The sequence below is a fragment of the Bos javanicus genome, chromosome 15 (assembly GCF_032452875.1).
Source record: "Bos javanicus breed banteng chromosome 15, ARS-OSU_banteng_1.0, whole genome shotgun sequence".
In the NCBI taxonomy this organism is placed as follows: domain Eukaryota; kingdom Metazoa; phylum Chordata; class Mammalia; order Artiodactyla; family Bovidae; genus Bos; species Bos javanicus.
The window spans coordinates 54,687,728-54,820,751 of record NC_083882.1 but is presented as its reverse complement, the minus strand read 5'-3'; the positions used below and the strand labels follow the sequence as shown (position 1 = coordinate 54,820,751).

The window sequence follows — 133,024 nt, the reverse complement described above, 5'->3', positions numbered from 1 at the left end:
GATAAAATCAAAAATCAGACAACTAAAAAGAGGCATAGGCTCATAAGTAAGCAAACATGTCTGAGGACCAGAAACAGAACTGTAAAACGTAAGGCAGAAGCTCAAGCTTTTGGATTCAGACTCTGGGATAAAGGTATTAAAAACAGATTCCAAACCCAGGCTCGCTGCTATAAGCCTGGGCCAAGGCGGGGTTCCTCCACTCATGAAAGAAGCGGAAACAAAACAAAGACAGTTGCAGAACTCTGAGCAGACTTGGGGTCAAGGCTCACAGCAAACTGGAAGCCCAGGGTAGTGGGCACCAATGCCACAGGCCTCTGAGACACCACTGAGTCCAGCTCTGCATCTGGACATGCCACAGCCCCAGCATAAACGGGGGCACAAGCTCTTGACGCCATTACAAACAGCTGGGTTGGCTGGGGCTCTGGGGCAGCAACATAAAACTGTCGGGTCGGGAGGGGTGCGCCCAGTGGAGGAAAAAGGGAACAAAGGATGGACACCACAGACTGAGGCGAGGCCCAGCAGAGCTGGCAGGCCCCATCTGGGGCTTCCCTTATTTGCACTCAGATTGCCTTTTGAAGAGCTATCATCTGCCCCTCCATCCCCTTCAGTACAGGGCAGCCCCACGCTGTTCTCCATCTTCCAAAGCCCCAGGGCCCTGTCTGCATGATCTCTCCAGCTGGGGCTGGCCCAAAACACCCAGCACAAAGGCCTGGGTCCCAGCTGAGCTCCTACCCTCCGATTATCCCAGATTAGGGACCCTGTGACCATCTGGACATGCTGATAATGGCAAAAGGGGAGGGCAGTGGGATAGAGGCCTAGCTTCAGAGCCTGCCTCCTCCCACCCAATGGAAAACACCAGGACAAGGCAAAGAAGGTGCTCTATTGCCTACCCAGGTAAAAGCGAGTGGAAAGTTAGGAGCAAATGCAGGGCAAGCTTTCCCCAGAGACGTGGGCATCTTCCCCAGGCTAAACACTTCTATGTAGCCAGGCAGACTGCCCAGTTTCCCCCATGATGGCCATTTGTCCCAGTGCTTGCTCATGCCAAGTGCCAATGCCCTTTCCTGCTGTCTAGGCAGGTGTCAGGCCTGGGCAGACCTAACACCCTCCACCCCAGAGCTGATCACTCCCTCCCTGTACCCTTAACATCAGCCCTCCTATCACCTGACAATTGGCCAGGCCTCTGTGTGACACCTCTGGTCTCTTGTGACACACTCATAGGATGCCTCTGGAAGAGAGGTGTTTCACATGGCTGTGTCCTCCAGTGCCTGGAACAAAAGCCTTCCACTGAATACCTTAAAACCAAGGTTTCCTGGATCTCTATCTCATAATACCTGTGAGGTGCTATCATGATCCTCTCTTCTCCCTCCCATGCTTACAAATGAGGAACTCAAGAGTTGGGATTTGCTTACTTAGGTCATGGGACGATTCCAGTTTGGGTCTGCCATCTCCAGTCTGCTTTCTCCAAGCAGCCCCTGCTAATCTGAGAAAATGGTGTGGGATGCAGCACCCTTTAGAAGCTCCATCGTTCCCACCATGGGAGACTCCAGCCTGATAAGCGTATTGCCCCAGATCTTCTGGACTTGGAACCTGATGAGGGGAGACAGTGCTTATCCCTGGAGAGGCTCACAGGAACACAAGCAAAAGGTGACAGCCACAGCCGTGTCCTAACGTCCTAGGACGACTGCTTAGACCATATATACAGGGACCCCTGGCTCCTGGTCCACTGCTCTCTGGGCCCCCGACTGCCTGCCGAATGTGAACTGTTACCATTCAGTAAGCTACATAACTGGAGTTCTTAGTGGGCTTCAAAGAAACTAGGGAAACTTCATACACAACAGAATAAAACTTGGTATTACACAATCACTACATGGACTCACTGTTCTTTCTTACTGATGGTTGCACTGGCTCTTTGTTGCTGCGCTCAGCTTTCTCTAGTTGCAGCGCACTGCAGTGGTTTCTCCTGTTGCAGAGCGTAGGCTCCAGTGGTTGTGGTGCTCAGGTTTAGTTGCTCTGCAGCATGTAAAACTTCCTGGACAAGGGATCAAATCCATGTCCCCTAATTGGCAGGTGGATTCTTACCCACTATACCACCAAGGAAGTCTTGGATTCTTTTTAAAGTCTAAAGTGTATCTATGCTGTGTATTTACCCACCCATTAGTACAGGAAAAAACGTAGTATCGTTTCCCATCTGCTGTATCAGGCACCCCTGGAGGGCCTGGAGTGCATCCGCTGCAAGTAAGGGATGTGCGTGTGGAGGCACTACTGTACTAAGTTGCTGAAGAAATAAAGATTTCATTAAATATAAAAATCTCGTTTCTGAGGGAGAAAATAGAAAAAATTACCTTCTGAGATAGAAAATGTTGACTATCAGATCAGTCACGTCTGACTCTTTTGTGACCCCATGGACTGCAGCATGCCAGGCTTCCCTGTCACCAACTTCCAGAGCTTACTCAAACTCATCCATCAAGTCAGTGATGCCATTCAACCATCTCATCCTCCCTTCAATCTTGCCCAGCATCAGGTGGCCAAAGTATTGGAACTTTACCATCAGTCCTTCCAATGAATATTCAGGACTGATTTGTTTTGGATTGACTGCTTTGATCTCCTTGCAGTCCAAGGGACTCTTAAGTCTTTTCCGACACCTCAGCTTAGCTCAGTTCAAACACTACAATTTTCAGCAACCACCTCTCCTGGGCCTTTACAGAAAACTTTCTTCAGCTTCAGAAAGGACTCACTCCTGGAAATGTGCCACCCCAGAGTAAGGAGAATGTTTTGGTATTCAGGCTCTAGTTCCTAGCCACAAGATGAAATATACATACACGAGCCCATTCCATGGAACAGTAAACGGTGATTAACACGATAGCTATTATTCTAGAGGGGAGTACTTTTACCACCGAGACATGGTCTCAATTCCACAAACACTTGACAAAAACAACTAAGGTATTACTGTCTAGCCAGTAGAAACATCCAACGCTCTATTAAAGAGGGGACAACACAGATGTCAGTATGCTCTCAACATAATTTACTACCTTTAGTCTTGTAGGATTTGCATGCCAGCCTGTCCCTCACTAGTCTCACCTGAATAAATGAAGACAATCCAATTTCTTATGAATACATATCAGTATGCTGCTGCTGCTGCTAAGTCGCTTCAGTCGTGTCTGACTCTTAGCAACCCCATTGACTACAGCCTACCAGGCTCCTCCATCATGGGATTTTCCAGGCAAGGGTACTGGAGTGGGGTGCCACTGCCTTCTCCACATATCAGTATAAAACTCTTTAAGTCATCAGACTGAATGGTAGTTAATTTAAGTACCCTTTATACTTTACTAGAGGATAATGGTTAAGAGAACAAGGACACAAAGATGCAGATTCTGATCACAACTCTATAATGCTTAGGTGAACCTACTTCTGAACATTAGGCTCTTCAGCATTCACTTTCCCTGAACCCCGAATTTCAGGTTGAGGCGATCAAGGTGCTGTCCTGTAAATTATCAGCCTTCACCATCACCAGATTTACTCCCCCACAAGGAGAGGGTTACTTTGGTTACTTCTGCTTGGGTTCTCTCATCACACCTGCCCTCTCCTCACACCGAAACCAACAGGATTTTTAAGGAAAGCACAGAAACACTGGAAACCAGGCTGTGATCGATTCTTAGGAATCGATCAAGCAATGCTCCCATGGGGTGACCTGGCCCTCAGCCTGAATCCTAGATGTAGAGTCTAGTAGGCCACATGTCTTTTAAAAAGATTTTATTAAAGATCTTTGCAGAGCAACATTCAGATTCCAGATCCAGCGGCCAAGGAGACCTGAAAGCGGACAAAATACAGTAAGAACAGAAAATTCACCTTAGTGTCGGGTTTACATGAAAATCAATACACAGAACATCCAGAAACAAACACCACAACAGGCACCAGGCGTAGGAGAGGCCTGTCACCGTTTTAACGGATTGTGGGAAGAACAGCTGATTACTAATAAGAGTGACCTAAAATTTTTGAACTAAAGAAGACAGTGCAAACACTCAAGAATACCAGGGCTAAATGAGTCCCTGGCTCCAATCTGTGTCCTCTCATGTAAAGCAAGCGTAGTCTACTTTTTATTCACTAGATGGAATACTGTTCCATTATGCCCCAAGAGGCCCTTACAGACATACCTATTATGCTGTGGGTACCGGCTGGGGCATGGCAGGCGGCTCTGGCTTCCCACCCTTCTGTTCAGAGATGGGGGTGGTGGGCAGTATTTCATCTTTGGGTTCCACAATGCTCACGTGATCAGGCAGAGGCTTCTTAGGGCCAATCTTACCAGTCGGGTCCCAAGGCAGCATGATCTTTACCTTGATGCCCAGCACACCTAGAAGATGCCATAGTTTAGACCTACCTATAGTTCCACTACCCCCCACTACACAACAGAACAGAGCAGAAGGAAGAAAAGAACAGGTTACTCAAGCATCCTGTGTCTGGCCCCTTCTCAGACAAATGCCTCTAATCAATCAATGAACAGGACACTCTGCAAAAGGAACCCATGCACAGCACCACAGAACGTGGCACTGACAAGGCCCGAGAGCAGAATGTGCCTTTTCTGACTCGTCATCGTGTCATCACTGAAGGGTACACCAGTGGCTGAGACAAGGACAAACCAACTCTCTTCAATGAAGCTAAACAATGAACCCGAAGAGTGCAAAGATGTTCACTATACCCCCAACTCCCCAAACACTGAAGAGCAGGTATAAAACCACGCCTACCCATTTAAGCCACTGCCCCAAGCACTCCTGGCTACTCACCCTGTCTGAGCAGCACATGGCGCACGGCGGTGTCCACATAGTAGTTAACAGGGTCCCCACTGTGGATCATGAGGCCATCCACAAACTTCATGGATTTAGCCCTCTGTCCTCGAAGTTTCCCAGACACCACGACCTCGCAGCCTTTGGCCCCACTCTCCATGATGAACCGCAGCACACCATAGCAGGCCCTTTGGGCACACAAGAGACAGAGAGCCATTTGTGTCATCACCAGACATGACCACTCAACCCCACCCCACTTCAAAACAGAACTCAGCCTGCACTTGACTACTTTCAGTGTCCCTTTAATGCAGAGTAAGTTTGACCAGAGCCTGACCCAAGAGATAGAAACCTTCTTCCACTCCCACCACACACCATCTTAGGGAACTCCTTAGGGAAACACATCAAGTGCCTTCTAATCAAGTGCTTTCCAAACTTGACTGCACATTATAGAATCTCCTCAAGGTCCAAATGAACCACTCGAACTTCAGTGCGTGCAAAATTCACCTGGAGGGCTTATGAAGACAGGTTGCTGGGCTGTATTCCCCCACTCCCCAATTCAGTGAGTCTGGGTTGGAAACGGAAAATGTTTATTTCTCATCAGTTCTTACTGGCAACACTGATGCTGGCCCAGGCACCAGACGTGTCACTGATCTACGTGGTGGAGGTGGCAGTCAAACCAGGTATGCAGTCTTCTGCACACCCTTGCCTACGGCATTCCTCCCATGGGAACCCGACTACAGCACAGCCTTCACATCCCTCCTCTGTTGAAAAACCTCCCAAGGTTCTGCATTAAGGATTAATGAACTCCCAACACCCAAGCAAGGCACTTCATTTACTCCAAGCAGTGAAATTGCTCAAGGAACTGCCAGCTGAAATCTTATTAGCAAGCCCAGCTCTGGGGCCAATCTAACCACCTCATGTCCTCTGTTCCTCACATTACTATTTATACATACCTAGAGGGCATAGGTGACTCGATTTTAAGCTCTCTCATCAGCAATGAGTCTTGTCTGAGACCCAGAGTTACCACCACACAATGTATGTGAATGACTTCAACATGAACCCAAACCACTTCCCAGCCCCATCCTAACGTTCTACTCCCAAAGCACACAGTGCTCTACTACCACCACCCACTTTTTTAAACACTTGTGTCTTTACTAGTCTTTCTAACTAGGCTGCAACATGGACTGACAATGTCTTATTGTTAAAGCCCTCAGAGACTAGCTGAGCCTGTCACAGTCCACTTACTAAATTAACAAAATAGCTGATATACTGATTCACAGGACACAATCATAAGGACTCTTACCTCCGCACAGCAAGGCCTCCTAGGAGTTTGTAACGCAGAGACTCTGCCTGGGCAATGGCACACAGTCCTCTTGTGGCTACCTTTTCAGCATAAAGCTTTAAAGAAACAAGGCACATTCTTAAACTTGTTACACTCACCACTGTTTTCAACTAAAAATCAGCACATTCATGATTCAAGCAGGCACCACTCTATGTATCACTATACTTGTCCTCATTTAGCGGCTGAGTGTGCAAGCCCATTGGCTACAGCCCACCAGGCTCCTCTTCTCCAGGCCAAGAGTCCTGTGTGGGTTACCATGCCCTCCTCCAGGGGATCTTCCTGACTCGGGGACTGAGCCTGCACTAGCAGGCAGATTCTTTACCAGTAAGCCACCTGGGAGGCCCTTCACTGTGCTGCTGCTGCTGCTGCTAAGTCGCTTCAGTCGTGTCCGACTCTGTGCGACCCCATAGACGGCAGCCCACCAGGCCCCGCCGTCCCTGGGATTCTCCAGGCAAGAACACTGGAGTGGGTTGCCATTTCCTCCTCCAATGCATGAAAGTAAAAAGTGAAAGTGAAGCCGCTCAGTCGTGTCCGACTCTTAGCGACCCCATGGACTGCAGCCCACCAGGCTCCTCCGTCCATGGGATTTTCCAGGCAAGAGTACTGGAGCGGGGTGCCATTGATGCCCACATCTAACAAACACTCAGGGACATAGACTGAACTGAACCATTCCTCATTTTTCTCCCACCCCCACCTCCTTCCACAGCCAAATCATGGAGATCAATGGGCAGCCAGTCTCTCCTACGTATCATTACTATATCCAAGATGGACATAAACGGCTGCCAACTGCTTATTAAAAGAACTTCAACAAAATACCAATCCATTTGTAATACTCACTGATCACAAGTAAGCTTTCAGGGTGATAATATGAGTTTTCGGAAGTACCATCCTAAAGAGGGCTTCCCTGGTGGCTCAGATGGTAAAGAATCCGCCTGCAATGTGGGAGACCTGGGTTCAATCCCTCGGTTGGGAAGATCCCCTGGAGGAGGGCAAGGCAACCAGCTCCAGTATTCTTGCCTGGAAGAATCCCCACGGACAGAGAAGCCTTGGGTCCATGGGGGTCACAAAGAGTTGGACACGACTGAGTGACAAAGCACAGCACAACATCATCCTCAACAGCCATTTCTATGCCCAGAGTAGCCTCTGGCCCAAGCCAGGATCACTCACCTCTACACTGCCTTCAGGGAAGCCAAATCTCTTCTGAACCACAGCAGTCAATTCCCGGATCCGCCGGCCCTTCTCACCAAGGACATTCTGTGTCCTGGGGAAAATGATGAGTGACAGTTCACAGCTCTCATAACATTAGATGTAATTTCAAATCTTGCACATGTGTGGTAGTAAAAATCTAATTCATCTGACACAACCAAGTTTAAATTTTGGATGATAAGAACTAAGAGATTATCATTTTTTTTTCAAATGTAGCTTAAAAACTCATTCACTAAGACTCAACTGTTGTTTTGCTAAGTTTACAGAACAAATCACCTTAGTGCAGACGACAATTATAGGTGATGGCCAGAAAAATGAATTTTTTACCTGGTGGCCAAGATAATGATTTCTGTCCTGGTTGGTGTAACTCGGACCTCAACTCCAGAGTACCCATCTTCAGCCAGCTCCCGAGTGAGAAACTCGTTCAGTTCAGCTTTGAAGATGCCATCAGCGACAAACTAACCAAAAGTAAAATGAAAATCAGGATCTGGACATGGGCTCACTTTTCTAGCCCAGTCAATGCAACCCTAATACAAATTCAACAACTCCAACCAACGACCTATCATCAATTATTTTGCCTTGTTCCAGAGGAAACATAGCAAACCCTTCTCAGACAAATGCCTCTAGGTCATCTTTTGGAAGTTAACTTTGATCCAGGCCCTTAACACTGTGCCACAGAACGCGGCACAGGGTAGGGGTCACCTGGACAAAGAGAACACTTCCAGTCAGACTCGTCATCTCCTCTTCATTGAAGGGTTTTAAATTATCAAACCGTTTTCCTCAGGCCCCTTCCCTCTATTTCCCCAGAACTTTTCCTTGACCCCAAGACAGAACAAGAATTTTTCAGTAACCTTCCCAACTGAGGTCCTCGGAGTCAGAAGCCTGCACCCAGACACGCCTAGGAAGGCAAGCAAACACTGCTACCTCCCTTTCTAAAAACTATGATTCGATGAGGGAAAAGGCTGATGCCTTCAAAACATCACGTTTAGTAACTTTACTAACTACTAAGAAAGGGTCACAAGCGCTCCTTCAGCGCAGGAGAGCCCTCAGTGCTCATCTCTGCTCTCCGCCCAGAACCGGCAGAAATCCTTCTCTCCTGTCCCAGGCATACTGCTTTCAGCAGCCACGGGCCTGCGCTCAATCCACCGCCATCCGCTGCCTACGGGAAAGCGGCACAGTCCAGCCGCTGCCCCGGGTATAGCGAAGAGCTATAGGTCTCGCAATAGCACCCAGAGAAGCTCCTGACCCGCGAAACGCCACAGTTCCCTGCAACCTGGCCCCGGGATCTCACCTTCCTCTTTTTGGAAATTTGCACGGCCATCTTGCCGCCGCGAGCCGCCGAAAGGAAAGGAAGTTGCAAGTAGGCGGAAGTGCGTATAAAGGGCGCTGTGCAACGACAAAGAACTGCGCGACGTCGACGCCTGTGAGCGCTCATGGGAAGTGTAGTTTTCACTTTGGTAAAAGGAAAGGGAAAAGCGCGGTGCAAGGGTTGATGCTTTTGAACTGTGAGGTGGTGGAGAAGACTCTTGAGAGTTCCTTGGACTGCAAGGAGATCAAAGCAGTCAATCCTAAAGGAAATCAATCCTCAGTATTCATTGGAAGGACTGATGATGAAGCTGAAGCTCCAATACTTTGGCCATCTGATGCAAAGAGCTGACTCATTGGAAAAGACCCTGAGAAAGACTAAAGTCAGGAGGAGAAGGGGAGGACACAGAGGATGAGATGGTTGGATGGCATCACCGATTCAATGGACATGAGTTTGAGCAAGCTCCAGGAGATGGCGATGGACAGGGAGACCTGGAGTGCTGCAGCCCATGGGGTCGCAAAGAGCTGGACACAACTGAGCGACTGAACAACAATATCCAGAAACCTGGGGCTTCCCAGGTGGCACTACTGGTAAAGAACCCGCCTGCAAATGGAGGAGAGAGAGTGATGAGGGGTCGATCATAGGGATGAGGGGTCGATCTCTAGGTCACGAAGATCCCTTGGAAGAGGGCATGGCAACCCACTCCAGTATTCTTGCCTGGAGAATCCCATAGACAGAGGAGCCAATATCTCAATCAGAGCTTAAAAAATTCAGAGAAGTTTAGAGTCTAGTTCTCATTAGTTTAATTAGAGCCCAGTTCTCATCAGTTTAAAACCAAGTATAAACACACACTTGTCTGCTCACTTTATTCTTTAATAAAACCAAAGAATAAAAAAATAAAAGGGCTTTGGGGCTGAAAGCCCTCAGTGAAATTCACTGAGGCACCTATCTCTTCCAATTTGTGTCCACTTCCTCTGTTGCAAACTGATAATAATAATATATTTAATATGTATTAAATATTCTAAGAACTGTTGTAGGACTTTATATTATTAATTCGTTACCTCTACCTCGTGTTCATAAAGTCTATTACAGCTTGTAACAGAAGTCACAATAGTGGCTTGCAATTCTTTTTCAATTAAAATCTCCCCTCACAGACAAAAAAATTTCAAACATACAGAAAAGTTGGAAGAATTGTACAGTGTACACCCATATATGCGTCCCTTAGGTGCTGCAATTAACATTTTTTCTGTATTTGCTTTATCACATACTTATCCTTGCCTCTATCCACCCAACAATGCATCTTTTGATACATTTCAAAGTTACTTTCAGGCATTAGGACACGTCACTCCTTAAACTTCCCCAACAGTTTTTTTTTTTTTTTTTCAGTTTTATTGAGAAATAATTGACATACATCAATGTATAAGTTTAAGGCATACAACATAATGGCTTGATTTACTTATATCATGAAATGATTACCACAAAAGATTCAGCTAACATCCATCATCTTATATAATACAAAAATAAATTGAAAAAAGGAAAAGTTTCCTTGTGATGAACACTTTTATTTTAAATCTGAAGTTTGTTTCTATTTAAAAAATTAGAAAATTTCTTTATAAAACTGTTTTACATTTTTCTTAAAAATATAGAAATATCTAGCAAACTTGTGGCCCCACATTTCCTCATGGCAGCACTCTCCTTTCCCGTTATATGGGAAAGGGTTTCCAATGTGCCACGGTTTCTGACAGCTTCGCTCACTGATTGTCTGGTCCTAGAAGCCATCTGAGCTTTTGCCCAGCACTGAAACACCTCTGATGCTGAGATGCTCTGATCCTATAATCATGGACTTAACAGAGTTCTGGGGGGAGTCTGTACAGAGGGACCAGGGAAGATGGAAAGAAATGGATGAACCAAAGAGACTTGCTGTGGATCTAATGTACCTTGGTGATGGATTGAGGTTGAGGGGAGAATTAAAAATGACATCAAGGCTAGATGCTTAGTGAGAACCCTCACTGAGGTTAGGAAATCAGGAATAGGCTTTTTCTCCATGTCATCTCCCTCTGTCACTTCCTCTAGGATTGGGCCTCTTCTAGCTGTTCCTGTAACTAGCATACTCACCTCACTGGGTTGGAATGGCCTGTTTATGTGTTTTTCCTACTAGACTGTAAGCTTCCTAAGTGCAGAGACCAAGTCTGTTTTGTTCATTACATCCAGAATCTAGGATATGGCCTGGCTCAGGCCCAGTGTCAATCAAAGTTTGATTATCAAAGAAATTAATTAATGAATTCTGGTTTTAAATCCATCCTTAGTAGTGTGGCTCATATACATTTCCTTGCATCTTCCTGGGATACCCACAAAACCAAGTTGTGGAGACTCAAAGCTAAGGATCAGACCATGGAGAATTCTTTGATGTAAACACCACCTCTGGAGTCTCTGTGGTAGCTCATCTCCTGCCCCTTCCCAGTGACACAAGAGGATGCCTGCCTGGGTATTGTCCTCTGGTCCCAGGAGAAAGCCCATGAAGGAAGCCTTTACCATGATGCCTTCCTCTTTATCTATTATAAGAAGACATTGCTAAGTCACTTCAGTCGTGTCCGACTCTGTGCGACCCCATAGACAGCAGCCCACCAGGCTCCCCCATCCCTGGAATTCTCCAGGCAAGAACACTGGAGTGGGTTGCCATTTCCTTCTCTAATGCATGAAAGTGAAAAGTCAAAGTGAAGTCGCTCAGTCGTGTCCGACTCTTAGCGACCCCATGGACTGCAGCCTACCAGACTCCTCTGTCCATGGGATTTTCCAGGCAAGAGTACTGGAGTGGGGTGCCATTTCCTTCTCCAAGAAGACATTATATCACTCAAAATCACACTGTAAAAATAATAGTCACAATACACTGAATTCTAATTAAAAATAGGGAATGTCCTGGTTGTCCAGTGGTTAGGACTCTGCTTTCTCCCAAGGGCCCAGGTTCAATTGCTGATCAGGGAACTAAGATCCCACAAGCTGCTTGACATGGCCAAAAAAAAAAAAAAAAAAGATATCTGACTTTGGGACTTCCCTGGTGATCCAGTGGTTAAGATTCTGTGCTCCCACTGCAGGAATGCAGGTTCCATCCCTGGTCAGGGAACTAAGACAAGGCATGCCCCATAGTGAAGCGCCCCCTCCCCCCCAAAAAAATGTTGGGACTGTGAGAGTGAGTTGTTAATCTCTTCCCAAATATCCAAAATGTAAACAGGGTTTACTCAGTTTGGCCGGTCATGCCACAGAGGTGTACCTGGAACTGTGAAGAAAGGGCAATGTGTCTGTCCACACAAGGGCCACACAAGTCTTGTCCTGAAATTCCTAGAAATCAAAGGTGAGGCTTGCCTGGTTGAATGAATATAACCCACAGTTTTGGAGAACAGTGTAGTTACTTAGAAGACCAGCACAGTGGAATCTCATAGAAAGCATTTAGCATATGTGGATCCAACTAGAGGAGCTTGGCAAAAAAAGAAGAGAGAATTTAGAGTAAAACTGGGTGTGCCTGCCTCCCTGTTCCCTGAGCATGTGAGATAGAGAACTAAAGAGCCCTTCTGCTTAAACAGGCTGTGAAGGGTCTTGCTTCCCTGAGGGCCTGCTCTTCCCTGAGGGTGAGCATCTAGCTGGGCTGAGTGTTCAGTGACTTATATTTTTTTTTCTACAAGACCCCTGAATAAGCCGACAACTTTTTCTAGTGTTCAATAAAAGAACCAGGGATCTGTGCCAATCCTGAGGGAACACTGGATTCACAGAGAAAGGGTACATCAGTCTCTACTAGAGCACCTCTTAAGGGATTACTGTTTGAGGATGATATCCACTCTATTTGGTCATCACTATTTTGTTTATTTATTTATTTTGGGCTGCGCTGGGTCTCTGCTGCTGTGCACGGCCTTTCTCTAATTGCAATGAGCAGGGGCTACTCTTCCTTGTGGTGCTCAGGCTTCTCATTGCTGTGGCTTCTCTTGTTGCAGAGCCTAGGCTCTAGGTGCTCGGGCTTCAGTAGTTGCAGTGCATGGACTTAGTTGCTCTAAGGCACATGGAATCCTCTGAAACCAGGGATCAAAACCATGTCCCCTGCATTGTCAGGCGGATTTCCAACCATTGGATCACCAGGTACATCCCAGTCATTAAGTACTTTAGATAATAACACCTTCAAGTGAAATATGATGATTCCATAGCATTTTCAATGATTTGAATAAAATTCATGAGTGACTCACTCTGAACCTGGAACTGAGTCTCTGACTATCAATAGAACAATATTACAGAATAAATTTTAAAATAGTTTTCATTATTTTATTTTATTTGGCCTCGCTGCATGGCTTGTGGGATCTTAGTTCCCCAATCAGGGATGGAAGCTGGGCCGACAGCAGTGGAAGCACCGGATCTTAACCACTGGATCACCAAGGAAGTCCCCAAGAATTTTTAAAATTTACTGTTTTGTATCATTTCTAAAAGGCTCACACTACTGATAGCCCTGAAAAAAAAAAAGTGAAAGTATCAGTCTCTCAGTTGTGTCTGACTCTTTGTTACCCGCATGGTCTGTAGCCTGCCAGTCTCCTCTGTCCATGGAATTCTCCAGGCAAGAGTACTGGAGTGGGTTGCCATTCTTTTCTTCAGGGGATCTTCTCGACCCAGGGATAGAACCCAGTTCTTCTGTATTGCAGACAGATTCTTTACCGTATACCCCTATGCACAAGAAAAATAAGCTCCAATGCACAGAAGAGTGTGAGAAAGAGCACAACCTCACCCTGGAGTTGGGGTGTAATCTGGGTTTTCTTTGTGAAGGCAGCTTGGTGGTACCTCCTACTTTCACTTAAGATGTCGATTCCCTGTGGCCCAGCAAATATGTTCATTTTTATCTACTGCAGAAAAACACACAAATGTAAATGAAAGTGGTGCAAGATTGCTTATTATGGTACTACTAATAACAGTGAAAACACAAATTTAAAACAATCTGACAGCCCTTCAGTAAAACAATGGTTATGGGATATTATACAGTGCTTAAAAAGAATGAGGTGAATCTGTGTATATACGTGACAAGAGCACCGAGAAATATCACTATGTGATCAAACTTTTTTGCAAAATGATATAGACTGTGTAATATATACAATAAAATACAATGGATATACATATAAATATATAGGAGGATCTATATTACTTTAGGAACTGCAATAGTATTGAAGAAGGTTTGGGGCAATTTATTGCTTGACTTTTCTTATAAGAATATTTTCATGTATCATTTGTGAAATTTATTTATTTATTTTTTGGCACACCACAAGGCATGAGGGATCTTCCCTGACCAGGGATCAGACCCTGTATTGGGAGCACAGAGTCTTAAGCACTAGACCCCCAGGGAAGTCCCACTGGTTAAATTTTAAATGTATAAAAATGGGAAAAAATGAAAGGGCCACACAAAGATATGGATTTCTGATCATGTGGCCACTTGTGAGACACTGTGACTGTCCCAGCCTCCAACACCAAATCCTATAATCCTTTCTTCTGGAATCTCAGAATAAAGAAAAGTTTATTCTCCTAACCAGACTATAAATCTATATGGTCCCACATGGCAGTCACTGGCCTCACAGGGCTATTGAGCACTTGAAATGTGGCTGGTCTGAGTGGAAAAGTGCCGTAAGTGTAAAACATACTCCAGATTTCAAAGTATATTTTAAAAAGACCATCTTATTAATAATTTTCATATTAGTTACATGGTGAAACAGTAATTTTTAGATGATGATGGTGGTTTAGTCGCTAAGTTGTGTCCAACTCTTGTAACCTCATGGACTGTAGCCTGCCAGGCTCCTCTGTTCATGGGATTTCCCAGGCAAGAAGACTGGAGTGGGTTGTCATTCCTTTCTCCAGGGGATCTTCCTGACCCAGGGATTGAACCCAGGTCTCCATTCAGTTAAATAAAATATGCTATTAAAATTAAGCTCATCTGTTTCTTTTGCTTTTTTTTTTTTTTTTTTCACGTGGCTACTAGAAAATTTAGTTACATATGTGGCTTCCACTCGTGACTCTTACATTTCCTTTGGATAGTGCTGCCCTAATCCCTTCAACCCAGAAATCAAAGATGTCTTACTTCTCTCTTTCCATGAGATTAGGCACAGTGGCAGAGAGTAAGCACTTATTTCCCAGACTTACTGAACAAAAGATTACAGTGGAATTATGTGCCAATCTTGTTTTCCTGTTTGCTTGGGATGCAGGGAAACTCAGAACTGTTTTGTGTGAATTCCTGAGATCCTACTCTGACCCAGATCAGTTCTGGACTGGAGCTAGGGCGGAGGAGGCCCCTCAGGCAGAATTCAGCTTTGTTCCTGGAGCCAGAAGTGTAAGACTGTCACAGTGCCCTCTTCCATATCCACAGGACCTTTTTCTTCTATAAAATGAGGCCCTGGGACTTCCCTGGTGGTCTAGTGGTTAAGGCTCGGCACTTCCACTGCAGGAAGTGTGGGTTCAGCGCCTGATCAAGGAACTTAGACCCCACATGCCACACAGGGTGGCCGGAATATAAAAATAAAAATGCGATGGAAATAATCTCTAACCCACCCCATAGGATGGTTGTGAGATTAAATTAATTAATACAGGCAAAGTATTTAATACTTAGTACCTAGTAAACATAGAAGTGGAACACAATAGTGTTACTGAAAGTTGGGGTTTGGCTGCTTGACACTCAAAAGAGGCAAGTCTGGTGGAAATGAAAGTTTGCTTTACTTTGGAGGCTGGCAACCTACGGGGAGGGCAGACTCCCATCCAAAGACTGACTTCCCACCACTGACAATCAGTGGGCAAGAACTTTTATAGATGAAGGAAGGGAGCTACATTCAGAAACAGCACAGTCAGCTTTAAAAGTCATCTTGAAATTGCTCTTGCAGTGCCCAGATCAGTGTCATCTTCATTGTTTTAAGGACAGTGAGTCTTTAGTTCCAGGATCTGTTTGTTCCCATTTCTTTGAGCCCAATTCTTGCAATTGTGGCAGTTTATATCAGGGCTACAGTCTGGTCATCATGTAGTTAACTCTTCCACCTGGTGGGGGTGTCTCTGTGAGACAGCTCAAGGGCTCAGAATATTTACTATAGCCCTTGAAGAGGAACTAAAGGTCCTTGACTATGCTTAATGACTAAACTATTACTATTTAGTCTTGTTAGACTATTTTCCTTTGTTTCATCATTTCCTCACTTCTCTGATTAAACTTATTTTTTGGCTAAAGTTTTTCCACAGACAAAAGGCAGGCTGAGGACCTGAGGGGCAAGGGTCATAGGGTCCTGCTCCATTTCAGTAAGTGCCGAAACAGCACTAGTTACTACTACTGAGAGAGTCATTTCCTAGGCAGGTTGGTAAGGAGTCTAGGGGTCCCCAAGGAGAGAGGGGTCTGGAATTCTCAAGGAGGAAGAAAGGACAAACTTTTTTTCTTTCTCCACATTCCTTAGGATTATATAACAATAATATATCCTGCCTAAGGACAGTCTTCGGATTCAACCTTCTGTTATCTTAAAATGTAAATTATGGAAGTAGACCTGGTCTTTCCAAGGATGTATCTTGCCTGAGGACAGTGTTATCTTAAAATGTAAATTATGGGAGTAGGTCTGATGAGGTCTTTACAACCTCCAGACATTCTTTGGATTATATAACTTCGTTGTTAACACTAGCAAGCGGGTACTCTTTCTACCCCCTTCTGATGCCTATGTCAGAAGCTTTCTCTATCTCCTTTATACTTTAATAAAAGTTTATTACACAAAAGCTCTGAGCGATCAAACCTCGTCTCTGGCCCCGGATTGAATTCTTCTCCTCCGGGGGCCAAGAATCCCGGTGTATTCGAGTGATTCAACAACAACCTTTCACTACTTGGATCCACCACCCATATCAGATCATGGGGACAGTGAATCCGGCACAGCTCCTGCCCTCCAGAAACTCAGAGTGGGGGCTGGGTGCTGGGGATACAGATAAGTAAGTAAGTGTGATAAGCATCATAAGTATCAAGGTAGGGACAATAGGGCACTGAGGAGGGCGGAGTGTTGGGGACGATGTCACAGAGCTCCAACCCTTGAAGTGGGGTTTACAGGACACCCAACACTTAGGCAGACACATAAGTCGGAATGAATGTGAGCAAAAGAAGGATTCCCCCAGCATTATGAAAATAGCTTCTGATTAAGAAAAATAAAATACATTCATAAAAAGTTGAAAAGATAGAGGAGCAAATAAATACAACACTCTTCTGGTGAAGCAGCGTAAACATTTCGGGACACATGTTTCCAGCTCTCTCTCCAGGCAGTAAGATGCTCTGTGATGAATAGTGTGCACCTGCAGTGTCACACAGATGGGATCACTGCAATGCATGGGGGTGTCCTGCCAGGAAGCTCCCCAGGGAGTGGACAGCTTGGTCAGGGGGCAGGAGGGTGCAGAAATAATGAAGCCGGCTCATTCTGTTTCATGTCCCACTGCTACCACTTACAAGCTTTGTGATCTCAGGCAAGTCACTTAACCTTTCTGAGTCTCAGACTCTTTGCTTGGAAAGGGAAGAAATGATCATTAACCTCCTGGATTTCTATGATTGAATAAATGGTGTCTTTAAAGCATTCTGCATAGTGCCTAGAATGTGGAAAGTGTTCCCTAAGTGGGACAGATTATCACTGCTTTTAGTGCAAATAAACAACTTGGCCCTTAGGTTTATGCTAATCCTCAATGTTTTTGGTTAGGGTGAGTCAACTTGCTAACACTAACATGCAGGCCCACACCTCTGCTCTTTGCAGGAGGCCATGACACACCAATTCCTTTCACACACAACAGCACAAATATATTTGCTATGGGTAGAAGGACCAGGCTATAATAATGTATGGGGCAGAGAAGTCGTCCTTAAAACAAAGATATGGGAAAAACTGGGTCAGAGATCAGGCTGCGGAAGCAGAAAGGCATGGCCAAGGGAGAGAAAAAGGCCAAGGAGCTCCTAACTCATCAGGCTTCTTCCAGGCGTATGAGATCAGCATCTGGTCTGGGGAAGTGGGGCCCGAGGACGGCGGGCAACAGGGACCTGCCTCATAGCCAGTAAGGGCTAGGAGGGAGAGGGCAGGGGGTAGGCAGGCAGGTTAAAAAGACCTTTCCTGAGGGGATGCTACCAAACTCAGCTCAAGGACGGCAAACACAGCTGAAGTACGCAGAGACAGTAAGTTTGTCTAGTTTGATTTTGGAAAGTGGAAATTCCATCATTCCTAAACCGGCTCTCCCAAAGTGCTACATACTTGGCCCTCTGGCGGCCACAACTGACAACTACAGGGCCTTGATCATCTTTCCCAATAAAGGGGAGGGGAGGGGAGGGGAGGGGAGGGGTGGGGGGGGGTGGGGCGGGGCGGGGCGGGGCTGGAGGTGCTGCTCTCCCCCTCAGACACTCTCCACCCTTTTGTCTGGGCAACTGGGCATTTTTGGTTAACCTTGTGCAAGGGGCTGAGAATATGGGACAGTACATAACTGGGAGGTGAGCATTCTGTGCGAAAAAAAAAAAAAGCGGCTAGAGGCTGGCTTCCCAGGATTTGACTTAGTGGAGTTCATACGTTAGGGCTGAATTTACCATGACTCCACTGAGGTGACTGGAGGATAGGGCCAAGATGGTAACAAGTCAGTGCTACCAACTGCCTAGCTTCCTGCCCAGAGCCAGGCCATGTGAACGGGTGACTGGTTAGCTCAGCGATAAAGGGAGTGGGCAGGAGCCAGGGCCTGGCATCACTGGGGTACAATGAGGGGCTGGCTGCCTCTCTATAGCAACAAGTGCTTTGGGCTTTTGTAGAGGGAAGTCATTAGAACTCTTTGATCTAGTTCTCCAGACTCTGATTTCATAGGCTCAGAAGCCCCAGAAAGGGTCCAGGCTCTTAAGTTACCTCTACTTAGCCCTGTGCTTCCCCAGAGAGACAGTGGCCATGGCTGCTTCATGAATGTTGCAGGCCTCCACACAGCTAGTGCGCTGGGGAGAATTGGGGGTGGTGGAACTCGTCTCCACTGCTGGTGGGGGGAATGTAAATTAGCACAGCTGCCTTGGAAAGTTTGGTATCCTGAGGAATGTTGGTTGTGGGCCCCCAAATCCCAGCAATTCCACTGCTGAGTTATACAGCCAGAGTGCTGATCTTCATTTTTTTGTGCTCACATTCTCTCTACAGGAGTTTGAGGGATGCAGTTTTCCTTTCTCCGTTCTAAGTTAAGCAGAACTTTTCATCCTAAGTATAGGTAGAACTTTTCATCCTAAATATAAACAAATTCAGAAAGATTATAATTTCCAGTATCATCATAATGTCAACTCTTAAAAATAAAGCAGTTAGTCATTCTTTTAAATATATCCACAGGAATATAAATGCCACAGTGATTCGAACTCACAATTATCCATTTTAAAGATAGACAAGTTTTTCTTGAACAGATGCATTTACATATTGTTTCATTTTCTCCTTGATCTTATATATATTTCCATCCCGCACAACCCTGGAAAATCCAGAGTTCCCTGTGGAGTGGATCCACAACCTCATCCCCTTCCATTCTTCTTGCCCTGGTTGGCTGACTTAACTCGGCTCTGACTCAGATGAGTGATTTTCCAGGAAGATCCCAAACCAGCCAGGTGTTTTTCTAGTTCAGTGACCTGTTGAAACTTATAGTTCTCTTCCATTACCCCTGTTTGCTCATCAGGAAGGGTCTGAACCAGGATCTTAGCATGCAGGGGCTCAAGTGCTTCTAACCACAACACTCTTCAAAGATTGCTGCTTATGTAAACAACAAGGAATTTCACACACTAATAATTACATGTATCAAGAGCTTATAATGTACCAGGCACCATCCTAAGTACTTTATAGGCCATTATTGCCCAATAATCCTTAACATGCAGGCTAACCTATTTACCACACTATTAATTCATTTTACCAACAAAAGAAAGTGTCTTCTAATGCTGAAACCTTATCCCGCTAAATAAAATTACTTATTAATATACAGGAATTTAAAGAATTAGGCAATATCACTTTCCAGACATTACTGATAATTTTCCACCATTAAGAAGCCACAACTGGGGAAATTAAGAGAAGCTGAGGATGCCTGCATTTTAGTCACACTGAGACCTGTTGTGTGTGCTGTGCTTAGACAGTCTTTGTGACCCTATGGACTGTAGCCCGCCAGGCTCCTCTGTCCGTGGGGATTCTCCAGGCAAGAATACTGGAGTGGGTTGCCATGCCCTCCTCCAGGAGATCTTCCCAACCCAGGGATCGAACCCAGGTCTCCTGCATTGCGGGCAAATTCTTTACTGTCTGAGCCACCAGGGAAGCCCTAGACCTATTGAGAAGACAGTAACTACGGACCAGAATGGGCTTTCCTGGTGGCTCAGTCGGTATCTGCCTGCCAATGGGGTTCATGGGGTCACAAAGAATCGGACAAAACTGAGCAACTAAACAACAAGGGATCAGAATAGTTCTTAAATTACCTCTGTGAAAAGACTTTGATTAGCTAAAATCAAAACAGGATGGTAGGTGAGCGAAATAAATGTTTTGGGACCACAAAGTATTTCGGGATACCAAATCCGGCACAGTATTTCGAAGGGATGGCGCTGAAGAGCAGAACAGCTTGGAAAGGAGCCGCTAGAGGGCGGCAGGGCACAGTGAGCCCGGCCGGTCACGGGAAACCCGGCGGCTGCCCAGAAGTGGACGCAGAGACGCTTAATCCCTCAGTCTTGTGCTACCATCTGCAGCCCCATGGACTGTAGCCCGCCAGGCTCCTCTGTCCATGGAATTTTCCAGGCAAGAATCCTGGAGCGAGTTGCCATTTCCTCTTCCAGGGGAATCTTCTGGACGCAGGGATAGAACCCGTGTCTCCTGTGGTCTCCTGCATTGCAGGCGGATCTTTAACCCTAAGGATTCTTTACATAGGAGAATCCCAGATGTGGGGAAAATCCCAATGAAAAAGCCCAGTGGGCAGGCCGAGCACATTAACCAGCCAGCCGTCACCACCCTCACCACTGACCCCACAGCTTCTTCTCAAGGGGAAGGGAGGCAGGGGCCTAAAGGAAGGTTATGGACCAGCACTGTCCAATAGAAACCCAACATGCGAGTTTTCCAGTAGCCACTTTACACAAGAAAAAAAGAAACAAGTGACGTTAATTTTAACATTTTAAAATTTACCCTCATGTATCCAAAATGTTATCATTTCAACATATGATTAATATAAAAATTAGAGATATCTTAATTTAAAAAATTTTGCTATACAGCAGAAACCAACACAGCACTGTAAAGCAATAATTTAAAAATTTTTTTGTATTAAATTTTTGAAATTTGATGTGTATTTTCTATTTATTATAGCACGTCTCCTTTTGGACTAGCCACATTTCAAGGGTTCAATAGCCACTCATGACTACTGGTATTTAATTTCTCCCAGGTAAGTATCTCATGCAGGATGAGGGCCTTCTGAGTATTCCAGTAGTGTCCCAGGGTGAAGATCAGACCAAGGATCCCTCCTGGTCCAGTCTACAGCCTTGACCGACAGCCCCCTCCTCCTTCCCCGAAAGCACCTCCCATACAGGTTTCTGCCTGGTGCTCTTTCCTCTGTAAAGCCCTTTCCCCTAGCCCAGCCCCACTCCTTAGCCTGTGTTCCCAGAAGTGTTTGGGTCATACCTCTAGTCACCTGTCACGTGACATCACGAGTTATGCTGGAATCTAGTTCCTCATACCAGGGCGTCAGCCTCCTGCCTGGTGACAAGGCCCAGGCCCACGGTAGGGAGTTGGACAAGTTTGATTTCCGGCTCTGCTGCCTACTTAGCTGGTGCTGTGCTCGCGCTTAGTCACTCAGTCATGTCCAACTCTTTGTGACCCCATGGACCGTAGCCCACCACGCTCCTCTGCCCATGGGGATTCCCCAGGCAAGAATACTGGAGTGGCTTGCCATGCCCTCAGTACCCTAAACAAAAACCTTAAATTCGCTTGCTTCAGAGGATTCATGAGTGCTTTTATCAAAAAGGGTTCCTGATATATAGTGGATGTTTTCTGAATGCTGGTTTCTTATCATCAAAGACAATGACTGTGCTATATGTTTCTCTGAATTAAAACACAAGTTAGTTTCCTTACAACCATAAAATGGCATAACAGTAAATTGATATGGAAGGCAACTTGGTTACAACCTGAAACTCATCAAATACACTGCCCTTTGACCTAGCAATTCCACTTTTAAGGAATTATATACCAGGTTGGTGTGAAAGTAATTGTGGTTTCAGGTAGTGAATTTTAAATCATTACAACTAGGTTCAAGCACATCTCTATTAATCAAAATAAGAACCATTACAATCAACACATTTTTGACAATGAGAAATGTTTGTTTACTCCTATAGTTTAAAAACCCAAGCTTTGGGATTCAACAAACTCTTGGAAAGAATTTTCCTCCTGGTTGTGAAAGCCTTTTCTCTGCAAAAGGTTGTCGAGACCGTCAAGTGCTAGTCAGTTGGCTAGAGGTCAGGTGAATATGCCAGATGAGGCAAAACTTTGTAGCCCAATTCGTTCAACTTTTGAGGCATTGATTGTGTAACGTACAGTCAGGTGTTGTCCTGGAGAAAAATTGGCCCCATGCTATTGACCAGTGCGGCTCGAGGCATTGCAGCTTTCAGTGCATCTCATTGATTGGCTGAGCATACATCTCAGATGTAATGGTTTTGCTGGGATTCACAAAGCTATAGTGGATCAGACTGGCAGCAGACCACAAAACAGTGACCATGACTCTTTTTGGTACAAGTTTGGCTTTGGGAAGCATTTTGGAGCTTCTTCTCAGTCCAACCACTGAGCTGGTCATGGCCGATTGTGGTATAAAATCCACTTTTTGTCACATATCACAACTCGATCAAGAAATGGTTCATCGCTGCTGCAAAGAATAAGACGCCTTTCAAAATGATGATTTTTTTGATTTGCAATCAGCTCATGAGGCACTCTAGGCTTCCCTAGTGGCTCAGTTGGTAAAGAATCCACCTGCAATGCAGGAGACCTGGGTTTGATCCCTGGGTCAGGAAAATCCCCTGGAGAAGGGAAAGACTACCTACTCCAGTATTCTGGGCTGGAGAATTCCATGGACTGTATGTATAGTCCATGGGGTTGCAAAGAGTCGGACACTACTGAGTGACTTTCTTCTTCATGAGGCACTCACTTATCAAGCTTTTTCACCTTTGCAATTTGCTTCAAATGCTGAACGACCATAGAATGGTTGATGTTGAGTTCTTTGGCAACTTCTTGTGTAGTTGTAAGAGAATCAGCTTCGATTATTGCTTTCAACTGGTCATTGTCAATTTCTGATGGCCAGCCACTGCACTTCTCATCTTCAAGGCTCTCAACTCCTTTGCAAAATTTCTTGAACCACCACTGCCCTGTAGGTTCGTTAGCAGTTACTGGGCCAAATGTGTTGCTGATGTTGTGAGTTGTAACTCAAATAAGAAAATAGCTCAAATTTGCTTTTTGTATAAAATCATTTCTGTAGTCCAAAATAAATGTAAAATAAACAGCAAATAATAAATCTTCAGCAAAAAAACAAAAAGCAAGAAATGCACATTAAAATGATGTATAACATAACCACATTTATTTAAGAATGTATTTCAATGTCAAACAGCAAATTTCAACAATGCAAAAACAGCAATTACATTTGTACCAACCTACAAATCCGGCAAATTAATTTCTCCCATATGTGAGAAATTATATATGCACAAGAAAGTCATTGTAGGAAAAGGTTGGGAGCTACCTAATTGTCAAACACTAGCAAGCTGTTTAAACAAACTGTAATATATCAGAGAGGATATAATGCAGTCATGAACAAGAATGACATGGCTCTACGTATAGCTGGAGGAACCACTTTCCAAAAAAAGAGAGAGAGAGAAGTGCAGAAGAATTTGGAAAATGTTCAGAGTGCAGAATGCAAAAACTAAAAGGAAAGGTTTATGTGTGAATGCTTATATGTGAAATGAATATCTCTGGGAGGAATTCCAGAAAATAAGCCTGCAGAGCTGGGCTTCAGACATGGGAAGGAGGCTGGCTTCTCAGACTACTCCTTTTTGAATGCTATATGATGTGCATGTATATCAACTAAAATTTTCACTAAAAATAAAAGCTAACACCTGAAGATATTCAGTCTTGGTGTTAATATTTCTCTAAAAATGATATACAAATGGCAAATAGATCAATGAAAAGATGTTCAACATCACTAATCATCAGGGAAATGCAAATCAAAACCACAATGAGATATCACCTCACACCTGTCAAAATGGCTATCACCAAAAAGACAATAAATAATGAGTGTTAGAGAGGATGTGGAAAAAGGGAACTTTTGTGCAAAGCTGGTAGGAATGTAAATTGGTACAGTCATTCTGGAAAACAGTATGGAGGTTCCTCAAATACTTAAAAATAGAACTACCATATGATTCAGCAATCCACTTTTGGGGATAAATCTGAAGGAGATGAAAACACTCTCTCAAAGAAATATCTGTAAGCCCATGTTCATTGCAGCCTTATTAACAACAGCTAAGACAAGGAAATAACCCAAGTGTCTATCGATGGATGAATAAAGAAGATATGCATATATGTATACATATATTTCAGTCATAAAAAGAAGAAAAGTCTGCCATTTGTGACAAAATAAATGAACTTTGCATGCACTATGCTAAGTGAAATAAGCCAAACAGAGAAAGACCAATACTGTGTGACCTTACTTATGTGTGTGTGTTTAGTTGCTCAGTCGTGTTGGACTCTTTGAGACCCCGTAGACTGTAGCCCACCAGGCTCCTCTGCCCATGGGGATTCTCCAGGCAAGAATACTGGAGTGAGTTGCCATGCCCTTCCCCAGGGGGATCTTACTTATATGTGAAATCTAAAAAACAAAAAGTCCAAACTCACAGAAAGGTGGTTGCCAGAAGCTAGGGGGATGGGGGAATCGAGGAGAGGTTGGTCAGAGAGTACAAACTTCTGGTCAGAAGATAAAAAAGTGCTGGGGATGTAATGTACAGCGTGATAACTATAGTTAACAATTCTGTATCACATACTTGAAAGTTGCTAAGAGAGTAGGTCCTAGAAGTTCACACACACACACACAAGGTAACTATGCGACTGATCTTACTATGGTAATCATTTTGCAATATCAGTTGCAATACAGTTGTCACATCATCACCTTCCTTACACAGTGTCATATTTCAGCTGCATCGTAGTAAAACTGGAAAAAACCCTTAAAAAAGGGAAATGCAAATTAAAACAAGGCAATGATACTTTTCACCCATCTTCAGTTCAGTTCAGTTCAGTTGCTCAGTTGTGTCCGACTCTGCGACCCCATGAATCGCAGCCCGCCAGGCCTCCCTGTCCATCACTAACTCCCAGAGTTTACCCAAACTCATGTCCACTGAGTCAGTGATGTCATCCAGCCATCTCATCCTCTGTCATCCCCTTCTCCTCCTGCCCCCAATCCCTCCCAGCATCAGGGTCTTTTCCAATGAGTCAAATCTTCGCATGAGGTGGCCGAAGTACTGGAGTTTCAGCTTTAGCATCAGTCCTTCCAATGAACACCCAGGACTCACCTCCTTTAGGATGGACTGGTTGGATCTCCTTGCAGTCCAAGGGACTCTCAAGAGTCTTCTCCACAACCACAGTTCAAAAGCATCAATTCTTCGGTGCTCAGCTTTCTTCACAGTCTAACTCTCACATCCATACATGACCACTGGAAAAACCATAGCCTTGACTAGATGGACCTTTGTTGGCAAAGTAATGTCTGAGCTTTTTAATATGCTATCTAGGTTGGTCAAAACTTTCCTTCCAAGGAGTAAGCGTCTTTTAATTTCATGGCTGCAATCACCATCTGCAGTGATTTTGGAGCCCCCCAAAATAAAGTCTGACACTGTTTCTACTGTTTCCCCTTTTATTTGCCATGGGACCAGATGTGATGGGACCAGATGCCATGATCTTCGTTTTCTGAATGTTGAGCTTTAAGCCAACTTTTTCACTCTCCTTTTTCACTTTCATCAAGAGGCTTTTTAGTTCCTCTTCACTTTCTGCCATAAGGGTGGTGTCATCTGCATATCTGAGGTTATTGATATTTCTGCCAGCAATCTTGATTCCAGCTTGTGCTTCTTCCAGCCCCGCATTTCTCATGATGTACTCTGCATAGAAGTTAAATAAGCAGGGTGACAACATACAGCCTTGACGTACTCTTTTTCCTATTTGGAACCAGGCTTATTGGCAAGCATTTTCAAGTCTGGTCTCAAGTGCTGGCTCATACCAGTCCTGTCACACCTTGTTGGTGGCTGAGTAAAATGAAACAGCCAACTTTAAAACAACTTGGCCGTGTCTATTATTTGCCCTATGAGGGCACCATCCTATTATCCAGGGTCAGTTCAAAGCCAAAGGTGGAGCTGTGTCTCTACCTGAGCTCAACATCAGCCCCGTGTAGCGGTTACCTCTGCAGGGTGCTGGGGCCAGATGGCTGGTCAGAGGAGACTGGCCTCACTGTACTATGTCCAATTTCTTTTCAATCCAAAGAGAATGTATTCATGCCTTACTTGTATAATTACATAAAAGGTTTAAAAGTTTAAAATGTTTCGGGAATTTCCTGGTGGTCCAGTGGTTAGGACTCTGTGCTTTTACTGATGAAGACACGGATTCAGTCCCTGGTTGGGGAATTAAGATTCTGCAAGCTGTGTGGCGCAGACAAAAAAAAAAAAAGTTAAAAATATTTTACAGACATGGTTCTCAGGAAATGAGGGGGAAAAGAGAAAAGAAACAGAGGGGAAGAAACAGCTCTGTTGCCTAAGGTAAACCTCCTGAACATGTTAGACATTTTCCCTCAACTGTGTGTTTTTTTCTCCATAGTTCACCTCTGATCTATGTTGAGAAGTTACGCAATTTTGTATTCTATTTTCCCCATAACTTTGTAACTTGGCATTGGTTAACATCTGTGGCAAGTCCGTGAGTCCCCCTCCACATCACTTAATGGTCTGAGGGAAGGAAGGCAAGGGGTATGGGTGGGGCTGGGGTGGGGAGTTCTGTGTGCTCTGGGACCCAGAGGCCAGTTTCTCAGCCTCAACACTGTTGACATTTTGGTCTGGATAATTTTTGGTTGTGGGGAACTGTCCTGTGCACGATGCAATATGGAGCAGCACCCCACAACACCCCCACCCCTCTGCAGTTGTGACAACCCACAATGTCTCCTGGACATGGCCAAATGTCACCTGGGGCTCGGGCTGTTAGATTTAGCTAATAAAAATAGAGGACCACCAGTTAAGTTTGAATTTGCATTTCAAATAAACAACAAATATATTTTTTAATATAAGTGTGTCCTAGAGGACATAATGAACAGGGACACACTTACACTGAAAAATTACTGTCTATCAGAACCCAGATTTACCTGGGCAGCATGCATTTTATCTGGCAACCTAGGTGTGGGGTGAAGGGATGGTTCTCTGTTGAGCCCCTGCCATAGCGTGTCAGACATGAAGGAGCTTGGTCCATGGAGCTTAAAATCTCATCTCGGATCTCACTGCTGGATGCCGTGCTCATAGGTACCACTAAGGCTCCTCGGGTGCTAGCTGGGTCCTTCAGCTCCTGATTCTGCTTCTCCCTCCTCCTCTGACTCAAACGGTGCCCCCCACCCCCAAGAGTCACCACAGCCTATTCACTCTGCCCCCCAAAAAGCAGAAGTCACTGAGATCCAGAAAACAACACTGAACCTCCAGCAGGCAGGTGTCAAGGGCCTCTTGGGGTTCAAAACTGCTGAGGAGGCACAGCTGGGTCTGCGGTCACTTTGAGGGCAGATTCACAGGGCCTCCTCCACTCTGGGTTTGGATACCCTGGGGGTGGGCCCACTGGGCCTGGCAGGGGTCACTGAGAGAGGGTGCAGATTCAGAACCTGGAAGCAGTGGATAAGACTGTCCTGTTATTTGATGAAGTTCATTTATTGAGCGTTCACTTGTGCTGGGTAAGTGTCAGCCATCAGGCTGAACTGGTCTCTGCCCAGGTGGGACCAGGTGCAGATATGGATGGTGCAGGCAGGGGGTGTAGTCAGTGCAGTCAGGAGAGGGCACCCAGAGGACCAGCCTAACTGGTCTGGGAGGGTGTGGGGTGATCAGCGAGTGGTGAATCCAGGTCTGGACATAGGCAGAGTCCAAGATGCTGGAGACATTTGGGGTAGAAGTTTAAGAAGCAGAAGTCATGGGTCTGGGCTGGGGTGAGAAATGCAAGCAGAAGCCCTGGTGGGGTGTGGTGTGGCAAGAGTCGTAAGAGAGAGAGTAGGGTGAGGACAGAGCCTGGGAGTCTCCGTGTTTAGGGGCAGCAAGGGAGGCTTAGAAGAAATGGTCAGAGAGGTAGGTAGGAGTCGACATCATCTGGAGGGCCAGGGGTAAAGAGTGTTCCCAAGAAGGAGTGGTCAGTACCAAGCAACACAGTACCAAGCAACACAGCCGAGGGGGCCAGTGAGCTGGAGACAAAGATGGGGGGCATTGAGGACACTTGCCAGCACAGTCATGGGCATCATAGTCTACGACGAACGTTCACCAGCAGACAAGATCCACGGAGTCAGCATAAGAAAGGCGTCTTCCAGCTCGAGAGTCCCCCACAGACACAATCCCTCAGACTCAGAGCACCTGGAGTGGCAATGCTGGTTCACCCTCTGCCCCTGGACCACTCTGCTCAACCCAGCTGGGCTCCTTGCTGTTCCTTGAATGCCAGACAGGTTCAACCTCAGGGCCTTTGCATCTGCTGTTGCCTCTGCCTGGAACACTTTCTCAATACATCCTCATCTCCTTTAAGTTGTTACTCCAATGTTATCTTCTCTGTTAAGCCTTCCCTGACAATCAATTAAAACAGCCACAGCCCTTCCAGCATTATCTAGTCCCTTCCCTACTTAATTTTTCTCCATAACACATCTGTCATCATCTCATAAAGCCTATATTGAATTTCTAAAATATTTTGGTTTGAATGGATAATATATTTATATGGTTCAAGATTCAGAGTTGTGTCCAGTCTTTTGCTATTACAAAATATCAGTGTGATGAATAAACTTGTGCCTGCATCATTTCATTGTATAGATGAAGCTCTAGGCTAAAGTCTCAAAAGTGGGATTGCTGGATCGAGGGTTAAATGCATTTACAGCTCACATTTTTTTTTTTTTTTTTGCTCTCATGTCTAGAATAAGCTCCATGACAGAGCAGATATTTTTAAACTTTTGTTCACTGCTATATCCTCAGTGCTTGAAATAAGGCTTGGCACCTAGTAAGTGCTCAATTAATACGTTCTGAGCAAATGAATGAACCCATTTTTGGAAGCCATTCTAGAGTATGCCTCTTCCCCACACTCAGGGTTGGAGATACTTGGAGACCCTTGGATACAGCACATTGTTCCTGCCGGTCCCACACCCGCTCCAGAAAGGGAAAGTCTCTCCCTCAGCAAATACAGAGAGATGCTATACTAAGGTTGGTTGTTCTCTCCTCTGCTTCCTCTGCTTCACCCAGGAAAGCTTTTAAAAGAATATCTACTAAGTAGCATGCATCATTTCACCTCTAAATTCCCTTCCCTGACTATAGTTTTCTTTTCTTTTTCTTTTTTTTGGCCCTGCAGGGTTTGTGTGATCTTAGTTCTCTGACCAGGGATCGAACCTGGCAGTGGAAACATGGCATCCTAACCACTGGACCTCCAGGGAATTTCCAGTTTTCTTTGCTAATAATATACACAATTAGTTTCCAATAATATACACAAACACTTGAAGAGTTATCAAGTGGCAGACAGTCGGCTAATTTTCAAAAGTGAAGTTCATTCATGGAGTGAGTATGTATTTTTAAAGACTGTTTATCTTTGGTTGCACTGGGTCTCTGTTTCTGCACTCGGGCCTCCTCTAGCTGTGGCAGGTGGGAGCTACTCTCTAGTTGCGGTGCACAGGCTGCTCACTGAGGTGGCTTCTCTTGTCGTGGAGCACAGACTCCAGGTGCACAGGTTCAGTAGCTGCAGCACCCAGGGTTAGTAGCTCCGAGGCACATGGAATCTTCCTGGACCAGGGATCAAACCCCTGTACCCTACACTGGCAAAGTGAAGTCTCTCAGTCATGTCCAACTCTTTGCGACTCCATGGATTGTAGCCTACCAGGCTCCTCCGTCCATGGGATTTTTCCAGGCAGTAGTACTGGAGTCGGGTGCCATTTCCCTCTCCAGGGGATTTTCCCAACCCAGGGATCGAATCCGGGTCTCCCACATTGTAGACAGATGCTTTACTGTCTCAGCCACCAGGAAAGTCCTCCTACATTGGCAGGCAGATTCCAATTCATGGTACCACCAGGGAAGTCCGTGAGTATGTCTTTGGTACCTGGCTCTGTGCTGGCCATGAGAATAGATGATGAGAACATGGTGAAAATTGTGGCTGCTGGCAGGTCTCATCATTCCTAGGGAGAGAGCAGTGACTCAGCAAGTCTCCTTGCAGGCAGGGACTCAGCTTCTGGCATGTTCAAGATAGCCACTTCCCCTGCCCGCCTCCCCCCAAACTAGCAGGTTAATATTTGAGCCCGCAGGCCTCTGTGGCAACGGTGAAGAGGTTGACTTGAAAAATTCCCTGATTTCCCTCATCTGTTAAAAAGACCGCTTTTGTTAGTTGGTTTCACATTTCTAGGTGTGTCTGTTGATATTAGTCTAAGCTAACTTTAACTGCAGGAAACTTGGCCATTCTGATTCCCTTTGGGCCTGTGGGGAAGCTCCAGGTCCCACGAGGACTTCTATTGGCTTCCAGTTTCCATAGGAATGGGGAGGAAGAAGGGGTTAAAATATGAAACCAGACTGACCTGGGTTCACACTCTGGCCTGACAACTTAGTAGCCGTGAGGGCTTGGGCACCTAAGTTCAAAGCACCTCCATCTCATGTCCCAGCCCCGCCTATTCTTCTAGCCCCTTCTATGCCCAACCACCCCAATAAAGAGGAGGGAAGGGGTAAACTCCAGAACCCATGACCCAGGGTTGGGCCAGAGACAGAAGATTCCATAATGCGAATCTGTGTGCCCCAGGACAAGCCCCGCCTTCATCTTCATGGTCAAGTGGGCTGCTTGTAACAAAATCTGGGATCCAAGACAGCAGCTCCAAATACCTTTTGTCTTTGAACCTGAACTTTCTGGATTTTCTGAGGAGTTCACTTATAAATTAGAGCATTGTTTGGATATCTTTAATCACATCTGGCACTCGAGTATTCACAGTATGTGTAACCAGGGGCGTTCCTAATAAACTTTGGTAAACAGAAAAGTCCAGAAGATTTCGAGGCTAGACACCTGCCTCAGTGTTTATGCTGGAATTGGGGAGCTCAGATTTCTATATGGACAGGACCACCAAGCAAAGGTCCTTTACGGTCGAAAGAAATGTGAGATTCTTTTGACTTTAAAGAAACTGATGACTTGAGAGAGCTTGAAGTAGCCTGAACTTGAAGACTTCCCAGTGACTATTTCATGAGATAATAGTGATTAAAACAAGAAATTTGGCCTTAAAGCAGGAATAAAACAATCCCTGCACACTTGAGGTGGTTACTGGATCATTAGAGAACCAAGTGTCACTTCAAGTCCCTGAATTATTGTCCTAAGTGGAGGGTCCCCTGGAGCCTGGGAGAGATTCAGGAGACACAGAAACTAGACACAACAAGTAGTCTGGATGCTGATTCAAGCAACGCAATTGTAAAAAAGAAAAGTTACAAGACATTAGGGCTTCCCGGGTGGCGCTAGTGGTAAAGAACTCGCCTCTCCAACGCAGGAGCTGCAGGAGACACAGGTTCAATCCCTGGGTTGGGAAGATCCCCTGGAGGAGGACATGGCAACCCACTCCAGTATTCTTTTTTGGAAAATCCCATGGAAAGAGGAGCCTGGTGGGCCTCAGGGTCCCAAAGAGTCGGATATGACTCAAGTGACTTAGCATGTACTTAGTATGAGACATTTAGGGAAGTTTGAAAACTGACTGAATATTTGAGATGAAGCAGATCTTGATCATTGTTGACACTGAGTGATGGGTACATGTTCCTTTTTGCTATTTTTTCCTTGCTTTTGCATATGTTAGAATTATTCCATAATAAAGGTAAAATAAGGCCTCCAAGTAGATTATTTTGTATCTTAAGTTCAAATACTTCCCTTTCCTTATACATCATCAATTGCTTAAAATCATGCTACATTTTTGTTTCCTTCACATTTGAATCACAATTTTCTGGTACACTTTTACGTTTTTCCTGGAGTTTCTTGGCACCTTTCCTGTTCCTTTAGGAGAGAAGAGACATGTGCCTTCTTTATCATGTGACTCAGAGCTTGTAACTTCTTAATAGTACTATCTGTTGACAGGAATTCACTTCATTCTTGAAGACCTTTTGAAGACATTTTCCGAACCTTCTGTTTTCCTGTTCTAATTTTAAGCAAGTACTTCTAGGCAAACAGTTATCATTCTGGGATTTCTTTTCAGTGTGTGTCTGGATTAGTTTTGTTGTCTCTTGGATACTGAGTGTGTTAGGTCAGGCTCCCCAAAAGCAGAGCCTAAGACAAGAATTCTGGTGAAACTGAGACCATTCTCTCAGGTAACCACCATCTCCAGCATAGAGGAAGGGAAGAGAGCTAAGCAAGGAAGTATTCTTGGCTGGAGATGCTGGAGTTCATTCTCCCTTGAGACAAGGAGGCCTTTGTGTAGCAACTCACAGCAAAGGCAATGGGTGTACCAGGCCAGTAGAGGGGATTTGAGACGACCGTCCACCACTCCAGTGGTTCTCAATCTTGAGCATGGGCCAGAATCCCCCAGAAGGACTTGTTAAATACAGATCACTGGGACCTCCCCAGAATTTCTGATTCAATAGGTCAGGGGTGGGGTCCTGAGAATTTGCATATCTGACATATTGCCAGAAGCTGCTTCTGGAACTATACTTTGAGAATCAAAGCAGTAAATCATATCTTCCTTTTTCGTTTTTCTGAACTACAAACTCAAGTAACTTTTTTCAGCATGAATGCATGGGACGTGAAAGTCTATTTTGCCACTATTGTTGACTTAAATTTTTTTTTAAATTTAATTTGGTTGCACCGGGTCTTCACTGCTATATGGGCTTTTCTCTAGTTGTAGGGAACAGGGGCTACTCTCTAGCTGGTGGTGCTCAGGCTTCTCATTGCGGTGGCTTCTCTTGTTGCGGAGCACAGGCTCTAGGGCATATGGACTTCAGTAGTTGCGGTTCCTGGGCTCTGGAGCACGGGCTTAGTTTCTCCTCAGCATATGGGATCTTCCCGGACCAGGGATCAAACTTGTGTCTCCTGCTTTGGCAGGTGGATTCTTTACTACTGAGCCACCAAGGAAGCCCTCTCCGACTGTCTTTTAATTAAGCTAGTTCAAACACATTCCCCTCAGAACTTTACAGGTCATTTCATAGTTTCTAGCTTCAGAGAAGCCCAATGCCAGCTTGATCTCTACTTCCTTACATAAAACCTGCTTGTTTGTTTTTATGTTTCAGAAGGTATTAGACTTTCTGAAAACTTATGAGCCCAAAGCTGTGTGTGTTTTTTTCCCTTTGATTCTGTTCAGCATTCGAATTTTTTTTTTTTTTTTGGCTGCACAGCATGACTTATAGAATCTTAGTTCCCTGACCAAGGATTGAAGACAGACCCTGTCAGTGAAAGCACCTAACCAGAGTCTTAACCACTGGACTATCAGAGAATTCCCATCAACAGGCACTTTTAATCTAAAGATGGTTTGGGTTTTTTTGTTTTTGTAACTTTGAGAATTTCCCTTCTATTATCTTTCTGATTGTTTTCTTGCTTCTGGCTTCTCTTTTCTCTGTTTTTCCCATTAGAAAAATATCAGGCTTCCTGAAATGATCTATGATTCGATTTTCCCCCCTTAGTTAAAAAAAATTCTTTTTTGTGTTTATATTCTTAGAGAACTCCATGGCTTTTGCTTCTAAGCATTTTTAAAATAAACTTTTTACTTTGGAGTAATTTTAGATTCATATAGAAGTCGCAAAGATAATACAGAGAGTTCCCATTACCCTTCACCCAGCTTCCTCTAAAATTAGCATCTTCCAGCAACTAAGACACAGCACAGTCAAATAAATATTAAAAAATAAAATTAGCATCTTACATTACCATAGTATATCAAAATAAACATATTAACATTCATTCATTACTATTACCTAAACTTCAGGGTTTTTTTAAGAATATATCAAGATTAATTCATTTTCATTAACTGAAATAAAATGCAATTCCAATTGCAAATCAAGTTTCTGACACCATAAATATGTCACTTGATTAATTTACATAGAAAGAAAACTCTCAAATGATCATTAAAAACAAGAACATTCCAAGATTTCCAGGTGGCAGGAAAGAAGCATCTTTTGCCTTTGATACCTTTGATAGTCTAAGATACCATGGGCTTAACAGTTGGAAGAAACCTGAAAAAAAGATAAAATAATCCTTAGTAAAAACAAATAGAAATACAAAACCTATGGCCATGATATTATCCTCTGCTTTAATTTTTTTTCCTTCTGTTTTACTGAAATATAATTGACATGTAACATTACACAAGTTTAAGACGTTCAGCATAATGATTTAACTTACATATATCATGAAGACGTTCAGCATAATGATTTAACTTACATTGCCACAGTAAGTTTAGTGAACTTCTATCATCTCATACAGAGGCAAGATTAAAGAAGTAGAAAATAATTTTTTCCTTGTGATGAAAACTCTTAGGATTTGCTCTCTTAACGACTTTCATATGAAACATACAGCAGTGTTAACTATACATATTATGTTTTACATTATATCCTTAGTAATTATTTATAACTGGAAGTTTGGACCTTTTGATTACCTTCATCTAATTCTCCCTCCTCTAACCCTCCACCTCTGGTAACCACAAACCTGATCTCTTTTATTTATTTAATAATCTGTTTATAGCTGTGCTGTGTCTTCTTTGCTATATGCGGGCTTTCTCTAGTTGCAGAGAGCAGGGGCTACTCTCCAGTTGCGGTACACAGACTTAATCTTGTGGCTTCACTTGTTGTAGAGCATGGGCTGTAGGGCGCACAGGCTTCAGGAGTTGCTGCATGTGGGCTCAATAGTTGTGGTGCCCTGGCTTAACTGCCCAGACCAGACCAGGGATCGCACCTGTGTTCCTCGAATTGGCAGGTGGATTCTTAACCACTGTACCACGAGGGAAGTCTTGGTCTCTTTTTATATGTTTGTTTTTGAAGTACAACTGACCTACAACTCTATGTTAGTTCTTGTTATGCAACATAGTGATTCAGTATTTCTATACGTCTTGAAATGTTCAACATAATAAGTCTAGCTACTGTCTGTCGTCATACAAAGATATTACATAATTCTTGACTTATTTATTTTGCAAGTAGAAGTTTGTGGCCCTTAATCTCCCTCACCTGTTTCTCTTCTTCTACCACTCTCCTCCCTTCTGGCAACAATCCATTTGTTCTCTGTATCTACAACTCTGTTTCTGTTTAGTTATGTTTGCTCATTTGCTTTGCTTTTTAGATTCCACATATAAGTGAAATCATACAGTATTTGCCTTTGTCTGTCTGACTGATTTCACTTAGCATAATACCCTCCAGCTCCATTCATGTCATCCTCGATGGCAAGATTTCATTCATTTTTATGGCTGAGTTTCCATTCTATGTGTGTGACATCTTCTTTATCCATTCATCTATCGATGGACACTTGGATTGCATCCATATCTTGGTTATTATAAATACAGAGGCAACGAACACAAGAGTGTGTATATTTTTTCAAATTAGTACTTCCATTTTATTTGGATAAACACCCAGGAGTGGAATTGCTGGATCAAATGGTAATTCTATTTTTAATTTGGGGGGGAATCGCCATACTGTTTTGCATAGCGGCTGCACCAATTTACATTCCCACCAACAGTGCACAGAGGAGTCTCTTCTCCACGTCCTCGAAAAATCTGTTATTTGTTGTCTTTCTGATAATGCCCATTCTGATAGGTGTGAGATGATATTTCATTGCAGTTTTGATTTGCATTTCCATGATTAGTGACAATCATCTTTTCATGTATTTGTTGGCCATCTGTATGTCTTCTTTGGAAAAACATCTGTTCAGATCCTCTGCTCATTTTCAGTTGGGTTGCTTGTTTTTTTGATGTTGAGTTCTAGGCGTTTGTGTATTTTGGATATTAACACCTTATCGAATATACCATTTGCAAATGTATTCTCCCATCTGGCAGTCTGTTCTTTTGTTTTGTTGATAGCTGCTTTCTCTGTGCAAAAGCCTTTTAGTTCATGTAGCTCCATTTATTTATTTTTGTTCCTGTTTCTCCAAATCTTTGTTAGATCTTGCTAGAATTTCAACAGCTTTCCACTATCCTTTCTCTGTTCTAGGACTCAATCCAGCATACCTCTGTATTTAGTTATCCTGTCTCCTGAGTCTCCTCTGGGATACTTTCTCAGTCTTTCCTCGCTTTTCGTCTCCGTTTGTTTTGTTGTTGTGTTACTTTGAAGGTATTAAAGAGTATTTGTCAGATATTTTGTAGAATGTCCCTCAATTTGGATTTTTTTTTCTCATGATTAGACTGGAATGAGTTGCCCCTCTCACCACATGCAATCAGCTGGTGATGGTACCCATGATCACTTGATTAGTTTGTCAGATTTGTCCAGTGTGAACTTATTATTTTTTCCTTTTCCACGCTTTCTTCTTTGGCAGTGAGTCACTAAGTCCAGCACACATTCACAGGCAGAGAGCCAATTAAGCTCTGTCTGGAGGGGAGGGTCCACATACATTATTTGGAATTTTTCCTTAAGAAAGATTTGTCCCTTCTCTCCACTTATTTATTTACTTAATCACTTATTTAGATCAGCATGGGCTCTGTGTATTTATGTTATACTCTGGATTACACTTTAGTACTCCACTATTTTGTTGCTCAAATTATCCCAGCTCTGGCTCTTGAGAGCTCTTTCAGGCTGGTTCCTATGTCCCTTTGACACACCCCATCCTATTTATTTAAGCACTTCCTTACTTTCCGGCACTAGTTTCTAGATTTCTAAATCATCTTTTTTATCTTGGCAATCATATATTTCATTTCCCAGAACTCCTTCCTGTTTTCTGATTCTTTTTACTAACAGCCTTTTCTTGTTTGATAGATCCAATATAATGTCAAATTGGAGTTTCTTTCTTTTGGCCATGACACAGAGCTTGTGGGATCTTAGTTCCCTGACCAGACTGAACCCAGGCCCTTGGAGGTGAAAATGCTGAATCTTAACCACTAGACTGCCAGAGAATTCCCTAGAATGTATTTCTAAACATAAGGTTGTAAATGCTGTTTATTGGATTTAAATGATCAGAATTACTCTCTAGGTAAAGCACAAAAGAGTTAATTATGGTTAAATATGGTTGTTTTAACTCTTGGGAATGTAATAGTACAGCTATAGTCAGAATCAGAAGCTGGGGGTTGAGGAGAGGTGGAGCAGAATACAGGGCCTAATTTCTTCATTTTACATAGTAGAAATCATAGGATATAGCTAAAGTAGATGAAAGTGGAAATAAAGACTCATTGAGCTTAAAGCAGTAATGAACAGAATAAACTAGCATGATAATTAACACAACATGGAAGAAATTAGAAGATGAGCAGTAGTGTGAGTGAGCAAATGTCTTCATTTTTTTTTTTTTCATGAGGGGTCAATGAATATTAATCCAGTTGATAAATCAAGAAATAGAAGTATATGCACATTAATTAGATTTGATGAATTCGATGATGGTAAAGCCACCACATCTCAAATCAAAAAAAGCTTGCTGGTTTCATTTTTATTTTTTAGTTTTATTTTTTGGCCACACGGCCATGGCAATGAGAGCACAGAGTCCTAACCACTGGACCTGCCAGGGAATTCCCACTGGTTTCCTTTAAAGAGGGGGCCTACAGCTGGGTGGGATGGGGTGGAGTAAGACTGAGCTTTTCCTTAGTAACATTCTGTATTAAAGTATTAAAAATATATGTTGCTTTTATAAAACACTGCTTCATAAACATAATTTAAATGTATGTAAATGTTGAACACTGGTTCAAAAGCTGGGTCTCTGATGGAATGTGTAGGATGGGAAGGGAAATAATAGGTCTGGATGAGGCTTGTCCTGTGCAAACTATGGCTGCAGAACACAGCCCCGCTTGGGTAGACGTGTTCCCAAAGGCAGGGTCCCTCTCCTCTGCTCCTCTAGCAGGTTCGTCCATTCAACAGCTTACCTAGCACTTGCTGAGCTTCAGGCTCTGCTTTGGAGCTGGAGACATGAAGCCATATTTGTTCTTGAAATGTAAATCGATCCTTACAGTAGACTGCTGACCCTAGACGGGTACCCCCCACCATGGGAAGGGTATAGTCCATGTGACTTCCCTTTTCAGGATGAAGAAGGTTGAGGCAGGAATCCTGGGAGGTATGGTGACCAACTCTTCTTGTTTGCCCACCAGTATTCTGGACTATGAAGACCCCAAATGACCCCAATGCTGGGAGAGATTGAAGGCAGGAGGAGAAAGGGACGACAGAAAATGAGATGGTTGTATGGCATCACTGACTCAATGGACACGAGTTTGAGCAAGCTCCAGGAGATGGTGAAGGACAGGTAAGCCTGGTGTGCTGCAGTCCATGGGATTGTAAAGAGTTGGACACCACTGAGTGATTGAACAACAACAAAATCTTGGACTACAAACAAGGCAAAGTGCCAAAGTGATGCTTTTAAACTGTTGTGCTGGAGAAGACTCTTGAGAGTCCTTTGGAAAGCAAAGAGTTCAAATCAGTCAATCTTTTTTTTTTTTTAAATCAGTCAGTCTTAAAGGAAATCAACACTGAATACTCTTTGAAAGGACTGATGCTGAAGCTGAAGGTCCAATACGTTGGCCATCTAATGTGAACAGTCGACTCATTGGAAAAGACTCCAATGCTGGGAAAGACTGAAGGAGGAAGGAGAAGAGGGAAACAGATGATGAGATGGTTGGATGGCATCACTGATTCATTGAAGATGAACTCGGGCAAACTCTGGGAGATGGTGAAGGACACAGAAGCCTGGTGTGCTGCAGTCAATGGGGTCGCATGAGTTGGACATTGCTTGGCGACTGAACAACACATCCTGGTTTTAATAGTGCTAAAGAACCTACCTGCCAATGCAGGAAACATAAGAGATGTGGGTTCAATCCCTGGGTCAGAAAGATCCCCTGAAGGAGGGCATGGCAACCCATTCCAGGGTTCCTGCCTGGAGAATCCCATGGACAGAGGAGCCTGGAGGCCAACAGTCCACGGGGTCGCAAAGAATCACACATGACTGAAGCAACTTAGCATACACGCAGGCAAATCCTGGTTTTAAAATGGAAAGTCCTTTGTCTCAGGAAAACTCTCTGTCCTGGGTAAACCTAGGCATTTGGTCACCCTTTCTAAGGGGGTGATTTCTAGCTCCACCTGTCACTTCTTCTGAGTCTGTGTTCTACTGGAGGAGACCAAGGAATCCAGGACTTGTGGGTGTCACCTCTAGAGCTGACAGCATGATCTGCTTCCTGAACTTTGGAGGGTCTGCAGTAGTAGGGTAGGCAGGGTGGAGCTCCAGGAGCTGGTGATTCTGATTTCTGGATGGCTAAGGTGAAGAAAGAAAATTCCATTCTCCAAGGAATGGAGCTAGGAGAGGTGGTATGGGGTAGATTAAAGTACAGTAGTTTCTTTGCCTCCAAAACTGCATGTCTGAAGGAGAATAGTTTGACCTTGGTAGGAGACCAGATTGTTACTCCCACTTCATTCCCTAAAATGCACTTATTTAATTATTTATTGGGCATCTACTATGTACTACATTCTGACTGTTGTTATATTACACTCATTAACTCTGCCCTATTTAGACTCTGAAGACAAATCAAGGGACCAAACAAATTCAGATACAAATATGAAGTTTACAATCCATAAGGGGATGTCTTTGACTGTGTGGATCACAATAAACTGTGGAAAATTCTGAAAGAGATGGGAATACCAGACCACCTGATCTGCCTTTTGAGAAATCTATATGCAGGTCAGGATGCAACAGTTAGAACTGGACATAGAACAACAGGCTGGTTCCAAATAGGAAAAGGAGTACGTCAAGGCTGTATATTGTCACCCTGCTTATTTAACTTATATGCAGAGTACATCATGAGAAACGCTGGACGGGAAGAAACACAAGCTGGAATCAAGATTTCCGGGAGAAATATCAATAACCTCTGATACACAGATGACACCACGCTTATGGCAGAAAGTGAAGAGGAACTCAAAAGCCTCTTGATGAAAGTTAAAGTGGAGAGTGAAAAAGTTGGCTTAAAGCTCAACATTCAGAAAACGAAGATCATGGCATCTGGTCCCATCACTTCATGGGAAATAGATGGGGAAACAGTGGAAACAGTGTCAGACTTTATTTTTTGGGGGCTCCAAAATCACTGCAGATGGTGACTGCAGTCACAAAATTAAAAGACACTTACTCCTTGGAAGGAAAGTTATGACCAACCTAGATAGCATATTGAAAAGCAGAGACATTACTTTGCCAACAAAGGTTCGTCTAGCCAAGGCTATGGTTTTTCCTGTGGTCATGTATGGATGTGAGAGTTGGACTGTGAAGAAAGCTGAGCGCCGAAGAATTGATGCTTTTGAACTGTGGTGTTGGAGAAGACTCTTGAGAGTCCCTTGGACTGCAAGGAGATCCAACCAGTCCATTCTGAAGGAGATCAGCCCTGGGATTTCTTTGGAAGGAATGATGCTAAATCTGAAACTCCAGTACTTTGGCCACCTCATGCGAAGAATTGACTCATTGGAAAAGACTCTGATGATGGGAGGGATTGGGGGCAGGAGGAGAAGGGGATGACAGAGGATGAGATGGCTGGATGGCATCACTGACTCGATGGACGTGGGTTTGGGTGAACTCTGGGAGTTGGTGATGGACAGGGAGGCCTGGCATGCTGCGATTCATGGGGTCTAAAGGAGTCGGACACGACTAGCGACTGAACTGAACTGACTGAAGGGGATGTCGACAATTGATTTGTGGCCTTATTTCCTTTCCCTTAATTTATTTGTCTGTCCTTGTACCAGGACTGTTACATCTTCATGATTATAGCTTAATATTAGGTTTTGAAGTCATGGGTGTGGGTCTCCAACTTTGTCTCTTTTTTTTCCCAAGATGGATTTAGTTTTTTCCATATAAATTTCTCACATAAAGGCCTATTTAAAAAATAAAAGCTTATTGGGATTTTGATTTGGATTATATGGAATTATAGATTGATTTTTTGGGGGGACAGTAACACCCTAGTAATGTCTTCTAAGCCATCAATTTGGTATGTCTCTTCCTTTATTTCAGTTCAGTTCAGTTCAGTTGTTCAGTGATGTCTGACTGAGAGTAAGTCCTAGAAGTTCACACACACACACAAGGTAACTATGCGACTGATCTTACTATGGTAATCATTTTGCAATATATACAGTTGCCACATCATCACCTTCCTTACACAGTGTCATATTTCAGCTGCATCTCAGTATAAGTGGGAAAAAATCCTTAAAAAAAGGAAATGCAAATTAAAACAAGGCAATGATACTTTTGATCCATCTTCAGTTCAGTTCAGTTGCTCAGTTGTGTCCTACTCTTTGCAACCCCATGAATCGCAGCACGCCAGGCCTCCCTGTCCATCACCAACTCCCGGAGTTTACCCAAACCCATGTCCATTGAGTCAGTGATGTCATCCAGTCATCTCATCCTCTGTCATCCCCTTCTCCTCCTGCCCCCAATCCCTCCCATCATCAGAGTCTTTTCCAATAAGTCAACTCTTCGCATGAGGTGGCCAAAGTACTGGAGTTTCAGCTTCAGCATCAGTCCTTCCAATGAACACCCAGGACTGATCTCCTTCAGAATGGACTGGTTGGATCTCCTTGCAGTCCAAGGGACTCTCAAGAGTCTTCTCCAACACCACAGTTCAAAAGCATCAATTCTTCAGCTCTAGACATTTCTTTGCCATCCAAGGTCCGTCTAGTCCAGGCTATGGTTTTTCCAGTGGTCATGTATGGATGTGAGAGTTGGACTGTGAAGAAAGCTGAGCACCGAAGAATATCTTCTAATTCTCTTAGGTCTATACCATTTCTGCCTTTTATCGAGCCCATCTTTGCATAAAATGTTCCCTTGGTATCTCTAATTTTCTTGAAGAGATCTCTATTCTTTCCCATTCTGTTGTTTTCCTCTATTTCTTTGTATGATCACTTAGAAAGGCTTTCTTATCTCTCCTTGCTATTCTTTGGAACTCTGCATTCCGATGCTTATATCGTTCCTTTTCTCCTTTGCTTTTCACTTCTCTTCTTTTCACAGCTATTTGTAAGGCCTCCCCAGACAGCCATTTTGCTTTTTTTGCATTACTTTTTCTTGGGGATGGTCTTGATCCCTGTCTCCTATACAATGTCACGAACCTCCATCCATAGTTCATATAGGCACTCTGTCTATCATATCTAGTCCTTTAAATCTATTTCTTACTTCCACTGTATAATTATAAGGGATTTGATTTAGGTCATAGCTGAATGGTCTAGAGGCTTTCCCTACTTTCTTCAATTTCAGTCTGAATTTGGCAATAAGGAGTTCATGATCTGAGCCACAGTCAGCTCCCGGTCTTGTTTTTGCTGCTGTATAGAGCTTCTCCATCTTTGGCTGCAAAGAATGTAATCAATCTGAGTTCGGTGTTGACCATCTGGTGATGTCCATGTGTAGAGTCTTCTCTTGTGTTGTTGGAAGAGGGTGTTTGCTATGACCAGTGCATTCTCTTCACAAAACTCTATTAGCCTTTGCCCTGCTTCATTCCATACTCCAAGGCCAAATTTGCCTGTTACTCCAGGTGTTTCCTGACTTCCTACTTCTGCATTCCAGTCTCCTATAATGAAAAGGGCATCTTTTTTGGGTGTTAGTTCTAAAAGGTCTTATAGGTCTTTATAGAACCATTCAACTTCAGCTTCTTCAGCGTTACTGGTTGGGGCATAGACTTGGATTACTGTGATATTGAATGGTTTGCCTTGGAAATGAACAGAGATCATTCTGTCGTTTTTGAGATTGCATCCAAGTACTGCATTTTGGCCTCTTTTGTTGACCATGATGGCTACTCCATTTCTTCTAAGGGATTCTTGCCCACAGTAGTGGATACAATGATCATCTGAGTTAAATTCACCCATTCCAGTCCATTTGAGTTCGCTGATTCCTAGAATGTTGACTTTCACTCTTACCATCTCCTGTTTGACCACTTCCAATTTGCCTAGATTCATGGACCTAACATTCCAAGTTCCTATATAATATTGCTCTTTACAGCATCAGACCTTGCTTCTATCACCAGTCACATCCACAACTGGGTATTGTTTTTGCTTTGGCCCCATCCCTTCATTCTTTCTGGAGTTATTTCTCCACTGATCTCCAGTAGCATATTGGGCACCTACTGACCTGGGGAGTTCCTCTTTCAAGAATCCTATCATTTTGCCTTTTTATACTGTTCATGGGGTTCTCAAGGCAAGAATACTGAAGTGGTTTGCCATTCCCTTCTCCAGTGGACCACATTCTGTCAGATTTCTGCACCATGACCCGCCCGTCTTGGGTTGCCCCACAGGCATGGCTTAGTTTCATTGAGTTAGACAAGGCTGTGGTCCTAGTGTGATTAGATTGACTAGTTTTCTGTGAGTATGGTTTCAGTGTGTCTGCCCTCTGATGCCCTCTTGCATCACCTACTGTCTTACCTGGGTTTCTCTTACCTTGGTCGTGGGGTATCTCTTCACGGCTGCTCCAGCAAAGCGCAGCCGCTGCTCCTTACCTTGGACGAGGGGTATCTTCTCAGGGCCGCCCCTTCTGACCTTGAACGTGGAGTAGCTCCTCTCGACCCTCCTGCGCCCGCACAGCCACCGCTCCTTGGACATTTGGGTGTGTGGTAGCTCGTCTCGGCCGCCGCCCCTGATTATTTAGATCTCTTTTAATTTCTCTAGACAATGTTTTATGCTTTTCAGTGAAAGGTAAAGATCTAGAATGTCTTTTGTTAAATTTATGCAGAAGGATTTTATGTTTTTCGATACTCTTGTAAACAGAATTCTTATTTTCATTTCCAGTTCTTTCTGGCTAGTATATAGAAACACAACTGATTTTTATATATTGACTTCATTTATTAATTCCAGTAGTTGTTTGTACATTCCTTAGTATTTTTATGCTAACAACCATATCATCTGCAAATATAGACAGCTCCACTTCCAATCTTTGTGGCTTTTATTTCTTTTTATTCCTATTGTGATAGATAGGCTGTCTTGTATCGAATTTAATAGAAGTGAGGACTGAAAGCCTTGCCTTATTCCTAATCTTACAGGGAAAACATTCAGTAAGTATTTCAACTTTAGTGTCATGTTAATTGTAAGCTCTTCAAAGTTTTTCTTTATTAAGTTGAGGAAGTTCCTTCTACTGTATTTCACAGTAAAGCAGATATTTTTTGCTACTCAGCTTCGAAACTCCTTACTCCTGTTTGGGGAATCCTCCCCTTTTTGGGTACTGGAGTAAGTGAAATCCTGCCTTGCAGTATGGAATCACAAATGCCAACTACACAGTTTCTCAGTGTCCTTATAGCAAGGGTAGGATCACATGACTTAGGGCAAGGGCACATGACGAGGCTCAGCCAATCAGATGCATGGGGGACTTTGACTCAAAGAAGCAGAGCCAGATAAGAATCCATTCTAGTGACGGAGGTGGCAGTGGCCATATTTTTTTTCTAAGGCAGCAAGAGGGCTAGATTTGGTTCTGGCAATAGTGGGGATATAAGTTGTGGAATCCATCATTCAGCAGTAGTAGCTACATGACTGTTTTGCCAATAAGCTCATTGTATAAGTAAGTCAATCAGAATTGGTTTCTATGATCATAAGTAGGAACCTTGAGGACTTGCATGGTGGTCTAGTGGTTGAAAATCTGCCTGCCAGTGCAGGAGACACAGGTCCTATATCTGTTCCAGGAAGACTCCACATGCCAAGAGGGCCAACTATGCTTGTGTACCGCAACTACTGAGCCAGCGCCCTACAGCCTATGCTCTGAAACAAGAGAAGCCACTGCACTGAGAAGCCCTAGCACCAGAACTAGAGAGCAGCCCCCCACTGCTGCCACTAGAGAAAGCCCGTGCACAGCAATGAAGACCCAGAGCAGCCAAAAATAAAATATTTTTAAGCTAAAAAAAAAAGGAACTTTGAATTGTCCTCCGTCATAATCTCACCACAAAGCAATCTTGTTGGACAATCTGCAGCTCTTGTTAGACAAATGTAACAGCCCCTGCTGTTTTACTAGGGGAGCTGACCCATCTGTAAGCCTGCTTCCTCAGGATATGGCCCCCATCCTCCTTTGCAGCTCCTCCTCTCCCTTCTCTGTGTTTTGGCCGGAGATTCATCTGAATCCTTCCAGTGTCATGCCCTTTTCTTCCTCTCTCCTGGCTTTGCAGCTGTTGAGTGTTCTTTCCCTGGAATGCAGTTATCATTCCTCCCTAAATGGCTGACATTGCCTCCTAATTGATCTCCCCCTCCACATCGCCCTGGCCCATGTCCAATCCACATTTCATACAGCACCCAGAGCCATCTCCTCAAAACACATGTCTGAGCATGTCACTGCTCTGTTTAAAATGTTTCAAAGCTTCTTTATTGATCTTTGGATAAAGACCAAATTCCTTAACACAACCCTCCAGGATCAGCATGGTCTTGCTCCTGCCTACATCTCAGGCTTACTGGGAGACACTTAGGAGGTAGAAGTAGAGGATTAGCTTGACATGGATTGAGGGGAGGAAATAGAAATGTCAAAGATGACATGCAGATTTCTGCTTGGGGAAGAGGTAGGGAAGCTCCTTAGGTGAAAAGTTTATTCACCTTTAAGACCTCAAAGGTGGGTACCAGTCAGCCTCACAACCTTTGTTGGGGAGGGAGCTGAAAACTCATCCACCCACCCACCCGCCCACCGACGCACTCACACTTCAGTCTGACCTTCATCTACCTGACCAGCTAAGCAGAGGTTTTAGGTGTGACTGCAGCTCTTTTATTTGTTATGTCCTTGGCTTAGACGCTTTTCCTCCCAGAGCATTTGTTTTCTCATCTATAAACCAAGAATAGCTCTTTCCCCTCTTCTCTTCCCTTCCCTTCTCTCCCTCCTTCCATCTCTCCCTCCCTCTCTCCTTGATAAAAAAAAAAAAATTATTGTGAGTAATAAATTTCAGGGATGTGACTGGCCCAAGTTGGGACATACCTGGAGATGACCATCTCAGTTACAGAATCTATCTACCCTTTAGAAAACTCACTCTGGTTTTCAAGCAGAGGCTATATTACAAATAAACTGAAAGAGGAAGGAAGGGGGCCTCCAGTCTTCTCAAGCATCGGTGCCCTTGGAGAAATGTGTGGGGAGGTGGGCTGCATGGAGGGTGGAACAAGCAGACCCGCTTCAAATCTCAGCGCATTCCTGGACCATCCACTGTCCACAGTACATCCCTCAGCAGGAGCTGTTGACTCTACCTCCAAACATAGATGAATCCCTTTACTTCTCTTCATTTCTGCTGCATCACCTTAGGCCAACCAGCAGTTCTCTCTGACCTGCTCCAATAATGGGATGCCCCGCCTCTGCTCCTGTCTGGCTCCAAAACATCTCCATCCAACAGCCAGTGACCTTTAAGAATGTAAATCAGGCACAGTTATTCATCTCCTAAGTCCTCCACTGGCTCCGCAGACTCCTCAGCCTCAGCAACAAGCCCTGCACAATCCCCACCACTCTTCCCTGTTCACAGAAACCCAGGTACCCTGTCCTTGCTCCCGTGCTTCAGGAAAGCCCAGCTTCTGTACTTGCTGCTCCCTCTGCCTGGGTGGCTCTTCTCCTGGCTCTCCCCATACGATTCGCATTGCTGAGTCCTCATCTACAGATCTCCTTCCAGAGGTCCTCTCCTTGAGGAACCTTTTTCTTAGGACAGTTGCCTTCATCACTCTTTGTCTTATCACTTTTGTTTCCTTTATAACACCTATCACTGCCTGAAATTAGACTTTTTATATTTATAGAGGTCTCCTCCACATCACTACTTCTACATTTTTATTAATTTTAATTCTACTAGGAATAACTATATTATCCAAAGGTCCTGACAAGTAAACTCTCCTCTCAGTAGGAACCCTCACTGAAATGAGTTGCATTTGTCTTACTGACCATGATTTGTAGGTTCCTAGAACCATGCATGGCACATTCAATAAACAGTTACTGAATCAAGAGTGAATCAAGGGCCAGATTCTGACTCTACCAATGTAAGTTTCACTTTAGGGAGGGCCAGGAGCGGAGGGCTCCCCAGGTGGTGCTAGTGGTAAAGGACTCACCTGCAAACGCAGGAGACAAGGGTTCAATCCATGGTTCGGGAAGATCCCCTGGAGGAGGCCACAGAAGCCCACTCCAGTATTCTTGCTGGAAAATCCCATGGACAGAGGAGCCTGGTGGCTACAGTCCACAGGGTCGCAAAGAGGCGGACACGACTGAAGTGACTGAAGATGCACTCACACAGTGGGGAGGAGCAATCAGAGGCCAAGGTTCAGAGGAGGCAAAGGATTTGGGCAAAATACTTAGTTTTTCCAAGTGTCAGTTTGCTCATATCATTTTTTTTTAAAAAGGAAAAGAATGTCCATCTCATAGAATTGTGAGCATCAAGTAGTCCCAGGTACCCATACACCCCCCTCATGATGTTTATAGGTTAGTGGAGAGGGGGATGTACTTGAAACCCTGTAATGTTCAATGTCCCTAGAATGTTAGAGCCACGTTTTCCATACTGAGCTCAGAAGAGCTATGTGGGAGCAGGAGTTACCTGAAACCATCTGATACATCTTTCTGGACTGTTTTACTTGGAAGTAATTTAGAACATTATCTTTTTAAATGTATATACATATTTATTTATTTTTGGCTGTGCTTAGTCTTTATTGCTGGGCATGGGCTGTCTCTAGTTGCAGAGAGTAGTGGCTACTCTCTAGTTGTGGTGCACGGGCTTCCCATTGCAATGGCTTCCCTTGTTGCGGAGCATGGGCTCTAGGTGCACAGGCTTCAGAAGTTGTGGTGCAAGGGCTTAGTTACCCTGTGGCAAGTGGGATCATCCCAGACCAGGCAGCAAATCGGTGTCCCCTGCATTGCAAGGTGGATTCTTAAACACTGGCCCACCAGAGAAGCCCCATATAACATTATGTTTTATAGTTAACTAAACACAAAGACTTATTGAGTCAAATGCAGAATTCGGCTGAATTTTAAAATCCAGGTGCCTTAGGCATCATCATGAGGAGAGGCCCTGGAAATCATTTGGTAGGGCTGAACCAATGTTTTCTAGGTGGGGAAATGGATGCAGAGAATGGGCGGACCTGGACCCTCCAAAGTGGTTCAAGTCCTCTCTGGCTCACTCGATAAGCCTCCTGTCATCATGCTGGACTCTGGCATGCTTCTCTCAAGTCCCCAACCTCAACAGAAACAGCAGGTGGCTTCCTCTCCTTCCCTTGTGGGAGTGAGGGCGAAGCCCAGAGGCCAAGGCCAGGAGGGAGGTTCTGGGCCTTAATCCAACTCTCCCAATTCCTAACATTGCCCAGACCCTGGACCACGCTGTCTGCCCATCAACAGGGCCCCTCCACAACCATCTGCCCATCTGAACACAATTATAGTGATTGTACTGGGATATCCTTTCCCAATTATGTATAAGCAGCATAGGTAACTGCTTCTGAGCATAATTACAGGAGATGTTTACAGACCCACAATCACATCAGAGTAAATGATAGCTTCCTTTCCTCCCATTAATATACCAATATTAGGGCTCTATCAAGGCCAATTAGCCAAATCCCAGCAGTGAGGGGGTGGGAAAGACCTCACACGCTCCCACCGCCTGCAAAGGGGGAATGGATCTCAGACAAAGCAGGGTCCCAGGCAGGATTTTGCAGAACACCAGAGAAGCCTGCAAAAGGACATGCTTACATTCACTGGATACCTACTGTGCATCAGGCACTCAGGGTAGTCTAGCGAACATCTAGTGACGGTTCTGCAAGCTGGTGTTAATATCCCACTTCACATGTTTGTAGACTGGCTCTGAGAGGGCTGGGGTCCAGGGTCACCCACAACAGACCATGAAGCTAGGTAGGGACTCTTCCCTTATGCAACTCAGCCAGGTCAGACTCCCAGGCCACAGCCGGCCAGCTTTAGGCCCCCTTCCTTATCTCCTCTTTTCACCACGCTTCCTCTTCCGGGGCAGTCACCACAGCCACCTCGGGTCCCCCTCCCACCCCCATCAGTTCCCCACCGCTGACACTGCCTGCTCCAGCCCCCTCCGCCCCTTCTTCCTGTCCCTGTGGTGTGGTAGGGTGTTCTCACTCCAGAAGGGCGGGGAGGTGGGGTGCGGGTAGGGTGGGGCGTAGGGCGAACGCCACCGCAGGCACCCTGTTTCCCACCGACCCCCCACCCTACCCGGGGAGCCGCCCGGAGCTCCGCCCTGGGGTTGCAGGCGCACCTTCGGCGTCCACGCCCCCGCACACGCAAAGGCTGCCCCCCACCCGCCCCCGGCGTGCGCAGGGAAGCGCGCCTGTACACACGCACACTGCACAAAGACGAGCACCCCACTCCAGCCAGGCAAACGCACCTCACTCGGCAGCGCACACAGCGGTGCACACGCACCCGCACCCTCGCGTTCACACACGCGCACGTATACCCGTCCAGCGTGCGCCCTCACGTACACACACACACACGCGGGGCAGCACCCGTGTGGACCTTGAATGCCGACCTCCGGGCCCTGACGCGCCTGAGCCCTGCCCAGCGGCTGGCTGGGCGGCGCGCACACACGCGCACACCGGCCCCGCGGGCCCTCCCCGCTCGGGTGCTGGGCTCCCCGGCTCCCCGGCTCCCCGCCCCGGCCGCGGCGGGCGCTGTGCGGCGCGGCGGGACCGGGCGGGGGCGGCGGCCCGGAGCGCGGAGGAGGCGGAGCAGGAGCCGGGAACCGGCTGGCCCGCGCCCCTCCTGTCGGCCGGGGATTTTCCAGCCTGGGCGCTGACGCCGCGGACCTCCCCGCGGCCGCCTCGGACCATGGGCGACAAAGGGACGCGGTGAGTGCGGGCGGCGGCCGGTCTGGCGCGCGTGGGGGCGAGCCGGGCGAGGGCGGGGGTCCTAGTCCGTGTCCCGGCTGTGCGTGCGCAGCCACCCCGCCACCTCTGGCTCCGCGGCTCTCGGCTCTGCTCCACCCGAGGTCTCCTGTGTGGTCGCCGGCAGGGCTGGGGGCGCGGGGACCTGGCCGCGGAGACACACGCACACGCATTCATTCGCTGACACCCAGCACCGGCTACCCGGGCTCAGGGACGCAGGGGGCAGGCTGACACACAATGGCACACGCTCATGTGGATACACAGGCACACTCATCTATGAGCGCTCTGTTTTGGCACACACTGACATTCATTGCCACATGTCAGCACATCCAGTGACACTGTCACACACTCGCTGGTACACACTCATCAATACGTTCTTGCTGACACGTTCTTGTGTGTGGGGGGACACACAGGTCACACTCCAACGCATACCAGTACTAACACACCTTCATGCTCATGTACACATGTTGACCTATCCTGATACATACACTTACACAAATGCTAACACTCTCACTGAGACACCCAACAGGAACACTTACGTTGGCATGTCTGTCACCAACAAAGTGTTCAAAAGACCACACTAGTGCTGACCCCCACAGACACACATCAGACTAATGCCCAGACAGACACCCCGGATCGCATGCCAACAGCCCATTGGGCCTCTGACACACTCCAGTCCCCACAAGTGAAGTGGAAACGCACACACCACACCGGGTGGGAGGCCCCCTGGAGCCTGGGAAAAATGCTTCCCTTCCAGGGCTTCCTTTCCCTCTGACCTCCCCAAGGGCTGCAGATCTCCTCCAGCAAGGGGGTGGGCAGAGGGGGCTGGGGTCTCCCTAGGAGCCTGCCCTGACGCAGAAAGGGAGAGGTCTGCCTCTGAAATGGGAAAGTGGGACAGAAAAGGGAGGGGGGCTGGGGCCCAGGACAAGCCCCTGTCAGGCAGGCATCTTTGGCACCCTCCATCCGCCCTTTCGCTCCACCAGTTCCCTTCAGTTCAGATAGAAGCTTCTCCCGTATCTCCTCTTATGCTTTCGGCATGAGCCCTCTTATTCATTCTTTTCCTCCTTTACCCTCTTCTGTCTTTGTACCTCACTTCTCCCCAGTCTCTTCTTCGTCTATGCCCTGCCTTACTCTCTCCCGACTTCCAATAACTATTTACAGAACACCTGGTGTGTGTGAGGCATAATGTGGGGCCAAAGGTGTGCAAGACCCACTCCTTCCCCACGGAGCTCGTAGACCAGAGAGGAAGGGCCCCCGTGGCCATCATGTTTTGGGACCACTGACAAAGCAGTGTAACACTCACTGCCATCTGACACTCACTCTCAACAACCTGAGAAAAGTCGTGCAGAGATTAGCTCCATTTTCCAGAAGAAGAAACCGGGGCTCAGAGATAACTTGTGCTCTGAAGGTTTAAAAACTGCCTCCTGCTGGCTTTGCGAGGAGGTTAACTTTGCTCTTCCTGTTTTCCTGAGGGGGAACCAGAGCTTAGAGAGGTTACCCTGACTTGCTTAAGGTCAAGAGGGGCCAGAGGCTGGAGTCTGCTTGATCCGTTTCTCTGGAGCTCACTGTTGGGCACTGTCAAGCCCCTCATGGACCCTGGTTTGAGGTCTGGGGGGGATGAATGGCTCTGTGGGTGGAGGCCCAGCTGGTGGTGGAGGCTGCAGAAGATGCCGAGGCATCTGCATTCACCTTGATGGCTAGCTCCCGTTGCAGTCGGCTGACCCGGGACCCAGGTCTGTGTCCTCAGAGGAACATGTGTGAGTCTCTTCCACCATGTCCAGGTACCCCAGTGACAGGATCTTCCTGATCATGGAGGTGGGACTTTTCTCCCTGCAGGGAGCCAGAAGCCCTTCCCCCTCCCCGTCGTCCCTCTTGTGCTGCTTCGCCATCAGGGTGACTCAGCCCCTCCTGGGCCTTGGTTAGCCTCACTGTGACTGGGGGGAAGTGTCGTTGCTCTCCTGCTGGCATAGGTTGTCAGCAGGATGGGCACCTGTTGGAGACCCTATCTCTGGAGCTAGGTATTTTCCATGACTTCCCTGCTGTGTCTCTAAGTCACTGGGAGCTTGAGGACCTTAGCTTTCCCACCTGTAAATCATAGCTATCCATACCTAACATTTTCAGGACCCTCCCTGTGTTTTCTGAATACACCTGGCAGGGGAGGAAGTGCTGCTGGAAGCCTGGTGCCTAGACCTGGCTGTAGTCCATGGGATGGTAGCCCCATTCTCTCTCCCAGGCTCCTCTGTAGTCCCAGGAGGCCTCCCTCTCCCTTCCAGACAGATTTCCTGAGTAATTTGGACGCGAAAGACACAATCAATAATAGGCCATGCCTTGCCTTTTCTGTAAAGCATGGGATTCTACTTTATCTCTGACTTAGACGAGGAGACGGCAAATGTCTAATACCCTAAGGATCAGGAGTCGTGCAGCCATCCTGCATCTGGATTTGCCACCCCCATATGAAAGTGACAACGGGAATGAGTCAGAAACAGTCACTGGGCCTGAGGAAGTTCCAGGGTCAGGGGGGAAAGAGGGTAGGAGAGAATATCTGGATATGATAAATTACAGGTAGTGTGATGACTCTTCTAACAAGCGCTCACGGAGCGATCAGACAGCCATTCTGCAAATGTTGACTGAGTGCTGGGGCTGGTGGTTCAGGGATGAATGGCTCTACTCGGTTTCCAAAAGACTGAGAGCAGAGCGAGGGATTATCCTGCAGGGTGACATGTGCTGAGGCCAAAGGAGGAGTCCCCAACACAGTTTTGGCAGGGGGCATGGTGAGGGATGCTTTCCTGAGAAGGAGATGGCATTGGAGCAAGAAGGTGGGGCTGGGGACGTCATTCCTGACGTGGGGTGAGGAATGTGACAAGGTTTAGAGACATGAGGCAACACGTGCCGCCTACGGGTTGGGCTGGGGTGACGAGAGTGAGCACAGGCTGGTTATCAACAGCCTGGGATGTCAAGCTAAGGAGAGGTTTTCTCCTGAAGTCCCCAGTGACTCAGAGAGGAGTGTGGGGAGGGCGGGGATGGGAGCAGATTTGTGTTGCAGAAGGATGCCTTTGGCAGTGGCAAGGTGCCTTTGGCCACCTGATGTGAAGAACTGACTTACTGGAAAAGACCCTGATTCTGGGAAAGATTGAAGGGAGGAGAAGGGATGACAGAGGGCGAGATGGTTGGATGGCATCACTGACTCAATGGACATGAGTTTGAGCAAGCCCTGGGAGTTGGTGATGGACAGGGAAGCCTGGTGTGCTGTAGTCCATGGGGTCGCAAAGAGTCAGACACGACTGAGCGACTGAACTGAACTGAAAGTGGGGCAGGCCTGGATGCAGGGAGCCCAGTGGGGAGGCTGAGGAGGAGCCTGGGAGAAAGTGAGATTTGAATTAAGGCTGTGGCAAGCATGGAACTGAGAAAGATGAACAAGGAGGTAGAGTCTCTTAGCCCTACTCGTCCGGTGCCAGACATGTGCCAGATTTACATGCATGATCTCATGGTCCTCCCTCTGATTCTATTAGTGCGAGGACTGTTTCCATTTTCTACACCAGGAAACAGACTAGGAGAGATTAAGTAATTTGTGCACTGCCATTCATTCAATGAGCTTTTGAACCCAGGCCTATCTGCCGTGCTGCTCTATGCTTTCACCCAGAAGGAGGGGATTGTCTGACTCACAGGTGACCTCCCCTACCTTGCTGGCAGCCCCATTCTCAAGTCGAGCATCCCTTCTGTTTCTTCCTATTCCTACCAACTCAACTGACAATGTAAAGGATCAAAGTTAGACAATAAGAAGGACTTCCCGAGAGACAATGGGATGGAGCGACATTTCCTTTTCTACAGATGTTTATGAACTCTTCTTTTTTGGCAAGGAAGGAGGGTGGGTGTGATGGGGACACGTAATCACCAGCTCTCTGTGAAACTTGGCTGTGGTCTCGGTGGTTAAGCTCTGTGTGACCCATCTTGGCTGGAACATGGGGGAAGTCCTGTGGCTTTGGCCAGGGTCACTTATGGGACTGCTGGGAGTGGAAGCATTGAGCCTGACCCATCGTCTCTGATCCCTGGCTCTAGGCTGGCCTCTGGGCTTCAGACCTCTCCACAGCTGTGTTCCTTCTGAGCTTGGGCCTCCTTCCCCAGGGTTGAAGCCTCCCATTGGCATGCGTTCAGGGGTCCTGAGTTGTGGGTGTGCCATACACTGGGGATTCAGCAATGGAAGAATAACAGGCCAGGAGTCAGCACACCCTGAGTGGCCTCTGGCCTCTGCCAGGCCATCCTCCGCAGTGACCATGCTGGCCATCTAATGAGACCTGCAATGGGTGGCAGCTTGACGGGGAGCCAGGCTGGAAGTTGAGGAAGATATTGGGGGTCTTCTGCGTAGATGGGTCCAGATCTCAGGGTAGGGATGGACATGGGAGGCAAGCATTATGAGAGTCTTCAGTTTAGAGATGGTATTTGACTTGGCGATTATGGATGACATGGCACAGGGAGAAGGATATAGAGTTTGAAGAGATGGTGGCTGGGGGCATTTGAGGCTTTGGAGAGCACGTGTGCATAAGGGTGGAGGGAGGAGAAGGGAAAGAACAGGGGAGGCGGTGTCCTGGGAGCCACAGGGCAGGGAAGGACCAGCAGAGGATGGAACTGGGAAAGACCCCTGGCATTTAGGCAGAAGGCAGTGGCTGGTACCTTGTTGAGAGGGGTTTTGATGGAGCCATGAGGGCAGAGCTGGGCCACAATGGGCAGAGGAGAGTAGGGAAGGACCTTGTTTTTCTCTGCCTGGAGCTGGTAGGGAGCCTCTTGGAAGAAGGGTGTGAGGCCCTGGGCCAGGGGCACTGGGGGCTCTGGGTGTGGGGACCTGGGGGGTGAGGCTCAGCTGAGGACTGGGAGGGATGCTGCAGAGGTGTGAGATGGTCACAGCGGGGAATGTCTGTGCTGGCTCCTGAGAGAGGGGCCGCGCTGAGTTGGGCAAAGGGTCTTGAGAAAGACTTCCTGGGAGAAGGTGCCCCCTGAACTGGGTCCTGGGGCATGTGGAAGGCTTAGGTATTCTGGACAAAAGGAAGCGCCTAGGTCCACGTGAGGAGTGAGGCAGCGGCCATGGCGAGTGGGCTCTGGGTGCTGAAGTGAGTAGGTTTCAAGGCACTTTCTACTCAGGTTTTCATACCTCACATGTCTTTGTTACCCAGTTGGTGAGCTCCTTGTGATTTGGGGCTATTTCTGTTTCCTGTTGGCTCATCCATTGTCCAGCTCTGGATCTGGTTCATAGGAGATGCCTGGCAGGGATGTGTTGGCTGGACTGAATTACTTCCTCCCTTCTTGCCTCTACTGTCAGCCCAGGGGCTCCCTAGGTCTTTCCCATTAGGGAATGCTGAAGATGGAAGCCGTATTTCCCAGATGAGACCTGGTGCTGGGGGATCGCCTCCATCAGACTGAGAAGTCCTGAAGGAGAAGAGTACCACTCCTATCAGAATGGGCTTCCTGCAAGTGAAGCCTGGTTCTCCCACATTGGACAGGCTTCTGCAGGTGGGAGCCCTGACTCCAACATCAGGCAGGGGACTTCTGGGGGTGGGACATGTCTTCAGGATGAGCCCTGCTGGGGTTAGAACAGGGACCCTGATGGGTCCTGAGCATCGTCCGTCCCTCCTATGTGCAGGATGGGTCCTACCCTGGGGGTGGCTTGAGTACTAGTAGGGGGATACAGAACAGAGGGGGTGGGACAAGACAGGGCGGCTGCTTTAGAGAGGGGAACAAAGGACACTGTTGTCCCAGCCCCCTCCCCCCTCCCTCCCAAGGGGCCCTGGCAGGGCCATCTCTCTGGAGACGCACCCCCCCTTCCTGGGCCTGGCCCCGTCTTTAGTCCCACTTAAGAGGATCTGCTTGTTCCTTCCCAAGAGACCCCGTGCCAGATGAGGCCCCCGGGAGGCCCGGCCCCAGGGATCAGACCAGACAGGTCCTGGATTTCTGTGTGATTGAATTCACCACAGCCCGGGAGTCGCTTTTCCTCTGCCTGGGGCTGGGTCTGGCCTGGCTGAGACCATAGCCAGTGGGTCCTCATGTAACTGGAGAGGGATCTGGAGCGGGGGTGGGGGTGGGGGTGTTGGGGTCCGTGTCAGGGCAGCAGGAGGCAGGACTCCTTACTCAAGGTCTGAGTGCTTCGGTGGCCATGCTGGCTCCAGCCTTTCTCCAGGTGCGCTCAGAGGCCCAGAAGGTGAATGAATGTGGCCCCACACGAGGCAGGTGCTCCCTTCATCCTGGCCCTGAGCCTCTGGCCCCCAACTGGTCATCCTCGTTGTTTTGCAGCCTCACCCCCTTCCCTCCCAGCAGTTGTAATCAGTGGGCGTGGATGATTTTTGGCAGAGGACCACAGAAGGGGTGGGGAGTGGACTGCTAGGCTGTGCTGTCCCAGGAGGCTCAGAGATTCGCTCTAATGCTTTCTCAGTGCTGTGTGACCTTGGGCACAACATTCACCCTCTCTGAAACTTGGTGTCCCTATGGAAGTCAGATCAGCCAGAGGACGTGAAGCTCTTCTCCTGGAGTCAGTGTTTCCTGTGTGCTGGTAGTGGGTTTGGGGGTGACCTTCCTTCTGGAGGGCAGAAATGGGGGACTGGGCGGTTCAGGCCTCTGCCACACAGCAGTAGGACTGAGATCACTGGGGAGCTGGGCCTAGATGGCTGTGGGTTGCGTTCTTCCCTGTGGGACCAGGTTGTTGCCTCAGCAGCCTCCCACCGCTCAAAGCACCTGCAGGAACTGGCAGGCAGGCAGGTCCTAGGACACTTCATTTTCTCTGCCCAGGCCATGCCCTCCTCAGGTGCCTACAGCCTCCTCTGTGATCTGATTAGCATATATTAAAGGCTGATTAGCATAGTGGTTAGGCTCTAGGAAGAACCAGATTTCCTGGTTTCAAATGCCAGCTTGCCACTTCCCAGCCTGGCAACCTCTGGTGACTATTTAATCCCTTCTCTGCGGAAACTCCCTCAGTTGTAAAATGGGGTAGCAGTGGTGTTTGCCTTATAGGTTGTCTTAAGGATTAAATGAGTTAAAATAGGTACAGCTAGGAGATAAGCCCCTGGCACAAGTGCAGTGTTGCATGAGGTTGGTTCACAATGCCCTTCCTGTCCTTCAAAGCCTGGATCACTCATGGATCACTCATGGCCTCCTCCTTTAGGAAGCCCTCACTGATCTCCAAGTGCCTTGTGACTCTTTTTTTTTAACTGTATATTCATTCTCTCTCTCTTTCTTTTGGCACTCATGCCTCTGTGTCTTTGTAGGTCCTGGTTATTTGCACACTCATGATGCCCTTTGTGTGAGACCAAGGGCACTTGGCCCGAGTCTGTTGTCCCTTTGCACCTGTGTAGACCTGGAGCTCCGTAAATATTTGTTCAGTGAAGGAGGCTAATGTAGGTGTTCCACTGAGAAAAGATACATTTGGGGAGGGCATTGTGGTGGGTGAGGACAGAAAGACACCATTGCTGATTCTGAAATGTCTAATGATGGCCCAGAGTCACAGGCATTCGATTGTTCTCTGTAATCCAAAGGACGGAAGGCACAGGATGACGGCTTTACCTTCGCTAGGAGAATGTGTGTTCAGGCAACCTGGCGAGGGGGTCGGTGGCTCATTCCAACCTCTGTTCCTTTGTTCCTGCTGCTCCCACCATCAAGAATGTTATCCTTTCTTCTCTCTGCTTGTCCAAATTCTACTTCCTCAACACGTGCCCAGCCATCACTTCCTGGCCTGTTGGAGAGGGTGGGCTCTGTTCACCACACCCATCCTCAGACATTGATGGAGCCTCTCCTGGGTCTGGGTAGTCATCACCCTTTAGGAATCTGGCTATAGTATGTCCAGTGTGGTTTGACCTGACATGAGGAGGGGACCATGGCTTCCGATGACCCGGCGGTGGTCAAGGAGCTCTTTATGCACCTGGAGAGCCCTCCTTTGGCCTGCTGGCAGAGCACAGTTCTCCCCCACGGCTTCCCACTGGGCAAGTACTCAGAACCCACCTAATTACTGAGGACAGAGTTCTGGGCACCGGATCCAGCAGGCTGCGATCATAATCAGCTAATTAAACCACCCGAACACTGCTTCTCGGTCCAGCAGACAGGAGAAAGAGGGGTGGTGAAGAGTCGTGGGAAGGAGAGGGATGCTCCACTCCGGGAGAGTTCAAACACCAGGTCTGCTGAGCCGAGCTGGGAAAGGAAGCAGGAAATGGGGAGAGAGGGTGGGGGGCAGGCAGGGAGAGGGACAGCCAGATGAGAGAGGGTGCTATCTGGGGGCCACACTCGAATGAGATGAATCAGAGCAGCCATCTGGTCTGGGAGGCAGGGATCCCACTTGGTCACTGTCGCTGTGACATCGTGGACAAACTGCTTTTCCTCTTTGGACCTCAGTTTCTCTGTGTGTCAAGCAGCGAAAGGGTTGGCCTGGAAGGTCCCTGGAACCCTTTGATTCGGTTCAACAGCTTGCAGGGGAGGAGGTGTCAACAGCAGACTGTGTTTCTGCCCAGTAGCCTGGTCTCTTGCAGCCCTGTCTTCTGAAAGGGGCGGGTGCTGCTTGGGACTAACCCAGCCTGAGACTGAGTCTCTGTAGGTTAATCACGAGGGAAGGGCGTAGATGGCATTGGGCAAGTCCTTGGCCTCTGTCGTGCCTTTGTCCCTGCTCTGTCCTCCTGACGTCCTGTGGCTCCCAAATTAGTGTCCTCAGCGAGTGACCGTTTAAGGTTGTGCAGTATCCTTTCCAACAGTCTAGAAATTTCCTAAGAAGCACCCTACAAGTGTAGGAATGGGCTTCCCTGAAGGTAAAGCCACAGGTTTGGAGTATGGATCTCAGAATCACAGAGACTTGGCTTTGTTGTCTAGCAGTATTGCTCCCTGACCTTTGGTGAGGGTCTTAAACTCTCTGGGTGTCAGTTTTCTCATTTATGAAATAAGGATAATATCCTCTATTGCAAGTAGTTGCTATGGGCAGAGAGGGTAGGGATTTGATAAAAGTCATTGTGACTCTTAACACTGGCAGTGGACTCAAGCTTTTCTTTTTGCCTCCTGTCTCCTGCATCCCCTCCCCCTTCCTGTCCTGCCCAGGACTGTGTGCTCTGCTGGGTGTGCGGGGGTGGGGGGCTGTGCTGGGCAGGAGGAGAAGGTCAGATGATGGCTGGAAAGGGAAGTGAGATTGCCCAAGGGAGGGGAGGGTGGAGCAGTTGGTGCTGGGGCAGACGGGGCCCCCCTCCCTTTTGGCCCTTCACTTGTGGTGGGTTCTCTCCGGGGAAGTGGGGAGAGCTTGGGGGGTCAGGAAGCTGGGGGCAGGGGAGGGCGTCACGGAGGGTCCCAGGCTTCTCTCCTTTATCCCCACCCCCAGGGGCTGGGTGTAGAGCCAAGGCCCTGATTTTCTGCCAGAGAAGCCAGCAGACCTCTGTTTCACACACTCAGACAACAGCCCTTCCTGGTTCTCAACCCCTAGCGGGAGGTGTCTGCTTGAAGCCGGGGCACTTGGAAGGCAGTGCCTGCCTTGGAGGTCTGTGAGGTCTGGAGGAGAGGCAGCAAAGGAGGGGACCAAAGCCGCCTCGGCCTCCCCACGTCCCTCCCCGCGCCCCTCCCCGCAGTGCTGGGCTGTGACAAGCCAGGGCCTCTGACTCCAAGGAAGCTGGTTACATAACTCAGCCGGACTCCCTGCTTCCTTCTTCCATTCTCCCCAGAGGTCTCGGGAGGTGCTGTTTTGCCGCTTTGCTTTGATTCCCAGGCCCAAGAGGTCATTGAGACCGTGCCCCTGCCGAGGGCAGTGATAGGCGCTGCCCACACCATCTCAGGAGGAGAGCTGCGTGCGCTGCCCTGCTGCAGGCACCGGCTCAGCTCTGCACGCTGCCCCCCTTCCTATGCTCCTGGGGGCAGAGCTGCAAAGGGGAGAAGCCTCATTAGAGGAAACAGGCTGTGTCCTGAGATAATTTGCCTGCAAAGTGGCCCGGAGGGAAGCTGACCTCTCTGCAGCTAGAGGAACAGATAATCAGCATTTTCCAGTTTGTTCAACTCAGTTCCACAAACATTTCCCCAGCACTTGCCGGGTGCCAGGCCCAGACCTCCACTCAAGGCATGTTCCCGAAGCCATCTGCCCATCCACCCTGTCCCTGGCCCCGCCGTGGCGTGTCTCTCCCAGTGGGCAGCTGTCTTAAGAGGCGGCTCTGCTCCCATCTTCCTGCTAAGACCATGCCCTTTCTCGCAGACTGGGGCCTGGCTGTCCTGGGTTCTGGGGTGTCAGGGGCCTCATGACAGGAAGCATGGGGATTCCTCTGGGCTAAGCTTTTTTACGGTTGGTTTATGCCCTTGGTTTATGTTCCCAGTCAGCGCCCCCCTCCCCCAACCCTGCCTGTGGACAGATACCTCTGTCCTCACCTGCCTCACCGCAGGCCCCAGGCTGGGCCTTGAGGTATGAGGAGGAAACAGACAAGTCTCCACCCTCTTATCACTGGGGAAGAGGGAAGAGATCACACCAGAATGCTGTCAGAAGTGGGGTGATGGGAATTCGTTTATACCAGGCGCAGAGCAAGCCCATTCATTTATAACCCGGGCAGAGCAAGCCCGGTGGATAAGGGTTAAAGGCAGCTGCGCAGAAACGGGGAGGTCATGGCAGCAAGCTTAGGAAGGTGAGTTTGACTTGAACCAGAAGTGACGCTTGTCTTGGCGGTGCCTGTGACTGATGTTCTCAGTGGGGACTGACTTCCTTCATCAGATACTTGGGCATCCACTATGCGCCAGGCACCCGAGTCAGACACTCTCTTCCTCTGGTGTCAGTAAGGGGTGTGGTGGGACTGCTAGAGGACACAAAATCTAGGGTGAAAAGTGAAAGTTCTGCCACGTGACATCAGAGTGAGTGTTCGGGTCTGAGGAGAAGAAATGGGGCAGGTGTAAGAGGAGACACCAGGCTCAGCAAGCCCTCCATGGAAACCAGGGGTTGCCTGGGTCTCCCCTGGTGGTGGGCGGGGGTTGGGGGGGCAAAGGCTTCACTCCAGCTGAGAAGACCCTGCAGAGGTCTGATGACTGTTCCCAGAGTGATGGACGTGAAAGAGCAGAGAAACCGTGTCTTATGAGAAACAGCTCTACCCTTGGGGGTCATAGAGTGGGGGTGGGGCACATGCCTGCAGCTCTAAGGGCTGTATCTGGGAACACGGAGGCCAAGTCGTGGCGGTAGAGAGAGGAAGCTCTTGGGGTTCTCACCTTCCCTCCATATCAGTAGTTTTGTGTCCGTGTGCTGAGTTTTTCTGCCTCTGGGCATAAAGTTTCCATCCTTTCTGTATCTGTGCTAATGAAAGCACCCAGCACATTAGGAGGTTGCTTTTATTCTGGGTCTCTATAGCTCCAGGGCAGTGGAAGAAACCTGGAAGCATTTTTAAACTCGGTAAGGAGAACTTTCTTTTTTTGAAACAGATTTTAATGTCCTAAAAATGACAGAGATGATCACACGGCATAATGGAATGGTTAATATGCACATTTTCATTTCTTATATTATTTAGAGTGTTCACTTTGGCAGCAGCGACTCCCTATGCATACCTGAAACATCTCAGCCATCTCTGACGCTCACAACTTTGCAGAGTCAACTTTGCCAAGAAAATTAATAATAAATAAAGCTTTTTAGTAGAACTTTCGAACAAAGAGCCATAACCCAGTCCTAAACTGAGCCCTGGCACAGATGAGTTTTCATCGGATTGTAGAGGTGGGGTGGTGGTGGGGAAGGTTCTGAACTCCATGGAGAAGAGAAACCCTCTCCTAACCGTCAGGGCACTCAGCCTGATGGTGATGGATAGATACATGGTTCCATCACCAAAGTGCTTTTCTTCTCCCCATTCCACAGCCACCAGCTCAGTCCAACCCCCACATCTGGCATGGACTATTGCAGTGGTCTTCTGCTTAGTCTAAACCCCTCAAACCCTCCTCTCATTCTGAAATTCGCATCTGACCCTGTCCTTCCCCAGCTTAAAAACCAGTCAGAGACTTCCATGGTGGTTCAGTGGTTAAGATTTCCATGCTCCCAATGCAGGGGGCGCAGGTTGATTCCCAGTCAGGGAAGATCCTGCATGCTGCGTGGCATGCCCAAAGAAAACACTGACCTGTTTCCTCTGTTTCCTGTGAGAAGGTTGTATTCTTCCAGTGGCACTGGAGGCCTTTTCGTCTCAGGCTCCTATCCCGATTCTCCCCACCACACAGCTAACATTCTGGCTACACTGACTTTTTTGGATCTTCCCCCACAGCCTTTGTACTTTCTACACATATGTGTCTGTTCAAGCCAGTCTCTTTGTTTGGAATGCATTCCTCTCCTGCCTGGTGAAATCTCCCTTGTATTTTAAGGTTGAACCTGAGCTCAGTGCAGTTCGGCTAAATACAATGCAGTTGAGCTGCATTGAGTACCTGCTGTGTGCTTGGACATGACACCTTCCCTTGGCTCTGTGTTCACTGCCCAGGCAGAGTCAGTGCGCTGCTCCATGCTCCCTTGGAGCCTTATAGGTTTCCAAGACGGAGCGTTGTGCTGTAATTGGCTACTGTCATGTCAGTTTCCAGTGCTAGAGGGCAGGCATGTGTCTGGTACCTAGTGGACCTCCAGTTCCTGATGTGGGTGAGGCCAACCTGGGTAAGGTCTGGGTTTGCAGAAGTGCATTGAAACGGAGTACAAGCAGCACTCACACACACACACCCACACTCACACACACACACCCACACCTGTTATACTCAAATAAATGGGGGCCAGAATTGGGTATTGGGTAAGGAGTGAGTCAAGGAAAATTCTCAGGAGGAAGTGAACCCTGGGCTGCTGACCTGAAGGAGAAGCACTCTTTCTTCTTCTCACTTCCCTCCTGAGCCTGACTGAAAGCAAACAGCTGAAACTGTCGAAAGGGAAATGCATACATTTTTTAATAGGGGTTGGGATCTCCTAGCCTAGAGATAGGAGAAGGCAATGGCACCCCACTCCAGTACTCTTGCCTGGAAATCCATGGATGGAGGAGCCTGGTAGGCTGTAGTCCATGGGGTCGCTAAGAGTTGGACATGACTGAGCGACTTCACTTTCACTTTTTACTTTCATGCACTGGAGAAGGAAATGGCAAGCCACTCCAGTATTCTTGCCTGGAGAATCCCAGGGACGGCGGGGCCTGGTGGGCTGCCATCTATGAGGTCGCACAGAGTCTGACATGACTGAAGCGACTTAGCTGCAGCAGCAGCCTAGAGATGATTAAATAGGTGTATACCTCCTCCTCCCTTCCTTCCATATACATTTTCTGAACCTCGAGGAGATGCCAAGCACTAGGGCTACAAAAATTGATTAAATAAAACATGTCTTTGTATTTTTCTGTCTTAATGTTCATGTTGGAGCCTGTCCTTCCCTTTATCTGTCTTGTTGGAGTCCAAGTCTTGGCATGTCACTTATAGCTCTGGGACTTGAGGACTGGTCACATCATTTTTCTAAACCCTAGTTTTCCTATGCATGCGTGCATGCAAAGTTGCCTTAGTTGTGTCTGACTCTTTGCAACCGCATGGACTGTAGCCTTCTAGGCTCCTCTGTCCATGGGATTCTCCAGACAAGAATACTGGAGTGGGTTGCCATGCTGTTCTCCAGGGGATCTTGCTGACCCAGGGATCAAACCTGTGTCTCCTGGGTCTCCTGCCCTGCAGGCATATTCTTTGCCGCTGAGCCAGCAGGGAAGCCCTTCCTATGCACACCATGGAGGTGATAACACATCCGGTAAGGTTGCACTTTGTAATGTGTATGAGGGGCTACACAAGTGCCTTTGACAGTGGTCCGTCTTGGAGTGAGCACTGCTCTCAGACCGCGGGCTTCTTGAGCACGGGGAGCGTGTCCAGTGTGTCCTCCCTGCCCAGCACAGGGCCAGGCACACAGTACATTAGAGTGATCAACTATCCCAGTTTCCCTGGTCTGTCTCAGTCCCACATCTAGGGAAAACTCTCAGTCCTGGGTGAGTGGAGGCCATTAGTTGGTCACCCTATACCATGGTCTCCATAAGGGTTTGTAGAATAGATATACGGATGAATAAATCATGAGGGACAGAGTCAGGACTTGGAGAGCAAAAGCCTGCATTAAGTGGCTGGCTTGTGGTATGAGAAGTGGTCTTGTGAAGGGTCTAGAAGGCCCAGCAGGTAGAAGGTGGGAGGCGGCCACTGGGCCCTTTACTGCTCTGCAGGGAACACAGAGGCCCTGAGTCTGTAAGGCTGTTGCTTTCAAGTAGGTTTCAGGCTTCCAAGGCCCATGTGCTCTTCGTCAGACTCAACCAGGGAGAAGGCAGTCATTGAGGTCCACTTTCACTTGGCGGGTCTGTCACAAGCGCCTAGTCTCTCCTTTGCCTTTGAAGCTAGAGGCCTTGGCTCCTCCGCCTGCCATGTTTGGCCAGTCTGCCCACTGCCTTCTGAAATGTCCACTCCAGATGAAGTGGAGGCCTGGGCCCAGAGGTGGGAGAGCAGGGCTGCAGCCCCATTCGCCAGCTCAGGCCCAGAGAGAGTGGGGCCTCCGTTTCCCTACCTGTTCCTTGGGGAGGCAGCCCCTCCTGCCGGGGCGTTTGAGGGGCATTGCTTGAGGAAGTCTCTGTGGTGTGTCTAACACTATGTGCATGTGCTGGGCTGTGCTTAGATGCTTCAGTCGTGTCTGACTCGTCGAGACCCTATGGACTAGCCCGCCAGGCTCCTCTGTCCATGCAGTTCTCCAGGCAAGGATACTGGAGTGGGTTGCCATGCCCTCCTCTACGGAACCTTCCTGACCCAGGGATCAAACTCGTGTCCCTTGTGTCTCCTGCATTGGCAGGTGGGTTCTTAACCACCTGGGGAGCCCAGTGTGTGCATAACTAGTGTTGTTGGTTGTCCACATCTATAAATGGGGACGATAAAACTTGCTCTGTATAACTCGCAGGACTGCCGTGTGGGCCCAGTGGGATGTAGGAGGTGGGAACACTTGTCAGCCATGTCATAGCCTTTAAATATTTGGGGAGGAGGGGGTCTCAGAAGAGCTGCTCCTGCTGGCCCCGGGGTTCCAGCTGCAGGTGGAGGCAGGCCCTTCCCACCAGGCGTAGAGGGACCCTCTGGGGTGCGCCTTGGCACTGCTGTCCGTGTGACCACACAAACCCCGTGCCAGGCCCTGTGCTCGGGTGGCTCTGCTTCTTCTGAAACCATGGCAAGAGAGAGAAGGCTAGACAGATGTGGCAGGGTTTAGTAGCAGCAGGACGCGGGACAAGAAGAAGGAATGTTCCGGAGCCTCGTCTGTCTGTTGGGCTGGAGGCAGGGCCTTTGTGAAGGCGGGTTGTGCTCAGATCGCCTCTGGGCCCTTCCTCCAGCCCAGAGGCGGATTCACCGTGAGGCTGGTGCCGCTTCAACTTCAGGCCTTCACGCTCCAGGGCCGTTTCCAAGGCCCAGCAATGTGTCCACGGGCTCAGAGGGCTTGAGAAATGTGCACAAGGAAGAAGATATTTTTGTTTTTTATAAGAGAGCTTCCAAACTACATGAGCTTCAGTCCCTTTCAAGCCTGGATCTGCCCCTGCTCTGGCCACGAGTCCTTTGTGCCAGGAGGTTGGCGTCACGTCGCTGCACGTCCTCAGGGAGTTCTCATCCCACTGTGGACTTGGTCATCACTTAGAGCCCTCTCTGCTGAGGCAGGACCTGAAAGACATCTGGGAGAGCCAGTTCTGGGCCAGGCCAAGCTGGAGAAGGAGAAGGGGGCAGCAGAGGATGAGATGGTTAGATAGCATCACCGACTCAATGGACATGAATTTGAGCAAACTCTGGGAGACAGTGGAGGACAGAGGAGCCTGGTGTGCTGCCGTGCACCCAGGCTTTGCGGAGAGTCGGACATGACTTAGCACCTGAACAACAACAACAACAACAAGCTCATAGCTCTTGCTTGCTGTGTCAGTAACAGACTGGAAAGGTCTCTCTGCCCTCAACCTTACTCATCTGTGAAATGGGCATAGCTCCTACCAGAAAAGGCTGCGGAAAGGTTGTCATGGGAGCTCAGTAAATGTTGGCAGAAGCTGGATGGACATGATGCAGGGAGCCCACCCCTTCTGTTGGGATAGCGTTGCTAGCTGTCAGATTCACCTGCACTGTACGATGCGGGGCAGGGGGTGCTGGTCAGATGAGCTAAGAGCGGGGAAAGGGTTCATAATCTATGAACTACAGCTCTCTTTGTCAACTGAGTGGCCCTTTTGTGTGGGAGGTGCAGGGTGGAAGTCTGGACTGTCCTTTCCCACAGGTGGAGGGGTGGTGGTTGGTGGTGGTGAGGAGCCTAGCTGAGTTTGTGCCTGAGCAAAGCTGCCTGTGTGGGCTAACCTGACCTTTCTTGCTCAGAAAGGAAGGTAAGCCGGCAGGGTGCGTTGCTTCCCTCTGCAGATTTAGGGAAAGCTGGCTGAGTGGTGGTTGCATCCTGTCCCTTCCGACTTCCAACATCAGTGCCCCTTTCAGGGAGTGGGGGAGGGAGGAGCTCAGGCGGGAGCTATGAGGTAAGAACATGGGTTTTGGTGTCAGGTCAGGTTTCACATCCCACCCTTACTGCGTGTTATGTCTGTGACCTTGAGACAGTTATATATAATTTTTATGAACCTCAGTTTTTCTCATCTTCAAAATAGGGTTGATAAGGGAATTTCCTCACAGTCTGCTGGTTGGGGCTTGGCACTTGCATCCCTGGTCAGGGGAACTAAGATCCTGTAAGAGGCAAACCATGATGCTTCCCCCTCCCTCTGCCCAAATGGAGGTGATAATATCCTCCCCAACACCCCAGGGTTGCTGTAAGGCCTAAAGGAGATAATATAGGCTAAGCACAGTGCCTGGCACACAGTAGGTGCTCAGTATATGCCGATTGTCCCTCTCTTCTGCCCCGTGAACCTCATCATCCTGTCTCGCACTCCATCCTTTACCCTTTGGAGAGTGCCCTCAGTTGGGCTTCGAACTCCCTGGGGGCATCTGTTGTGTTTAGTTCATCCACCTTTATGCTCCAGCCCTGGCACAGCACCTTCAACGCACTTTGAATTGGTTGGCGAGAAGCTGCACTGGCCCCAAGAAAAGAGGACTAAGTTTTAACCCTAACTCAGTGCACACCCACTGTGCGCTCCTGCCGAGGCCTACTGTGTGGAATCTGCTCTGCAGAGCTTGAGCGGCTGCTTGTAACTTGCTGGAATCCTCTGCGCTGGCCGCTTTGTTTTCTTTTCTTCCAAGCACTTAGCACTCATGTAATCAAATCAGTCTTTGGTCAGCCTTTAAGATCCATCTCTCTCCACTGGAATGCAAGGGCCACAGGAGCTGTGTCCCCAGGTCCCATGCCTGGCACAGGGGACACGCATACGCTTTTGTTGGCTGTCCTTTTCTTTCCCTTCTCTGAGCTCAGGCTTGGTATCCCTCCCAGCCCAACCCCTTTCCAGCTGGGGCAAGTCTTCCTGCTTCTTTCAGATTCAATTTCCTCATCTCTAATGTGGGCATAATGGTGGTCCCAGATAATCAAGTGATCAGCTGGGCCTGGAGCAAGGTAAGGACTCCATCACATCAGCTCCTATTTTTAAAATGATCTCCAAGGGTCCTCGCATTTCTGACCTTCAGTGACCTTACCGCCTCTGGCTGGGAGGTGACTGGGGAGAACATTCCATTCCTCGCAGACCCTCTGCACTGGTCTCACAATGGATTTGGAACTCTGTGCAAACTGTTTATGTTTCCCCAGCAGAGTTTATTACCCAACTGGGCCTTCTGCAATTAATTACGAGCCGAGCAAATAACTTGTCCCTGGGAGGCTGGGCTTGGCATAAACATTTACATCCAGCCAGGGGCCAGCCCAGGGGCTAGGCTCCTTCTTCAGACTCAGGAGCACAGAACGGTTAGAGGATTAGGGTTGGGACGGCTGGGATGGGGTGGGGGGTGGGGCCAAAGAGAAACAGCTTTCCTTCAACAACTTTTCCTGGGCCCCCATCTTAGCCTTTCAGGTGCTGGGCCTCTGCCTTCTCTTTTAATCTTCTTCAGTACCCCACAAGTAGAGTCCCTGTTTGTAGATGAAGAAATATGGAAGAAATTGAGGCTCATGTAAATTAAGGGATTTGACCAAGGACACACAGCGTGCAGGAGGGGCAGGATCTGAGGGTTCCCACAGCAGCTGTGAAGAGCAATAGACTAGAGACGAGAGGACAAACAGTGGGAACTCACTAAGAGAGTGAACATTCATCTGATCGTTGGTCATTCATTCATTGTGTATGTGTTGGCCCCTGTCGCACGTGAAGGGGGCGTGAGGAGGCGGTGGTGACTCTTAGTGACTGGGCTGAGACTGTTGGTGCCCAGTGAATGCTGGAAACTCCCTCAGGATGTCCATTAACAGACCAGCTTTGGCTGAAGGAGGTTTCTTGGAGGGCTAGGAAGGGGGCGGCCTCTCTGAGTCTCTAGTGGTCATAACCGCCTCATCTTATGCCAAGAGATGGCTCCAATGTAAGTAGGCTCTAAGGTCAGCCTCCTTATCCCAACCTGGAATGTGGAATCCCAGAACCTTGGCCCCCTGCCTTTGAGCTGAGAAACCTCAGAAAAGATTTATCTCCAGGAATAGCAGGGTCCCTCTTTTATGTCTGAGAGGGAAATGGCTGATTGGCAGGGGAAACCTTCCTTGCTCTCCTGATCCCCCGGCCCTGCCCCACGGAGGGACTGTGAGTACTGTGTTTTCTAAAGGCCCCTCTTCCAGCCCAGCAGTTCCTGCTCCCCTCCACAGCCCCACCATGCAGCTCTCTGGAGCCTTCCGCTGGGGGCCGTCTTCTGTCTTTGCAGAGAGGAGAGCTGAGACCAGGGAGGAAAAGGTACCCGTTCTGGATATGGTGTGCCTGGATCCTGGAACCCCTTGGCTTCAGGTCACGCTGGAGACTGGGGCCCAGGCTGAGCCATCCACTGCGTGTTTCCCGATCCTGGCCCAGAGCCTGGCGTGTGGTAACTGATGCCCAGGAAACATGTGACCTGGGGGAGAAGTGACCGGCTGATGGGACACGTAGGAAGGACACTGTGGTCTGGGAGGCAGGGGGCTTCAGTCCACGGCACTGTGTCTCCCAGGAATGGACCTTCTGGGAACCGAGGTGAGATGATAGTCCTCACCCTCAGGGCTGTGTTGAGGATCAAAAGGCAGCAAGTGACTATTCACAGTGGACAAAAAGTGGAAACCAGTGGCCCTAACGTTCATCAGTGTATGCGTGGGTAAACAAATTGAGGTCTGTTTATAGCATGGAGCATCATTCAGTCAAGGAATGAAGTACTGATGCATGCTGCAACATGAACCTTAGAAACACTGTGTCACGTGAAAGAAGCCAGACACAAAGGTCACATACCGTGTGATTTCATTTATATGAAATGTCCAGAATGAATTCGTCCATAGACCCAGAAAGCCAGGGCTGGTTGCTGGGGCCTGGGAGGAGGGGCGGCTGGGAGAAGAAACCACTTGGGAGTGATGAGTTTTAGTGTGGAGGGATGGAAATGTTTTGGATCTGGAGTAGAGGTGGTAGTTCTGCACAGCGTTGTGACTGCAGTAAATACTGCTAATTGTTGACTTCAAGCTGGTAAATTTTGTTATGTGAATTTCACCTCAATAAATTATTGTTTTAATTGCTAATAATAAAAGCAGCATTGTGAGGAGGAGGCCCTGGAGATGAGATACGGGTGTTCGGGGGTGAGGCTGCTGGAGAAAGGATGGGTAGAGGGAGGGGCTGTGACAGGGAAAAGGTGTCCAGTGGGTGGCACTTTGGGAGCCTGATTAGGACCAAGGGTTCCAGAATAAGAATGGTTGGGGGCTAAGATGTGTCCTTGGGCTGGTTATTCAACCCCTCTTTGTTTCAGTCTCCCCTATCTGGAAAATGGGAATCATTAAGTTTTTATTATGGCAATCTAAATCTTTTATGATCAGTCCTGAATATTCATTGGAAGGACTGATGCTGAAGCTGAAGCTCCAATACTTTGGCCACTTGATGAGAGGAACTGACTCATTGGAAAAGACCCTGATGCTGGGAAAGATTGAAGGCAGGAGGAGAAGGGGACGACAGAGGATGAGATGGTTGGATGGCATCACTGACTTGATGGACATGAGTTTGAGCAAACTTTGGGAGTTGGTGATGGACAGGGAATCCTGGTGTGCTGCAGTCCATGGGATCGCAAAGAGTTGGACACGACTGAGCCACTGAACTGAACTGAAATCTTTTATGATGGAAAGCTTAACAGTTTTCTTGAGGATTAAACTAGTTAATATTTGTGAAATGCTTAGAATAGTGCTTGGCACAAAGTAAGATCTGCATAAGTGTTAGCTACATTTATTATGGCTCATTCACATTTTTATTTATTTGTTCATTTACTGAGCACCCCTGCTGAGCCAGGCCCCCGGGCTGCATTCTGGGGACACAGCTGTGAACGTGACTCAGGGTCAGCTCTGAGGAGCTCCCTCATGTCCAGCCGTGCCTGCAGCTTCAGCTGTTAATGAAAATTGTTTATCACTTCCCGCTTCTCTGGAGCTGCCTGAGCAGGCACTGTCTCCCCTGGGATCAGACAGGTCTCCTCCTGAAAACTCCCCCTGGGTTTGGGGGCTCACGCCTTGGACTTGGAGGGAGGGCTTTCCGGGGCCTCAGTTTCTCTACCTGTCAAGGAGGAGGGCAAGCTGGCCGTGCCCTGGGGTTCCTCTCAGCCTCTTGTGGCCTCCAGACCTCTGAGTCACATGGTTCACCAGCCTGTGTTTGGGATGGGTCTAAGGTGTCACATCTGCTGAGATTTAATTTATAAAAAGTAGACAGTCTTTTTTTGGGCTGGCATCTGGGGCAGTAGGGGTTGGCAGGGAGTGGGGGGACAGGTGGTCCTTCCTGAGCTCTAGCCTTCACGGACTGGGCTCCTGCCCGCTTTTGGGTATGACCAGCCCCCATCAGTATTCCCCACCCCCCAGTAATCACTCAGGCAGAGTCTGACCACAGCTCTCCTAGACTCAAACTGTCTGATTCTTGCTGCCACCCTGTGGGCACCTCTTCTGTTGCCATCCATAGTCTATGGCACCTCCAGTCTATGGCACAGTCTTGGTACCTCCTTCCACCCCTTCCACTGACCTCTGCACGGTCATATGCCTTACCCCCTCACTGGGACAACCAACACACACACACACACACACACACACACACAGAGTCACCTGGCCACTTGCACTCCCATTCACCCCCAGCAAAGTCTTGCTGAGTGCTTGTTCCCCTTTCTCATCCTCCAACACCTGGATCCACACCCGCCCATCCCTCGCTCTCCAGCCACCTGCCCTCCGCCCCCCATCCCAGCTTGGTCTCCACCGTTGGTTTCCCTTCCCAGATGCTTGTCACTGAGGTTGTCTCAGGGCAGAAGGGCAGAAAAGTCCTTCCAGGAAGGAGCTTGCTGTCTCAGTTTCCTTTTAAAAACAAAGCTATGTCTTGAGTAACATGAATTGGGCCTTCCAGAACTGCCCCCCTGGTGGTGGAAGGAGGTACCAAGCAGGCAGCTGAACAAGGAGAGGAGGGGAGGGGCAGAGTCAGGCCAAGCCAGGCTCTCTGGGTCTTGGAAAGCCCCGATGTATTCGTATTCCCCTTATTTCTCAAAGACACAGGCATCTCATTCTCATAGACACGGTTCCCGGCCCTGGAGAGCTCGGCACACTGTGATCAGGGAGGGTTTCTTTGCCAGAACATTCATTTTATTCAGCCCTTCGCTCATTCATCTGTCTTTGCTCTGTGCCAGGCCCTGTGCTGAACCCTGGGGACAGAGTGGGGTGGGACCTGGTTCCTGCCCGAGGGCCGATGAGAGAGTCTGCTTTGTACTCACCGGGATGCCTTGCCTCTGATATGTGCCATTCATTCATTCCCTCATTCAGCAAATGCTGGCTGAGTGCCTGCCACGTCCCTGGCACTGTTCTAACACTGGGACACCAGCATGACCAAAGCAGGTGACAATCCTTACCCTCACCAGCCTCACCAGGCTGTCATCCTAGAGACGGGAATGACCAGAGTTTTGAGGGGTCATTTAAAAGAGCTGACATTTATCGTTCGGTAATTATTTTAAAAACACAAAATGCTTCACATTTGGACAAGAAGATAGCAATCATCCATAATCTCGTGACTTAGAACTTTACGAAACAGTTTTTTTTTGGTCTTTGCGATCCTTGCTATTATGTGTATATGTGTCCTCGTGTGTATGTGTCCTGTGTTCAGACACAGTTGCGCTTAAGCTGTGTATGACATTTGGATTACTGCTTTTTTCCTTCAGCGTTTCCCGTGTCATTAATTTATCCTAATATCCGTGTTTGCTAATGACACATAAGAGTTCCTCATGTGACTGCTCAGCAGTTTATTGAACCATCCCCTTATTTGGTATTTACGTTATTTCCGGTTTTTTGCTATGTAAATAATGTCGGAATGATTAGCTTTAAAGTCATCCGACCGCTTCTGGAGGGCAGAATGCTGGAGGCTGCAGAGGTCCCAGGCTCACGCCACCACCTCCTCCCTTCCTGCCCATAAGCGCCACCTTCTTCCCTCTGGGGGAAAGGAGTTTCCTTCTAGGTAACTCTCAACATGAGGTGTTCCATTTATCTTTAGCTACATAACCAATCACCCGATAACTTAGTAGCTCAAGCAACAACATTCATCTCTTTATCTCCCGGTTTCCATGGGTCACGAACATGGGGGGAGTTCAGCTGGCCAGTTCCAGCTCAGGGCCTCTCCTGTGGTTGCAGCTGGCGTGGGGCTGTGGCCGCTGGGTACTTCCAGCGAGACCTGGTGATCTGGCGTCTGGCCTTGTCCCACTCTTTCTCTTTCATGGCTGCCTTTCTAATCTAGGCCACCTTCATTTTTCACCTGGATGAATAATATCAACTAAGCGCACCACACTCTCCATGAGCCAGGTATTGTCCTATATTGTCCTAAGCTCTTTACACACATGAAATCGCTTGTGTCATCCTCACAACAGGGACCTTCTTGGTGTTCCAGTGGTTAAGACGCCTCTTTCCAAGGCAGGGAACTCCAGTTCAATCCCTGGTTATGGAACTAAGATCTTATGTACTGCATGGCCAAAAGGTATATTAAAAATACTTAATCCTCACAACAACCCAAGGAAGCAGATGCTGTTGTGATCTCTCTTCTAGCAAATAAATGGCAGATCCGGGACCTGAACCTGGGGCAGCCTCCTTATTAATTCCGCCCCTTCGCTAGTCTCCCTGTGTGTGTTATGGCCTCTCTGCCCTCCAGTCTCCAGCCAGTGGCCGAAGCAAGCTCATTAAAGTACAGCTGCCTCGTGTCTGTTCCTCACTGAAACCCTGCCGCCGTCTGATCACTGTGACAGTGAAATCCACCTCCTGACCAGGCCACCTGGTGACTGGACCCTGCTGCCCTGCCCCTGCTGGCCTCACCTACCGGTCTCCCTCAGCGCCTTCCTCCCCCAGAGCCTTCCCACTGAAGGTTCTGTTTCATTTTGGTTCAGTGCAGCATCCCACCCTGGCCCCCTCCAGAATTACACCACTGCTTCTTTTTCAGCTCCTAACTCACCTGTCACTTGCTGGGGAAGCCTTGACTTTCTCAGGCTGATGGGTCATGCATTCTACACTGGTGGAGCCCTGCCCCTGACAGCATGTAGCCCGAGAGTCACTGTGTACTATTGGCTCCCTTTTGCTGTCTTTCTTGCAGGGCTGTTGTGTTGCACACGTACAGGGGATGCCGTAGGCACTATGGTCTGTGCCATACACCCTCCCAGAGTTGGGCAACACAAGGCCCCGCTGCCTTTCCCACCAAAGGGAAACTTCATACAGGCGGGGGCCGTTGCGTGGATCTGCCCTAGTCACTGTGGCCAGTAGCATCTGACACACAACAGGCATCTGATGAATATTTGTGGATTACGATTATTAATAATGAGAGCTGACATGTATTAGGGCTTCCCTGGTGGCTCAGTGGTAAAGAATTCACCTGTAGTGTAGGAGATGTGGGTTGGTTCAATCCCTGGGTGGGGAAGATCCCCTGGAGAAGGAAATGGCAACCCATTCCAGTATTCTTGTCTGGGAAATCCCAGGGACAGAGGAGCCTGGTGGGCTACAGTCCATGGGATTGCAAAAGAGTCAGACACGACTGAGCAACTTAACAACAACAACAAAATATATATTACTGGGCAGCAGGCACTAAGCACACTTATTCCTCAGAACAATCCTATGGGATAAGCCCTATTGTTGTTCCCTCTTCTTAAAAGAGGAAATAGGCTGAGGGAGGGGGGTGTTGTTTGACTGATGTCCTCTAGTGAGTGAAGGTTTCAACTGAGGCGGATTAGTTCACTGTGGTAAAAAAGTGAATGAGGGACTGCCCTGGTGGCCCAGTGGTTAAGACCCCTTCTTCCAATGCAGGGGGCTCTGGTTTAATCACTCGTTAGGAACCGGAGACTCCACGTGCTGTTCAGTGTGGCCAAAAAAAAAAAAAAAATTAAAAAAACATGAATGAAAGAAAACCCCTGCATTCCAGCAGCTTAGAGTCAGTCAGATGAGGGGAAACCCAGACGAAGGTCATCTCAATGCTGGTGAGGATGTGTGGGGAGGCGGGGCTTTCCTCCAGCAGAGAGAGAGGAAGGAGAGGAGGGCCCCCAGACAGAAGGTGGATCTGCTCTGGGGCCACTCTCCCCCTTGGGCGCCAGGGCGCCTCCTCTTCTGTCTGCAGCCTCTGTCTCCCAGGCTCTGTACCACGGGTGGAGGCCCGAGGAAGGAGGGTGCCAGCAGGGGTGGGGTGGGCGTGAGGTTCTCTCCCAAGTGCTGAAGCCATACCAGAGGCCTCAGTCCTCACCTACTTGGAGGTCTGTCCTTCCCAGGGAGGAAGGGGTGGGGGACAGGAGCCCCCATGGTACAAGTGAGGGAGTGGAGAGACCTGGAAACATCAGGGGATTGATTTGTCCAAGGCCCAGAGCCCGGGTCCCTGGAAACCCCTCAGCTCTTGGCACTGAGCGTGTGTGTGTGTGTGTGTGTGTGTGTGTGTGTGTACGCGCGCGTCGTGGTGCTGTGTGTTAGAGATGATGCCTCCCTCTTCCTCCGTCCTGACTCCCATCCCAGCCGTGTGTCCTATTAGAGGAAAAGACCTCCCTTAGGTTCTGTGGACTGGCTCCAGGTGCTTGCCAGGCCCTGGTTGTCTGGGAGTCCAGAGCCGCCCCGTGGCCTGGGACTGTTCCCTCCTTTGAATTAATTCCCTGGGTTTCCCACCAGGCTGTGGGCTTTCTAAGGACTGGGCCTGGACTCCCCCATCAGATCAGTTTCGCAGCACAGTACTTTCTGAGTTTGTGTTCTGTCTGCGGTTAGAGCCCAGCCCAGCCCAGGGGTGGGGCCCAGGGGCTTTGGGAAAAGTTGGTACCTGAGTGGGCCTTGAAGGAGCAATAGGAGTGACCAGGTCGAGTCCCCATCCCCTTCCTCCCTGAGCCTCGGCTCCTGTGGCACAGAGCTGGGTGGGCTCTGGTGATGGAGGGGGCTTCCCCTGCCCCTACCCCATGCCTGGCAGGGCTACTGAACTTCCAGAGGCTCCAGCCCCTGGGCGCCTTCCCAGCCACCCGCCCCTCTGAGGCCACAGCTTCGTTTCTTGTCTCCTTCCCCACAGGTCTCAGTCTGCTGGGGATTCTGTTTTGGTTGGAAAGAGGAGGCGGAGGTGTTTGCATGTCTGGCTCTTTCCTCCTTTCTCATTCCTCCTCCCTTCCTCCCTCCTGCCTCTCAAGATGTTTCCTCTGCCAGCCTGGCTCCACTCCAGCCTCTCCCCTCCCTGGGCAGGCCGCAGCCATCCCTCTCCTGCCTGGGGCTTCTGTGGGCTGTGGCTTTCCAGAGTGTGCCCTTAATACCTTCCGCCCCCAGAGGAGGGGTCCACAGGGCAAGGACATCAGAGGGAGGGCACCCTTGCCTCCTCCTCCATCCACTGTTGAAAGCCCACACCTCCTGGTGGAGGCGGCAGAGGGGCCCACTCAGGGCTGCCTCCTGTTTGGGGTTCATCCCTTCCCCCTCTGGGCCTTGATTTCCTGGGGAACCCACAGCCAGCACAGACCCTTGGCACAGAGGTACATGGCATGTCTTATGTTCATTTGGTAGTAGTTTTGTGGTCTTTGCCAAGGGCATTGGGGAGCTGCTCCCCACAACTTGGCAGGGGCCTGGAGTGTAGAGTTTGTACTACTTCTCATATCCTCACCTTTTCAAATCTCTGGCTAAGCTAACGTCACTCCCTGGAGAACCCTCTCTGCTCACCCACCCCCTGCCCTGTCTGCCCTCCTTGCGGAGGCTCATGGGGTAAAGCAGACCTGTACCCTGACCTGATGGAGCTTGGTCTGGCCTTTGCCTCGCCAGCACGTTGCACTGTGCCTGCAGCAGGGCAGATGCTCAGTAAATATTTATAGAATGAATGGTTGGAGAGCAGCTAGGGAAGCAGAAGGTGGCATAATGGTGCTTAGGGAGGACTTCTCAGAGGAGGCAGAGCTGACCTGGGGTTTTGAAGGATGGATAGGAGTTGGACACACAGGCAGGGCATTCCAGGAAGAAGGAACACAGCCTGTGCAAATCCTAGGACAGGTGGTGTGTGATCTAGGGCTTAGAGTGTGAGTAAGTGACCAGAGAGGAGGCTGCGGATAAGGGCCTGGATATGGGAGGAACCTCCAGTCTGGGAGTGGGCACCCTGACCTGCTGAAATGCTATCAGAAGTTGGCCCCTTCAGCTGGGTCCCAGGTCTGTGCTTTAGGCCTGGCCTTGAAGGGCACCATGTGTGGAGGGCCCTGGGGGGTTGTCAGGGCTTGTCAGAGTTATTCGCGGATTGGGACTGTATGAATCTAACCCAAGGCTACTGGCTCTGCTCCCCTGGGCCGAGTTGGTCATGAAATTAGAACCCATCAGGGCCAGCTGATTGAAGCAGGCTTTGTGACAACATGTAAGCTAGAACTAAGTTTAGTCATGGTGTCCGTAACTTCCTGGCTATGACCCTGGGCAAATTGTTGATTTCTTTATGCTGCGGTTTCCTCTACAATAAAGATAATAGATGCTACCTCTCAAGACTGTTACAACAATTAACAAAGTAACCTGTGGAAAGCTTTCCTTTTTTCCTCCTTGCTTCTCCCTGTCCTCCCCATCCTTCTCTCCTTCTTAGCAGAGCCGGGCTTTTAGACTGAGGCCTGAGAATGATTTGAAGGATACTGGACACCCTCAGCCCTGATAACTCACCTGAAACCTCTCCTTCCTGGAGGCCCTGGATTCAAAACGCCCCAGTTACGTATGCATTCCTTAGGGTAGTGGTTTTGCGCTCAGGCCACAGCACCAGCTTTGGCAACATCACCTCTAGAAAGGCAGTGGTTAGAAATGCAGATTCCCAGGCCCACCTCTCACCTACTGGATGGGAATGCTGGTGGGGGAGCTCAGCAAGCTGGTTTTCAACAAGCTTCCCAGGTGATTCTGATGTATGTTTGAGTGGGAGAACCACTGTCTGATGCCCAAGGGCCTTTCAGTGGGAGGAGCCTGGCTTTGGGCCTGGAGTCAGAGCACGTGGGTGCCCGAGGGGCCAGCTTCAGGGGCGTGTAACCTGTGCCTTCACTCAGGGGCCTGAACTCAGGAGGACCTCTGATTGGTTTAATGCTCTTCTGTCTCTGTCTTGAAGTCTGAACAAGGGGCCCTGCGTTTTCATTTTGCACTTGGACCACAGATTATTAAACTGGTCCCAGCATGTTCCAGTTTAGCTGGGTGTCCTCGGGGAAGTCACTTCCTCCTTGAGCCTCACTGTCCTCGTCTGTACAGGGGAGTGATAATCTCCATTGCCTAGAGTGATGGTGAGGATTAAATGTGACGCGTGGGTTCAGCCGTTGGCATGAGGCCTGGCCCAGGCCAGTATGGGGTAGCTTCCAGAGGCCACGTGGCCCGCACCTCTGGAGATGCCGTACACTGTCTTTGGCTTAATGGGGCTTCCGGTCTGGAGCAGGGACACAGACAGCAAGAGATGAACACTGTGAGAGTGCTCTGGGGGTGCTAAGTGGGGGGATCTGCCCTAGTTGGGGGTCCCTGAAGGCTTTCCGTGCGCATGTGTGCTAAGTCGCTTCAGCTGTGTCTGACTCTTTGGACCCCATGCACTGTGGCCCACCAGGGTCCTCCGTCCGTGGGATTCTCTAATCAAGAATGCTGGAGTGGGTTGCCATGCCCTCCTCCAGGGGATCTTCCTGATCCAGGGATCAAACCCATGTCTCTTATGTCTCCTGCATTGGCAGGCGGGTTCTTTACCACTAACAGCACCTGGGAAGCTGAGGAAGTGTTAGATGAGCAAAAATCTGAGCTGGATTGGATGTGAACTTGGTGTGGGGCTGGACAGTGTTGTGGTATTTTCACAGTTTTTAACCACAGGTCTCTGGGGAAGCTGAGGTGAGATGAGAGGGCTGGAGGGAGGGCATGGGCCACAGAGGCCGCAGGTGGAGCAGGAGGCTGCTGTGGGGCCGCATCTCCCAGTCTGGGTCCCTTCCCTTCACAAAGGCCCTAGAACAGCAATAATTTGCAGTAGAAACGGACCCTTGCCCAGAGGCCTCCTGGAGCAGAGTAGGAACGTGGCTCTGCCGGCTGGTGCCACAGGCCAAGTTCTTCTCCCTTTGGAAACCTCTGCTTCCTCTTCAGTAGATGGGCCTCCTAATCCCCTCTGGGTGGGCTGTGGTGATGGTCTAGTGAGATGAGCACACACAAGCCCCACCACAGCACCACTGGCAGGAAGTGCTCGGTACAGAGTTGATTCCTGTTTCCCTCTGCTGGTGTGCAAGTGGGATCCCTGGTTTTGGTGTTTGTTTTGTTTTTTAATCTTTCGACGCAGCTGCATGGCATGTAGGATGCTAGTTCCTTGACCAGGAATTGAATGCATGCCCCCTGCATTGGCAATGTGGAGTCCCAACTACTGGACCACAGGGGAGCCCAGGTTTTTAATTAGGAGCCCCTGTAGCCTAAGCTAGCTCACTTGGGCGAGTCCTTTCTTAAACTGTAAGACAGATGAGGCTGACAAGCCCTCTTCTGGAGATGATCAAGGACTGACCACCACTGGGGGCCCAGAAGCAGTGGCTTTGGAGACAGCTGAGTGCCCACCTCTCCAGTGCTCTCCCAGGCTAAATTAAACCCCCCAGCTGTGTCACAGAGAGGGAGTGAGCTCCCCTATGGGCACCCTGAGTTCAGGTCCCGCTCTCTCAGTAGTGAACACAACTTTCATTTATCGCCGTCTTCACGGCACCAGGCGCGTCCCGTGCATTCAGGGAGAAAGGCACTGCCATTCCCGTTTCAGAAGGGAGGACCAGAACGACTCCCTCCTTGGCCAGGGTCACCCAGCTAGTGAGTGGCAGACCCCAAAGCTTTGCCTCCTACTCCCGTAGTGACACACTGTGAAACTGGGGTCAAGTCCAGACTTTTCTGTGCCCTGAAGGACAGGACCCGCCATTCTTAGAGGCCCCTTCAGCTGCAGTGGCCTATGGTCTGTGTCTCTGGGAGGGCCTGTCCCCAGGGGGGACATCTGCCACACACTTCAGGCTACTCTTTTTTTACTGTGTAGAATAATACCGACTTACCCATGCCCTCTAAGCTCCAGCCTCCCAGGCCTGTCATCCTGACCCCTGGCCCTGCTCGCTCTCTCTTACCCACACGGAGGAGCAGGAATGGCCAGGACCCGTGGTTTCTCCACCACAAGGGGCCTGGAGCAGAGGGGGCAGGGGTGCCGAGCCCTGTGGGAAGGGGAAAAGGTCTGATGGCTCCGGAGAACTGACCGACAGTGTGACTGCAAAATATGGGGTGCGAGGGAGTGTGGTGGAGTAAGGGTTGGAGGGCTGAGCAGGGGCCAGATTGTGAAGGGCTTGTGGGGAGCAGTTAAGGGGTTTGAGGCGGAGAAAGGACTTGATCAAGTCTGTGTCTGGCATGACTGAGAAAAATGCCAATGATAGTTAACACAATGTCAGGCACGCAGCATTCAAAGCCACTCATCACGGTTTGATGCTTTTTGTTATATGGGACGTTATGAATACCCAGATTCTACTCTTAGCTGCTGTGAGAACTTGGGCCAGTCACGAAACCCTAGGACCTCCTTTTTCACACCAGTAATGTAGGAAGAAGGATATGGAACCTTCTCCCAAGGATTTTATCAAGATCAAAGAGAGATAATAGGGAGATTTCATCTCATCTCTGTTAATGCTGAAGACACTCAGCTCTCCAAGCCCAGCTTTATAGCCAGGGCCCTTCCTCTGTGTCACATGCCTGCCTGCTTCCCAGTTTGGGGCAGGGTAGGACTCAGCCACTGGCCCCAGAAGCCCCCAGTCACAATGCAGCCCCTTTCAGGCAGGGCTTTACCTTCCCCAGATCCCTACTCTGTCCTTGGTCTTCACCCTACAAGCGACAGACCTCCGCCTCCTCCTCAGACTCTCCCCTAGCTTTGGTGCCCTGGCCAGGGGGCTCCCAGCCTTAAGAGCTCATGGAGATGCCCAGTAAGCCAGTGTGGTATGGAGGGGAGCATGCAGAACCTGAGAACATTATGTGCCTTCTCTGAGCCTCAGTTTCCTCATCTGCAAAATGGGAATGGGGTTACCTATTTTGTTAGTCTTCTTTTGCTCCTGTAACAAATTATCATAAATTTAGTGGCCTAATACAACATACATTTATCCTCTTATAGTTCTGGATGTCAGAGTCCTATCACAGATTGGCAGGGCTGCATTCTTTCTGGAGGTTCCAGGGGAGCATCCATTCTTTTGCCTTTTCTAGCTTCTGGAAGCTGCCTGCATTTCTTGGCTTCTGGCCCCATCCTCCATCTTAAAGCCATTAGCACAGCATCTTCCAGTTTCTCTCATTGCTTCGATCATCCTCACCTTGCCTTTTCTCCCTCTGACCCTCCTGCTTCCTGCTTACAAGGACCTTTGTGATTACACTGGGTCCACCCAGATAAAGCAGGGTTATCTCCCCATCTCCATATCCTTAACTAACATCATGTCTGCAGAGTTTCTTTTACCATGTAAGGTAACAGCTTCGCAGCGCCAGGGATTGAGATGTGAACATCTCAGGGGGCCGTGATTCAGCCTGTCACACATTCCTCGCAGGGTAGCTATGAGGATTAAATGAGACGAGAACTGTGAAAGGATCAAACGGTACCGGGGACATGGCAGTCAGTCCCTAGACACATTTTCTTCAGTCCTCTCTCTGGGCCTCTGAGTCCCCAGCTGAAAAAAGAGGCCAATTGTAACAGTTGGATCCCGCCTTCTCTCGAGCGTGTTTTATGGTCAGGCAGACTGCACCCTTAGCCCGGGATGCATAGGAAGCAGCAGAATTGAGGATGCCCCCCGGACAGCTGTCGGAAAAGCCTCCCTTCTCCCCTCCCTCTCGGAGGCAGGCCTCCTTTCAGTTCCTGGCCCGCTGAGCATTTCCCATCATTCCCAGGGATGGCTGATGGGAAAGGCTGAGCTCACTGCTCCCTGGGGAGGGCGATGGGTGGAGGGAGGGGAGGGAGAGGCTGGCGGCAGCTGCTTGGAGAGAAGGGCAGAGGAGATCTACAGAGGGAGAGGTGAGGTTGTCAGCGCTCAGGGGGAGTGGGAGAGGGTGAGGCCGGGCCTCCTGGCTGAGCCTCAGAGAACTGTCAGCCTTTCCTCAACCTCCTCCGTGCTGCTCCGTGTGTGTGTGCCAGCTGCCCCTTCTGAGAGGCCCTGGGGTCCGGGGGAGTGTGTATGTATGCTGGCGATGGGAGGGGGGTGTCACAGGCCAGCGGGAACTACAAGTGAGAGAGGAATACCGTCCCCTTCCTGAGAAGAGGGCCATTTCAGCCAGCATACATCCCCCCCCTTCCCTCTGCTCAGAAATCGGTCACCTTCATCTGCCTTCACTGCACTTCTCTTTTCTTATTTGCATGTGTGGGTGTGTGTGTGTGTGTCGGGGGGTAATAACACCATTCGGGGATTTGAGAGACTCAAGTGAGATAGTGATTTTGAAATGTACACTCTGCTATATAAGGACGTGTGATTCCGTGCATACGCACATCACTTTGACGTTCTCTCTTCTGCACCTTGACGACCTGGCAAATTCTTAATCATCCTTCAAGTCCTGGCTCAGGTGTCACCTGCTCTTTGTAACTCTCTCAGCAGCCCCCTGTCCACCTGGGAAGAACAAAGCTGCTCTCTCCCCCGAGTTACCCTCTCTTTAACCCTCTGTGGGTGCCTTATGCAAGGATGGTTGTTCACAGTGGGCCTCCCCCACTGTTTGCGGGCAGTGCGTTCACCACCGGCCCCTCCAGTTCTCAAGGCCACAGTGGCTGTGGTAGAGCAGAGGCAGGATGGTGAAGGCGCTGGGGAGCTGATCTCCTGGAGTCTGGCCTTGGCAAAGTCCCCATGTGGCAGTCCAGTCCTTAGAATCGAGCAGATTCCCATGAGGGCCTCAGTCAGATTCAGGGACTCTGCTCAAAGCAGGTGGCCATTCATCTATGTATAAGAGCCCTTCACTTTCTGTGATGTACATACTCATGCCTGCTGCCCAGGACCTCCTATACGTAATCAGGATACCAAAGGGCCATGTTGGCCATGACATTTCTGGAAGAGAGTGAAATCTGAGCCAAGGGAGGGGGAGAGGCTATTTAGGCCCTAGGGAGTGTATTCCATAAGCTCACCTACCACACTCTGGGCTTCCCTCATAGGTCAGTTGGTAAAGAGTCCACCTGCAATGCAGGAGACCCCAGTTCGATTCCTGGGTGGGGAAGATCTGCTGGAGAAGGAGTAGGCTACCCACTCCAGCATTCTTGGGCTTCCCTTGTGGCCCAGCTGGTAAAGAATCTGCTTGCAATGTGGGAGACCTGGGTTTGATCCCTGAGTTGGGAAGATCCCATGGAGAAGGGGAAGACTACCCATTCCAGTATTCTGGCCTGGAGAATTCTGTGGACTGTATAGTCCATGGGCTCACAAAGAGTTGGACACTACTGAGCTACTTTCACTCACCACTCCAGGATCCCCAGCAGGCTCATATCCCAGTGCCTCAGGCCCACCAGATACATAGAGAGGGCCGGATAAATGTTGGGAGATGCGGCATGGTGGTTAAAGGTGCCTCCACCTCCTCTCTGTCTTCCTCCATCTCTCCAGAGCCCTGGGCAGTCTTGTTCATCCTGGAACTTCTGGTGCGTCTCAGTGCCCTAGTCCTACCATGTAGTGAACTTGGATTATGTTCCAGGCATAGGCAGACATCAGCTCATTCATTCCCCTCCACACCCTGGAGGTGGTCTTACCTAGGTGAGGATAGGTGAGGTGCCGTGAAGTGCCAGGGTAGAGATCTGGACCCTGTTCCCAATTACTCTCTTCCATTTTCTTCAATATTTGTGTGGTCTTCCTGGGGTTTGAGGAAAGATGACTAGAGTCTCCAGGTTGGGGAAGGTGGAGCTGGTACTGAGTTGTCGCTCCAGACAGGTTGGTGGCTAAGGCCTAGCACTGATCTTCCCAGCAGGTTTCTTGCACCCCACCCTTACCCCCAAAGACATGTGAGGAGCAGGTGGAAGGGGGCTTACCAAGGGGAGAGGCTCAGAGGTGCCCCAGAGTGCCCCTCCCTGCTCACTGTCTCACCGAGGGCAGCTGCTCTTGGCTGGCCTCACTGTGCTCACCTCGTCTGCAAGCCTGTGTGTTCTTGGAAGTCATGGAAATGCATTTCTTAAAAATGCTCAGCAATACCAGGCTTTGGTCTCTGCCCAGCACTCTGGCCTCCCAGAAACTCTTCATACCCATCACCTCCTCTCTGCTGCCTGGACCCATACGAGGTAACGTGACCCTCACTGAGAGCCAGTGATCCAGCTGAACCCTGTCCATCAGGGACCCGTCCAGGGCCTCCCAGCGAGTCTGTTTCTTGTGGGGGATAGTGATGATGGTAAGTATCATCACCACTGACAGAGCTCTAACTGTGTGCCAGGGCCTCGCTGAACACTCTAGATGGCTGAAGCACAGGCTGATGAGGCAGCAGGCCTGCCTCACCCCAGCCCACAGCTCCTTTATGTTGCCCCTTGTTTGTGCACAGTCCCTGCCCTGGAGCAGCTCCCATCCTGGGCGGCAAACTCCCACTGGATCACGTCCACACAGGAGGTGTACGAGCTAGTGCCCTCAGCCTGGAGGCTTGTTAAGCCCCCCTAGAAGGAATAATGCTTTTTCCCTACTTGAGTTGTCCTCAAGATTAAACAGGAGGAATAGATCAAATACTTAGCATATGACAAATAAATACATGATAAATCTTAAAATATTGATATTGTGGTTTTGGGGGTTTGTTTTCTCAAGTTTAATAAAACTACTCAGTTAAAAGTTTCAAAAGAAGGTTAACTTCTTCATGATTTTGAGTTGACAGGTGCACATTTTACATCTGTAATACAGCTATTTCAGAGAACCTCTTACATAGGAACTATACCTCAGGATGACCAATAATGAAAGTATTTGGTTTGGAGCACAATTAGGATAAATTGTACCTTTCAACAGTATCTAATTCTTTTAAAACCCAGGAGTGTTGTTACTATATTTTTACTTCCTCATATATCAAGTAGATGGTTTGAACTGCTTATATTTCTTATTTCTGCTCTGTGACTTTGAGAAAGTAATTTAATTTCTCTGTGTTTCATCATATATAAAGTGGGGAATGAGAGTATCTACCTTACAGGGTGCTTGTGAGGATTAAATGAGTTAAATATAGTATTTAGAATAGTACCTGACCAGGTGGGTCAGTGGTAAAAAAAAGCTGCCTGTAATGCAGGAGACATGGGTTTGATCCCTGGTTGGGGAAGACCCCCTGGGGAGGGAAATGGCAATCCACTCCAGTATTGCCTGGGAAATCATGGGATTGCAGAAGTTACTTAGTTGCTAAGTTGGCCATGACTTAGCAAACTAAATAACAATAACAATAGGTTATATTGAAAATAATTATTACTATTTCTTTATAAGAAAATATACCCAGATACAGTTACTGAATCCAGTCAGGTTACGTTTCAGCCAATACTCTTCAGCTAACATTCACTAAGTACTGGCTGGTCCTGGGCTTGTCTGGGTCTTGATCTTGGGGCTCAGCTGCTCCTGGCTCTGCCCAGGGACTTGGGCTGCCTGCTCGGTTTCCGCCTCTTGCTCCTAGCCCCCAGGGCTCCGGGTGAGGCTGAGCTCATAAAAAGTGTCGGCAAAGCACTTTGTGGATCGATGCTAACTAATAGCAGCTCCCTGGAGCTGGCACGTGTAGGGAAGATGATCACAGAGGCAGCTTGCGCTAGGCTCAGGGGCAGCCCCTGGGGAAGGGCAGTGATATCCTCAAGGCGGGGCCCGGCCCTGCCATCCCTCCTCCCTGTCGCCTCCTGCCACTTAGCCAGCAGTGGGTGCCGACAGAGTTTGGAGATGGATGGGGAGTATTAGTGGCCACATAGAGAAAAGATTTGCCCGTTTCGTGGCAGAGTCAGGAGCATAGATCCATCCAGCCCACACATCTGGTCACTTCCACCTGGATCTGGGGGCATGGCCTGTCTTGGGCAAGCTCTTGTCAAGGCTCTCCCAGTCGACTCCATCACCATCTCTCAAGTCAACATTCCTGACTGAAACAGACAGATGCTGGCCTTTGCCCAGACACACGGCTGTCTTAAGGATGGCAGAATGGTTTCCTTTCAGTCATGGGCAGGAATGGGAAGTTGGCATGGGGTCTTGTGCAAGAGAAGATGTGGGCGAGACTTCCCCCAGTTCTGCCCTAGGGGGACATCCTCCTCTGTGTCTCAGACTGAAGTGAAGTCTGTTTTGGAAACTGCTGAGGAGGCAGCAGACAGGGCGTTCTCTGCCCTCTGGGGTTCATAGTCAGATGGAGGAGGCATGGTCTTATTCAGGAGAGGCACCAGTCTGATGGAGGGCAGGGGGTGGTGAGCGGGGAGGTGAATGTGGCTTCTGTTTCCTGGGTCTTCTTATCTTACAGAAGGGACATAGCCCTCTTGCCTTCTGGCAGCCCCTTGTCTGAGGGTGGAAGCATTAACTTCTTCTGCAGGGACCTCCTGTCTGATGGAGGAGTCGTGGCCACTTTCTTCCCCTGGGGAATTCTTATCTGATAGAGGAGATTCGACCTCTGTCCTCAGGAAGGCCTCTTGTCTCTCTGATGGGAGAGGCTCATCTTGTTCTCTCACTCAAGAAGCCCCATTTGACAGCTTCTGCCTTTGCTCCCTGTCTTCCTGGCCTGATTCATGGGGAGCCCTGGCATGAATGGGGAGGGGAGGACTCCCCCCTCCCATGGGGAGTCTACAGGCAATAGCCACAGAGACAGCTGGGCAGAATACTGGGCTAGGCTGCCATGGGGCAGGGAAGAAGGGGGTGCTTTAGAGGGGCTCCCCTAGCAAGTAAAGGTGACACGGAAGAGGCTTCCCATGTGGCAGTCTGATGGAAGGAGGTGGCTGGCTGTGATGAGTAGTCACTGAGGGTAAAGGGGGAGCCTCCTCCAGGCTGGAAAGCAAAACTCGAGGGTCACTCGGGAGCCCCTGTGCCTGCAGGCTAAACTGCTATGGTGGGAAGGGCCTGGGAGACCCTCACCTTCTGCCTGTCTGTGGGCAGGCCGAGTGCTCTGAGCCCAGAGACATCCGCCCTCCAAGACCCGAGAAGCCCAGAGAAGAGGAAACAGGACGCGTATCAGGAACGCCTTTTCCTTTTCTTTGTAACTAACCCACTCACTCGGGGCTTGGGAGAGCCAATCCTGGATCCTGCCGGCTTGCTCCGGCCTGCTGCTGCTGCCTGCAGCCCCCCGCGCTGGGTTTTCCACGGCCTCCCTCCTCCCCACACCGCCCCCCACCTGCCTCGGCTTCTGCTCCTGGGCTGGTCCCTTAATTCCACCGAGACTCAGGGCTCTCATCTGTAAAATGGGGTAAGACTTCCTATCTGCCTCCTGAGGAAGTTTGTTTTGTCCTCTCTTTATAGGATTTACATAGTGCATTCCTTTATCTCTGGGATTCACCTTGAGCACTTCCTGTGTGCTGACCTCTGGGGTGGGCGGAGACAGTGTAGGCGAGGAACAGGTGTGGGCAGACAGGAAGTCTGTTTGGGACTTGTGTGAGGAGTCTGGGGACATCGGAGTACACATGTCCCAAGGCTAGTGGCTTTGGGGTCAGAGAGGTTCTGGCTGGAGACGGAGGTTTGGCTTACCAGCATCCGGTGGCAGCTAAAGTGGCCGGGTGGGTAGAGTCACCAAGGGAACTGCTTGTCATGGGTCCTGGGAGGGGGCGGAGGTCAGGCCCTGGAGGCTACAGCAGAGAGCTGGGCACAGGGCAGGGATGGGCCATCACTCAGCCAGGGCTCCAGTGGCCAAGAGAAACGGGCGTGGGATGGGGTCACTGCGTGGTGTTCATGGCGGGTGTCAAGACCTTTGCTTTGGCAGGCTGGGTGTGGGGGTCTGTGGGAAAGACGGGCCTTCGGATGAGGAGGCGGTAATTACTGCAGAGATGCTAGACATCAAAGAAGGGGGTCAGTCAGATTGGCATCCTCTTTTCTTTTTGGCCTCACGGTGAGGTATGCGGGATCTTTGTTTCCTGACCAGGGATTGAACCCATGCCCTCTACAGTGGAAGTGTGGAGTCTTTACCGCTGGATTGCCATGAAAGTTCCAGCTTGGCCTTCTCTCATTCTCATGATTTCAGTTACTCCCCTGCTGGCTAGAGGGCTGCCATGGGAGCACTTGTGTATTTGTGTGGTGTGTATGTGGTTTATGTTGCGAGAGTTGTAGATGATGTGTATGTGGGGCGGGTGATGCTTGTGTGCGTGTGGAGTGTGCTTAGTATTGGTGTGTGTGGTGTGTATAAGTGTGTGGGATATGTATGTGGTATGAGGTGTGAAGCATACATGGGGTGTGGTGCAGGTGTGCATGGCGTGTGTACATAACGTGGTGTGTTTTACATAGGTGTGTTGTCTGTAGATGTGTGTGGGGTATGTGTGTCTTTGGGTGTGTGGTGGGTATAGTGTGCATGGTGTGTGTGTGTGTGTGTGTGAGGTGTGTAGAGTTTGTCCATATGGCCACATTCAGATCCTTGTTCCGCAGTGCATATGGGAGGCTGGTGCTGAGTCATCTGCTTGGGCTGAAAGCTCAGAAGCATCCACCAGACTTGTGGATTTCCCTTCTCTACTCAGGTCGCCCCCAGCGGTGCACTGGTAACAACTGGCCGTCCAGAAAAAGGGGGTGAGGTGGGGATATAGCGTTTGCCAGTTCCTATGTTTGTCAATTCTCCCACCAAGGACATCACCCTACTAATGTGATGTTATTGAACATGGAGTTGGGAAGAGATGCACAGTGGGACTCCATCTTTATAGTAAAATTCAGTAAAATAATAGTAAGTGATAAGTTTTGAGTATGTCTTCCCTTTGATTTTTAAATATTTTTCATATTTATTTGTTATTTTTGGCTGCACTGGGTCTTTGTTGCTGGGCAAGTGCTTTCTCTAGTTACAGCGAGCAGGGGCTCCTCTTTGTTGTGGTGGCTTCTCTCATTGCCAAGTACAGGCTCTAGGCTCCTGGGCTTCGGTAGTTGCAGCTCCTGGGCCCTAGAGCACAGGCTCAGAAGCTGTGGCACCTGGGCTTAGTTGCCCCGTGGCATGTGGGATCTTCCCAGACCAGGGATGGAACCCGTGTCCCCTGCATTGGCAGGCAGATTCTTAACCGCTGGACCACCAGGGAAGCCTCCCCCTCTCTGTTTTTAATATAGTTTATTTAATTGTCATCTTGGTTCAGGCTGTCTCACCATCAGCACAGTTAACATTTGGCCTTGAGGTTCTTTGTTGGGGGCAGGGAGGGGGCTGGGCTTCATTGCACGCACAGCATCCCTAACCTCCACCCGCTAGACACCAGTAGCAGCCCTCCCCCAAGTCGTGACCATCCAGATGTCTCCAGACACAGCCATATGTCCCCTGGGGGGAGCAAATTTAACCCAGTGGACAGTTATATAAACCCCAGTAGACAGCCATTGGCAATGTTTAACAACTAGATCACAGAATTCCTACAAGTGTGACAGTTGGCTCTGAATGAGCCTGTACCAGCCAGTTTCAGCACATCATGACCACTGTGTCTGGCTAAATAGAAGGCCTAGGTTTTTCTCTCCACAGTTCTTTCTCTGGAAAGAGCCGCTACCCTAAGCTGTAGCTGCCAGTCTGGACAGAGGGCTCTCTGACTGCGGAGGGCTCTCAGCCCCTGACTGGTACCCAGAGTGGTTGATGAAGCGTTGGAGACCTACCACTGTGCTGAACTGTTCTGATGTTCTATGAAATGTGAGAATGGTGAGGAAAGTAATACTTCTGAATTAATTTTAGTTTTAATATAATATGCTCTTCCCCAAAAGTTTATATGTTCAAATTGGAAAAACAAACAAACAAACAACTCTGTCCCCCCAAAAGCATCAAGCAAATAAAATTTTAGATAAAGTCTTCTCACAGGGAAAACCATGGCTGCTGCATGTCTGGGGCCGCCCTGCATGTAAGGTGCTCCTGTTAAGGTTGCACACACCCGTGTCTCATTCTGGTGGCCGGGCTGTCCACCTCTAATTTGCCTCTTGGCTCAGGTACTGCTTTTACCCATCTTCAAGCTCAGCGGTCGGCTTTTGTTTATTTGTTTATTCATTCATTCAAAATATTTACTCAGCACCAATTATATACCAAGGAAGATGATGGAGAAAGGGGTTCCTGCTCTCCAGAGTTTGTCAGTATTTCAGCTCCATGCCGTCCACTGGGGAGCGGAGATGTGCAGGCTCGTGTGGGTGCTGAGGGGACACAGACAGAGTGGAGGAGGGGAAGAGAGACGTGTGTGTGTGTGTGTGTGTGTGTGTGTGTGTGTGTGTATAGGACGGTGGTTGTGTGCCTGGAGCCGAGCTGGGCACACCATACACTGACTCATCCCACTTGCCTGCTGTGCTTCTAACAGAGGGTTTTGTTTCTTGGTGGAGGATCTCTCTGTCTCTCCCCCTGCTCCAGAGTGTAGGTGCTCTGGAGACAGGACACAGGGGCCCGTATCTCCTGGAGGTAAGAACAGTGTCAGGCTCAGAGATTGGAGAAACAAAAGGAATCAAAAAGCAAGGAGGGGAGTAGCCACGATGGGTGGCAAGAGGGAAGGAGGAAGGGGTCAGGGCAAGGCCACTTTAAGCTGAAGCAGTCAGGGAAGGCTTCTTGGATGAGGTGGTATTTGGGAGGAAGGATGGGAGGGACTGCAGTGGGGGAACCGGTGGAAAGGCTATTGCAGAGAGAGGGAATAGCAGGGTGTGTCCCTGGAGATTTCCGGAACGTGAGGGTCTAAACTAGAAAAAGAATATCATAAACTGCTGTTTTCTATCCAAGACAGGGAGGGAGACAGCCAACTAAAAAATCTTCTCTCTCTCCAATGGAGGTAACATAACCATCCTGTCCCACCTAAGGGACATCTGGGTAAGAACTCTCCACTGGGCTCTGGAGGGAAGGCAGAGTGATAATAACAATAGTCATCACCGTACCAATGACGTCCTTCCCTTTATCATTCCCTACTAGGTCCCAAGGCTTTGTATACGCCTTCACCTGTGGGGTAGACATCAACCCCATTTTCCAGACAACTGAAAGCATGCTTCAGAGAGGAAGCGAAAGTCAAGGTCACGCAGGACCCAGGCGGGGTCTGCTTGCTTCAGCGTCCGCACTGTTTCCTCTGCCAGCACCCTTCCCTTCCTGCCTCTCGACCCCTGAGAAGGCTGGACAGCATTCAAGTGTGGTCTGTGGGCTCTCTGGGATTCAGCTGTTGGCCTGCTTGGTGAAATTTTTATTAGCCTTTGATTTTCGGACCTCTGGTTTTATGGGTTACTAGAAAATGGGCCAGGCTTCTTTAAGAAACTCCCCCCCTACCTCCGTGGCCACCTGGTGGCTTTTCTCCTCCCTCCCTCTGCAGCTCCTGAAAGTATTCACAAATATGGATCATGGCTAGAAAAGTGGACACATGAATGTGGGCAGGAGGCTGGAGCAATAGCTATGTGCCTCGGAGCCTGTCAGCAGTCTGAAGTCCTGGAGCTCGACTTGGCCAGACCCCCATCCACTGCCCCTCACCCCTCGGGCCTGTACCCAGAGAAGCAGCAGCCTGGGGCTCTCCTCCTGGTCTGCGACTCTGGGCACACCAGTCTCTCTGGGCCTTAGTTTCCTGGCCCAGGGGCAAGATTCTTCTCTCTCTTGGGCTTCAGTGTCTCCATCTGGGAAATAAAGCGGGCTGCACGCTCCCCAAATCTGTGAAACGGGTGACCTTTCCTATCTTCCTGCCTCCTGCCCCTCTCCTGGGCTGTCCTGAGAAGCAGGTGCGCTAATGGTGGGTAAACAGGAAGGCAGTGTTCCGACACAGGGAGGGCTGTTCAGTCCTGGAAGAGCAGAGCAGCCTGTACACAAATAACCCCACTACCAGGGAGAGTGTGATAAGGGCCCTAGAAACCTCTTTGCTGCCACAGCCACCTGCTCCTCACACCTCCTTGCTCCCTGATGGCTGTTCTCACACCCAGGAAAGTGGGTCAGAATGTAGGGCAGGTGTACCTGAGGGCGAACGCCCCCTTGCAGGTCCCCACCCTGCCCAGCTGACCATGACTGCCATCAGGGGCAGGGATGGGGAAAGGGGTGGGGTTATGGCATCTCTGCATCCAAGAGACAGCCCCAGCCATTCTCTTCCCCACTAAGTGTCTATGGCTCTTATTGGTTTCTGGATATGGTCTGAGTTCCTTAGTCTGGCATTTGAGACCCTGCACACCTTGCCCAGAGCCCGGGGATAGGAGATGCTCTGTGACTAGCAGGGTGGTGAGTGGACCCTTCTCAGGCCTGTACTCCTCCCTGGTACTCTTCCTAGGCACTAGGGACATACTTCAGATTGCCCACTATCTCCCAAACACTGAGTGGATTCAGTTGCCCTCCCCAGGCCTCCACGAGCAGTGCCGTCACCTCTTCCATACCTGTGTGTGTTCTTGAAGATCCCCCTCATTGATATACTGCCTTCCTTGAAGCCTTTCCTGGTCCCCCAGACAGAACCACACAATCCCATCTATAGTGTAGTATTGTGAGTGGTGAAAAGTGTCATCTCTGGAGTGAGACTGCCTGGGTTTCAGTATCTAGCTGTGCCCCTTACTAGCTCTGTGACCTTGGGTAAATGACTTAGACTCTCTGTGTCTCAATTTCCTCATCTGAGAAATTGGAACTATAATCATACCTTCTTAAATGTTGTCGGGAAAACAAGTGAGTTCATGTTTAAGACACACTTAGAGCAGTGACTGGCACCTGGTTTCTCTCCTGGAAGAGATTTCTGTTGTTGATGGAGATTAATACCTGAAGTTTTCCCCACATTCACTGTATTCGTAGCATGAATTTTCGGATGCTCACAAAGGCTTGAATTGTTGCCAGTGCTCTCTCAATTCACTGGCAGTGAATCCGCATTCGTGGATAATCTCCTTCGGATGAGTTTTCTGATGTTGTGTAAGACATGTTTGGCTAAGTGATTTCCCATAGGTGGCCCATTCATAGGGTTTCTCTCCCGTATGAGTTTTCTGGTACTGGCTTTGAGACTTGAAGTTATTTAGGGTTTCTGCATCTCAGGTTTCTCCTTTGAAAAATGGGAATGTTAAGATGGAATAATATCTTAATATGCTGAAGTTCTTAGCAAAGCACCTGGCTTACAGTGAAAGCTTAATGCATGGTGGCCATTGTGGTTGATGGGTTTGTCTCACTTGGCTATACCACAGTTTTTTGTCAGCAGTGACCATGAATTATTCATCTTAGTGCCTGCAGAGCCTGGCAGTGGTAGGAGTGTGTGAATGTTTACTGGATAAGTGAATGATAAATGGAAGAGTCATTGGTCAGAGCTGAGCAGAGGCCCATTTGGATGTATCAGTTATCTTCCTGGCTCACCCTGATGCTGGCTGAGACCCTGCCCTTATGAAGTATTTTCTAAACCCAGTGCCTATTGATCCTGACAGCCAAAGAGAAGCATCGATAGGAGAAATCTATGGAGTCCTCTCACCCAGGGCAAAGGATCCTTACCACCACCTTTTGAAACTTCATTCATCCTCATTCTTGACTAATTCTCTCTTAGGGCATTCATTCAAGAACATTCCACCTGTATTTATTTACTGAGCACCTCCTTGGCCCAGGCATCATGCTGTGTCCCCAGGGATCCAGTGTCATAAATAAGGCCTCCACTCTCGTATAAGTTTTGTAAGGGAAGCGCAGGGCGAGTAAACAGATTTTACAGTGTGTAAATGCTGTGATGGGGACGCACCGGGTGTGGGAGTCAGGGTACATCTAATCCTGACTTAGGGGAAGTCAGAGAAGGAGAACACTGAGGAGAAGGCATGGTGCACAGTTGTAACAGCCGACACAGCGGGTCTGGGGAAGGGTCCGAGGAATCACAGAGACATGGACTCGGGATTGTAAAGTTGCAATATCAGAGATTCTAACATCCATTCAGAATGGATGGATGGATAGGATCCGTATTTTCTCTACTTCACTTACAATATTTTTTCATTAAGACATGAGACGTATCTTGTTAGGGAAGCCTTGTATCTTTATGAAGTAATTGGTGCTCATTGTACAACATGGAAAAATAAGGGATATAAAGGAGTGAGTGGGTGGACAGATGGAGTATTCTTTAACCCCTGTTAACATTTGGGCACATTTCCTTTCCTTATATTCATTTATTGAGTTTGTTTTTAAAACTGAGATATAGCTTACATACCATAGTATTTGCAGTTTTAGGGGTTTTTAGTATTTTCACAAGGTTGTATAACCATCACCACTAATTCCAGAGTTTTCAGCACCCCAAAAAGAAACTCCTACCCATTGGCAATCACTTCCCATCCCACCTCCCACCAGCCTCTGGCAACCACCAAACTGCTTTCTGTCTCTGTGTAGTTGCCCATTCTGGACATTTCAAATAAATGGGATCAGATAATGTATGGCTTTTTGTGTCTGGCTTCTTTCACTTAAAATATAATGTTGATCCTTTCAAGGTTCATCCATGTTGTAGCATGAATCAGTGCTTCATCCCTTTTTATGGTTGAATAATATTCCATTGAATATATATGCCACAGATAAAAAACATATTCATCAGTTGGTGGCATATGATGGTTATGCATAATGCCACTATGAACATTTTTGTGTGTGTGGACATCATTTTCAGTTCTCTTGGGTCTCTACCTAGGGATGGAATTGCTGGGTCATAGGTTAGCTCAGTGTTGTTGAGAGGAACTGCCAGACTGTTTGCCACAGTGACTGCACCACCAGCAATGTGTGAGGGCTCCTGTTTCTCCACATCCTTGATAACACAGGTTTATTGTCCTTTTTTTTTTTATTATAGGTCTCCTACTGGGTGTGAAATATCTCACTGTGGCTTTTTTGTTTGTTTGTTTGGCCACGCTTCATAGCTTGTGGGATCTGAGTTCCCTGACCAGGGATCGAACTGGGGTCCTTGACAGTGGAAACACAGAATCCTAACCACTGGACCACCAGGGAATCCCCTTGTTGTGGCTTCAATTTGCATTTCCCCAGTGACTAATCATCTTTTTATGTGCTTACTGGCCACTTGTATACCTTCTTTGAAGAAATGACTATTCAAATTCATTGCTTGATTTTGATCAAGTTATTTGCCTGTTTGTTGTTGAATCATAATAGGATCTTTATATATCCTGGATACTAGACTCTTACTAGATACATGATTGGAAAATATTTGCTCCATTCTGTGGATTGTTTTTTTACTTTCTTGACAGTGAGCTTTGAAACTCCAAAATTTTTAATTTTGATAAAGTTCAATTTATCTACTTTTTTTAGTTGCCTGTGCTTTTGATGTCATGTCTAGGAAACCATTGCCTTATCCAAGGTCATGTAGATTTATACATATGTTTTCTTCTAAGAGTTTTATAGTTTTTCCCTTTTCTCTCTTTCTTTCTTTTGCTGGGCCTTGCATCATGTGAGATCTTAGTTCCCCAAGCAGGGACGGAACTGGTGTGAGGTTGAGGGGTTTATTTTTTTGCATATGGATATCCAGTTGTCCAAGAATCATTTATTGAAAAGACTATTTTATCTCCTTGTCTTCTCTTTGTTCCCTTGTTAAAAATCAATTGGCTGTAAATATATGGGCTTAATTCTGGACTCTCAATTTTGTTCCATTGATTTCTATGTCTGTCTTTATGCCAAGATCACACAGTCTTGGTTACTGTATCTTTGCAGTAAATTTTGAATTTGGAAGTCTGAGTCTTCCAACTTTGTTTTTTTTTTTTCCAAGATTGTCTTGGGACTTCCCTGGTGGTTCAGTAGTTAGGATTCTGCTCTTCCACTGCAGGGGACATGGGTTGGATCCTTGGTCAGGGAACTAAGATCCACAATACCTCAAGGTATCGCCAAAACAAAACAGACGAAAAAAGAGGGCAAAGTGAGACAGAGACACTCAAGCAAATAATTACAATAAAAATTATATTTAAAAAAAGATTTGTCTTCACTATTATATTTCCATATACATTTTAGGATCAGCCTGTCAATTAATGCAAAAAAATCCAGCTGGAATTTTTATAGGTGTTGCATTGAATTCATAGATAAGTTTGAGGAGTGTTGCCATCTTAACAACCTCCAGTCTTCTTTCTTTTGGATATTTATTGAGTATAAATTTGAGCTCATGCCAAACATACTGTTTTGATTCCTGATTTCTGCTTACTATTCTATCATAAGCATTTCCCTGTGTTACGAAAGATGCAAGCATAATTTAAGTGCTATGCAATATTCCATTGTTTGGCTGTACTGTACAAAATGACAAACTCTTGAATGTTGGGTAATCTATCCAGGAAGGTGCTTTGTTCTGGGTCCCTTATGATGCAGGCTTCTCCCTACAGGCACAAATGAATATTTGGGAGGGCTGGTAGCTCACAGAAAAGCAGCAGAATCAGAAAATAGCATCTAACAGGCTGCACAGACACTGATAGAGCATGTTTGTTTTAGGCATGCTCTCTGCAACAGTGGGTTTTAAACATTAAAAAATTTTCACCACGATATTCATTTTACATTGTAACTCAGTTCACCTGAAATAGAAATTTTACTAAATGATACTTAAATTTTTAAAAAATTAGTCAGGAGAAGCTGGTCTGCTGTAGTTACAAATAACCCCCAAATCTTAGTGGCTCAAGAGGTTTCTCTCATGCTACCTGTCTGTCATTTAGCAGGAGAGCCCTGGAATTTAGTCTCTGAAGGCTTCCCATCCAGATCATTGCTGGTTTCAATGACAGAGAAAAGAGGACATGATAGGCTGAAGAACCGCCCCCCCCACCCCCCACCGGCCCCCACCAACAATGTTTACACCATAATCCTTGGAAACTTTGAATATGTCATATTATGTGGCAAAAGGGGAATTACAGGTGCAGATGGAACTGAGTTTCCTAAAATCAGTGGATCTTAAAGTAGAGAGCTGCATGTATTCATGCAGTGGGTCTCTAAATGTGGAAGAGGGAGGCAGAAGAGGAGGTCAGAATGATACAATGTGATAAGAACCTAACCTGGTGTTGCTGGCTTTGAAGATGGAGGTAGAGGCCTTGAGACATGGAATGTGGGTGGAAAGGGCAAGAAAACACATTTATTCCTAGAGCTTCTGGAAAGGAACGCAGCCCTGCCAACACCTTGATTTTAACCTGTGCGTGCATGCTCAGTTGCTCAGTCATGGAGGAATACTGGAGGGGGTTTCCATTTCCTCCTCCAGGGGATCTTCCCCACCCAGGAATCAAATCACCATCTCCTGCATTTCCTGCATTGGCAGGCAGATTTTTTTTTTTTTTTAACCCCTGAGCTACCTGGGAAGCCCCATGATTTTAACCTAGTGAACTTCTGAACTTAAAACTGTAAGATACTAAGTTTATGCTGTTGTAAGCCACTAAGTTTGTGATCATTTATTGTAGCTTCCATAGAAAATGAATATAAACAGCGTGGGGTCATCATGCACCAGCCCTTAAATACTTCTGCCTGGAAGTGACATATGGCATTTCTGTTCCTATTTCGTTGGCCAGAGCAAGCTGTATGGGCATATCTAACTTCACAAGACTGGAGAAATTTGGTCCACACATATGCCCAGCCTTAGAGGGGATAGAATATTGGTAAATACAATAATATCTACTACTTGCCATCTGCCATTCAACAACAACAGCAGCAAAGGTGCTAGTGGCAATTCTATAAGTTGATTTCATTGTCAACTAATGGATTGTGACCCCTGGTTTGAAACACATTGCTCTGACCATGCCTGATGAGCCACATGACACACCCTTCACCTAGCTGATTGGCCCAGGCATGGGACACGTGACCAAAACTGACCAATCAAATTCCTCTCCTGGGAATTTGGAATTGGGCCATTCAGCCAGTTAACAGTGGGAAGCAGAGCAGAGGCAAAGTAGAAACAGGGTCAGAGTGAGAGCCACATGGAAGCCAAAATAATGGAGGGGCAGAAAAGCCCTGAGTAAGCAGAGAGAGTTGGTCCACAGAGACAATGGAGCAGCCGCAAGGAGAGCAGCGCAGGCAGGAGAACATGCGTCTCCAGGGGGAAAGGTGGAGAGAGAGAGCCGCCGCCTGAGAGGTTGATGGCTTCCCTGTTCCTGGCTCCAGCCCCCGTGCGTCCTGCCTGCATATCCTTCCTGTGAGATTTTTGCTTACTTCTTTACTGTCTCCTTTTCTTGAGCTCTGCTTGGTGGGTTTCTATTCCTTGTCTCCAGGGAGTCTTACTCAGCTAGAACGCCGCTGGCATTTCTTGTATGAGACCCAGCTTTGGCTCTGAGGATCAGGCTTGCGGAGCACAGATGGGACTTGGGGATGAACCAAACCCAGGCATCCCACAGTCTGCAAGTTTGCCTTTGACTTGAGTCTTGCATGTTTGTGTTTGCTCTTCAAAGTGGACAGACAGAAGCCATTTGTGAGGTGCTGCACAGGTGGGGGTCCTGGTGAACTGGAAGCACCCATACACAGGCCTTTTTTTCTGACAGTGTTGGGGGTCAGGAAGCCAGTGGAGTTGTTTCAGGGACGGTTTGGCTGTGGGACAGAGTGGAAAGGACACAAGCTTTGGAGACAAGCAGCCATCATTCACCTCTTTGAGCCTCGGTTTTTTCACCTCTGAAATGGGATTGTGGAAGGATCCACAGCAGTGTTCTGGGGAAAATACTCAGAGACATGACCATGACAAGGGTGTACAAGCCTAGAGGGCACGGGCAGCTGCTGCTTTTGTTGTCTGAGGAAACCATCAGCATCCAGCTCCCAGAGGATGTGGCCTGGGACTGAGTTAGCAGTAGGACGTCCCCCAGTGCTGGGCGGGCCGGGCTTCCTGCCCCAGGTCACTTTCACTCTCCTCCTCGCCCCTTACTCACTCTTTCATTACTTCCCCCTCCTCCTGTCAGTTCCCTTCTTTTCTGTTATTCTTGATGCTGATAAAAACATCTGCTTTAGGAAAGCAGCAGGGTTGAACATAAAATTACCTATCTCCTTGTATACTGTCAGAAGGCAGACAGGCAGAACTGGGTCTGAATCCTGACTTATTAGCCCTTGCTTGCTGTGTGCTTCTGGGAGAATTCCTACATCTCTCTGAACCTTAAGTTTATTATCCATAAAATAAGAATTATAATGCTCATTTCACAGTGCTGTAATGAGAAGTATTAATTGGGCACTCAACTAATACTAGTTCCTTCTTCTTTTAAATGTTAATTCTTACTTTCTTCTTACCCGCTTTCCTTCCCTCTTTCCCTATCACTCCTCCTAGCTGCCCCCTGCCCCTCAGTCTCTTGTGACCAGGGTGCCCCTAGTCCCTCTCAGGGCTCACTGGGATGGCTTCTCCTGACTCAGTTCTTTGTGGCCTCAGGCGTTTGTGGCCTCTCCTTTCCCTCTGACCCGGGGCTCCCAAGGGATGGACTGAGGCTTCTAGAAGCAGCGGGGATTCGGTGGCATGTCACTTCCCTGGTCTCCTCTGCAGGTCCAGCCTTAATTTGGGAGCTGTTGGTTCAAATCGTGTCATCTGTATTTTTTTTTCTCACTTTAGTAATTATTATGCCTCAGCTGACTGTGGCATCTTCACACTCCAAACAATGATAAATATTTATGAGGAGGAGAAAACCCAGAACTCCTAGGGGAGGTGGGGGAGGGATATGCTGGGCTTCTATTTGCAAGCCAAGCTCAGACCCATCAGTGGTCCCTTGGGCCCCGGAAGTAAGGGGTGGGAGTGATGGTGGGGTGGGGGCGTGCTATGGAGGCAGCACAGAGCCACAACCTCACTCTATTTCTGGGAGGACTTGCTGTCGCTGTTGCACTGTGGGCCTCACCCCGCCTTGGCCTGGAGGCCTGCTAGACCTCCTGCCCCTCTTAGTGGCTGCTCTGCGGCTCTGTGTCTGCTCTGTCTCTCTGTGACTATCTCTCCCTCTCTTGTTGGTTTGTTTTATGATCTCTCATTCCTTCTTTTACTGTCACACCTCCAGGGCCAGCATCCCTTTCCTCTCCCTCCTTCCCTCCCTGCCCTCCTCTAATACCCTCTGTCTCTGGGTCTCTGTCTCTACCTTTATTGTCTCCCTGCTCAACATTCCTCAGAGCCGTTCTGGGGCTGGATGATGGGGGACAGGTGAAGGACCCCCAGGCCAGGCTCAGGGAGAGACCAGGAGGAGCTGCAGGGGACCACCTCTGCCTGACTCGAGTCCTGTGCTCTGCTGTGCCATCCCAGGCACATCCGCTCCCTTCCTAGCCTCATGCTTCAGTTGATTCCTTCCCTAATTCATTCATTCATATTCTCAACTAATATTTACTGGCTGCTGGCTTCCTGCCATTCATGAACACAGGTGTATCGAATACCTACCAGGTGTGCCATTCTAGGGGCTTGGGATGCAACAGAGGACAAGAGACAAAGATCCCTGCCCCCATGGAGCTAATAGACAGGGGTATATGTAACCTCAGAGTCAGCTGAGCAGTGGGTTAGGGAGCGCTGAGTGCTGGGGAGAAGGGCAAGTACAGTGAGAGCACTGGGACTGCTGGACAGGCGCAAGGTGAAGCTTCATCACATAAGGTACGGGGCTGGGCCAGCAGGTGCAGGCGGATCTATGGGGGGAGAGCGTCCCAGGGAAAAGGGACTGACTGCTGAGGCAAGGAGTGCCTTGGTGTTGGAGGAAAGGCAAGCAGGCTTGTGGCTGGAGGGGACTGGAGGGGAGTGGGAGAGGTGGTGCTGAGAGGTAAAGGAGGCGGGCAGACACGCAAGGCTGTGCCTCTACGTGAGCTGGGGTGGTCTGACCTGCCTTGGAAGACTCCTTCCACCTGCTGGGTGAGGAATAGACCAGGGGGGCTGTCGAGGGCGCCCAGGGGAGCTATGAAGACAAGCACTGTGTCTCAGAGTGGTGGAGATGGGGAAACCCGATGGTGCTGGGCACTGTTCCAGCTCTCAGCGCTTGTATGGAGCCTGCTAGTCACTCCAGGCCCCGTGTTCTGGTCCTGCCGAGAAATGCCCTGCAGGCACCTTCCCCCAGGGCGAAATATGCTAACCTGACCTTCCCACTCTTTCTCTCCCCAGGGTGTTCAAGAAGGCGAGCCCCAATGGAAAGGTGAGTCTGTGGCAGCCCCACCCCCGCTCCTCTCTGTCCCCAAACTCTCCTCCTCTCTTGGGCATCTTTACTGCCGTGAAAGACTGGCACATCCTGTCTGAGGGGGAGACACAGCCCTGTCCTCCCTCGACTACAGTGACAGGGAGCCTCTCAGCAAACTGTCTCAGGGGGGCAGTATAACTCCCCTGGACTTTAGGGCGCCCCTGCCCTGGTATGGGGAGACACAGCCTATCCCAGAGAGGCTGCCTTGCCTTGTGAGTGCAATAATTAGAGCCAGTGCCAAGGGCCTCAGGGGAGCCAAGTCCTCTGGCGTGAGCGGCCCCTGGAGCCTATACTGAGTCCTGTTATCTGGGGCAGCTCCCACCTCACTCTCTTTCTTAACACAGCCCCAGGCCAGATCCTACTTTCCTCGCAGGTCAGCAAATGGGTATGGCTGACATCATTCCATGTCAGGTCTAGGCTGAGCCTGTGGGGGCTGGAGTAGGGTGTACTGAGATAAAAATAAGGCACAGCTAGTGCCCCTCACAGCCAGATGGGGAAGGCAGACATAGAAAAACTGATCAATATAAAGTGCAAGTGTGTTATAGAGGAGTGCATGGGGGCTGCAGATGCAGCCTGGGTGGTCAGGGATGGTTTCCCTGAGGAGAGATGCACTCCCGGGCAAGGTAGGGAGGAAAAAGAGCATTTGAGGCATGAACATAAATCACAGGGCATCTGGGTGCCAAGCGGGGAGCAGAGGGAGCAGGAGCTGAGGTGGGGGTGTGGCAGAGCTGGGTCCTGGAGTCTTGGAGTTGGGCTTAGAAGCTTGGACTCCTGGCCTGGGCTGGCAGATGACATCATTGTGTGTGCCCACATCCCTCTTCTACACCCACAGCAGACATCACTAATCACTGGCCACACTTTCCTGTTGAGGTGATATTCCATCTTGGGTTCTTTTCAACCCAGGGCCCCAGGCAGCCCCTACCAATCAATCAGAGTTGACATTTGGAATGAAATTCGTTTGTCATCTTGCTTCTGGACGCTGAGGAACCATCAGAGTGTTTTCAGACCAGACTTCCATGGTTAGATTTGCATTTTAGGATGACCAGTCTGGCTAAGGTGGGGAGAAAGGTCCCAGGTGTGGGAGGCTCCAGGCAGTAGATAATCAAGGAGCTGGTGCATAATCCTGTCAAGTGTGGCTGTGAAGACAGAGAAATCTGATGGAGGGTCAATCGTCAGCATTTAGGGATTGTAGAGGAGTAGAGAACATCTGGAATGACACTCTGGATTCTAGCTCTGGGGTTCTCCCCTGAAGGTTGGCAACCAGCAGGGCACAGGCTCACAGCCTTGGAGAACAAGTCCTTGTTTGAGTGGATCCCTGCAGACTGCACACAGGCGGGGTGCTATGAAGGGCTCAGAGTTCAGTGTTCAGAGCCCCCTCACCTCTCGGTGCCACTGGCCCTGCTCGGGGTCCCCCCTCCTCTCAGAGATGCGCCCAGCCCTCCCACTCAGCAAGCACCTTTGCTGCTGCCACTCCACCGTCAGTGGTGCTTGGTGTGAAGGTCCCTGCAGGCCTCAGTGTCCTCATCTGCAAAATGGGAACAAGAACTTCTTTGCAGGGTTTGGGATAAACAGGTGCTTTAAAATTTATACAAGGCCTTGTTATTCCTAGTATTAGGACTGGAGATCAGGTCCACGCCCAGTTAGGATTTCGATGATGAGGGTTAGGGTTGGGTCCAGGGAGTTTTGGCAGCTTCCAGGTCTCCTCCGGGGCGGGGGCCCACAGCTGCTAGCGCCTTCTGTGCCTCTCTTCCCCAGCTCACCGTCTATCTGGGAAAGCGGGACTTTGTGGACCACATCGACCTCGTGGAGCCCGTGGGTGAGTCCCTGGAGGCCGGGGGAGCGGGGGAGGCAGGGCTGGCCTGACCCCTCCCAGAGAAGGGCAGGTTGGAGTGGCCCAGGAATAGCCTGCAGGTCTCCAGAGGGGCCTGGTGCCAAGAATAGGATGTGTGTGGCTTTTGGCTCTAGTCAGCAAAGGCTAACCAAGCAGCTGCTTTCCTCTTCAGCTGAGGGGCCTGTGAGAGGACGCTGTGGGAAGGACAGAGGTAAGAAGTGGGGCAAGAATCCTGATGATAAGGACAATGAGGATGTTGATGACAGCAGCTGCCACTTAGCATGAGGCTTAACTGTGTACCCAACACTGGGGGAACTACTATTATTACCATCCCAAGCACGGAGAGGTTAAGTGACTTCCTCCAGGTCACAGAGCTAGTAGATTGCGGAGCCTGGATTCAAACCTGGGCAGTCCAGCTCCACAGATGCTTTGTTCTGCTCCCTTCTGGTGGCAAAGGGTGGGGAGGTGAAAAGAAAGCCTGCTACTGCTGCTAAGTCGCTTCAGTCCATGTCTGACTCTGTGCAACCCCATAGACGCATCTCACCAGGCTCCCCCATCCCTGGGATTCTCCAGGCAAGAACACTGGAGTGGGTTGCCATTTCCTTCTCCAACACATGAAAATGAAAAGTGAAACTGAACTCGCTCAGTCGTGTCCGACTCTTAGCGACCCCATGGACTTCAGCCTACCGGGCTCCTCCGTCCATGGGATTTTCCAGGCAAGAGTACTGGAGTGGGATGCCATTGCCTTCTCTGAAAGAAAGCCTAGGGGCTTGTGAAATGGAGGCTGTCTTCACTGACATGGGGTTCTTACCAGGAGGCTGGGCTGTGGCTGCAGGCACCTTCCAAGGACTTTTTCCACTTCAGGGCTTCTCTCAACCTCAGCACTCTTGAGGTTTTGGATTGGATCGTTTGCTGGCAGGGCCATCCCACGTGTTGAAGGATGCTTGGCAGCATTCCTGGCCTCTACCCATTAGACACTGGGAGTCCCCCCATCCCAGTATGGCAATTAGAAATGTTTTTAGACATTGCCAGATATCCTTTTGGGGGGCAAAATCACCTCCAGTTAGGATTCTAAGAACTGTAGCTCTCTTTAAAGAACCTCAATCTCGTTGTCTCTTCCTACAGTTTGTTTGAGGGAGGGAGGCCCTGGATTAACCCTAATTTACAGATGTGGACAGTGAGACCCAGAGAGGTTAAATGATTGAAGAGGGACATGAACAAACCCAGGTGAGACCAAAGAAGGTGACAGGTTGGGAGGTTGGACCCTGGAAACTGCAGGAGGCTAAGTCCAGATGAAGAAAGTGGGATGTGTTGCTTGGGGGAAACATTCACAGAGAAAGTGGCCTGGGAGCTGTCCTGGGGCCAAGAGGGCAGGACAGAGGTGTGGTTCCAGAGCTCAGGTGGGAGCAGATGGAGCAGAGAGCCAGGTGTCAGCTCGCTGGGAGGAAGGTCTTTGTGGCCTTGGGGCGGGAGGCCTGGCAGGTCCCTGGGGTCGCTATGCAGGCTGTGGGCTGCAGAGTCCGGCTCTACGCAGCCCTTCCCTTCCTGGCCTGGAGCCAGATAGCCCTACTTTTCCTCCCAGCCTGTCGGGTGTTCTCTGAAGCTCACCAGCGTCTCTGCCATTTCCATCTCCCCCATGAACTTGGAGGCAGGGAGCAAACATCCCCGTGTTCACCTGTGGCCTGCTCACCTGTGGCCAAGGCAGAGTTTCCTATGGGCTGTCTGAGGCCAGGGCTGTTCACACGTATTAGCCTTTAAGAATAGCAACGGGGTCACGGGGGCTGGGCATCATGGGATCTGGGGAGAAGGGCAGGAGGGATCTGGCTCCCCTTGCACATATAGGCACCCTGAGAACCATTCAGCCAGTGTTCACAGAGCACCTACTTCATGCTAGGCCCTGTGCTAGACCCTGTAGATCCCAGCAAGTCCTGGGGCATCATACCAAGTTGATCAAATGACCCGCAGTGAGAAAAACTTCTTCCCTTACATCATTGAGCAGAGAGAGCATCCTTTGTCTTCAACCGGACTCTGTATTCCCAAGGTCAGGCCTTGGGACATTCTCCATGGTCACATGTGCCAGGCACCGGGTAATACTTTAAATGTGTTAATTCATTTAGTCCTCACAGGAGCCCTATTAGGTGGGTACTACAGGTCTGCAAATCCCAAATCCAGAAGCCCTGAGAGCACCAAATTGTTCATGAGTTTGACACAGAAATCATTTAGTGGCAGCCTGGCCTGAACTGATGGGAGGTGACTGATGCCTTAGTTAACCTCTTGGTGAAAATAGTTTCCCTGTAGAGGTTTTAATGGGCTCGACAAGGGATGCTGCCCCAGAGCTGGCAGAAGGCATTAGAGAAGATATGGAAGAGGGACCACATGGCCTTTCTATAATTCAAAACTTCTGAATTCCACAGTATACCTGATATTGGGGTTTTGAACCCATCTTATTATTCTAACAGATGAAGAAAGAGAAGTTAAATAACCTGCCTATAGTCGTGAGCTGGGTTTGGCAGGCCAGCCTGGGTCAATGGGTGGAGGGGGCATGGTGGTAACATTCACTGGCTGCTGGCCTTCCCATTTCTCTCATGATGCTTTTGTTTTGTTTATAACAATTTTATTTATTTTTGGCTGTGCTGGGTCTTCATTGCTATTTGGCCTTTTCTTTAGCTGCAGGGAGCTTGGGCCACTCTCCAGTTGCGATGCTCGGACTTCTCATTGTGGTGGTTTTCTTGTTGCAGAGCACGGGCTCTGGGGCGCTTGGGCTTTAGTATGTCCAGTGTGAGGGCTCAGTAGTTGCGGCTCCCAGTCTCTAGAGCATAGGCTCAGTAGCTGTGGCACACAGGCTTAGTAGCTCTGCAGCATTTGGGATCTTCCTGGATTAGGGATCTAACCCATGCTCCTGCATTGGCAGGTGGATTCTTCGCCACTGTGCCCCCAGGGAAGCCCTCATGATGCTTGTGAACGGACAAATGGTTGGGTTTGAATTTAACATGGTGTTTAGGGCTCAGACTTCCCTGGTGGCTCAGACGGCCAAGCATCTGCCTATAGTACGGGAGACCTGGGTTCAGTCCCTGGTTCGAGAAGATACCCTGGAGAAGGAAATGGCAACGCACTCCAGTATTCTTGCCTGGAGAATCCAATGGATGGAGGAGCCTGGAGGGCTACAGTTCATGGGGTCACAAAGAGTCAGACATGACTGAGCGACTTCACTTCACTTTTTGGGGCTCAGAAGTTTGAGGTCATGTCTGCTCATTCCCTGTCCTTCCTCCAGATGGAGTGGTTCTTGTGGATCCGGAGTATCTCAAGGAGAGGAGAGGTGAGCTGTGGCCCCTGCCCCCAGCCTGACCTCCAGGCTGGGGCCTTTCTGACTCTCTGGCAGAACACTGGAAATAAGAGAGGCAACAAGCCCATCCCTGCCCCTCCCCACTGGTTCTTCCTGTGACGGCTCCAATCAGCATCAGAGCAGGTGCTCCAGCCCCCTGGGGCAGCCCCGCCTGTACCCACTTTGGGAGACCCTTTTCATGTCTGAGCCCTTTACATCAACCCATCGTGACTGTTGCAAGGCTGGGGGATGCAAACGGAGCAGGAGTTAGGGTCTTACTGTACAGAAGAGAAGACTTATTCCTGACGCAGTCAAGGGATTGTCTAAAGCCAGCAGGAAGACGGGAGGTGGGGGTTGGGTGGAACAAGACACTGGGCTTTCCAGACACCACCTAGCACTGGTTTCCCCACCCTTTAATCTTCCCAATGTGCTTCTTCCCGGCCCCCATCGACCCTGTCGGGCCCTCTGCACATGCCCTGGACTGCAGTGCGGGTGGAGAAGGAACGAACCCATCCAGCGGTCAGCCCTCGCCTCCTCCCCGGGCCAGGCACCTGACACCCTTGTCCCAAGGGCAGCACCGCCCTCCCTGCAGGAGCTCTGGGACAGACGTGTGCCTCCTAGAGACTGGCAGGGGAGCCGGTTCCTGGGCTGCAGCTGTCACTCTGGGTGGGGGGCATGTTTGCTACCCTTCCTGGCCCCTCCTCAGCACCCCCTTGCTCCCACAGTCTATGTGACGCTGACTTGCGCCTTCCGCTACGGCCGGGAGGACCTGGATGTCCTGGGCCTGACCTTTCGCAAGGACCTGTTTGTGGCCAACGTGCAGTCTTTCCCGCCGGCCCCCGAGGACAAGAAGCCCCTGACGCGGCTGCAGGAGCGCCTCATCAAGAAGCTGGGCGAGCATGCCTACCCTTTCACCTTTGAGGTCAGGGACTGCCAGCCCCCGGGGCCCCATTCCAGAAGCATCACTTCTAGCAAGCCCTCTGGGCAGGCACACAGGGGCAGCTGGGGCAGCAGCTCCAGGCCACGCAATTTCCCCAGCGTACACTGGGGCCAGGGCACTGGCACTTACGCTGCCTGGTAAGTGTCTCTTCTCTGGCCACTGCCAGAGGTGTCACCCTTACCCCTGCACTGCTACCCGGACCCTCCCAAGTCCAGGTCATCGTGGGAGAAGGAGGGGTCGAGGGGGTGCTGCAGAGAAAGAAGGAGTCCTTTCTGGCCCCCGGGTCACTGCAAGGCTGTCTCCTCCTTCATACTGGCTGCCTACTAACCCTGCCTCAACCCAACTCCCAAACAAGAATGGCAAGTACTGGATTTCCCTGCTCAGCTGCCTTTCCACTCCAGGATTCTGGATTTTCAGTTTCTCAGACTCTGATTCTGTGATTCAGTGAAATCCCCTGACTGTGAGAGTCAGAGAAGGAGAGAGGATAAGGAGCCATCCTCTCTGTTATAGACGTATTATGGCTGCTGTAACTAACCATTGCAAACCTAGTAATAATTAAACCTGCCAATTAGAATACAAATGTGTTATTTTACAGTTCTGAAGGTCGGAAGTCAAGAACAGCTCTCATGGGCTAAAATCAAGTGTCAGCAGGGCTGCATTCTCTCTGGACCTCTGGGAGAGAAACTGCTTCCTTGCCTTTTCCTGCTGCTAGAAACTGCTCACATTCTTTGGCCCCTGGCCCAGCCCTTTTCCATCTTCAAAGCCAGCAATGGCCGGTCCAATCTTTCTCGAATCCCATCACTGTGATGCTGACTTTTCTGCTCCCTGCTTTCACTGTTAAAGACGCTGTGATTATGGTGGGTCGACCTGGCTAATCCAGGGTGATCTCCCCGTCTCAGGATGCTTCACCGAATTACACTGTAAGACCCTTTTGCCCTTGTAGGTAACATTATCACAGGTTTTGGAGATTAGAATGTGAACATCTTCAGGGGCCATTATTCTACCTACCGCAGTGCACATCATAGAAAGACCTTTTCAGCTCTTGTTCTGTGGGGGCTGTGATGCCCTGAAATCCTTGGCTTTATTGCAGGGGCCTCTAGTGTAACATGAAGCATAGCTTAGCATGTTCTGATGACGTAAACATGGTCTGTCCTGTGAATTGCCTAGTCTGATGGAAGGGACGTGGTCAGTCCTTAGGGGCACTGGTCTGATGAATGTGTGTGGGGATGGGAGACCTGGAGAGGTCAGTGGTGAATATGACAGGTCTCTCTGTCCTCTTAACAGATCCCTCCGAACCTCCCATGCTCTGTGACTTTGCAGCCGGGACCTGAAGATACAGGGAAGGTGGGTCACCCCTCAGGGAGCATCCCTCTGGGTTCAGGACACTGTGTCCTCAGGTCCCCAGCTCTCTGTCTGGAGGGTGCTGGAATTCTCCCTGTAGAAGCCTCCTTGTGTGTAAGCTAGGCTGATCCCACCTCAGATAAGCAGTCTTTTCAGACAGGGTGGCACATATGGCATCACCCTCACCCCCTACACTCAGTTATGTGCCCAGAGCCTCTCCCAAGTCACTCTCGCTGGCCTTGGTGTTGGCTGAAGAATGTTCTCTGGCAAACTGTCCGGCCTCACAAACCCTGTGTGGAGGTGGAGTCATCACTGTCTCACAGATGGGGAAACTGAGGCTTGGACGTAGGTGACCCCACAAGTGTTCCAGGCCTCAGAGCTTGAAGCCTGTTTCCTCATCTGTGAAATGGATGTGATGGGATGTACCTCATCATTTGGTCCAGAGGGTAGGGCGAGATGTTGAAGGGGTGCCCAGTGCAGGGTCTGTGTGGTTGGGGTGGGGGTGGGGGGGTGGGTGGTCCTAAATAGGACTGCTGAAAGGCTTGTTGTTATTTCTGGGCAACTGCCTTGTTGGGGACCGTGCCCCCCAGACAGCCAGGACTCTGGAGCGGAGCTGGTCACGGAGCAGCTCTGTGGGAGGGTCAGATGAGGGAGGCAGCTCCGCACAGGCTGAGTGCAGGGCTCCCAGTCAGACGAGGGGGTCAGGCCTGGGGAACTGATATTCGCATCCAGCGGCCTCGTTAAATGAGAGGGTGGGTAGGCCGTGCTCAACGGAGCTGGCCCTCTCCATTGAGGTTAGTGACCCTTCCCTGCAGGCCTGCGGTGTGGACTACGAAGTGAAAGCCTTCTGTGCGGAGAACCTGGAGGAGAAGATCCACAAGCGGTGAGGAGGGCGCAGCTTCTACCCGTCTGGGTGCGGGCTGCCTGCTGGCAGAGGGAGGGAGACAGGACAGGCACGGTTCAGTCGGAGGAAGACAGAAGTAACAATGCCTGGAAGTGGGAGAGGAGGGGCCTTGCATTCCAGCCTTGGAAACTCCAAGGGCACTGGGGAAGACTGGCAGGTGGGGAGGGCTTCCTGGGGGAGGTGGCTCTATTACCCTGACTCAGGCCTCAGCACTTTTTCCTTTGCATCACTGTACCCACTTCCCTTATCGCCCTGCCTCTAATCTCTTCCTCTCCAGACTGCATGTCCTTTAATTTTGTTTTGGAAAAAAATCTGAAATTCAGATTGTTTTAAACAGTGAGCAAGATGTTTCCCGGCCAGCTTGGACCCCCATTTCCCAGTTCTCCTGGGAGGTCATCAGCAGGAGGTTGTGGGGGTGGGGTAGGGGGTGTCAGTAGAGGCTTCTGAACAGGGAAGGGAAGTGGAGAAAGTGAACCCACCCAAGGCAGACAGAGGAGGTCTGCCATGTCTCAGAGAGGGGAAGCATTTTCCTGGAGAGGGACAGCCCTGGGCAGACAGACAGCCCAGGCCAGCAGCCAGAACTAGCTGGCCCTGATTTATGGGGTGAGCTGCCCAACCCTGTTCTCATACCTGCCCCTCCTGGGGTCGGGCTTTGCTTTGCCTCCTGGCAAGGCTGGCCAGGGTCCCCAACTCTGTGTCCTGCAGCAGGCTTCCAGAGGACGCAGCATCCTCTTAGGGAGTGGGCTGAGTTTGCCACCTGGTGGTCATATGATGCATTGCATATCTCCAACTCCAGTTGGGCAACTTACACCATGTAGGGAGATGAGACCTTTGTCCCTTGCTTCTCTGTTCCCCGTTTCTTCTTAAGATTTGCGACCAGGAGAAAGGAAGGGCGGTGTAGGTTTTGGTAAGTAGCCTACCTACAGCAAGGAAGGGGAGGCAACGTTGAGAGCCAGCACTCTCAACCTATTACCAATTTGACATTTTAAGTCCACACCAGAATTTACTAATAATGATAGAGCAACTCACACTTACCAGCTTATTAAGTACCAGACACAGTTCAAAGTGATGGACATGTACAAACTAATTTAATCCTCACAACAACCCTAAGAAGTCGGTCCTGCTATCATCGCCATTTTACAGATGAGGAGACTGAGGCATAGAGGTTAATTTACTCAAAGTCATATAATTCATATGGGGAGAATTAGGGCTTATAAAAAAATGATTTCTTTTTTATGTAGATCATCTCTAAAGACTTTATTGAATTGTTACAATATTGCCTGTGTTTTATGTTTTGGTTTTTTGGCCGTGAGACATGTAGGATCTTAGCTCCCCGGCTAGGCATCAAACCTACACCTCCTGCATTGGAAGGCAAAGTCTTAAACTGGACTACCAGGGAAGTCCAAGAGCAAGGACTTCAACCTTGGTTATCCAGCTGTAGGAAATGGAGGTGGCTTATTTGAGAAGTGGGAATGCTGGGACTCCACCTGACTGTGTCCCCATCCCCTCACCAAACCTTGCTGGCCCTGTTTCCTCCCTGCGCCCATCATGTTCATTGAGCCCCACCTTGTCTCTGAGTGTCCATCCTCTTGCTGAGTCTTTATTCTCTGTACTGGCCTCTCTCCCGCTAATGGAATCTGCACCCCCGTCACGGAATTCCATTGCCTCTCCACACCTTCGTATCTTCCTGGGGCCCTTGTCCCCTGTGTATATTTTTACTTAATAGCTATTTAGTAGGTATTTAGGAGAAGGCAATGGCACCCCACTCCAGTACTGTTGCCTGGAAAATCCCATGGATGGAGGAGCCTGGTAGGCTGCAGTCCATGGGGTCGTTAAGAGTCAGACACGACTGAGAGACTTCACTTTCACTTTCCACTTTCATGCATTGGAGAAGGAAATGGCAACCCACTCCAGTGTTCTTGCCTGGAGAATCCCAGGGACGGCGGAGCCTGGTGGGCTGCAGTCCATGGGGTCGCACAGAGTTGGACACGACTGAAGCGACTTAGCAGCAGTAGCAGTAGGTATTTGTTATATCGCAGCCAGCACTGTCTTAGATACTGAGAATACAGCAGTGAACAATTTAGACAAAAACTTCTGTCCTTAAAGCAGGAATCCCCACCCTTTTTGGAGCCAGGAACTGGTTTCTGGCCGAACAGGTTTCTGAACAGGAAGACAGTTTTTCCGTGGACCAAGGTCGGTGAGTGGGTGGGGGATGGTTTGAGGATGATTCAAGTGCGTTGCATTTATTGTGCACTATTTTCCCATTACTATTACATAAGCTCCTCCTTTGATCATCAGGCATTAGATACCGGAGGCTGGGAACCCCTGCCTTAAAGGGCTCATACCATTAGCGACATAAGGGATGCAGAAAGTGGAACGTGGTCTCTTTCTCAGCATCCTGGTGGTGGTGGTGTAGTTGCTAAGTCATGTCCGAGTCTTTGTGACCCCATAGACTGTAGCCTGCCAGGCTCCTCTGTCTATGGAATTTTCCAAGCAAGAATACTGGAATCTTCCAGGCAAGAATACATGGAATCTTCCAGGCAAGATCCTTCTCCAGGGGATCTTCCTGACCCAGGAATCAAACCCAGGTCTCCTGCATTGCAGGTGGATTCTTTACCAACTGAGCTACCAGGGAAGCATCCTGCTGGCTACCAAAACACAGATCCACATACAGTACTGTCGTGGGGTGGCTTGGCCTCTGACTGGTGGGAGTTCAGATCAGGAAAAGAGCAGAGTGGGTGGATCTAGGAAGTTTCCTGGAAGAACAGGTGTTTGCCTGAGCCTTGCAGAAGGAAGCAAATGAAGGCAGAAGCTGGAAGAGAGTGTTATAGGTTGGGACCTAGGGTACGCAAAGCTTCAGAAATAGGACTAGAGGGACCATCAAGCATGACAGTGAGGACCTAGAGGAGGCTGGGGACTCCCAGGATGGAGGAGGTTGGAGTGGGACCAGATGGTAACAGGGCCCTATGCCAACCTTTGCAGTTTGGACTGGAGTCCAAGGAGATGGGAACCATGGCAGTCTCTTGAGCAAGAGAAGGATGTGAGGGTCACAAGGGAAGGGGATAGAGGCAAGGGACTCTGGTCATCATTTGCTCTGCCCATGTCCCCTAGGAATTCTGTGCGCCTGGTCATCCGGAAGGTTCAGTATGCCCCAGAGAGGCCTGGCCCCCAGCCCACGGCCGAGACCACCAGGCAGTTCCTCATGTCAGACAAGCCCTTGCATCTGGAGGCCTCCCTGGACAAGGAGGTAGGAGGTTGGGGCTTGGCATGGGTGGGGCTGCCCTCCCAGGGCTGGAGCCTTAGATCCCAGCTCTCTCACAGCCTCTGGGGAGAAGCTCCCACCCGAGGACCACAGGGCTCAGGGAAGCTGAGACCTCCTTGGGAGATTTGGAGCAGCCTCTGGGGACTGAAGGGGTGACGGGATGGGCATGAGCCTGAAGGATGCGGTTGACTTCAGAAGTCAGTGTGCCTTCTGAAGAATCCTGGGTCCTGGCCGTCCCCCTGCATCCCCATCCCCCTTTGAAATGTGAGCACCCCCTCTGCCTCTCAGGGGCACAGTGAAGGCAAGTGCTTAGGCCAAGATATAAATTGAGGCTCTTCAGTGAGGTTTCAGAGCCAGTTCCCTCACAGAGTGGGTCAGCCCCTCCCCACCTCTCTCCTGCTTCTTCCAGATCCTCCCAGGTCTAAATTCCAGGCAGCCTGAGCTGGCAGGGACTTGATGTATCACTTACTCCAGCCCCTCCAATGGACAGCGGGGGAAACCAAGGCTTAGATAACCTGTCCAAGGCCTTACCGCTCTCATCTTTATTATTGTTAGTATTACTGTTATCATTACTTTTGGTGACCAACCCAGGACTGGAGCCCAGGATTGTACTGTGCTTAGTCACTCAGTCATGTCCAACTCTTTGCGACCTCATGGACTGTAGCCCACCAGGCTCCTCTGTCCATGGGGATCCTCCAGGCAAGAATACTGGAGTGGGTTTCCATGCCCTCTTTCAGGGGATCTTCCCAACGCAGGTCTCCTGCATTGCAGATGGATTCTTTACCATCTGAGCCACCAGGGAAGCCCAGAGCCTAGGATTATTACCTTCTAATTCAATTATCTCTCAAGGTCCACAGAGGAACTTAAGTCTAACATGCCTGGTGGCTTAGCATCAGTGGGAAGTGACTGATGAGCTTGGGGCCAATGTCAGAGTGGCCAAGACCTGGGGAACCCCAGGAGATGTGTGTGGGGCCTCATTTCCCTCCCCTTCATCTAAAGCTTTGGAATCTTACCCCTCTCCCTGGCTACTTCTTCCACCTCCCAGATCTACTACCACGGAGAACCCATCAGTGTCAACGTCCATGTCACCAACAACACCAACAAGACGGTGAAGAAGATCAAGATCTCGGGTACCCAGGCAGAGGGCCAGTCCAGGGGATGGGCAAGGGGACTCCTCCCAGGGGTTGGGGGCAGCCGAAGGCTCTCCCTTTGTTAACAGCCCTGTAAATAACTACTAGCCTGAAGGGAAGACTAAGGCCTGCTCTAAGCCGAAGGATAAGGCTTTTGAGGCTGGTAACAGGCTGCTTACTGGCCAGGTAATGAGTTTACTGTTGAAGCCCTTCTTCTAAGTTCCCTTGACAGAGCTGTCCTTGAGGGGGAGATTTTTGGTAATGGAAGGAAGTGGGCCTGTTCAGGCTGCCCTTTGGGTGGAGGATGGGGTTCATCTCCTGCAGAAACTCCTGGTGGCCTCTGGCTGTTACCTGGGGCTGAACATCCCAACTCAGAGAGCCTGGGAGCCCTGGACTCACCCACCTCGTTTCCCTCTTTCTCTGCAGTGCGCCAGTATGCAGACATCTGTCTGTTCAACACAGCCCAGTACAAGTGCCCTGTGGCCATGGAAGAGGCTGAGTAAGTGAGCACAAGCCCAGCCTTGGATGGGTGGAATCAGCTGGGGAAAGGAGAAGCCCTGGGTCGAGTTATAGGCCCAGTAGCTCTGCTCCACCTGGCAGAGGGTCTGGCCTCAGACTTGCTGCTCAGCATAGATGGCCCTGAATAGCTTTTTGAAAAACCACCCAGCCGCTTGGTTTAGCTACAAGGAAATACATGCTCCAGTCAGGGAAAAGACCCACCAAAATTAGTATGACAAAATAAGAGCTAGTGAATCTGCGAGGAGCGGGGCTATGGAAACCTAGACTGCCTGGAGCCTTCTGCATTGGGGTTGCCGCTGCCCCCAGTGTGCAGAGAAGGAAGTGGGGGCAGAGAGATGTGACTGCTCAACCTCACAGGGCTGGCCACTGGCAGAGCTGGGGCTCCAAGGCTTGCTGCACCGCAGCTCTCTTATTGTTGAAAAGGGGCTGGGGGGTGGAGCAAAAGTAGGTAAAAACTGAACAATCCAAACACCTTACACACGATGGATAGAGATGAGATACAGCAAGTAAGGTCTTCATTGTAGAACTTAGGAGGTGAGTGATCATTGCACAATTCTTCCAGTTTTCCTATATGTTTGAAATTTTTTCACAGTAATACGTTAGGGGAAAAACAGGCCACACTCTCTCCACTAAAAAACATTATCCTAGTCATACAGCACAGGGCAAACAGTACAATGAATTTTTTAAAACTTGAAGCTGCCTAGAAACCACGAATGAAGTTGTTGGGTCACCCCAGAGTCACTGCTGTTTGCATGTGGAGCATAGACGTCCCTTTTGGGTGGCAGTGGTCTCCCTGCAGAGCTGGGCCTAAAGGTGGGCCCTTCACAGGAGAGGGAGGCTAGAGCAGGGCTCTGTGTCCTGGGTGGGCTGGGGGTGAGGCTGGGGTTGGCTCTGGGGGCATCTCCACACTAGTCTCCCTTCTTTCCAGTGACACAGTGGCACCCAGCTCTACGTTCTGCAAGGTCTACACGCTGACCCCCTTCCTGGCCAACAATCGAGAGAAGCGGGGCCTCGCCCTGGATGGGAAGCTCAAACACGAGGACACGAACCTGGCCTCCAGCACCCTGTGAGGACCCACCCTCCCTGGTCCCAGGCTCCCCACTGTGTGTTAGTCGCTCAGTCGTGTCTGACTCTTTGTGACCCCATGGACTGCAGCCTGCCAGGCTCCTCTGTCTGTGGGATTCTCCAGGCAAGAACACTGGAATGGGTTGTCGTGCCCTCCTCCAGGGGATCTTCCCCACCCAGGGATCGAAGCTGGGTCTTCTGCATTGGAGGCAGATTCTTTACCATCCTCCCCCAGATGGATCCACACCCACCTTGGTCCCAGCAGGGCCAGCACAGGCTCAGGCTACCCTCTCCCCGACCATTGTCAAGGGCCCGTCCTCATGAGCTTGAACTGCCAGGGAAGCTGTCACCTGATCCCACCCCTCTCCAGGGGTGCCCAGAGAACACGATGGACCACTCCACCAGGCTCCCTTAGTCAGTGCCTTGCCCAGGGGAGGGTGACATGGAGAGGCTTTGTGCAGGAGGCAGCAGCTCCTGACCTGGTTGTGTCTTCAGCTGGATAGAGTGCATCCCTGAGGCAGAGCAAGGCTGGAAGGAAGGATGGAAAGAAGGAAGGAAGGGTGGGAGGGGCTTCTGGAAGGGTCCTGGGAGGAGAGGATGAATGAGGACGGGGTCTGGGAGTCCAGAGAGATGAGGGTGGTGAGCTGGGCTCAACCACATGTGGAGGTGTCTTGGAAGGAAGGGATCCCAGGGATCTTACCCCAAGGTCACCACTGCCTCTCTGAGGCTACCCTGCTCTAATGGAAACCGGGGGGTATGAGGACCCCTCTTGCCCTACCTGCTGAGGTCTGGCCCTTCCTGGGGCCTGACCCACCTCTGCAGCACCTCCCTTCCCCTGCCCACTGCCCCCTCCTCTCTGCCAGCAGCAAGAGAAAGGGAAGCCACCCAGCAGGAAGAGCCCACCCCTTACCTCCTTGCTGGGACTTGGGCTCTGGGCGGGAAGGAGCTGGTTCCCAGGGCAGCACAGTCAGACCTGGGGCCCAGTGCTCGGAGCTCTCGCTCCCCAAGGAAAGGCCTCGTCTTTCTCACACACCGGGCTCCGCCTGCACCTGGTGGCTGAGTGGTCAGGAGGGGACCTACGGTGCTGCCCTGGCGCAGCCCATCCTGCCGTGTCTCACAAGACCCATGAACTGGCTTCCCTATGTCGCCTTGCAGGTTGAGGGAAGGAGCCAACCGGGAGATCCTGGGCATCATTGTTTCCTACAAAGTGAAAGTGAAGCTGGTGGTGTCTCGTGGCGGGTGAGTGCTCCAGCCCAGCCCAGCCCAGCCCCCAGAGGGTGGGCAGGAAGGTCCCTGACGGCCACACCCAGTGCCCCATTCTGCCTACTTGCTGGATCTTGTCTTGTTCCTCTTCCTTCTCCTCCACCCTTTTCCCTCTCCTGTTTCAGAGGCTTTCAGCCCCTCTCTTTTCCTCCCCTCTTTCTCCCCTCTCCCTTTTCTTCTTCCTTTTCTTTTACCTCCTCCTCCTCTTCCCTGTCCCTGGTCTGGGCACATGGGAGGTGGCGGGAACTTCCTAAGAGTCTGTGCTGTGGGGTTTCCAAGGGGTGCTGTGCCCCTCATCACATCTCAGGGCACAGCACCCACCATACCCCCACTTATGCCCAGGCTGATCTGCTGGGGAAGTGGCTCAAGGAGCTCAGAATCCCAGAGCTGGATTGAGGGTGCTCTGACTGTCCCACTTTACAGATGGGGAAACAGAAGCCAAAACAGTTCCCCACACATTTCCCGAAATCTCCTTCTCTAATCTCAGGTCACAGGCTGGGTGCTGGGGTAACGACAGTAAACCAAACATATTCCCTGATCCAGAGCAGAGTCGGGTGGAAGCCCAGAAAGAACTCACACTTTTCCCGATATACTAAGCCAACAGGTTGTTATAAATCTAGAATTAGGATTTCTAATTTGTCAGAGGGATTTTTTTTTAATTCATAAATTTCTTTGAAAAGATTGGAAAGCTAATAGCATTAGACATCAAGTCTCCTTTATTTTTAGAATAATGCCTCCTGTGGTGGTGGTGTATAATACTGGCCATGTATTATAGGACATCTCAGAATCACAGATCTCAAATCCTGTGTCCTCTGACCCTTGCAAGACCCTGTGGGTCTTGTGCCTCAGGCTCCTTCTTGAGGCATCCTCAGGGCATCCTGAAGTACTTCCTTCTGCCATTGGATAGCCCCAGCTTCCCCAGTACTGGCAGCACAGGGCTGAACTTGTGTGTCTCCTTTATAGAAGAGGATCCTGGGGCTGCCCTCGCAGGGAGTTTGGCTGAACCGGGCCTGGTTTCAGTCCCCCTGGCAGGGCTCATACCACTTCCGTATATCCCTGATGAGCGGTTACACCTGGGGTGGGAGGAGTGTGTCCCCGGGTCTAACCTACCCCTAAGTGTGGTGAATGAACGTGCTTTCTGTTTTCTTCCTCTCTGAACTCTCTCCTGACCACTTCTTCCGCCTCCTCTGACCCACCCAGCCTGTTGGGAGATCTTGCATCCAGGTAAAGCCCCTCCCTTCAACCTAATCAACCCACCTTCCTGAAGGGCCCAGAGACCATTGTCCTGACCGTCCAGAGCCACGGGCCCTGGGTAGGAAGGACTCTTAGCACTCAGGTTTTTGATTGCCAGGCTCAGGCATGTGCGGGGACTAGGACTGTCTCCGGAGGGGCTGGGAAGGTGCGGTTTCTCCTTTCAAAACTTGCCCTGCTCTTCCATCCCACCCAAGTGACAAGGACCTTTGCAGACAGCAACGTGGGCTTCAGTGATCTGGGGACTGGCCCCCAATCAGTCTGTTTTACAGGATGTTTTGGGTAAACTTAGGCTTTGTGGCTTTCAAACCCTTCTAGGTGAATGAGAACTAACTGCTGGCTGAGTGTTACTAAGAAGTCCTGAGGAGCTCTGCTTCTGTAGACAGACTCCTTGGAACCAGCTGGATCCACGTGCATTTTCCACAAATTCATGTGCCCCAAACCCAGTGGTTTTGCTTCCTCCTGTCCCAGGAAGCTAATATTGCTCATCCCAAGAAACCTTAGTCCGTTAGGAGAAGTGAAATTAATTCAAGTTGATTCAATCTAATTCAGTAAGGAGTTCTTGAACCCAGGCTTGAGCCCAGCCTTGTGAGGGAGACTGAGGTCCCAGAGAGGAACCAGACACATTCCCTGTCCATGATTGCTTGTCACCTGGTGGAAGGAAGGTTAAGGTCCACATTCTTCCATCCATATTCCGGATGGCGGTCTCAGTCTTCCACCAGCTTCCATTCTGATAGCTCACTTTCCCAAGTGAACTGAAGAAGCTGTCCTCTTTGGAAGCAAAAAAAAAAAAAAGCAAAAAACAAAACCAAAGTCAAACAAAAAAGCCACATTGTTTCAATAGCTTTATGAAACCTCCATGTCCCTGTTGAGGGGAAGTCATGATTCTGGCAGGCACAAGCCTCACAGTTTAACCAAGCCTTTTTACCTACATTACCTCCTGGAAGTGGTTCTAGAAGGTGAGTAGAGTTAGCGCTGTTTTCTAGGTGAGCTCAGTGAGACTTAAAGATGTAAACTGCTCGTCAGTGAATAGAGGGGTCAGGGGAGCATCCCTTCCTGGTTGCATAGTTGGTTCCCCTGACCACTTCATCCCCTGCCCCATCCTTCCCTCAACCCGGCCCTGGCAGCAAAGTCAGGAAGGTGATGTGCCTGGAGGGGCTCAAGGTTGACAGGGATTTGTAGGGTGACACTCCCCTGCAGAGTAGAGGAGCTTTCCAGCCTGCTTTTGTCCAGAGTGGAGAGAGAGGGTGGGTGGAATCACCTTCTCAATTCCGAGTTGTTATCACACAGGGTTAAGGGTGTGAATTAGGGAGTCAGAATCCTCAGCCTGTCACTTTCTTTTAATAGCTGTAGAGCCTTGGACAAGATACGTTTTCTCCTTGGTCTCAGTTTCCCAATCTGTACATTGGGTATAATAGTAGGGTTGTTGTAAATATTAAAAAGAGTGATTCTAGAGTACTGCTTGGTGTAGAGTCAGCACCCTGTCAGTGTGTGTTCTTGTTATTATTCTGTCAATCAGGGCCAAGGGCAGAGAAGCCCGGTCAGAAGCTCTAGCCAGTAGCACCACCTCACCCATCCTTCCACCCCCATAGGGCTTCAAGGCTCTGAGCACAATGTAGACAGCTCTGTAGACAACTGAGACCAGGGTCCCATCCAGCTTGAATTTGATTAAACTGACCTCAGCAGTGCATCATCTAGATTGCAGGGGACTCGGGCCACCTGGGAGCTTTCATAGGAGCCCCCTGGAGATGTTGAGAGAGAGGAGAGTGAGGGTGGGAGGAGTTTCAGTCAGGAAGTTGGGAAGGGCAGTGGCAGAGGAGGCTGGGATGTGACCGTTGGAGGTCCACAGGATCTTGGGGCCCCTCTGGAGCCACCCGGTAAGCAAGATGCATGCTCACTGCCCTGTGCCACCTCCTAGCTCATGGAAATTCAAGGAGCCTTCTCAGGAAAGGGGAAGTTTCCATTATCCCAGATAGCCTGATGCTCAGAGAGTGGTGGGACTGGGGCTTGGGGCCAGATTTCCTGCCTCTTGGTCCAGAGCTACCTCCTCTGATCACAGAACCTTTCCCAGTTCTCAGACTGATGGGGCATTGAGTCTGGCCTTGAGTCTGGGATTGGGCTCAAGGCTCAACCTGTCTGGGTCTCTTTCAGTGATGTGGCCGTGGAACTGCCTTTCACCCTAATGCACCCCAAGCCCAAAGAGGAACCCCCACATCGGGAAGGTAAGCAGAATCTGTGGGTTCCTGGGATAGGGTTTCCCTGTCACCCCACCTTGCACTGAGTTAGCCTTCAGTCCAGGGTCACCCCTCTTCCCCAGTTCACAGGATCTTTTTTAGGCCCACACTCCTATTTGCATCTGACTCCCCAGTAGACAGAAAGGTCTGGCTCTGTTCTCTGTGGGCTGGGGGTGGTGAGGGTGGTGGGAAGGGCCATGCCAGGAGCCCTTGTCTCGAATCCAGGCACAGTTGAAGGGTCTGCATGGATAGGATGATATCTGGGCACACCATCCCAGTGATATTTCCAAGTGATACCAGATTGGTCATATTTCATTAAACCTAAGACTGTTTCAGTCAAAAGAGACATTGTAGCACGTACTACAAAGAAAGAAAAATGTCCCCATAATTAAACTATGAAATGCTAATGACTGTAAAACATACCGCAAGTTCAGAGATGTGAACATGTGAATAAATAGTTATATTAGAGTTAGTGAGTGAGGCATGCAACAAATGAATCTAAGTTGTGTTGGAGACATGCCAAAAAGAGCAGGGTCCAGAGATTTTTCTGTTCCCCTGGTGCTGCTCCCTGGCCCTCCTTGGCTCTGCCTGGACCCTCCTCCCTTCATTTAAGCTGATTTGAGGTGTTTCTGAGACCAGGGACCAGCCCTGGCTTCCTCACTCCCCCTTTCTCCTTTCCCTCCCCTACCTTAGCTTAGTTGTCCCGGGGTGAGGACCTGTGCCCACCTGCCCCCTCACCCACTCGCCAGTAACCCGTGGGCGGTCATCTGCCCTGTGTTTAGTTCCAGAGCACGAGACGCCGGTAGATACCAATCTCATAGAACTTGACACCAAGTAAGCAGAACCCTGCCTGCAGACATGGGCGGGGCGGGCCTTGGGCGGTGGGCGGGGCTACCTGGTTATTTGCACTTATGCTAATTAACCCCGAGGAGCAGCGGTCTAACCCGTCTGCTGAGAGCCGCCTCTGCTCGCCTCTTCAGCAACCCGCTTGCCTGCATGTGACTTGAAGGACCCTCGGTGCCTGTTCCTCTTCCTCCTGCCTTGGTGGGGTCTGTCTTCCTCCCTCGTCCTTGCACGTCCGTCAGTCCGTCAGTCCGTTCGTCCATCCACAGCACCTGGTCGGCTGTCACAGGGCTGGTTTGTGGCCCTGGGCTGGGACCCTCCTGCTTGGCTGGTGTCCAGCCAGTGGAATCAGGCTGTGGGGTGGGGAAGGTTCTGGGGATCTTGTTGTTTCTGACTCACGAGGACCAGTGTGGATGGCCCTGTGGTCAAAGGCTGTCACCTCACAGGACAGTGGCCAGAGGGAAGGACCTGGGCAGACATGAACCACCTCCAGGGCCGAGCAGCTTTCTCACTCCAGCTCCAAATCTATGCTTCCTTTGTCCTCCAGGAGATGTGTCGGGTCTTAAGTCACCCCATGGAGGATACCCTGTGCAATTGGCTGAATTCTGTGGGGCTGGGGCCTGGAGAGTGGGCCCACGTAGACATATTTTATTAGTAGAAGGGAGCTCACTGTTCTTAGAGGCAGCCCTTAGCCCTGGAACCCCTCTCAGGCACCCTCTTTCTCCACTCACATTTTTTCTGCTCCCCACCCCTATTGGGCTTTGCCTAGCCCCCACCCCAGCCCCCACAGGCCCTGTATATCCAAGATCCCTCAGGGTAGAATGTGAGCTGACATTTCCCTGGAGAAAGGGCCTTTGGGGTTTTCTCAGAAAACAGGAATGCTTCCTGAGGGTAGTTCTTCGGGTGGGGGTGGATGGGGTTTCCTGGGCCCGTTCTTGGGGGACTCAGAATATGCTGTGAAACCGCTGTCGGCCTGGCCTCTTTGTGGAATAAGTTCCTCCTCTGGCCCTAACCCTGCCTCACTCCCCGCCCCCACCCACAATTTGATGTGTGCCTGAACCCCAGCTTCTCAAGCTGGGTCGATTTCCAGCCCTTAGCAAACTCATGCCTCCCTCTGGTATTTCTGCAACTGGCTGGTCCCACTGTTGTTGATGGGCATCCAGATGTGCTGGCCTGGCAGGCCTTTCTATCCAAGACCAGTCCCGGAGGACAGCCTCTGGGTCCCGCCGGGCTGTGCAGGCCCTCTGACCCCTCTGGATAAGCTTCCTCTCCCTGCCCTGCAAACATGCCTGTTTTCCTTGTCTTTCCCACCAGCGATGACGACATTGTGTTTGAGGACTTTGCCCGCCAGAGACTAAAAGGCATGAAGGATGACAAGGAGGAAGAGGAGGATGGTACCGGCTCTCCGCGGCTCAACGACAGATAGACTGGGGCCGCCCTCCCTCCGGGCAGCTCCAGGTCCACTCTCATGCACTAGGATGCTTGTTCGTCTTCTTCCTGTCCTGGCTCCCCCTCCCCTTTGTTCTTCCAGTTTCTACCAGGGGGCCCCAGCGGTCTTCCAGGTCACGGTGGCGAACCCCTGGCCTCAGGATTGGCCCCCATCACCATGCCAACAGGGCCACAGGCAGCACCCTCACCCTCTCACTGCATCACTTCTCCATTCCCCCTCTTTTCCTATTGACCCCCAGACAGGCCAGCACAGCTCTGGCCTTCGGATTTGACTCGGGATGGGGAGCAGAAAGGGGAAGATGGGGCACAAGGGCTTGGCGAGGTGGGGATGGGGGCTCAAGACGCGTGAGAGGATGTGGCCACTGTCCCAGGTGATGAATACAGTTCTGGCAGCTAAAACATGACCGCTTTGAAGGCCACCCTCCTCTGGCTGGGAGGGGACAGACCCATGGATAGATTGTCCACACAGATTTGCTCGAAGTTCAGACCTACCAAACAGCTGTCTTCTTCCTCCCTCGTCCCTGCCCCCTATTCCTCTGTGGCTGACAGTGACCTTGGTGAAGGTTTGTAGACCCCAGGAATGGAGCAAAGCAGTTGGGCTGACTTTCTTACCAGCAGTTACCTAGTCTAAGGCAAGTCATGTGAAGTAGCCCAAGTCTATTTCAGTGCCATCAGGATGTAATATCCTAGCTGCCTTGTATCTTGTGTATGTGTCATCCACAGATACACACAGAGTGCGACAGAGAGAAGGGAGGGGCCTTCGGAAAACACCACGGTCTTGAGGAGGTGTTCTGAAGGGTGACTCTGAGATGGGGGTGGGGTGGGAAGGTGAGAGTCTGCCCGGCCCCCTTCCTGAAGAGGGATCAGCGATCTGGTGGGAAGCAAGGCTGAAGGGCCAGAACGACTGAGGCCACCAATGTCTTCCTGCCCTTGCAGATCTCCAGGGCTGGACTTGAAGAGAGCCCCTGAGACCACTGTGTCCACAGTCAAAGGGGATCCTTCCATAGAAGGTGGCAAGGTCCACTGAGTTGTCCTTACCTAAAAGGAAGGGGGACTCCTTTGTTTCCTTGGGGAGCTGATGACCACCCCCCCAACACACACACACACAGTGGTTCCTGGTTTCATGGGTGTGCAGTACCCATGCGCTGCTGTTGCTGTGATTAGGACATGGGCATACTTCCAGGGCAACAGGGCAGGCAGACAACGAGGCAGAAAGTGTTAAAAGTTATCTGTTTCTCTGACCTTTGATGCTCATTGCTGTGTGACTTTGGGCAAGTTCCTTTCCATCTCTGGGCCTCAAGTACTTCACCTAGAAAACCAAGGGGTTCGACCAGGTGATCACAAAGGGCCCTCCCAGCTCTGCCTCCAAGAATTTGTGAACATCAGAGTTTCTGGTCTGGTGGGTGGAGCCAGAACCACTGATTCTGGTCTGTCTGCCACCAACTATGATTCACTGAACCCCAGAGCTGGCAGGGCAATAGAGGGCACCTAGCACACCACCCTACACCCACTCCAGGCCTCAGAAGAGTCCTTCTAAGGTCCCTGGGCTGGGCCAGGGTGGGGGTTGCCTGATGGCAAGCTGTGGCTGTAGTTAGCATGAGCTACTTGGCCCTAGGGATCAAGTATTACAGAAGGTATTTGTATTTGTTTGTATTTGCTGAGGTGTGGCAGGGGGAGGGGAAGAGAGCTTGTGAGAGGCCCTGCACTACTTCACACCCTCTTTGGATATCCTGAAGTTTGCCTCATACCCAAGCAGATGTATTGATTAGCAGGGCAAGGGGATCTCTTCCTCCTTTCTGTCCGTGTCCCATACTTGTGAAAAGGGAGATGGCCAAGTTTTATTATACAAGTTGGATCTCAGCTCTTCAGTTCAGCCCCTCCTGGGATGGACTTTGCAACCATTTTCCATGGTGAAATTACCCAGTTCATATGCCTGGCACTGCACCCCAGCTCTTCCCTGCTGAATCTCACTCCAGGGACCCCCACTCCAGGTCAGAAACAAGTCAGCTTGGGATAGTCGTACTCCCCCAGTCAATTCTAGGGTCCCAGCTGCATCCAGTCCCTCCTAGAGCTTGCTGGACAGTTTGTACCTCATTGGGCAGCTGGAGAGTTAATGAATTGTTGGAACAAGGTATGGCCAGCATACGCTCTTCAGGGTTGTCTTCTGGAACCTTTGGGGCTGGTACAAGACCCTTTAGGATTTGTGGTGATCCCTTACCTACAAATAGACCTCTCTCCATGTCACTAATGCAGTCACACAAAAGCTTTGTCAGGCTGGTTTCTTAATTTCCTTCCACCTCAAAATCACACTGACCATTTTGGGTTTATCACAGTGCTGAACTGAAATTTTCCAGCTGCAAAAAGCATCATGGGCCTATTTAACCTTCTATTTCTTCTTTGGGCCCAGGACTACAGATGAGCAGTAGTCAAGTTCATTTGGCTTAACCGTGCTTGGTTGATAACTTCTCCACTTGGTGCTAAGCGCTGGAGACACAGAGCTGGGTCAGTCCCAGCCCCTGTCCTCACAAAGTGATCAAGGGAGAGTTATAGGGGAAGTAATGAGGGGCCATTGCATTCAGGGCTCCATGGTTGCTGCTAGCCCGTACAGTGCCTTGATGTGAGTTAGAAACAGTGCCTCTTCCAGGTGGATTCAACCCACTTAGGAATGCACAGCTTCCCAAGTGGTCACAGGCTGGAGTTCAGCCCCACATGTCCCTGGGCTGAGTGCCCTCCTGCATAGCCATGCATGGCAGCACAGTGAACACTCAGGCTTCTTCCCGAGAAAGGCCCAGATTATCTTTCCAAGCCTCTGGTTGGCTCCAGACCCACCCCGTCCTACAGCCCCTTCTCTGCAGGGCCCCTCTCCATCTGGAGTCAGCCTGTCCCGGTGAACCCCTGGAGTGACACTGGGGGTGGGGAGCCCCACTCGGCTCCAGGCACCAGCCCACAGTCCTGCTCTCTCTGTCCACACATTTGTGGCCTGTGCTGACCACATCTCTCCACACTGAGATTTTGCAGTGGGTGGCATGTAGATAGCAGTCTGGGCAGGAAGGAAGAGCATGGCCCAGGTGAAAGTTTACAGGCAGAGAGCCAGCTGGACTTCCTCACCTTCCCAACCAAGAGAGGAGTACAGTCCTTGTGAAGATAAGGACTGAGATCTGGCTGGACTCCACCAGCCTCCTCGGTCTCAGAGCCCAGACCAGCAAGGTGAGCTCACTTGGGTCTTGGTTCAGCTGGGGGAATTACTGACAAGCTGGTCCCACATGGTGCAGTGAAGAGTACCCTGGCCCAGAAGTCCACGATGCCTCTCCCCACTGGCTGTTGCCCCGCAGCCGAGGAGCCTTGAATATCCCATTCAACCCCCTGGGCTTGGTTTCTGTAACTGAAAATGGGACAGTCATTTCTTTCCCACGCAACTCAAGGGACTTGTAAGGCCCAAAGGAGATGAAAATCAGCTCTGTAATTTGCAAATGGCTGCTCAGGCCACGGCCCTGCCACTGTGCGGGAGCAGCCCAGGGTCACACAAGAAGTGTGCTGCCAGTTGAGCCCTCCCACCCACCTCCTCCATCTCTTGCTCCAGTCTCACTTAGGCAGAGGTCAACCAGAATGAGAGGAGGCCAGTTTGGCTTTGATGATCCAGCTGAGAAGGAAATTCAGACACTGTTCAGGAATGCCTCCCCCACCGAGGCCGTGATCCCAGCAACCAAAACAGAGACACGTTGATGGTGTCAGTGATTGGGGAGCTGGGTGCATCTTGGTGTCAGAGGCCAGGAAGGCTTGGATCTGATCCCAGGTTAGGAAGAGCCTCCAGCCCCCAGACCTAGCGGGGCCGAACCCCCCACTACCCTGCTGAAGAACCCCAAGGGTGAGGTGGAATAGAAATTGCCTGCCCCTTCAAAGTGTCAGGCCCCCTCCAGGATCAACCAGAGCTGCCAACTGTCACTTCTTGGTGACACATGGGAGGGATTTGGGCTCGAGGAAAGCCCAGGCCTCTTTACTGTGAGATCAGAGTCCCCGCTGACTCATCCCTGGTGGTGTCAGCAGCCCACAGAGGCAGCTTCCCTCCTGCCAGCGACTGGGGACTGAGCATCCTCCACCCATCCTGGAGGAAGGCATTAGGCTCCAGTCTTGAATTCTCCTAGGGTCCCTTGGACATAGGCCTGTAATCGTTCTGATGTTTTTAAAGTCAACATGGACCAAAACAGACTCTCCCCACCCTCACACGTAAGCCTGCCTTGGGCCTGGCAATTTGTTCTCCTGGCCCAGGCAGCTCCGCCACTTTTGTCCTCCTTCCAGGACTGAAATGGCCTAACTGGAGCAGGATCCCCACCTCTACCACTCCCCTGCAGGCTCCCTGCACAGTGGCTCCAGGGAGAGGCCCATTGAAGGGGGAACATTCTCCCCCTCCACCACCCGTCACTCTCTTCCAACTCTTCACCCCAAAAGGGAAGTCAAAGCACAGGTCCCCGGGACCCACGATCCATAGACTCTGAAACACTTGTTTTCTAACCAAGTGCTGTGGAACCCCTGTATTCCACAGAGCTTTGTCAGGGGCTGCTAAGGTGGGACGATGGGGTGGAGGCAAAGGCTATGTCTCCAGCCCTCCCCACCCCATCATTCCTACTTCCACCGGAACAACTCTTCTTTTATCTGTCTTGCCTATCAAGGTTTCACCTTCAAACTTCTCTTGAAAAAGGACTTCAAACCACCATTCTGAGGTTTGATCCTAGACCAGCAAGCACAGGTTCTATTCTTGCTTTTCATGTTGGAATGGCCCTAGCATTCCAATAAAAAGTATCTTCGTATTGGAACTTGCATCACAGACCCAGGCCCAAACATTTGCTTATTCACACACACACAGATACAAGTAAACACGCAAACATTTGATGGTTTTGTAGCTCACCCCCACTGAAGCTCTGGCCTGGGTTTGACTTGGGCGGGGACCTGGTGCTGTGAGGATGGGTCTTGTCCCTGATATTGGCCCAGGCAGTATGGGGGACCGTGAATGAAGCAAAGAGGCCCAGCCCCACCCCAGGACTTGTGTCTGTGCCCCAGTGTGACACCTGACTTTCCTGACCTGGGGCCATGAGATGACAAAGGAGCAGTGTGATAGGAAGAGAAAGTAGAGTTGGGTTCCTCTTTAATATACAGCCAGATGGAGAAAAGTCCAGATTTCAAAAAAGAAATGTTGAGGGAGACTTTATGACCAAAGTCCCTCCTGTGAAGGCAGAGTTCCTCCAGATGCCCTTTAAGCAGCAAATCTCCCTGAAGCAATTCTAATAGGATTCTGTTCCCACATTTGCAATCAACTGAGTGTGTGGGCTACAGGCGAATCCCTGAAGAGAGGCTGGTCCCTCCACCTGCCATCCCCTGAATTCTTACTTGCCTGCCATTCTGTCCAGGTCCCTCACCAGGGCTGACTAAGAGGTGGGCACTTTGGGGAGACCTGGACCAGCCCTTGGCACAGAATCCTGCCTGGCCCCCACCCAGGGAATCCCAGGTGAAAATGTGAGACTTAGGACACAGCAAGCCACGTGGCGTGGGAGATAAAGTGCCAAGTGCTATTCTGTGTTCAGTTCAAGTGTGCCCTTGAGGTCCTGACGTCAGTTCCCCCTTGTGTAAGGTGGAGACAGTGTCAGGCTTTGCCCGCCTCAAAGGGATTACTGCAAGGGTCGTGGGAGAGGTGGGTATGAAGGGGGACTCACAAACTCAGGATGCATCATGGCCTGCTCTGCAGATCCAAGAGCACTTGGGATCCGTGTAGAATGACCATCTTCCTGGCGCATCTCTGCTCAGTGTTGGGGTCTAGCCACAGTTGCTGAGGGAGGGGGCTGCCTCTTCCTTCACAGTGGGAGCTGGTGCTCAGCCGGGGCATGGGGAGTGACAAGTGATTGAGACTGGTCTCCAGGTCTGTGGTCCTTCTGTAAATGATTCTTTCATGATACCCTTATTCCTGGGCCACCTTCCAGGTTCATCTGTTGTACCTGTGGCATTCCGTATTATGTCAGATAAGTTATTACAGTTTATCAACTCTTAACAGGACAAATGAACAAAAGAACCATAAGTAGGAGACCATTAAAGGTCTTTTGTAACAGATGCCGACTGTGCTTTTATTTCTATCTCATAAGCCCATGGCAGGACATAGACCAGAAAATGCTGTCCGGCTGCCCTGGACTGGCTGGGTCAGGTGTTAGCTCCAACTCCAACCGGGCTCCTCATCGCTTCTCCTCCCCTCACTGCCACGTAGCAGCCTTAGGGCCTGGGGGAGCTGCCAAACCTCTGACCCGTCTCAGACACCGCTGGGTCCCATGACTCCTGCTTTGCTCCTAGGATAAAGCCATCCCATCTTCTCTTTGGCATTGCTGGCCTCTTCAGCTGGACTCCTGCCCCAGTCCCAGCCTGGTTCTCATTGAGGTCTCTTCTCCTGCTCCGCTGGATCTCCCCAAGGTCACTTGGGTTTTGTATGTCTTACCCACTGCCTGTTTCAAAAGAACTCATGGAGGAGTGGTGATATGGGTGAGGAAGATTCAGAGTCCTAAATGACAGGATACTGTATTCATATGAAAGGAAGGTGCTGCTGGATTACAAGATAAGTCTTCTAGGAAATTGGTCATATATGTGAAACAAATTTTTTTTTACACTCCTATAAAATAACGTGCAGCTTAGATCAGTGCATTGCCTTCCTGGTTGGCCAGAAGCTGGTCTATTTCCTCTGACTCTCTCTTCCAGCTAGAGAAGGGTGGTGGAAAGACACTGACATGTGAGTCAGGAGACAGGAGCTAGAGCTTTGATTCTGCCCTCCCTCATGGACTGTGTCAGTCCAAGTCCAGATAAACAAAGCCTGTGCCAGTATTTACAAAGAAACTGGTTATAAAAATGTTGCAAGAGTTGCAAAGGGCAACCCAGGTGTCACAGGAAATGACTACCACCTGTAGGGTGGAAGGACAGGGAGAGGAGGTGGCGTACTGAGCCAAGGACCAGGGAAGCCCAGTAGGGATGTGGAGGGAGAGGGTATCTGGTGAATCCAGACCATAAAAGAAAGACCTCTGTTCCTGGGGTGCTTCCAAAGCAGAGGGAGTGGGAGAAATACTCTGGTTTCTTCTCTCCTGCACTCCTATTGGCAGACTCTTAATTAGAAGCTAATATTCACAGAATTGGGGGAATGTAGCCTGCAATGGTCAATGTCTTGCAATATAGAACAAGGGAAAATCAGGCAATTAGACCTGAGACCAAATAGACAAATGACCAGCTCTTTAATCCTCTCATTGAAAAAACGGAAATAACCCTATTGGCCTGGATACCACCATTTAGGAGCCCTGACACCTGAACAGGAGCCTAAACAGGGGAGAGGTGTTCACTATTGTCTCTTTAGTTTTGAGCTTTTCTCCTGCTGTCTCTGTCTTCATTTTGAGACTTCATTTCTCTTAGCTTTTTAAAAATTTCAGCATAGTTGTTTCAAATTCTGATCGAGACAAAGTCCACTAGAACCTATCTCTCCTACTGATTACTTAAAAACTCTGGACAAAAATACAAAACACAGCTACCTAATGACTCTGAAAATCAAACAAAAGCAGGCAGGTGGTCCAGGGGAGCACAACTTTGGAAAAGGAATCTGCATGGTTTAAATTTCCCTTTTATGGATTTGTGTGGAAATTAGAACCACCACCAACAGGTGAGACACAACTTTGGGTCTGAAACTAAATTAATTGATTTCTTCTTAACAACAAAAAAACTCAACATTAACCCAGAGTCTACACCATATAACATTCACAGAATCCAGGATACAATCTGAAATTACTCAACGTACGAAGAACCAGAAAAAGAGGATGAATGATCAATGGGGACGTGCTGTGCTCAGTAGCTCAGTCGTGTTTGACTCTTTGCAACCCCCTGGACTATAGCCCACCAGACTCATCTGTCCATGGAATTTTCCAGGCAAGAATACTCCTAATAGGTTGCTATTTCCTTTTCCAGGGGGTCTTCCCAACCCAGGGATCGAACCCACATCTCTTGAGTCTCCTGCATTGGCAGGCAAATTCTTTACCACTGCACTGCCTGGGAAGCCCTCAATGAGGATGCATGCTCAATATACAAAAATCAATTGTACTTCTGTATAGTAACATTAAACAGCTGGATCTTGAAATTTAAAAGACGATGCCAAATAAAAAGATAACACCACCTACAATGGCACCAAAATGGAAATACTTAGGTGTAAGTGTAGCAAAATATGTGCATGATCTCTATGTACATCTGTAAAGCAGCAAATACTGATGAAAGAAAGAAGACCTAAACAGATAGAGGCATGTACTATGTTCATGGATTAGAAAACTCAATATTGTTACGGTATCAATTCTTTCCAAACTGACTATAGATTCAGTGCAATCCAAGATCTCTGCAGGATCTTTTTTACAGATGTAGACAAGGTAATCCTAAAATTTATATGGAAAAATAAAGGAACTAGACTAGCCAGGCAATTTTTAAAAGGAAGAACAATTGGAGTTGTTTACTCCCTGATCTCAAGACTTACTGTGAAGCTACAGTAATTAAGACAGGGTGGTTCTGGTGAAAAAATAGACACATCAATGAAAGGAACTCCAGAAATAGGCCAGCACATATCAACTGATTTTCCAAAAAGGTGCAAAGGCTATCTAATTGTTCTTTCCCATAAATAGAGCTGGTGAGGCTGTGAAGGAACTGGAACAGTGCTGGTAAGGATAGAGAATGGTACAGATGCTTTGGAGAACAATTTGGCAGTTACAATCTTATAAGTCTGCATGCGTGCTAAGTTGTTTCAGTTGTGTCGAACTCTGCGACCTAATGGACTGTCGCCCGCCAGGCTCCTCTTTCTATGGGATTCTCCAGGCAAGAATACTGGAGTAGATTGCCATTTCCTCCTCCAGGGGATCCTCCCAACCCAGGAATTGAACCTGTGACTTTTAGGTCTTCTGCATTAGTAGGCAGGTTCTTTACCACTATTAAAGATACTTAGTATAAGATTTAGAAGTTCCACTCCAAAAATAAATAAAAAGTTCTGTCCCCACAAAAACCTGTATGTGAACATAAATAATGGGTGTACACATAGCTTAAAACATCCCAAATGCTCAAGCTAGTGTGAATGGATAAACTATTGTATAGTCATACAATGGAATACTACCCAGCAATGAAAATGAACAAATGAGTAATACATACAATAAGGATGAGTCTCAAAAGCATCATGCTCATGAAAGAAGCTAGACTAAAAAGGACAAATGTATATGCATCTATTTATATGACTTTCTGGAAAGGCAAAACTATGGGGATGGAAAACAGACCACTAGTAGCCAGAGGCTGGAGTTGATCTGGAGGGTTGGCTACATAGGAGCAGCAGGAGGTACTTTGGGGGGTGATGGGACTGTTTCATATCTTGATTGTCAAAATCAACTGTATGCCAGAAAAGAGTGTATTTTTACTCTATTCAAATATGTATCTCAATAAAAAGCCAAAAAAAGTAAAAAACTAAACAATTTATAGCTCACAAATTACAAACAATATTTATAGGGCTTGTACCATTCGCTGGGGCTAACGCTGGACCTTGAAGACAGAAAGATAAGATAATCCTTTACTTCAAGGAGCTCACAAATTCACAAGAATATAAGGCATGACGACAAAGATTTGGACTTGATGTTGAGGGATATTGGGGATGGAGGCTGACACGCATTCATGTCATGCCATGGAGCACTAAGGAGGGGTGGGTAGGGTAGGAATTAAGGCAAGCTTCCTAGAGAAGGAATTCCTTCAACTGACTTTTGAAGGATGAGAAGCAGTTAAGTGAGGAGAAGCTACAGGCATTCCAAATAGAAGAGGTGGCACATGGGAAGCCTCAGGGGTGAGACAAACTGAGACCTTCAGGGAATTGTAAGGACTTCGATGTGGCTAGAATGAAGGGAACCAGAAGAGTTAACGGGAGATGGGACCAAACCATAGCCACGGAGAGGAAGATTACAGATAATTAGCCCAAAGGGCTTGTTATTGTTATTTTTATCCAGAAGGTAGGTAGTGGGACAGGTTTTAAGCAGGACAGTGTGATGGATCAGATTCATGCATTTTTAGGATCACTTTGGCTGTATTTCAGAGGATGGACCAGAGGGGAAGGCCAGAGGCAGAGGGATCAGGCAGGAAGCTGGGAAAAGGATCTGGCTTAGAGATGCAGAGGCTGCAACCAGGTAGGGAAGAACTGTTTGGCAAGGTATTTTGGGGTAGAATGGCCAGAATTGGCTTCCCACTCAATATTTAATATTCAGTCTCAGCACCTTTGCACTCAGTTTCTCCTGCCTGGATTCATCTTTCCCAGGCTCTTTGCAGAGCTCCTTCCTTCCCGTTCTTCAGGATAAGACACCTTCTCAGAGAAGCCTGCCTGACTACCCCATTCAAAGGACACCCTTGCCCATCACTCTTCCATCACTCTATTTTCCTCCTAAAAAGTATCTTGTTTATGTATTTGTTTATGGCCCAAGCACATGGGCTCTGAGTTCTTAGCCTACCTTGACCGCTATCAGCACTGTGACCTTTAGCAAATTCTCCTTCAGTTGCCATAGTTTCTTCCTTTGTAAAGTAGGAATAATAATAATTGCTTCATAGGGACTTCCCTGGTGGTCTAGTGGTTAAGAAGCAGTCTGCCAATGCAGGAGACATAGTTCAGTCCCTGGTCTGGAGGATTCCATACTGTAGGACGACTAAGCTCGTGTGCCACAACCACTGAAGCCTGAGTGCATAGAGCCTGTGCTCTGCAACAAGAGAGGCCACCGCGATGAGAAGCCCACACACCGGAACAAAGAGCAGCCCCCTCTCCCCACAGCTAGAGAAAGCTGGCACAGCCAAAAATAAACAAATAAATAATACCTACTTCATAGAATTGTCATCAGGCTAAAATGGGCTAATATATGTAAAGTGCCTAGAAAAACTCCTAGCTTCTGTCGAACATAGTGCTTGGCACATAGTAGGCACTTTATAAAATACTTGCTGAACAGGGCCATTCCCATGTCCACCAGTAGATGGCACATGTATGGAAAACACTTTTTAAAACTGGTTCTGCTCTTACACAAATCGGCCAATAGATGTCACTGTTGCTCCCTGGGTCAAGGAACCAAGCCAGAGCCAGAGGCAGATGTTGCCCAGATAGGACGCTGGACAGGAATCCCAAACGGAGGACCAGAAAGCGATAATCGTATTAAAAAGTCAAAGTCTAGAAACTAAAGCTGAATTATGTTTTACATATATATTCTAAAGTCGCGTTTTCTGTTTTCTCACTTTATTGACTAGTAACAGGAGCTGGCCACACAGGCACCTTCTGTAACTGCAGCCCCAGTTCAGTGAGGTGAGAGGTTGTGGGAGTTAGAGGGTGTGGACATCTGACACGCAGCAGAGGGAGGCCACGA

At 49.3% G+C, this 133,024-nt stretch overlaps 2 protein-coding genes and 2 non-coding genes across 10 annotated transcripts; 1 reads left to right on the top strand and 3 right to left on the bottom strand.

Moving 5' to 3' along the window:
- Nucleotides 1-3,300: 3,300 nt before the first annotated feature.
- RPS3 (ribosomal protein S3) lies at nt 3,301-8,721 on the bottom strand. The gene is made up of 7 exons (XM_061380890.1): nt 8,618-8,721; nt 7,654-7,784; nt 7,288-7,381; nt 6,082-6,176; nt 4,779-4,966; nt 4,152-4,348; nt 3,301-3,807 (listed from the first exon to the last, which is right to left on the bottom strand). Exons 1-6 carry the CDS (start codon nt 8,645-8,647, stop codon nt 4,155-4,157), a joined length of 732 nt encoding a protein of 243 aa, XP_061236874.1. The 5' UTR covers nt 8,648-8,721; the 3' UTR covers nt 3,301-3,807; nt 4,152-4,154.
- On the bottom strand, nt 4,461-4,604 carry LOC133227234 (small nucleolar RNA SNORD15). The gene has a single exon (XR_009729784.1). It is a non-coding gene; the product is annotated as a small nucleolar RNA SNORD15 (small nucleolar RNA).
- Nucleotides 7,931-8,080, bottom strand: LOC133227235 (small nucleolar RNA SNORD15). The gene has a single exon (XR_009729785.1). It is a non-coding gene; the product is annotated as a small nucleolar RNA SNORD15 (small nucleolar RNA).
- A 40,808-nt stretch (nt 8,722-49,529) lies between the features above and the next one.
- On the top strand, nt 49,530-127,706 carry ARRB1 (arrestin beta 1). 7 transcript variants are annotated; one of them, XM_061380870.1, is made up of 16 exons: nt 49,539-49,697; nt 100,184-100,214; nt 102,012-102,072; nt 105,359-105,403; nt 106,135-106,331; nt 107,634-107,693; nt 108,506-108,573; nt 111,706-111,841; nt 112,902-112,986; nt 113,413-113,485; nt 114,434-114,571; nt 115,726-115,809; nt 117,034-117,057; nt 119,236-119,306; nt 120,101-120,152; nt 121,476-127,706. In XM_061380870.1, exons 1-16 carry the CDS (start codon nt 49,678-49,680, stop codon nt 121,585-121,587), a joined length of 1,257 nt encoding a protein of 418 aa, XP_061236854.1. In that variant the 5' UTR covers nt 49,539-49,677; the 3' UTR covers nt 121,588-127,706. The 7 variants fall into 7 exon arrangements, with proteins under 7 accessions (XP_061236855.1, XP_061236854.1, XP_061236856.1 ...); XM_061380872.1 differs by lacking the exon at nt 49,539-49,697 and adding an exon at nt 81,123-81,214; XM_061380877.1 differs by lacking the exon at nt 49,539-49,697 and adding an exon at nt 86,357-86,532.
- Nucleotides 127,707-133,024: the final 5,318 nt, after the last annotated feature.

Coding starts and splice junctions, on each gene's coding strand:
- RPS3 (XM_061380890.1), bottom strand. CDS start 8,647: ATGGCCGTGCAAATTTCCAAAAAGAGGAAG. Junction 7,785..8,617: donor AAATTTCCAAAAAGAGGAAG/GTGAGATCCCGG, acceptor ACTTTTGGTTAG/TTTGTCGCTGATGGCATCTT. Junction 6,177..7,287: donor TCCCTGAAGGCAGTGTAGAG/GTGAGTGATCCT, acceptor GTTTCTTTAAAG/CTTTATGCTGAAAAGGTAGC.
- ARRB1 (XM_061380872.1), top strand. CDS start 81,138: ATGGGTGGAGGGAGGGGAGGGAGAGGCTGGCGGCAGCTGCTTGGAGAG. Junction 100,215..102,011: donor AGGCGAGCCCCAATGGAAAG/GTGAGTCTGTGG, acceptor TCTCTTCCCCAG/CTCACCGTCTATCTGGGAAA. Junction 105,404..106,134: donor GTATCTCAAGGAGAGGAGAG/GTGAGCTGTGGC, acceptor TTGCTCCCACAG/TCTATGTGACGCTGACTTGC.